This window comes from Pararge aegeria, chromosome 13 (genome assembly GCF_905163445.1).
Source record: "Pararge aegeria chromosome 13, ilParAegt1.1, whole genome shotgun sequence".
Taxonomy (NCBI): domain Eukaryota; kingdom Metazoa; phylum Arthropoda; class Insecta; order Lepidoptera; family Nymphalidae; genus Pararge; species Pararge aegeria.
In genome coordinates, this window is record NC_053192.1 from 11360815 (window position 1) to 11471164 (window position 110350).

The 110350-nt window shown below is 36.1% G+C and overlaps 4 protein-coding genes across 4 annotated transcripts; 1 reads left to right on the forward strand and 3 right to left on the reverse strand.

The window, feature by feature from the left end:
* Window positions 1-27655: 27655 nt before the first annotated feature.
* Window positions 27656-29707, reverse strand: LOC120628870 (aryl hydrocarbon receptor nuclear translocator-like protein 1). Its single transcript, XM_039897521.1, has one exon. The coding sequence runs from the start codon at window positions 29323-29325 to the stop codon at window positions 27799-27801; it is 1527 nt and encodes a 508-aa protein (XP_039753455.1). The 5' UTR covers window positions 29326-29707; the 3' UTR covers window positions 27656-27798.
* Window positions 29708-30544: 837 nt separating this feature from the next.
* Window positions 30545-39850, reverse strand: LOC120628862 (serine protease persephone-like). The gene is made up of 10 exons (XM_039897511.1): window positions 39541-39850; window positions 38497-38575; window positions 37647-37744; window positions 37179-37205; window positions 36292-36383; window positions 35331-35440; window positions 34065-34208; window positions 33267-33382; window positions 32172-32329; window positions 30545-31144 (listed from the first exon to the last, which is right to left on the reverse strand). Exons 1-10 carry the CDS (start codon window positions 39626-39628, stop codon window positions 30974-30976), a joined length of 1083 nt encoding a protein of 360 aa, XP_039753445.1. The 5' UTR covers window positions 39629-39850; the 3' UTR covers window positions 30545-30973.
* A 3028-nt stretch (window positions 39851-42878) lies between these two features.
* LOC120628951 (serine protease persephone-like) lies at window positions 42879-58467 on the reverse strand. Its single transcript, XM_039897645.1, has 10 exons — window positions 58051-58467; window positions 56559-56637; window positions 54894-55000; window positions 53642-53674; window positions 53267-53358; window positions 52708-52817; window positions 50810-50953; window positions 47223-47338; window positions 45129-45286; window positions 42879-43176 (listed from the first exon to the last, which is right to left on the reverse strand). Exons 1-10 carry the CDS (start codon window positions 58112-58114, stop codon window positions 43006-43008), a joined length of 1074 nt encoding a protein of 357 aa, XP_039753579.1. The 5' UTR covers window positions 58115-58467; the 3' UTR covers window positions 42879-43005.
* A 1348-nt stretch (window positions 58468-59815) lies between these two features.
* LOC120628967 (NFX1-type zinc finger-containing protein 1-like) lies at window positions 59816-108448 on the forward strand. Its single transcript, XM_039897672.1, has 27 exons — window positions 59816-59970; window positions 61633-61699; window positions 64207-64356; window positions 64789-65453; window positions 66780-67005; window positions 67617-67662; window positions 69202-69427; window positions 70629-70802; window positions 71335-72282; window positions 72790-72945; window positions 73942-74089; window positions 75754-75837; window positions 76267-76535; window positions 81065-81211; window positions 83117-83291; window positions 84265-84407; window positions 85598-85749; window positions 88950-89139; window positions 89672-89800; window positions 91354-91476; window positions 92255-92416; window positions 94032-94269; window positions 97718-97883; window positions 100636-100747; window positions 102001-102218; window positions 103277-103560; window positions 105026-108448. The coding sequence occupies exons 2-27, from the start codon at window positions 61654-61656 to the stop codon at window positions 105766-105768; spliced, it is 6120 nt and encodes a 2039-aa protein (XP_039753606.1). The 5' UTR covers window positions 59816-59970; window positions 61633-61653; the 3' UTR covers window positions 105769-108448.
* Window positions 108449-110350: the final 1902 nt, after the last annotated feature.

The following is a 110350-nucleotide window of genomic DNA, read 5'->3' on the forward strand; positions in this document are numbered from 1 at the left end:
CTTTTTCAATTTGAAGTTCAGCTCCGAAAAATTAAAAAAGATATTGTTAAATTGCGTCTTTGAAAAAGTCTTCGGATAAGGAACATCAGAGAGTCGACATCACGAGCGCATTTCCTTTGTTTAGTGAAAAGAATGGAAGGATCGTGTTTCAAAGGGTTCTCACATTTTATAACCTTCTTTGTACCACGTGGACCTAGTCGCGTGCATATCGGCGACCTCCCTGCGCGTTTCGCTTTTATAGTTATTCCGAATTATTTGATCCTGTTTTACTATTTTAATCTTATTTTTAAATATAAGTATGCTAAAGAGAAGCCGGTGCCAATTCTGTTGGATACTAATTTCTAAACTAAATGATAGAACTACTCTAAATCGTTCTGCCTTTATCACACGCTTGTAGTAGAAAAGGATAGCATTATCTTAAGATTTGCCAATTTAGTTTATTTTAGAAATTAGTGTACAGCTGAATTGGCATTAATAAATAATGATTAGTCCGATTTTAAGTCAGGAGGAGGAAAGGAGAGGCACCGCAAGAAGAAGAACGATTTTAAGATACAGAAATCTTTTAGCGAATCTAAATTGACATAACTAACAGTAGTGCTGTCTTTTTCATTCTGTATCCCCTGGAATAGGATAGCAATACTTTTATAAAAGAACATTTAGGTTAGTGATTTATATACATGATCATTTTACAGAATATTCGTCGCACAGTGGAGTGGAGTGTAGGTACATAACTTGGCCTTGAACCCATTTTATCTAGGAACCGCCTTCGGCATTTTATATAAGATATAGTATTTCCACCTACGTTACGAAAAAATATATATATAAAAATAAACAAACGTAAAATAAGTTTTTCACGTTCAAATAAACAAGCAATAAAACAAATGGTAATGAAGACTGCATAGAAATCTATGGGAGAGAGCTTTGCTCGTACGAGATAATAAATGAGGAGATCCGTAGAAGAGAAAAATCCGAAAGGCCAGTGGATTTTGTGAACTTCCTACAAAAAAGCCTTCCTTCCAGCAGTAGTCGTCAATTGGTGGATATCTTGATGGTAATGATGATAACAAACACTTCAGCTATTTTATTAGTACTTTAAAGTTTATAAAGAACATACATTTATATTCTCTGAAAAATATTGTCAATAATGGTAAACATTATTCCGTGTTCTGATAGCGGGAGGGTGGCGGCGCTGGGGTGGGAAGTGCAGCAAGGACGGGCATTGCTTAATCCGCGAGGGTGGCTTGCGCTCCGGCCGTTGCCGGGCAACCGACGCAGGGCGGATCGCCTCCTGATGACCTCTACCACGAAATATCATACGTAACATGTTATGACACAAAACATAAAACCAAATAAAATTTAAAACCCTAGATATTTTTGCGGATTTATATCCAAAGTTTAAAAAAAGGCACTCAGAAATAATAATTATGAAAATAATAATAATTTTTATTTCAGAAATATTTTGTTAGTAAAACAATATTAACTTAGACCTTTAGATGTTAGTTCCTATCACTAATCCTTAAAACTATCGTAGCCAAGCGCTAACACGAGCATGGTTTCAAGCGCTCCAGAGAGGACTGTCTAATCTATAAGCAAATGTGCTGAAAATCAAAACAAAAATGTAGGTATTAATGAAAAACTGCCTTTGCCTGTACGTTTATTTATAAAAATTGGATCATAGTTCAATCTGGCCAAAACATGGTAGACGGAATTAAAAATTACAGGAATCCAGATCAAAAAGGAGGAAAAAAAATTTGGGATTGGACGAAAACAGGCTGAAGAAGAATGATGTTTGAGTTTATATTTTTATAATGAGCAATGCTATAATTAGAGTTACTCGATTGAAGACTGTAAGATATCAAGAAAAGGATTATATTATATTCAAATCGGGATTTTGCACGGAATTTTTTATAGGTAATGGTTTTTGTTCCTCTTACCATCAGGTGGGCCAGCTGCTTGGTCGGTTAATTATTGAAATTAAAAAAAAACATATAACGACAATTAATTTATACGAAGCGAATGAGTTCGCTTAGTAGGGAAACTTCCCGGCACGCGTTATTTGTCACCTAGGAACACGAGATATGGATCGAGTGCATTGATTGTCTGCCTAGAAATATGTTTGCATTTTAAATTTCATAATAATATTTAGTAGTCGGCAAACTTGACATCATTCTTATTATTTTCCGTTTTCTAACGGGTTGTTTAGAACTGGGTTTATTAACTAGGTTACGCATGCCCGTCCATTATTGCGATTTTGGTTTAAATTAAGTACTCTCACATTTTTTAGTCCTTAAATTAATTATTGCCAGTGCATCAAATAGGCTCAAATAAATATCTCAAGGATCGCGTTTGAGCATGGGATCAAGATAGTACATTTGTAGTGAACATGTATAGTGTTGTTATAAATTAAAAAACAAACTGCATTCAAATGCAACAGAGAGATTCCCAAAACTAACCGAACGCCTGTCAAAATACATCGCTTGGATAAAGTAGATAAACTCTGCATCTATATCGTTAGTCTCCTAGTTTATAGGTAGTAAATACACAGACTATTAATTACAATAATGGAACAACGAATAATTAAAATACTTAAGTATTAGGCATCTGAATCATCCTAATCGCCCCACGCACACACACTGTAAGTGTACATTACGTGCCGAGTGTTTGAAGTAGCCGACGCCCGCTTTTTGGCATTAGCCAGCAAGGATTTGACCGAACAAACTATAGGTGTCTCCGACAGCCTTTTGTGCAGAACATGCATGGTAGCGGATGGAACACTAACGCACGTGATGCTGGGCAATATAAGCGTGGCGCCTTCTAAGCTTCTGGTACAAACTTAGATGGGTTGAGTAGCTAGCAACCACAACGTGCAGCACGGAAGTTCGACGTACAAGCGGTGTGCTTCAGTCAGCGACAATCAGCGCAGTTTTCTTACACATACACTCGTATGTGTAAGAAAACTAAGTAGGCTTAGTTTTTTATTTTAATACCCCTACAAGAATAATCCTTGATTGCAATCTCACCAGGTGGCGGTGACGCAGTCTATGAGGGTAACGGTAGCCCATTACCCTATAAACTGCCTGGTGACCCCTGTAAGGTGAATGGCAGTAATATGAAACAAATACTCCTAATCGGATTCTACGAGACTACTAAATCCCTTAGGGGCATGTGTTATCAGGAGGTTGGTAACTAACACCGGCTAAAGCCTGCAACCTGACCGAACTGGAGTAAATTCAGAAATTATAATTTAAAATTGACACTGCCCGGGACTAAACCCGGTACCTCCGATATATAAGACCACATCGCTCTACGCTGCGCTATATAGGTCACCTGGTTAGTATTATCTACTATCTAACAAGTTATATCTGTGCAACAAATATGTACTTCAATTTTGAATATAATTAGGAAGGTACATACTAAAGTAAAGCAATCTTGTAAGTAGTTATATACGGGCTAGGACGCGACGACGTCGCTGCGTTCATCGATCGATGTGATTGCGAAGTCAGAAATGTAGGCTTGATGTAACTACCTAGGGAAACGTTTAGGTTATGTAACTTTGATAATCTAGGTCTTTAGGACCAAACAACGCAATTATTAAAACAGTCAATCAAACTTAGCAATACTACCTATTATTAACTATAGCTGACCTAACACAGTGTGTCCTGTGCAAAAATTAATTTTGTTTGATATAGTTTCGTGAATTTATGAAAAGCTATACAAAAAGCTTAATGCGTTAGCGTGTAAAATGAGAAATTTTCCACGAACGTCAAGCCCACAGGAAGATTGAGAAACAGGAAAATAATTTCCCGTATTTCTCAATTTTCCAGAATTTTTTCCAAATTTTCTTGACTTTATAAATGTTATATGATATATACCTTTACATCGGTGGGGGAAGCGACTATAGATTTTTAAATATGTAAAAAAAACCTGTTGCATGGACATCCTCGAGCGCGTCAGATATTGATAGCATTAATGCCCTACGTATTTTTAATAATGTACGTATGTTAATCTGATCGTTTGCATGATGCGGGTGGTTGTATTTAAGGCTTGAAAATGAAAAAAAAAAAAATTTATCGAGCGCGTCAGATTTTCTAAGGTAGTGTTAAGTGCACAAAAAAAAGCTCTCATTCACTAATCTGACGATTTCGATGGGACGCAAACTCGCGGCCATTTTCATAATGTGCATTTCAAAATTTCGCTATTTTGAAATACTCAAGCGCGTCAGATTAAGATATATATGGTTCATCTTTATATTCTAAACGTACTGTCTCATAATCTGACGATTATCTAGAGGGATTCGCCTGATCTGACAAAAAAAAATTAGAAAAACGGTTCACCTTAAAGGCCATCCCTGCAACTTCCCGCTAATTCCATTCCTGGGCGCTTAAAATTGTACTTATAACATTTTTGAGCTCAAAATATAATTTATGTGATATTTTGAGCTCGCTGAGTTCAAAGAAATAATATTTCTATGCATTTGAGCTCTCCCAGCAAGAAAGTCTGATAGAAGTTTCATAGAACACTATTTTTGGAATTTTCAAACCGCAATAACTTTTGAATCGATCAAGCAATTTTCACGCGGTTGGCGGCATTCGACGAAGTTTTATCATCCTCATAAGTAATTTTTCAATTTTAATTGATCGAACCACAAATTTCGGAGTAATCCCGAAAAAAGTGTTTTTTCGGGTATCTTTCGTTCACGATATCTCTCGAACGAATCGACGTTAACGAATTTTTTGTAAGGTACTTTCACCACAAAATACACATATTATTATATGTGTGAATAAAAAAAGCCACAACGTTAGAAACACGTTGTAAACAGTACGCCACGAACGAGTCTTTATGATCAGCTGTGATGGCGTCATGGCAGAGTGGGGAGGGAGTGAGAGAGTAATAGATAGAGAGGAATAGAAACGCGGAGAAGGAAATGTAGGCATCACGCAGCTGTTGGCATTTAACTTTATCGACGAATTATTGTTATTTCTACTTGCGGAAATCTTCAGATTATATATTTTTCATTATTCTTGAATTATTTCCTTCAAAAAAAAATAAAAAATTAGCTACGCTCGAGAATGTCGAGATGACGTTTTTTTTTTACAACTTTGTTGCCCTCCACTTTTTTTACGTCACTCTCAAATTGTCAGATTAGTGGAATATACACTTTTTAGGATGTAATTAACTAACCCTACCTTAATCTGACGCGCTCGAGAATTTCTGATGGTCAATTTTCTTTTACTAATCTGATCCTGTATCCTTCACGGGCGGCCTTATATATGGGCTTCATGTTTTGTGGAGGTACTTAACCGGGTACAAGGTATCCCCCTGTATATTAATCTGCCGGGCCTTAGTAAATCCCGAAATCCCCCCTACCATAGGACCTTCTTTGTTCCTTCATGTTATTCGATTTCTCCTTCAATTATAGAACGATTAAAAAAAAAAAAAATTGCAATGTCAGGGTTATTATTATTATTATTATTTAACTCTTTATTTGTACACAACTATGAAGTTAGGGAAAGAAAAGAATAATAGGCTGTTTACAGGTACATCATATATAATATTAATTAAGAATCGGAGCAGTAAAATTAGTGCCTTGTGTCTTTTATGGCTACCCACCAAAAATAACAGAATCAGATGCAGGATCTGATGGAGATCCCATGGATTTTCAAACGAATACTCGAAAGAAAAAATGTTCGGTCTTATTATTTTTACACTGCAACTCCAACTAGGTAGCTACACTAACAATTATTGTACCGTCCATCTTTGTTCGTACAATTAAGTGTAATGGCCGACAGTATTGCGTTTAATTTCATTTGCAAGCTTCTATTCTTTTCCAGCCCTTTTTTACTTACTTAGTTTTTTTTTTCTATTAGCTTCGTGTACTAACGTGCTGTTTTATAAATCAAATTTCGTCTATAAGTTAGCCCTCGACTGCGACCTCAACTGGTGGTAAGTGTGTAAGTTGATGCAGTCTAAAGTAACAAGTAACCGTTTAGCCCGTTATGATTTTTTAAGGGTTTTGTATAACTGCCATAAATGGTACCCCTCGATACACTATATCGATTGGTGGAACGTCTTTGTCGATAGGATGGTAACTAGCCACCGTCAAATCGTCCCACCAGACCAGACCAAACAAATTTATAAATTATAAATTCACAAATTTATAATTTATAAATTTAAAAACCATAACGCTCACCGCTGGTCCAGGGAGGCTGACAAAATGTATGTTCTATAATTCGAAACATTGCTTGTGAAGAATACTCAAATTTTATCATCACAAAATTTTATTATATTATGGACGCTTGTTGACTTGAGAGCACTCTGTTTTTGAAGTAGGTCAAAAATACAGAATGTTCTGAAAGTTCTTTGAGTTGAGAGTCTGTATTATTTTAAGTCAATTGTTGTGGGTTTGGCATATTTTTTACGAGCGGCTGCTTTCCTGACGTCAACCCTCTTTCAGTTCAAAGGAGTTAAGTTGTTATCCCGTTTTATCGCAAAAGTGGGTTACAGTATCCCACTTGTTCAAAGTTACCTCACGAACACCAATCTTACCACTTTTAGCCCTATAGATTCTGCCAATTTTTGGTTCGAAACATCGTACGCTACTATCACAGAAATAACTGCCATAACATTACCGTAAAAGAGGGCGAAAAAAACCTCACTTTTGATTACCTCATATTATACGAGGTTCTTATGATGCTTATCGCTGGGGCATAATTTCCAACGCGTTTATCGGCATGCACTCGAAGATACTTATGAAACAGCCACTAAATTCGCAAACCAAGACTGCATGGAATTTATAATGTGTATTAATTTACATATACGAGTAGGTATAATAACACGCATATACTGTCACAGACATACCTAACAAAACTAACGTAAGCTTATAAAAAAGCCCTATTATAGTTTATAGGACTACGTTAACGATGAAAAAGCTTGGGTGTAAATTATTGCTCTAACCAGGTTGCTACTTAATAAATGACAATGTGATTATAATGACAAAAAAACAACACCCTCGTAGCTTTTGTCTTTGACTTTGACTTTGAACATTGTTAACCAATTACTGATAACTAAGCGATATCAAAACGGTTCCAAATGACAGCAAGCTTATAAGTAAGCTTTCCATCCATCCAGCCAACCATCGCTTAAAGCAGTATTTTTTAAATATTGTTGAAGTTTTGTTTCGTAATTGTTATATAATCGTTCGTTAATAGAATTGGTAGAAAGACCCCTGATTTCTTTCTTATGTTAAAACATCTTTCTTATGTGGCGGGTTAGCGGGCTGCTCGCACAGTGGCTGTAAAATTGAGCTGTTGTTTCAAACAATAAGAATTTCATCAGTAAACATACCTAACCCGATTTTTTTTCTGGCGAAGCCATATTTTTTTAATTACATGCCATATTTCTTTTTTTAATAGGTAATCATTTTGTTTAGAAAAAAAAATGATTACCTACTCCTTATTTCACTTCCACCAGACGTCCTGTATTTTTGTATTTGCTCTCATTAATATTTTTTAATATTTTTAAATGTACGCGGTTGTATCAAGGCGCTTAAATATGTACGTATAACCTGCTGTAGGTTTATAGAGACTTCCTCAATCGGGGCGGTCTATTCGACTTCTAAAAATAGAGACGCAAACAGGAATGTCGGTCTCGGTGTGCAACGGAGTGGAAACTGCCTGCACAAAGACCCTCTTATTTAAAAGTGGCCCGCCCAATAATTAGAACGAAACTCATTTGTATTGTATTCGCGCTAAGGATTCCGTACCTGTACGGCTAGCATAGGCAGGAGACATTAATCCCCCATAAAATTCACATTTCCCGGGAGGACACGGAAACATGGAATAGAATAAATTAACCCTTGTTTATTCTTAGACGTATTCTATTTCATACGAATTCCTCTTGTGCGCCAATGCTCGGATAGTTGATAAAGCTGTGGAAGAAGATAAAATGTGACCTTTTCCCGGTAAGATGATGAGATGTCGTTAATTTTATTTGCAAATTATGATTTTTAAGGGTTTCGTATAACTGTTAAACCCATCCATAATCGGTTTCTACGCGACATAATTTTCTATACATTTTATGATTTTATCCCGGGAAAAAACACTGTTTTTTAAAATAAACGCAGGCGAAGTAAACAGTTCTACAGCTACAGCTAGTAGCTAGTCTGGAGTCATAGCGTCACCATGCTGCTCTAAAGCTGGTTGGCGGCCTTTAAAGATTATTATAATAATGTTAGTGATAACATGGGGGTTGACGCCGTCGTTACTTATAATTCTTTAACAATATTAAGCCAGACTCGGGATTCGTACTCTGTGATCTACAGTACAGTTAACCATGCTTACCACTGAGCCAACAATGCAGTTAATTTTTATTTCAACGTTTTCCGAACACACCCTAGGATGCAGATAGATGTTTGTATGGAACTTTACATATTTGTACGCGGACAAAGTTGCGAATAAGGTTCAATTCAAAACATTTAAAGCAATGTCATAGCTTTAATATGACATTGAGCAATTTGAAATTTAAATTTCAAGTCAAACGCTACATAGCAAACATCAAACTAGTCCGTACCCATTATGCATGCTACACATTGAGTACCTACCTACCTGCTGCAAGAGTCAAGGTTCAAAAACGTTGCCTGATTTATCAATGCACTTAGGTAGTTAAGTTATAATATTTTTAGTTTAATAGAAAAGTCCAGAGTCTGAGGACTGATACACTTTTATGTACAGGTCCTAATGACGGCCGATTGGCGCAGTGGGTAGCGATCCTGCTTGATCCTGTCGTGGTCCAAGATCGAACCCACGGGGGGTTCGATTTTTCAACTACTGGAAATTGTTTCTGGAATTATTCTGTGATGAACATCAATTTTATTCCTTGTCTAGGTGTTTATCTATATTTTATAAGTATTTATGTAGTTGTAGGTATATCATTCATTAAATTATTCATCAGTCATAGTATAGTAGCTGTAACACAAACTACGCTTACTTTGGGGCTAGATGGCAATGTGTGTATTGTCGTAGTATATTTATTTATTTATGGTATGGAGAACCAACACGGCCAAGTAAGATTTTGCTTACTGCACTGAAATGGAATAGTATTTTCAATGATACACAGTACATCAATGTACATTAATAAATCAATAGTGTATAATAGACCACAGCTGGGACTAAAGACCTCTCCATTGGGAGAGGTCTTTAGGGAAGGGTTTGCCTTTAATCACCAAGCTGGGCAGAGATGGGCAGACGAATTGGTGATCGCAGGAGATGGTAGTCGAAGCATGGAGGACTCAGCTCTCCATTCTCCGCTATATTCGCTTAGTCGCCTCGTACGACACCGCGGGAAGAGGTAGGTAGCGACAACTATATTCTTATCTAACTTCACCATACCGCATACGGCACAGTTGTACAATATAAAACACCCTCAGTATTATAACTATGGCGGAATCACACTGCGTTATGCGCTATTTGTTATGCAACTACGCCGTATTCACAAAAATACCTATTTATGGTATATTAATAGCCCACACAAGACTTTTATATCTGTACATGTGAGTGTGTGTCTATACTAATATTATAGGTTTGTAGGTGAATTGGCACCACCAGTACAATTGAAAAAAATCTTTACGTTAGGTATCCGGGTTAGATACGAGAGGAAGGTTGACTGGTTGAGACTATTTTGCAGTACGCTGCATCCCAGTAATTGGCGTTTGGGAAGACGCAGAGGTACAGCTAGAATCAAACATGTGTAAATGCGTTATTCTGATGTGTAAACTTATACTACAGTTTTATCAAAATTTTTTCAATAGTTTTTTCGTGAAAACTTTCGCGCTTGTTATATTGGCAGGGACGATGAATGAATAAATGAATGAAGAATACACTTTTATTATACACCACATAAACATATTGAAAAATTGTAAATAACAATTTAACGAAAAGTATACAATTTGGCGATGTAGAATGACTGGAGCGGATGTGAAACCCTATTTTAAGGCCCTTATGTTTGATTGCTTCCACCTGCCTATAATGCACAAAAAAAAATTATGATATTGAAATAAATTAATAATATTAGTGACAACGATAAAATAACATCAGCTGTACCTATTTACATATAAGGTCAAATAGGGTTTACTATATCAACTGAACAACGATTACGATAGTCGCTAATACTTAAACAATAAATCACATACACCGCACACGTTCACATACACATAATTTAAATTCACGTGTAAATGAGATGTCGAGTCATATCTATTTATTATTTTAGGTTACTTTTTTAGGACTTCTTACGAATGTTAGTTAATATAATACCGACCCACAACCCTGAAAAAAAGTAACATACCTAAGAAGGTATGTTTCAGTTTTCAGGGTTGTGGGTCGGTATTATATTAACTTACTAACTAACGTAGTAGAACCTAAGTAGGTTAAAGTTAAAGAGATCTAATACAGTTAATGATTATACTCGTTCTAATTTAAACCTACATTGAAGTTTCTGATCTATAAATCCCTCTCTGCTATAAAGGAGCACGGCTAGTATAGGCAGGAGACAAAAATGTTATCCCCTAATTTTATCCACTGGCAAATAATACAATATATTTATCCACCTGCAAGGTAATAGGGAAAAGGCACAGTTTATCCCCCTGTAACTATTTAACTTATTTATTTTTAGGTGTTATTTAGGATAACTAACCATATAGACGAGTCACCAGGACATGACGGGCTCAGCATTCACCTTAAATTTTCTGACGTTCACCTTCCTAGAGTTTTGGCCATGTTTTAACATTAAGAATGTTTGTGTAACTCCTAAATTTCCAACGATATGATGCGTAGTCGTGTGTAGTCGTGCCTAATCCGAAGAAGGAAACGACAGTAACTTTTTGATTCAGTTTTTGATTGTTAACGTAGTTTTATTTATTCTGTTCTATAGACTGAAACTGTACTACAGGACAGAAATTGAAATGGTCAAAATTAAGAATTATTATTATTATAATTATATTAAATTAAAAATTCTGTTTGGTAGACTTACCAAGCAGAAATTGTAACATCGGCTGCCTAAATATAAAACACGTTGTGAAGGTGATCTATCTGATTCAAGCTTCGAAGTAGCCAACAACGGGCAATGGAATGGTAAAAAAATTGATGCAGCCTTCAAACTGCAGAGTCGAGGTTAATGACATGCCTGCCTACTACGAAATAAGTTGGTTGTACCTACCTGAGCGACCTCCGGTCGAATTTTGAATACTAGCTAGGTAAATCTCAGATTACTAAAAAGCTAGGTATACAAAGATGGTAAAATTCAGATAGGTATATATTTGAAATAAGTTTTAATTTATTTAAGATAGCAACATCTTACATCAATGCTTATTAAACTATTTTTAATTTAGAAGCCTTTTTTCCTCGAAGAGTCTAGACGGAGGACCGGTTATTATATTCGAATAGTAATATTTCTAAATATAATAAAATAAATTATATTTTGAAACTATAAGCTATAAGGGTACATTTCAATGAAACTCTCGCTTAGCTCAAACCAACGACCTAAAAGGATCTTCCTATGTCCCTAACTTTGTAGAACATATAATTCAATTACGATTTTACCCCTACAAGATTCCCGAAATAAATATTCTTATAAGAAAACTTGCCAAAATTGGTCCAGCCTTTTCGGGGACAGACTAAAAATTGTAAACATTGTATTTTTGTTTTAGATTATTGCCTAAACTAGTTATAAGGCAGAACTCACGCTTCTGGCGTCTACTACAAAGCGTGGGTGATCCACCGCATGGCCGCTTGCCTTCTCCCTCTACGGCCAGCATAGGCAAGAGACAAAAAATATATATCCCCCTATTATATCCCCTGACTAGGGAAATGACTACACTACTGGCTACACGGGAATATGAGAAGTTCACCCCAGTTTATTATTAAGTACGCGTATATTATTTGGATATTATTTGTACACTCTAGGACAGTTGATAAGGCTGTAGAAGACGATAAAATGTCGTCGTTTCCCCGGGGAAAAAAGTGTCTCTTGCCCACTACTTGCTGGATAGCAAGTAGTTTCACGGAGTATTCATTTCGTTGTCCGAAGTATTTGAGGACTCGTATCTCCAGTCGACACATTTAGGCCAGTCATTAGCTACCTATATTCTGTTAAAATATTAATTCGTAAGAGGTTAACGATCGATGTAATATTATGTACGTAGTTAATATAACTTATTGTTTTTTTTACATATATTAAATAGCAGCTGCCCGCGGCTTCGTCCACGATGAAATATTGATTGATCCTTAAAAATCCTGATAAAAAAATTATTCACTGATATCTAAAATGCTTTCAAAAAACCTTTTTTTTAAATTTCTGGTTTGTAGACTTACAATAAAAAAAATTATAAATCTTTCAACCCCTATTTTATCACTCCTTACGGGTGGTAAAATTGGGGATTTAGTAGGATAGCGTGCCGGGTAGGCCCGGAGGATTCGGAAGTGACCAGGCCATCGACGGTGGGACCCGCCATGCATTGGGGGATCAAAACCTTGGCGAGAGTACGATGAATACGCAAGTGAATCCCGTACTTCCACTTATAGGTCTGTCGAGGGACACACAGAGTTTTTAGTGGGTGCAAGTCCCACATAACCACTTCGTTTCCCCTAACAGAGTGGTATGCTTCAGGCATGTCCTCTGCATTAAAAAAAAAAGGTTCACGAAATCTAGCAAAGGACAAGTTAAAAGTTTCAGACTAACTCACTTTTTAGCGATAAGGCTAATTGTACCTGAGTACCTAATATTAATTGTCGACTGTAATTCTTGTTATATTTTGGTGTAAAATAAAGTGTATTTTCATTTAATTTTTCATATCGATAAGTAATAGCAAGAAATCATCATGACATACCTTTGCTACAATAAATGCATGTTACTAAAAGTTGTAAGGACTAGGTATATCGAGAAAAGCCGATATTATTTTTTAACTACATATCGGTGATAATATACCTGCCCAGTATTAGGAATGCGGTGAATGTTTTGGCGCGGTTTGGAGGGCACCTTGAAACGCAGCCATTGACCGTGGTCAGGGACGCGGCCCTGACTCGGCGTCACAATCCGTGATGTAACCATCTACTCTCTATAAAGCGGTAGTCTATTGAACCAATTGAGGTAGGTATGTAGGTACATTTGCTTATTAACAGTTAGAGTCTCGAGCATTTGTCAGTGCCAATAGCCATATTATGCTAGGTAAGTACCTACTGATACGTTATTATTCCTAGCTATTCGAAGCTATCGAATAGGAAGCTAGTGCACTTAGATAGATGAAACCTAAGTTAAAAGGATAAACAACTACCGAAGTACCAATGATTTAACTAAGACTAGATAAAGACCAGCACACAGATCCCTCATACCAGTGCGTTGAAAAATAAAAGAAACGACAAGGAAGGTAGATATTCTTTTAATTAAATAGCAGGTAAATGGAATTTATTATTCAATGTCATCGTAACCGGTTATCGATCGATCGATCGAAGAGATTTTGCTGTAGACACGCAAAACAGTTGTTAATAGTTATATTTTGGAATTAGTTCAGTACATAGGTAGGTCAGTTTATTTAGCGTATATTTTTTGCGACTTGATATATTTAGTTTAACGTTGCTCGCGGTTTCACGCGCGTTGTATGTGCCGCAGCGTTATTATAGGCTATAACCTTCGTCAATGCTACACATATGGAATACTAGGCCAAAGCCTTCCTATATTTATGATTACAAGAATAACGTTCAAACTTTACAGTGACTTTCGAAGACAAAGGCTAAGTTTGGCTGCGCTAGTTTTTATCTGTGCACACTCCAACCGATGAAGCCAAGGTGTCGCCGATGACTGAAACACCATGGAGTGGGTACATCAAACATTCTTCAAGAGCATGTGAAGTCTACCAATCTGCACTTGGTCAGGGTGGTGAAGTACGGCCTTAACCCTTCTCATTTAGAGAGGGCGACCCGTGCCTTTTATTGGGCCATAATGGGTTGATGATGATGAAGACAAAAACAACAACAACAACTAACAAGTCGTGGTTACTACACGACTGATGAATTCCTTAACGACAAGGCTGCTTGAAAGCAGGCCACTTCGCTCTCATCTCTCACAAAACAGAAAAATTCTAAAGATTATTAAACTTTAAAATGATGTTGGAAAAGAGCAATCTGTTCAGTTTGTTGCCGGCTCTTCTCAGTGGAATCTGCCTTTCGAATCGGTGGTAGACTTGACGTTTCAAAAGTGCTTATTAATTAGGCCTACTTTAATTTAATTTTGAATTTGGATTTTTTTTTTTGAATATTGAAGATGATAATAAAAATCATATTAAAAATGTCCATCTAACAGAATACTCACTGCTTTGCCCAGTAATTTAATAGTATATCCGAACTGACAGGTCTTAAGCGGTTGCAACAAGAAACAGTTCGAAAATTAATGCAGTGGTGCATTATTAATTTAGACCTGTTGAATCTCAAAGAAATGTAGCATAAGCTTCTCTGTATGTAGGAAATAGCAACGGGATTTGTGAAAACACCGTAGTAATCGGTAATCAACGCTACCAAAAAGAATGTGGGCAGCAGCTAGTTTTGTTTAAAATGTAAAATGAATTTGTCTTACAAGCGACAGAATATAACGTATAGTAAATAGTTTGTAACCTCTTCTCTAAAGTTAATTTACAAATTTTAACCTTCTTATCTTAATTGACAAGTCCAAAGGTAGATAGTGCTTTTGCTAACAATGGTTCTAAGGAAAAAGGATAGCACTATTTATAACTTGTTAATTAAGTTGAGAGATCTATTTATGTAGAAAAATTGGTGCCGCTATCTGCCTAAATAAATAAGTGTAGCTAAAAGGTTCAAATTAGTACCACTGTCAATATCAACCAACTGGTGTAATTAAATAAATTCAACGCCAATATTGTTGATTTAAGGCAGTATAAACTTAACGTAATTGACAGATCTAAAACATAGTGCTTTTGCTAACAATAGTTCTTAGGTTCACGGATAGCACTATTTTTAGAACTTGTTAATTATGTATAGGTGAGAGATTTACGTTATTTTGTAGCTATCTGTCTTACGTGCAGCTAAAATCGCAGTATCGACCAACTTCTATATTTAAATAAATGCAAGGAACACATCGTTCGTTAAGGCAGAAGGGGTACACCATGAATAAAAGAAAACTCTATTTTTCATCTTTTTTATTACATATACTTACACACAAGTAATATCAGTGTAAAGTAACATTTTGGTCACAAACAATAATTAATTAAACACGAAACTTATTCTCAATAAAAAGAAATTAATTATGAATCTCTTACAACATACATGGATCATGTCAGCGAAGCATAAAAATTGCATTACGTTATACAATTACATTTATTTATTCCTTTCATCGATACTAGGTAATGTTCCTACTAGCAAAGTTTTAAATCGTTAAGATAATTTAAGCCCTTACGTTAATATCGCATATCCGGAATGTCACTGTAAAATAAGTGAGCTCACTCACTTGAAATTAATACGCAACCATGTTTCATACATTCAGGGCTTTAAAACCGGATTTCGAAATGATGCATCAAATCGCCCTTTAACCGGTTTCTTGCTGCAGAGCTAGAAATATTACCCGCCCCCCACTGCTTGGTGCAGAATACAACGAATACGGTCAATCAACCCAAGCAACGCTCACACCAATGTTTTCAAGCCCTGGATATATTAAGACCGCCTGTACTAATAACGCCGAGCTAGTTAGGAGCCATAGTATTTCACTGTTAGGGCAAATTCTAACGACTAAAATCTTTGCCATTTTTTTTGTAGAGAAGACGCCAGATGGTATATCTTTTCTTTGGCCCTAACACAGTATTATCATCTGAGCGGAATGCGAACTACCATGTCCAACGAGTCAGAATATTTTTCACAACCATTATTTCCTATATCTTACACCCACACATAATTTTATGAATTACATATAACACATTATACTTAGTGACGTTTCGAATACGATACGATAAGATCGATGAAGACACCAAATAACACCTATATTACACGAACATTATATAATTAGCTCCCATTCACCAGTTAGGCACAATTATTATATGGTCGGCACGTAGACTTACATTTTCATTTCAGATAAATAGTCTAATTTCGTAATAATTCATGAAATACTTATAGAAAAGACGATAAAAGTTAAATTACAGTTAACACGCGCATACAGTGCATAAAACATCAATACAAAGATATTGTTAAAAACTGTAAGTTAAACACTTTTAATCAAAGATTCCAACCGTAGATATGCCGACACGGAAAAACTCGGTTTTCTTGCTTAATAGAGTAACTGCAACACATTTATTTGCTCATTGTGTAACCTCAGTTATGACGACATATCGTCACAAACAATGACATCCGGGTTGGTAGCTGAGGTTACAGAATGCAAAATAATAGTTCTATAGGTTATTTAGGCAACCCAACAAAGTTTTTAACGTGATTTCATATCACCCAGATACCGAATTCCCCTATGAACAGTATTTTAACTACGCACTAAAGTCACAAGGGGGAAGTTGGTAACAAATTTCACTGTGGAAATTTATTTTAGTAATGTAAAAGCATATGGCATATCTGACGATTTAATCTTTGTTAATTACATCATCCGTATAATATAAGCTACATTGTTGAGCGATCGCTTCACATATAATATATTATCCGTACCTATGTCTATAACCGAGATGGTAAACAACATCATGATAATAATCATGTAAGTATACCTATTATAATAACTACATACAATGTGTGTAAATGTTAACACCAGATTATGAAGATGAACTTACTGTTCTATTAATAATCCCGAACACTGAAAAAATCTTAAAAGTTAAAACGTGACGTGTTTATGCTTTTCGTGCATATAACAACCGTCAAAAAACAGAAAATTACCTTAACGATTGACTTTTCAGTATTCAGTCAATAATAACCCAACCCGCATGGGTTAATTTAATAATATTGCATACGGATAATGGCACATGGGCTCCTATGGCAAATATTTACTAGTATACAAAAAAGCGCCTTTTTAAGACAAGGTCAAACCAAGTCGTGCAACATTATGTCAAAAGTGCAAAGAATCATTACTCTCTTGCTCGAACACGCACTTATTCCGATTAGACCGAAGGACTGGAACTTGGGCGCTAACGCAGGTTGTAGACCTAAGTTTGACCTTGTCTTTCGAGCGACCTTCGCTTTACTTGCATTGCACACGTTACACTGAGTACGAGCAACGACTCAAGTTATTTGTTTGTCATACTTCCACTACACAGGATTTGACCTTCATCTTAATTGACAATCGTCCCGTATCGCTGTATATCCCGTTTTTCGACTACCAACACAAAAAATAAACGAATGTTAATCAAAGTTCAAAATCAAAACTACTGCGAATAAAGAGTCTTTTAATTTCGATTTATTTAATAATTCGATACGCTTAATGCATCGTACGTTTGAGATCAAATGTTGGTTTTTTATTATTCAATAGATATGATATTTTTGATGATTGATTTTGAGATCAAGATAATTTGTTAGCTTTTAACTTAAAGCGTGTGGGTTTACTTTCATGTAGTAGATATGTACTCGTACCTGCATGACTTGGTGTATCTAGATAAATTTGACACGCAGCGTTGAAAGTGTCACGTTTAAGGCATCAAAAACACCCAGTTTTGGTGCCTTGCAGTGCCCTTGTAAGAAGACATAAAAGTTCTTAATTCATCCACATTGACCAATATCACCGCAAACTCAACTAGCAATAATTAGAGTACACAGCAAAACCTCTTTTGATTTTATTTAATCAGCTTCTATATATTCAACTTTATTGACGCGGTTGCTGAATTATTAAAAAGATCTTACAGTTTGACTACTAAGTCAAAAAAGTCTCACTATTTTTAACGATTGAACTGATGAACGAGAATAACGTTAAAGTGCAATAGCAACATTGGCAAGAGCAGAAACGTTTTATGCCCATTTTACAATTACAAGTATACATTTATTACTTAAAACATTCAGATCATTGAAAGGAACATAGATTATCATAAGTATAACAACAATCAATATTTTCTTATTAGAAACATTACGTTAGTTAAGTATTAAAATTCATAAGTTGCACAGATGTTCCTCAAAAACACCGACAATGTTTTTAAATGTTGACTTAGCAGATACTAAGTAAACAATATTTTTTATATACATATAAATACATTTAATATCTACCTTATTGTTAACTAATGAAAAAACCTAATTACTTGCCACACCCCAAGGATTGCCAATTCTCCAGGAATTTGGCGTTATCTTTGCTATTGTCGAGTCTTAAATGGTAGGTAATAAAGTGGAGAACTTTGCAGATTAGAGAGATAATATATAATTTAGAAAGATATATATTACAAGATAAAAGTTAAAGTTGATCGAATACTGCAGCGAGAATCGCATTTTTCTGTATTAAAATATATTTGACGTCAACGCATCAGAAGCGCCGTAGAATTGAACATCGATATATAGGTACATCGTTGCAATTACACATGACACCTGAATAAGTTTTATTTTTCTATTAAAGCCCCTGTTAGTCGGGTGTTATAGTGAGAAAAATAAATACAAAAATAATTGAGGACTGAAACCACTAGACTGAGAATTTATGAGGCTTCAAAAAAGCGGTTTCAAGTTATGGGTATGTGGTATGTGGTATATTTTTGTATAACAACGTCCAATTGCACTAGACCTTGGCGCTACCGATGCGGTCGTGCTGCAAACATTATCGATTTTTAAGCATTGAAGCGTCTGCTGCTCTTGCAACAGTCTGCGATCAACTTGAGAAGTATTTTTTGGCGCGACGCACAATTAAATCAATGTCACTGTCATTCAGTTGGAAGCCAACTGCCATATTGATGAGTGACTGCTTTAGTGTGGTAGATATATAATTACGCTGACGTAGGTAAGTATACTTAGTAAACATGCTTATGGGTCGCTTTTTCAATCACCAAATAATCTTTATAGTTAGTTCTTTGTAATATGAGGTGATATCTAGTATGCACGACTATCATCCCATCACACACTGAATAAGCATAGTAGGTACCTAGTACTACTTATGCCCGTTTTCACTCGCCTCGTAGCTTGCGCTCGTAGGTTTACCTAGGAATCGCCTTAATCGGATGCCTAATGATGTAGGTGATTCCAAGAGAAAAAAAAAGTTTCATTAACTCTTTCATGACGCATAACAAAGTAAGGCGCCGCGCCGTCTAAAGTTAACCCGACTATTCGGTGGATCGGAAAGTTTAGCGGACTTGTAAAGTGTTGAGCGATGAAAAAAGTATAAATTCAGTTTTTGTTTAACCATTAAGTCCATACGAAAAAATTAAAAATATGATACCTGATACAAACACAAAATGCCACACCTTGTGGCAAGAACCATAGACAAGTAAGTTTATACAACGTGTAACAGAATACCTATAATACCTAAGTATATTTCATAAGGAATAAAAAAAAATATATATATCCCTGTACAAATATTAAATCAAAGCTTATTTATTTTTCCATACATACGAATTCAAAACATTCTAAGTTCAAGTCTTATGACAACACTATTGAAGATAATAGACCGACACACGCATAGTACCTATGCTACGCAACGCATATAAATAATAAAGGGACATGAGTTACATGATTTTTTTTGTATGTGATGGTCTGTATCATATTTCTTTCAGTAAAACTATGGCAGTGGTTGACTCTAAAACTATTCGGTTTTCGGTTTCACAGATAAGTCTCAGAGACAATACATAATGTACTTCTAAAGCCTGTGAAGATTACTTCGGTTTTGATTAACACGTTGTAGTTGCGTAGTGAAAATATTAGTCTTTTATAAGTCTCCTGCAGCATACTTCGCTAAAAAAACTGCTTGTACAGTGACTTTATTTTGGCATCCGACGGTGTGGCCCACTTAATTTGTCCAATGTCTGTGTATAAGAAGCATCCTATACCGAGTGTAAGCGGCGCGGTGCTGCGGCGGTATCAATTGCGGCAGTTTCATGCAGCGGAAAAATATATTCAAATGGGTATTTCAGTAGTAGTAGAGCATTCGATACTGAGCTCGTCTTTTATAACTATAAAAAAAACTTAATTTGGTCCGCTGCTTCCAAATTTCTAAATGCAGAAATTAAGTTTTAGAATATTGCTTAGATTTACTGTAGATTGGATAGAATAAATATATAGTCGTGGTTCGACATAAAAAAAATTACAGTTGTTTCACATACTGCGTTAAAAAAAAGTTTAAAAATTAATCCTAAATACCACACTCGATTCTTTTAGCAAGTTCGACGCGGCACCGACGCGCGACGTATGTAACCGCATTGGAAGCACATTTTGTTTTTCCGCCAGCATAATTGCGAAAAATAGCCCTGCAAATGTAGCATGTTTAGTTACATGACATCCTAATCGTTACTAATTAATACTATTTTTATTAAAACACTCTCAGATTCTTGCAAGATTTAATAAATCTTTTTTTAGTAGTACTTCTCGCAAATATAAAAGTAGATATATAATGCCTGCTCTTTAAGCTTTCGACTAAGTTTGGAAGAAAACCTTAACAGTTATATTTATACTACAATAGCTGGCCCCGCGGTTTCAGCCGCGATTAATTTAAAAGGTCAAAAAAATATACCTTCCTCAATAAATGGATATCCAATAATAAACTTTCCGGACTGTTAGTTCCTGAGATTATCGCGTTGATACAAACTCGTCGGATTTATTATATTCGTATAGATTACCTTTGTATACCTAATTTAAGTTACCCTGCTAATAGAACTTGCCCCATAATGAAACAAGTATTGTCAATTGAATTGGCCTGTATCCTTATATCGACTTACAACACCCTGCCTATATAAATTCGCCATTTATTCCACTTTATCCAACATCAGTTCGGAATTTTGATTACACCCTTTCTTTACGAAAATTATGTGTACACAAAAAAAAATATGAGGATATTAATTGAATAGAAACTCAAATAATAAATGATTTGGGGACTTAGTAGTATCGAAGTAATTTCATTGACGTCACTCTGCGAAAGAATAAAAAGGAAAGATTCACAGCCACTTTACATTCCAGGATCAACAATTACATATTGAAATGTTTTCAATTCCAAAAAATAACTAAAAAAATAGCTAAGAAAATTGATCAAACGGTATTTAAAAAACCGAAATAACTTTTAACTCCTGGCAACCCTATTTTCGTCCTTACCCATCTTTATAGCTATCTAGTAGAATAATAACAGCGCTTATGTGTTCAAAGCCTACAGCTTTAACTACCATACAGTAGAGCATAGAATTTTAATGATGATAATCCATAAGTAATGCCTAGTTTAAGTGCGGATCTCATGCCACACCAATCCTCTTCATCTTGCCGATAAATCAGTTGCATCTGTAGATACAACCAGCAGGCCGATTTTGCATCTCAGTTAACTCAAAATTTTGCTAGCCACAGACGAAATTAGCAACCAAATCACCAGTAAATCCGTATTCTGCATTCTGAAACCCAAGTTTCCAACTGAATTCCTTTCAACGAGAGTGGCAAATACAATTACGAAATGTTAATTAATTGTTTAGGCGTTATTTGATGGCAACTTTCCACAGTGGCTTGAATTGGATGTCAACTGATTTACACAATAGCCCCGCAGACATCCAGTAAGATTAAAACAATACCACGGTATCCTACGCCCATCTCCAGAAAGAAAATGTTATTCCATGATAAACATTATCCTTATTTTCATTAAAACGCGAAAACCAATAAAGTCGGTTTGTCTGTTGTCTACACCAAACAGAACATCTTGATTTGCCTGTATTATGCTTTTTATATAAAGGTTGAAGGAATATATATATATATTATATATAATAAAAGGAAATTAAGCGTAGTGTTGTTCTACAAATTATTTTAATCCGTATGAAACCCCTTGTTTTTCCGGCTTTAGGATAGGTGTATAGCTGGAGCGGTGCAGTATATGCCATCGCAGACTAGGTACCTACCGCAAAAGCCTCCATACATTTCGCAATAACAAAAAGTACAAGCCAAACGCATCGGACATGTTAAGGCCATCCGCAATTCTTCTGCTTGATATATGCGATACCCATACTGCTGAGGTTATTCGCATTAAATATAAATGAAAGAAACCCACGATGATGCATACTTCTTAGTATTCCTTAAATAATTTTGTAAGAACCTGCTCTAAGGCGACAAAAAATTAACTTTTGTAAGTCAAAACCCGTTAGAAGCGGCAAAGTAATTTGTTAGCAAATTTGTTATTTAGTTTTTAAAAATGAAACGATTGCAGCGCCCCCATTTGGCCTTTTGCTGTAAAATATAACTAAGAACTTGCCCAAAAGTGATGCGTACGTATAATAACGTACGTACGTATAATAACGTTCGTACGTTTATATACAAACTTTATTCAAATCGGTCCATCAGTTTGCTAGGTGAGTCGTCGCGCAAACAAGCTCATGAATGCGGACCCAAAATGGATTCAAAACTTGGAGTTCATCAGATTACATATTTCATTAAACCTATTTTATTTGCGTCAGAGATTCTAAAGCGTGGTTGCAGCAGTTTGCGATGAACTTAAATCTAACTTTAACATCATTGAGAATATTGGAATATCTGAAACAAGGCGTACTGCGTTATTTAAAAATCCAAATATATCCAACAAATTGGCTTCAAGACGGATGATTGCTGATGCGGTACGGCGTTGAAAAAGGAAGACTTAAGTCACTAAACATCCTGTATCTCTTGTGTCTTTTGGGTTGGAACGTTTTCGCATAAAAACAATAATTGCTCCTTAAGTGCACCAATATTTGCATGTGTTGCGGTGTTTACCCGATATAAGAAAAAATATTTCAGTCCATATTTATGTTACTTTTATGCATTTTTCTTAGAATGCCTTAGAACGTAAATACTGGCACAAATACGCCGACTTCGACGTAGTAGACTCCTTTTATAGGCACCTAGGAGCGCAGCGGTGACCAACCATTAATAAATGCTGTACAATGTACTTAAATATAACACAAATACGATTTTTTCAAACAGGACGCCGATTTTTTGCTTTTCAATTTCTTAGTTTAAGAATATTTTAGGTAAAATATTTACAATATTATAAAAATAGAAAAGATATCAGTCAATATACATACACCCTACGTAGGTAATGTTTATCCATCGTACATACAAAATTAACGATTAAAATATTCAGATGCACCAAAATTTGTTGATGCTAATGCCCATTATGGATATGCTGCGTATTAAAATAATTAAAACAATGAAGTCTTTTCCCAGTTTCTTACTCGCGTACCTACACGCGGAATAATATCTTTAGAAAATTGGAACAACCACGTGTCCCGCTGCGATACTGAGTGCGAAATCGAACATGAGAGGTCAATAAACCCAGCCAACGCTCACACCAGTAAAGATCATTAATTGGTTAGTGGATTTCGTTAAAATTAACCAGTTAATACCAACTCTTTCACGAATGAAAAAACGCTATCATAGTTTTCTTCTCAAAATGTTAGATAACCAGTACAATAAGTTCTAACCACTACCTTTTCGAAACTATGCCCTGCTAATTTTAACACGCACTACAAGTCAGAGTATTTACATTACCAGTTAGTTTTCCTTTCTAGCGAAACGAAAATTCTTGACTATAGAATCATACTGGCATTATTGGGTTATTATTATGGTTTAATTTTTTTATACTTTAGCCTATTTACAATGAATTAATGAGTTACTATCGTAACGTAATTAAAAAAAATAGAATACACCTATTATATATATACTAGGTAAGTAAAGTTATAGGTCACGTCATATCCATAAAGATAAATCAAATGAAAAGTAGTTACATAAAACAACCTAATTACTATTGCTGGTTATGATTCTGTTATGATTGCAGTCACCACATTGAAGATACACATACACTAGCTATGATAATATAAACATAGATAAACAAGAATTTATAAAAATGCATTGCAAAGAATTTTTACATGACTAGTGAATTAGGCAAACGAAATATTAAATAGTAGGCAGCATATTAAATAAATGATGGTACCTAGGTAATAATTAAGCTGTACCCAAATTTCTTAATTGACAGAGTGTTAAAAAGGATAACAATAGTTTCAGAACTGTCAATTTCTTAAGTTATTGCACTAAATTAGTACCTATGTTGATCTCTCGTAAGTGTATACAAAAGAATATCAATTCTTAAAAACTGAAATGAATTCCAAAATATTCCTTGTAGTTAAGTTTAGTTTTTTATGGATAGAACACATATATAACTGCAAATTATAATCTAAACTCATCTTAGACTACATGATAATCTTTACTGTTGTTGATGCAGAAAAAAAAACAGAGAAGAATTGCTAAGTCAGCAAAAGGTCAGTTTTGGCACAGTTTTATTTATGGTTAAGTTTTATTTGAGAAAATAGGTACTTATTAGTTCTTTCCTATTATGTCATTAGTGAGATTAGCCATCGTCCTAGCCACGCAAGATGAAATAAACTAATAACTACTTTATTTTAATCAACAAAAAAAATCACTCATCAGATTTTTATCTAAACTCATGTAGTATCTTTGATGATTTACTTATTTCTTAATGCGTCTATAATTTACTGTGTTCGCTTCAACTAAAGAAAGCTTAGCACCATCAAAATTAAATAGCTATAAAATGCGAGCAGACTGCAAATTAGTATTTTGTATGTATGTATGTGATAAAAAGGGTTACTTCAAGCATGTAACAATCTGAAATCTTAAATCTGTTGGAATAGTTGTTTAGCTAATAAACTAAGGGCCTGTTTCACAACCTTTTGCTATGTGTTGGATAGTTTATTCACCAATTTTGTCTTGGCTATGTCACTTGACATAAAGTAAAAAAGTGATAAAACCTCCAAAACTTACTTTTAGGCTAACCAACACATGAAACAGGCCCTAGGAAAATCAAAATTATTTTGCAGAAGGTAAATAAAAAGAGTTACTCAACTAGTATTCAACTATTATAGTCGTAAAAATATAATAGGCCCGTTTTGACATTTGTCATCGCGACGTAACTAGTTATGGAACCATAAGACTCTGTACTCGATACTCACGATAAATCAATTCAAGTTTGTATCAGTACTGGATTGATATTATTATGTATTGTAAAGTGTTCGTTCGTTCAAAGTATTCCTTTAACTTCACAACCAATACGCGTAACTGGCTGTTGATTATACGTCCACTTTTCAACATGTTGAAACAGAGTTAGTACTATATAAAAACAAACACAAAAATCGAGTCAAATCACTATGTTTAAATTAATGTCCAAAATAGAAGAGCCATAGTTAACGTAAAAGTAAACAATATATATCAATATTGTTTACTTAAACGAGCGCACAGTCAACTTTACAAGATGAGGAACGAAAAACTGCGCAGTGCGCGCGGGGACGCTTCAGTCATGTGCCGCTTGGTCAGATACATCAACTCAGACTCATTATTTAGAACCCATTTTGAGAACCAAGCTCATTCGTTGCAGTAAAAATAACTACACAATATATCATTTCGATATTCAGTAAAAAAATGGTTACAGCTCTAGTATAAAAAAAAAAAAGACTGAGAACGTAACTGTTTTCGGAACGTTTCGCAACAATTATAAATTGCATGCTACTATGAAGTAAGCGCAAAAAGAATACTCGCGATATATTATTTCGTATTATTTAACTTCCCAAAAAAATTTACGTATTTTTTAAAACACTGTATGTAATTGATTTTTATTTTTTGGTTTCTTTCAGTTTCGTTCCAAGTTACATTCTATGGTCTTGCACAAATGTCAAAACGGGCCTATTACATTTTTACGACTATAGTTAGGTATAGAAAAACTCAGGTAAAAATCAATCAATCAAATAAACGTATTCAAGCATAATATAATGGAAAAACGTATTATGGCATGAAAATACCAATCACATTTTCGGAATTCTGGTAATTAGTCCAGGCAATATTTTAAAAGTGAATAGATGCGATATGTCCAAATAATACATAAATAAGACTAGTCTTATGTTTTTTGCAATAATGGGCCAAGAAGGTCCTTATAAATTTGCTAATGAGATATTGTGTTTTGATTAAGGAGATCAATATACAAAAAGAAAATTGATATTATAATGTGATCAATACTTATTTGTATCATCAATACTCCAAAGATATTTTCAGGGGGGTTACCCAACTGTGTAGAAAACACACAAAATACACTAAAACAGCAATTAGCTGCTATGGCACAGGGATCCAAGTGAATCCTCTTTGGCATGCCCAATGCCACATGATTTATAGATATGTGCAAGATATTGGATAAAAATATCATTAAAACACATAGTTACATGTGGATTGTTTATAGAAAAACTGTTAATTAGTTATTATAATAACATTTGGCACATTCATATTTCTAACTTGTTACATAATTTTCATTATTACTACAATTACCTAATTATTGAAAATATTAAATGGTATATAATATTATATTGTCTATTCTTCTTGTCTTATTAAATAAACAATCTTTGAACTACTTTTTGGTAAAGTATGTTTTAAAAACAATGAAAACATACATTCAGTATGTTTTCATTGTTTATTTTATATCTCTTTTCTTAACTGAAACCAAGCAACTGGGTTCGAACTGGTGGTAAGGTCACTTCAACCAGACAAACTAGATGTTTTGAACATACCTATAATTTTTTTTTTAAACTGTGAAAAGATTGTTTACCTAATCCAAGTTCAATAAAATAGACTATTTATTGCGTAGAATAAAATTATACATACACAGCATACTGGAACAATTTTAATATCTGCCAAATAATGTGTAATGTGGTAATCATCAATGTGTATGACTGAAATGCATTTGGATTTATTTATTATATTACACTGGTTTATTTACCATCTATTAATGACCATTAACATCTAGAATGTTTGTTATATTACCACTCATATAATGCTTCATTTTTGATGCAAAGGTTAATTTCTTACAAACAGCTTGAAGAAGAAAACCACTGGCCCTGCTGGCTTAAAATAAATTGCAAGGAGAAGACTTCACTTGTTCCTTTAACACTAGAATGATGGAAGAAATTCCCTACCCATAAAGAGAGTGGCCAACTAAATGACTGCATGTTTATAAATTTATTTATTAAGTGGGAAGAATTGATGAAACAATGAAATAAAAATTAATAAGACTTATAATGCATATAAAAAATATTTAAGTACAATTCTACCATTTGTTTTATTTGAATTACAAGTACCACAAAGTGTACAACTGTGACATAAAAAAAGACAGGTCTGTTACATTTATTAATGTAGTAGACCTGTACATTTATTAATTTAACATACCTGTCTATTTTTATTTCCTAGCTTACCATGTTGGTATGTATCCTAGAGCATCCAATCTTGAACTTAAAGCTGGTTACTCACAATTTTTATTGCTTTGAAATTCTACTTTCAGATCCAATATTGATTTTTCCACAAAATATTACTAAATAATGGGTATGGGACAAAGCAATTCTATTAATTTTTATAGTTTAAATATTAACAAAAGTACCCTAATATTACAAGCATAGACACTCTTATCATTATATGCATTATATACAAAAAAAAATAAACCACAAATGAATTTTTAAGTATTTCAAGACTTTATTCATAATGAAAAATCACAAAGGATCAAGATTAGCCAAAATGATTCAGGATAATTCAATTGAAAGTAAAAATACTGATCCCGTCATTCTAGTGTTAAAACTTACTTTCTTTAAACATATCACCTTGGTGGACTGTCTGCAAGACCACTATGCTTTTTCAAATGTTCACTATTGTCCTCACAATCAGAATTTTTTCTTTTGCGAGTATCAAATCTGACACCAGTTTCTTGTACCACCCGTTCACTGTTTTTAATTGCCGAGATAATGTTCTCCTTAGAAGGTGCTACCAATTTTAATTCATCTACATTTTCACTGGTGGCTGGTTCTACCAGGTGCATCACAATTCTTTCTAAACGCCTAGGGTGCTCTACAGGAGCCTCATCGGTGGTTGGAGCTTTTTCATTTTCTATTTTATCAGTTTCAACCATAACAGAGTACTTCCTTTTCATCTCATCCATCATTCTCTGCCCATATTCCTCACCGATTACACTGTTAACACAAACAAAGCTCTGTACTTTTTTTGTGTCTTTGTCAATTTCAAGGAATCCTCTGGTCCTCATGTAAATGAAATGGCCAGACCGGGACATAAGTCTGTAATAAGACTCTCCAAACTCCTTGCTTTGGTCATACATCTGGCGTAATACACAAATAACCCAGCGCACATCATCTTTGTGCATGAAAAAGAATGCAGAGGTTCCAGTGACCTCTTCTGTCATGTAACCCGCTGCTAAGGAGATGCTTTGGTCGCATTGCACAATTCGGCCATCAATTAAATGCCTTGTCCAATACTCTGAGTAAGCAGTAGGTGGTAACATTCTTGCTGGCAAGCTGTTTGTTAATATATGGACCATTCCAATGAAAACATAGTCGTTTCCACTTGAGGAAAAGGTGCGGTGGTGTCTCACTCTTTGTCGCTTGATAGTTTGTTCTTCTTGAACTCCACTAGCAGTGGCACGGTCAGATCGTCGGAGCACCCCATCTATTCTACAACGCTCATATCTGGGAGGGTCTGACCTAGCACCAGCGCGCATTATTCTTATGTGAAAGTTATGATGTTCTTCTAACAGTTTTGGATTACAACCAGTTTGTAACTCTGATGGATAAATGTGTTGCCGTAGGATGTCTTTATCCTCGTGGTGGACATAATTGTAAAAATCTTGACCTAAGAGATCTATGTAGCAGTAACCTAGCTTCTCTTGAACGTTATGGGATACGTTACATATGCGACCCATGCAAGTCACGGCCAGCATGAAACCACCGATCAGGTCAAAGAATTTAAGTATAGCAGACGACCATGTTTCAAGGTGACGGCATTTAATAGAGTCACCAAAAATGTGCTGGTTCCGTAGTTCACTTGCCACAAGTCGCAAGACACTCGTCTTGTCAACCTTTCGTTGTGAGTGGACTATATCAGACAGCAGGGACATCATTTGAGAAATTTGAGCATTAAACTCACTCCGTCTATGTTTCTCAGCGATAATGCGCGACTGGCGATCGCTCGCTTTAGCGATCGGTAAATCAGGAGAGCGTGCGTCTGATGAGGAGTCCCCATAGCTGCTTCCAGCTTGTAAATCGAACGCTTGAGGTACAGCGACAACTACACCTGGTATGGCTGAATTGCCTGCACCGCCGGTAGACGCCATCATTATCAACTGTTCAGTTCCCTTGTTTATATGCCATTCGTCAACATCGAAATTTATGAATGTATTTTCAGGATAAACATCACTTCACTATTTCCGTCCAATTAACAACACAGCTGTTTACATTGTATATCACAATACAATCCTGCCGGTAAACCAATCCATACACTACTTAAAACTATTTTTTCACAATTCACAAATTGGAATAATAATTCCTTGTTGATTTTTGTTCAACACACTACAAAAGCAGTAACAAGTGCGGTGAGCGCGCGCGGATCACAGACAAGTAACCCCCAGCACACATCAAGCGCCAAGAGCGAACCAGTGAAGAATTTCGGATAATATTTTATCACGATAACTTTCACGGTCTCCTCCGATCTCCACGAGAGATACACAGAATAGATTTATGACAGACTAAAAAGCTTTGTTTTGATTGTCATTTTCACAATCCGTCAAAAGGAGTCACAGAGTAAAACCTAAGAAAAAACATTTTTTTAAATTAATTTCATATGTTGGGTTCTAGCTTTTTAGCGACCATAGGCACAAAATTGAACCTCCCAAAGATCCAAAAAGAATGAAACACGCTACAAGTAGGCATGATAAATTTTGAAAAACTGCTCTATGTATTTTGGAAGTATCTAATATATACAATAAAACAATAGACAATATTCAATAATATAGTCCGTCGCGCTCTGACCTCTGCGTCTATTGCTGGACAATTGGAACCTCCCGGTTTGTTCAGGGATGATGGCAAGAGACCAGACGGTATGACTATAGTACCGTGGTTGATGGGGCGTGCACCGGTGTGGGATGCGACCTGCGTTTATACGTTGGCAGTTTCTCACTTGCAGAGTACGTCCCAAAGAGTGGCTCAAATGCTTAAACGCCGTAAATACTCCGTTATTTGTAATAATTACGTTTTTGCGGCGCGGTTCTTGCGTTTGAGACTCTGGGCCCATGGTCTCCGGACAGCAAACATTTTATTAACTGTGTCCCAAAAATTGTTCTTAACGTCTGGTGACCCAAGAGCTTATTTAGCCCAACGGCTAAGTCTAGATATTCAAAGGGGCAATAGAGCCAGCATCTTACCATGCCGACAAGTGAACTACTTAATAGTCTTGTATTTATTATAAATAGTAATTTTAGTTTGTAATTATTATTACTTATAACTTAAAAATTCATAACTATAATGAGGGTATCTCACGACAAAAACACACAAATTTACATCAAAATATTTTTATTCATATTTAAAAAAATAGCGGGCTTCGACTAGCTTGACATACAGATCTAATGTCGGTATTTTTGACATTGCTTCGGCATGGCGTTAGGGTTCAACAACATAGCGGGCTTGGCTTTGACAAATTATCAATCTTTAATCTGCAGTAGACGCACTGGTTGACGTCTTATCCGTTACATTAAGGAAGTTTTCTCACTTAAATTTATTCAGGCATGAAAAAATAATGCATTAAATAATATGGAAAGATCTACGAATAAATTATTATCGAGTAGCTGTTCGTGCGCAGATGTAGTTTAAATGTTTTTTTTATTAGCTATAACATTTTACATGGTACATGCGCGAGCGTTCGCAAGAGCCAACTTCAGGCCAACCAAGTAAAAGCAAAGACCAGCTCTAGTGAGGTTGAAGCTTCACCATCTAAACTAGATTTGGCCACACAACACTCTCAATCCAGTCTAGATATCGGGACACGCGCGTATATACGGCAGGCAAGGGCGTGCCGCAGCCGCGTCCATATGACGTCACTCCGACTAACCTGAAAAACCCGTCGTCGGTAGTCAAACCCGGGAGTGGCCCGCCTGAATCGCCCTGCCAACAAAGAATAAATATCATCACCATTATTTACAGTCCATTACGGTTTCAAAGACTCTGGGACCGCTGGGCAGACGGGTAAGTGATCAGTAGATGGTACTCGTAGCAGATAGGACTCCGCTTATTTATTTTATTTTATTTTTTTATTTTATTTATTAGGTTTACTTACAAACACTTACACTAATACAACCGTTTTTAAAATTTTAACTATTCTATTTAAGTGTAATGTTTTCTTAAAAGTAAACACAGCATATGAAAATATACAATAACACCATAACATGAAAACAAAAGGTATCGTGAATGAGAATATAATAACAACATATCTCACACACTAAAAATAAATCAAGGTAACAGCAAATAAGGGTCAATTGGTTACCGTTCTCCATTATTTTTCCATAGTCGCCTCGTACGCCAACCGCGGGAAGAGGAGTGTACCAATCTGCCACCACAGAACCGCATGCCGTCAGGGATAAAAAAGTCCTGATTTTTTTTTAATCATATATATATTCCCTTGCTTCCAAACATTTTTGATGTGAAAACTTCTTTAGGCGCGTTGAGCACTTTTTGGATGACAAGAAATCATGAAATCGTAACCAAAGCTTTCCATGTGCTAAATGTATACTGCGCATACCGTTTTTTTTAAAGTCATAATTGTAAAGATGGTAAGTGGAAAACCATCGCCTATAAACAAAGCGATACTTCACAGGGTATGCAAGGAGCACGTCCATGCAACCTGCCGCCCTGTGTCTATCAATTTGAGGCGCAGGTGTTACGCCTTCTGTGCCTAAGAATAACACCGGCAACCACGCCCTTCGGACCTGAACACATTGCAACAATGGTAAGGCAGAAATAAGCATAGCGATGGTACTTTCTCGGACGAGCTCGTCTACTAGATTTAGTTTTCAATTCTAGCGACAGTCCACTTAAAGACTGCGCCGCAAAGTAAGCACTGTCGAAGACGCAGACGCTTTAAGTTATTAACTAAATCCCCTTTACCTCCAAACTTTTTTTTAATAAAACCTACCTGGCAAGTGTCGCGCAAGCCCAGAGGATCGCCGGCGCAGATTTGCTCGCTGGTGATGCCATTCGGTACCCTCCGCGACACGGGGTGTACCTTCTCGCACTCACTCTTCGATACCGCAGTAACGGTTGCCTTCTGCAGTAATGGATTCCTTATGTTTTCTGCAGAATAACGTTTTATTACTTACGATTGTACTAAAAATAAAGAGTATGTTTGTAACCCCCAACGTAAAAACAACGGGGTGTTATAAGTTTGGCGTATCTGTCTGTGTGTGTGTGTGTGTGTGTGTGTTTATACCTGTGGCGTCGTAGTGCCCGAACGGAAGAACCGATTTTTAATTTTGTTTTTTGTTTGAAAGTTAAATTAGTCTGGAATTAATCGGGATGTTTGATCAATATCTGTCCAAGATGACCGCCGCCGAAAAATGACAACACAACTGTCTCAATAGGTTCATCAATTGAAAGGGCTTGACTTATAGAATACTATAGTATTCTACTCGTAAGGACTCGCACTTCACCCTTAAAAATGTCGACTGTTATAGGCCATTGATGTTGAATATTGATATAGGTACATTGGTATTGCATTGGTTATTTCCCTAAAGCGTTCCCCATATGAAGCTGGGGACCATGGCGGACGAACACACGAAAGCGGTGGCGCGGACGGTGTCCATGCGCGGGCAGACTGTTTTTAGCCCTCTACGCAACCGCATTTTTTTATGTTTGAAAGGTGATTAGTTGGAAATGTTCTTAGCTATGTTTGATGAATATTGGTCCAAGATGGCCGCCGCGCCATCGGTTTAAATATTGTTTCACAACTCACTCAATATGAGGCTTTGACTAGGAGAATAATATATACTAAATTCGGTGTAATTGAAAGTCATCATTATACGGCCTGATTTATTAGCTTTTCAAGGGAAACACAGTTTGTAGGTACTTTTGCACGTAAGAGAAATATTGTTTCTTTTTCACATAAACTACTAAAGTTTCTACATCTGAATTACACGTAAAGGAAACCATTGCGCCAGTGCCAATCAAGGCCATTTTACTTACTCACTTAGTTATTTTCAGCTAGTAATAAGTACAACAAAGGAAAACTCACTTGAAACACTAACTCTGCCCCAACCAGTAATAGAGAGAGATATCGAGGGATCGTCATCTTTGGTATACAAACATATGGGGCTCACGTTAGATGAAAACTTGACAGGCTTTTCCAACCTATAACGATAAACAACATTTGAATTAATTAAAAACAAAAGTGCTTTAGAAAAAACCCAAAATAAAGAGAAAATGATTTCAATAATGTTAACTATGTTGTTGGGCAACAAGATCTACCTCATCATTATACACATTAATATCAGCCTCGGGAAACCGGCAGGGTGATTCGTATCTTGCGACAGGTTTGCGAAAGGAAAGGGTAAATCTTGCTTTCACTGCTGTCAAACTTCACTTTTTCATACAATAAATAAACTGTGTCGTTTGAGAGCAGTGATCGCGAGATTTATGCCTATTGCAACTTGCAAGCCTGTCGCGATGTACGTAATCACCCTTCGAGGCCCGGCAAACTGGCCGAGCGGCAGTTTCAGGGCGCCAAAATCAAAATAAAGTATGAAACTGGCTCATAAGAAAAAAAGGTAACAGAAAATACTTAAATAGAACAAAATTAAAGGGTTCTACGAGAACTTTGCCATTAACGAAAAATGCCATTAATAATATAATATAACGGTTGGCATTTTTCGTGTCTTTTTTTTTTGTGTTCGACATTAGAGAATCTCGGGAAGAGCGGGCACGGTGGCCGTTTATAAAGCGCGCAAACTAATATACCTAATTAGATTTACCCTCAGAGATTACTCCCTATTAATTCCTTCCAAGCAAACATTACTTTATAAAATCTACTTACTTTATCAAGGCTATGTCGTTGTATTTGAAGCGCCTGGTGTGATTCGGATGCTTTATGAGCTCCACTATTCTTACGTCCGAACGGCTGTTGAAACTTCCGTCGCCAAGCAATACCACACCCATGCGAGCTATCGTAGGGTTTATTCTGTAATACACATAATATCATCATTGTAGCCTGTAGCAATCTGTTATCTAGGTTGTTGGTAGTCACGAGAGAAGTGAACTATTAGAACAAAGTTGGTGGATTTATAATTATGTGATTATTATAATGGAGAATTGTTTCGTTGTTTTAAAAACATTTGATTAAAACTTTAAATATACTTTTAACTAAATATAAATATAACCTAAAATAAATTATTTAAAACTAAATCAAAACTAAAACGTCGAAACCACCGAAGCGAGGGTTCCTAAGATGCTAGGGAACAGTTCCTAAGATGCTGGCAGCATTGCCCCTTTGGATGGCCAAACTTATTCGTTGGCCAAGGCTGGCGTGTTGATAATAGGTAAACCTATAATCAACACGCTGGGCAGACGGGTTTACGGTAATCGCAGTAGATGGCAGTAGTACCGCAGAGGATTGCTGTAATGAGAAGGGTTTCGGCCGTAGCCCACCACGCTGGCCAAGTTCGGATTGGTGGAATTCATACGCCTTAGAGAACATTATGGATGTTGGAAATCGTTACTAAAGACCGATATCCAACAGTCTTCGTCAAGTGGTTAAAGGGATGATGATGATGTGCAAATAAATGCCCTCGTCTAAATGGACGAAACCGACGGAAAATAAAGCCGCAATTTCCAAAATTCATATGGTTTAGTGCAAGGCTTCGCACCGTTTTTAAAATTATCTACAAAGGTGCACAGCAAGGCACTTTAATAAAATCAAGAAAAATATTTTTTTTGATAATCTTTGTGCAGCAGTTTCATACCTTGAAAAATTGTGTGGAGACCACCAATCTCATCCCATTGTTGGTGTAGTTTAATTTTACTTTATACCTTTTTAAAATTTATTGTTTATTAGGGCGCTGTGAAAAATTTCTTAACTTGTAAGTGCACTTAATAATGTTAGGAACCCCCGGGGCCCAGTGCAGTGAAGAACACACGTATCTATATACAAACACATATATATACGCACAAGGTTCCGTTAGTGTTAGGAACATACGAATAATAATTTAACTAAATAAATTTTAATTATAAATATGTGTGTTCAGAACACTCACGGAACCCTGTGCGTGAATCTGTTTCGCACTTTGCCGGTGTTTTAACGTACCCATCCAATGAGTCCACACAGTGAGCTGCCGTTAGTACATAAGAGTGCGATATCAATGAACCGCCGCATCGAAATTGATATTCGCCTGAAACATTGTATCCAAGTATCACCTGAAATTAATAAAAACACACGAGCGATACAATCCTGGGCAAAGTCAAAGTTAAATAATTTTTAAATTAAAAAGGCCCATAGATAGCACTTTTGATTCACGTACATGGCATAAAAATACTGTGCTTGTTAGTGAAATTATGGCGATAATTATATTCGTAAAAACTAAAGTGTTCTGAACTCGCCCGGTCTAAGATCCCACACCAAACTTGGCTGGTTTTTCTTTATGTACATACAGTATTCTATTCGCTAGGTACTATTTAAAAGCAACCTGGTTTGAGCAATAATCGATACCAGTGAATAGGGGTACATAGACAAGATAGAATTTTTTTATCAAAAATAACCGATTCTTGCAATTAATGCAATACCAATTAAAAAGTAAATAAATTTTAGTATTAATAAAGTTTGAATACTATGTGCTACAACTAGCTTCCAGTCACGAAAAAATATGCAACTACAGTTTTGATAAAAATTGTGGATGTACCAAATATACTTAATAAATCTGTGTAGCGATTTCTACAAAATTTCTATAATCGATACGATTGCTGAAAAATTTGAAAATACAATCACAAAGTACCACACCTTTTGGCAAGAACCATAGACAAGTTAGACTATATGAGTTGCCTAGTGAGTAGTGAAAATCGATTGGTAAATGTATGCCTAGGAATCTTCTTTGATTAGGCGTTATTTATTTAGACATTGCCTTGTCCGTCGTTAGTGAAAACGGGCATTAGTGTTTCATATTAGGTACAACTTGGTGGTTAGATACCTTTGTATGCATGTCCAACACGGACTTGGTGGTTTTTTTTTAATATGAAAAGTTTCCTAGTAGGTGGGAAAAAAAATATCTTACCATATGTGGGAACTCCCCACGTGACGTATTTTCCCCACCGATTATATGGGACCCTAGAGGTGGTAAGGTTGTGGCTATTATTTTCTGGCATTCTGTAATAAATTAATTATAAAATTATTTTTTATTTTATTTTAAAAAGCATATAATTATGGTTCGGATTTGAACCTGCGACTACCTAGCAATTGCTGCTTGAGCGCTTTCCCACCAAGCTACGGCTCTCAATTAGAAATCAGTATAGGTATATATATATATATATATATATATATATATATGCCTTTTATGTCAATCTTTAAAGTACAAACATTGCAGTTTCGATCAAATCGATTTCAAAGGTCCATATTACAGACAGACACTTTTGAAACAAGAGGTGACATAGTATCTACATATATAACTTTTTTGCATCTTACACAGTCCGTCCTTCGGTCTTCAGGAAACCAACTATCTCTGTACTTTTCATCAAGATCAATACAGCGGCTAAGCCGACCAAATGTAATAAGAAATTCATTATAAATTAACAAGATTAACAAGCAAACAGACAGAAACACTATAGCCTTTATAATGCTAGCACCTATAAAGACTTTCCGAAAAAAAAAACTGGTAAAACGCCTACAGTGGCGTACACGCACTCCATACATGCACAAAATCACTGCATACCCTAACATTGATATATAACTCGTATAGGAGGAGAATTTGTGCCGTGTTATGCAATTTTACTGGTGTATGCATACCCTGGTAAGAAACCCAGTGCACGCCACTGAACGCCTATAGGTTTGATTGCTCACCAATTGCATATTTTTGTGATTTCATGGAATCAAAACTAACACATAATGGTTTTTCAGAATACCCGTTATAATTATTAAAGTTACTTTTAAATACAATCATAGTACCTCTGTCAGCAATTCTTTCTTCCGCTCCTGTAAATAAATAAAACAAAAAACAGTTAACACCAGATTTTTCCATACCTTCATAGAAGATAAAAAATTACAATCAAAATCGCTGGGGGCTTTGTACCATCACTTGAAAGCAATTTTATTAATTGCCAACCCTGTTGTAAAAAATTAACTAAACTGAAATGTGTAATAACAGGCACATGAGGTTTAACATCTACGCTTTCTGTTGACACAGGACTTCTGTGGGCACAGGACGTTGCAGGACTTGTTCCTAGCATGTCCTGCGAAGCGTTGCTCTGTCAATAGGTAATGGTTTTTGGGGCGTTTATAAAATACGTGAGATATTAGATGCTTCCGAGCATCATAGAGCCGTTTTTCAAAATTAGTCATCATGCCTATTGCAAATTGCAACATTGCATACTGCAATTGAATCTAATTTCCATGCAATTGATCTTAATATAATACCAAAATTATCCTGGACTGTGGATGGGCAGCATACTATTTCGGATCTGCCACGGAAGCCACATCTACTGTATGGATGATATTCCTTTGATCGAATGTAACTGTGCCAAAAACAAAGGTAAATTAGACATGATATTAATAACGTATTATATTAAGTGATTCGGCCTCACACCCACGCACCTCTATCTTTTCGGTTGTAATGTGCGTTTTCAATTGAACCAACTAGAATATCACTTGCTTGAACAGTCAAGAAAAAAACAGCGTGAGGAAACCTGCATGCCTCCATAACGTTCTCAACGACGTGTGACGTTTTACCAATCCGCATTCGGCCAGCGTAACGGACTACGGCATACAACCTTCACATTCTGAGAAGAGACCCGTGCACTGCAGTCTGCCGGTAATGGGTTGATTGTGAAAATTATGAACCCTATCAAGTATAATGCCCATTGCTGGGCATAAGCCTCTTCAACCAAGAGAGGGATATAAAGATTAAACCCACGTTGTTGTTCCAATATAAGGTGGCGGACCTTGCTAATGAACTCAAGTTCTTAATTAATGATTATTATCAGGATTTAATAACAATAGCCACCGGAAACCTAAAGACCGAAAGGTTCAAAAGGTTAAGGTTTTATCAAAAGGTTAAGGCCAAAGTTGAAAATGTTTATTGGTGATTTTGTTTAAAGCACCCAGAAAATGGGCCGGTCTCTAGGTGTATGACATCAAAAGATATAAAAAGAAATAGCCCTAAAAAAGAGATTTAAAACAATTCAAGAAAAGGAACTACGGCCTTATTCAATCTCGGTACGCGAATATCGTATATTAACTACTTATTTTAAAAATGATATCTACTGACCTTAAAGCATCGTTACAATCCATTATCAGTTTACATGTTCCCTCCGATATTTTTTCTGTAGGAACACACTGGTCTCCGACTGGTATAAATAAAATTAAACTATATACATCATATGATTTTAGAAGCTACATGTTGGTACCTATATCTTCCGCTATCATTTAATTCCTACAGTAGCGCCATCACCAGGAAAAATGGGCTTGAAATCCATCCATAATCATTTGAACAAAGATGTTGTTATCATACTTTAGCAGGACCGTTACGAAATCTGGACAACAAGTCTTCTATTATAAGGTACAATTGCGTCACAGTAGTCGTGCAATCGCAAAGAGTGGGTACTAATAAAAAAAATTATGACAAAAGTTTAACACTAAACAATTTAACATTAAACCAACGGTACATAACCCATAAAGGCCACATCCAACGAGTCGCTGGAAGCAAGTGGGGATTTTGAAGCTCCCTATATCCAGCAAGAACGTAAATATGTTGAAGTCAATACGTAGATACCTACTACATATTCAAGTTCTGTTTACTTTTTACTCCCACACTAATAAAAAAAAAAAATTACATCAATTGCATTCAAATTCTTTTTACTATATTTAATTGAAGTCATTGGGTCGACCGCTGATATACAGGACTGGGAACCTGTACCTACTAAACCTGTATTTTCGATTGTGTCCTACATAATAATCTGTTATCCATACTAATGTTATAAATGAGAAAGTGTGTTAGTTTGCTTGTCCTTACTTTACGCTTTATAGTCGACTTTATTTTTGGCATAGAGTAAGGACGGAGAGTAACATAGGCTACTTTTTAAACCATGAAAATAAACGGTTCCCGCGGGATTTGTATATAACTGTAATAAAAGCGGTCGAAGAACGCGAACATCGGCCCTAATAATAGCAAAAATTTAACTGGACTAAATAGCAAAATAAAAATTCTCATAACCACATTTATGCTATTCTTTCATTATTAACTTGAAATAAATCTATGAATCTCGATTTTACCATACGAAATTACAATCATAAAAAAACATCAGTTTCTTACCTTCTCCAGCAAGTGTAACATTTAATAGTGTTACAAAATATAAAATAATGAGATTATATTTATTGTGACACATGTTGGTTTTAGACATTGCTTAATAACTGAATTTCCTCAATCTGTTTATTAAAATATCTACTCTTGGATAAACCCCACTTATCATCAGCTACTGATTAAACTATCTTTTAATTGAAAGCAAAACAAGTTAATATAATTACTTTACTTCTCTTAATACAATCGCGTAATGCATATAATTGCTAATTCAATAATTATTTAATTTCAAAACAATTACATTCTTCACAACTACTCAGACTGAGTGCGTAGCACGGACTGCCTAGTATTACTGCAAACTGTAAGGTTGAAAAACTTGAATTACGTTTAGGACAATACTATGGGGGAAAACCAAAGGAAGCCAAAATAAAACCAAACTGGAAAAGTTTTGGCTCAGAATTAGTTATCTTGACTACATCGTTACTAATATTATAAGGTAGGACTTCCTGACCGGAGACGAAAACGCAGCGGCGGCATAAATCACCACCCCGATGTCACTTTCCATCCTGGATGGATGCAAAGTGAGCTTGGGGCCACGGATGGCTGGATTTTATGCGAGTTCTGGCCTGAAACATGTGGTATTCATAGAGACAAAAGAGTAATTGGGGAACCTTTGCCCCCAGATAAGCCAAACAGGGCGCCGTGCAATGGGGGCCAGGTGAAACCACCCAAACATGTGCCGAGAGCCACCGAGGGGAGTTCAGTGGTTAGGAATCCTACGTTTATGTACTGACTGCCTCCCCAAGAAGTTATCTTGCTTTCAGATTTCTCCCCACCACCCGTAAACAAAAAAAAAGGCAGGCACCTACGATTGATGATTTCTGACAGGAATGAGTTTCCATAGGGTGTTAGTACAAAAACCATGAGAAACCCAGTGAACTTATTTGACTTTTATCCTCTATAATCCAGTCAGTAAGAGTCCTCTGAAATCTGCCGCCCCTTGGCCGCCTTCATGGCCTATTGACAAACCCAGGACTGCAACTGATCCGATTTTGATAGTTCTTTGACGTTTGGAAAGGTCACTCTGAGTATGTGAATATTTATATGATATTCAACAAAGGGATGCCTACATAAAACAAATTTTAACTCGTATTGGAAAAGGGTTTTTTCCATATACATCAATCACATAAGCCCACTAACTATACGTTTTATACCTGTAAATGAGACAAGTGAAACAAAAAAAAACACGGCTATTTCGTCGTGGAACTTAAATATATATATTTATTATCGAATCACAACACTAGAGAGCTTTTCGATTATGCTAAACTTGACTAGTAGCACAGTATATCGATAAAAATAATTGAAAGACAATAATTGTTTGACAATGCTTTGTTACTTAACTTATATTATATATTTATTGATATGATGTTTATTAATGGCAGATTTAATGCTATAGAGATGTAAATGCATCGTAAAAAAGGTAAAACAGAGATAGGCCAGCCATGGTCTACAAATCCACCCAGTGGTAAGTGATGATGTAAGATAACAGCGGGCTAACCTATTAGGGCCATGGCAGTTATTTTAATTATTAAACGGTTTTAAGAGGCATCGTACAGGAAAGGTAAATGCGGAAGTTACGTCCTTGTCGGTAGAGTAGTAACTAGTCACGGCTTCGTGGATATAAAAAGTTATTTTCGTAAAAATCTAAGCTAATATTTTTAACAAGTTTTGCAGTTGTTGAATAAAAAATATTATGTGAACTAAATTTGACATCGTATAATTGAACTAAAGATGACATCGAATATTTTAATCTTGTAAAAGTATGTTTGGATTTTTATTTGTTTGCATATTAAAATAAAAAAAAATTTAGTGTCTTCCGATTAACTATGATCACGATCATATATATTTTTAACTATCAGTAATAATTTTGATTTATTGTCACAATGATCATAAATACATGATTATAACAAATACGTAAAAATAAAATTGAGATTTATAGGTACGTAACCTAAAAACTATATGCGAGAGAGGGTGCAAATCATTACAACATTAAATAAAGATTTATACTTATGACATGCATTGTTGATTTAAAAATAAAAAATATTAAGGAAAAGAAAAATTATCGTATGCAACGCAATCACACGCAACGTCAACCAGATTATGTGCAGATCGGCAAAGGAAGGTGGAGTGAATGTTTGTAGGCTATCCCATTCGACTGGCACGTGTGTTTCTAGAACTGACTCGTACATTCGACTAGCACATCATAAACGATTAGTACTTCAAACCATTACAACAGCTCTGATGCCAATTTACGTTGTATACGCGGGCATGTGCGTACATGTTGATTGATTGCTTACGTTGCGTACGTAAGACCAGTCTGAGATCATCCTATAATCCACAAGAACCAAATCTCCATGGTGTGATTCATAAAAATCTTGTTTCAATTTATTTAATTAAAAACTAAAGTTAATGTTCATTGTACAATATCATTCTGGCGGCAAGGTTATGGTCGTTAGGTCTGAAGCGATGGCAGTGGCGTGCGTATAGAGTATGCACTAACCGATCAGATGATATAAAACGGAAGAAATCTCCAGTAGCTATAGTAAAAGATTTGCTCGTTCGCGGTGTCAAGTATAAAATTTGTATTTACATATTTGATCGCGTGAAAGTTAACTACGGTATATTTTATATCGTTTTGAAAAGGGCCATCTAGTTGCAATACTGGGATACCGTATTGTCACTTGATCGCGCTCTTTCTATACCATACAAATCGCAGTTAACTTTGATGATTTCGCTCGCGTGAGGTTTCGTTTCCAAGTATTAAAATCTGTATCTTCAAACTAAAATGGACTGAATTTCACTTGTTTTAAAATAGCAAATCTTATACTTCTAATTTTTGTTTCACAGACGTTCTGTCAAAAGCCCGGGCTAATTGTAGGCAAATTTGAACTCTAACATAATGATAATCTATTTTACTCCGACGTTAAAGTGTTTCAGTACTCGAAAGCGACTCCTCGATTGCGAGTAAGCAAATCTTGTACTGGCTAATGGCATATAGTACGGTTTCTGAATATTGTAACTAGTAGAAAGTAGGCGCTTCTTACTAGGTAGAAATATCACTCTTGGCATTCTGGATATTATCTCCATTTTATATTATGAAAATTAAGCTTAATTTGCTATAATATATATAATGGTTTAATTAATAATTTATTCAATCTTTATACTCCACACCAAACAGATCTTCGGCAATGTACCCTCAACGCACGTTTAGCTCCGAAACCGGAGCATCCTCAGGAGATGTTGACTTTACAATGAATAAATGTTGCTCAACAATTATTCATTAGCGAAGTATAGTAATAATAATAATAATTTTCATAATATATCAGAGAATTCCGCAAAGTAACGCCTGGTTCTATCCATTTCATATCATCTCTTAGTGCGTATCTTGAATGCACGCTACTGGGATAGGATAAGATAGGGTTATGCCCGGTTAGGCCACACGACTTTCTCTATCCAGTCGAGGTAGCGAGACACGCGCGTGTACACGCCGGGTACGGGCGAACCGCAACCACGCCCAAATGACGTCACAGCCACCAAACGGTAATGGCCGTCATTACTCGTCAATCCCTGGAGTGGCCCGCCTGAATCACCCTGTAACAACAAACAGTAGTTTTTAGTCAGTAGAATTAATTATTGATTTAAAACTGTAGCATTCATCTTCAATTGAGAATGTACATTTGAGCAGAACTCATTACACAGCCTAGCTGATAGCCTAAATAAATAATAATAATCATTTATTTGCAAGAACTTTTGTATCAAGATGTTGGTAAACAATATAGTTAGTTCAGAGAGCATAACACTCAACTAAATTAATAGTGTGCAAATTTGGTTCATGGATATAAAAAAAATTAAAAAGATTAACCTTAATTCAATGTCAAATTAAATTAAAATAAACAAACACATTATAAAATTAAAAATGACAGTAAATGAATAACCAAATCGTAATAAATGTTCCATAATTTATATTTAAAATTATTCAGTTTATAATAAATATTCTTTTACATCGTAATAAGTGGTTAGAACTTTGGTTTTGCTTTCGAGGGGCTGAGTTCGAATCCCAAGACGTAAACTCTTCTCTTTCTTAAACGCACGTAAGCGTTAAAATATCTTCTTATCACTCGCTTTACCGGTGAAGGAAAAAAAACTCGAAGAAAACCTACATGCCTAAGAGTTCTGCAAAATGTTCTTAAAGGCGTGTGAAGTCCACTAATCAGCAATGAGCCAGCGTGGTGGACAACGTAACCCTTCTCATTGTGGGAGCAGACTACAGTACTGCCCTGTAGTTGGCTGGTAATAGTTTGAAATGATGATGATGACATTAAACAGTAGTTATAATATGGCCCAAAAGGGCCATATTATAACTACTGTTCAATGTATGGTCAATTTGCAAAAAAAAGGCAAGCAATTTGTTAAAAAAAGAGAAGACTGTCATGCACGCAATAACTACCATCCATCTAAACGTCCTGCCGCTTCATATTACTCGTACTCGTAGCGCGCGCAGCAATTCACAAAAAGAACGAATAATGTTTTTAAAACCGGTTTATTTCAAAATATTGCGTGAAATTAAATAGAAACCGGTTTATCTGTTTAACCGGTTAATAAAACAAAACCGAATCCTTAACCGAAATGATTCCGATACTGACACCGGTTTGAAACCTTGTCACAAAAGCTGTACTACGTTTATTATATACCTTACAATTCTTATATTCAATCTTATTATTCAATTAAATTAATATTATAGTTATATTCAATTTTATAACTTATACTAATATAATGAGCATAGCACCAAAAAATATTTTTTAAAAATCTGGGTTTTTCTTTCCTTTTGAAAGCTTCCGCTGCGAGCTCTGCGTAAACGAAAAGAGTTTTGATAAAATCATGTATCACAAAGTTGCTCTCCTTTAAAAGTTCTAAAAAAATAGTCCGCGACATCTATTTTTTAAAGTTGACTTATACGCGGACGAAGTCGCGAGATACCGCTAATCTGCAAATGAAGTAATAGAATAAAGTCTTGAATTAAATAAAACCTATGCCGTGTGGTGACAACAGATCAGAATACAGTGGTCACCACCCATTTTCTTCCCACAGATGTCGTACGAAGCGACTAAGAAGACTAGGGAATATTTATTTATTTATTCATAAGACACACTAGCAATTAATTATAACTACATTAAAAAAAAAATATATGTTAGAATTACGAATTCTGTCCAGTGCCATTACAATAATCAATTATAGGTATATACAGCATTATTTTTGTTATCTCCGTTCACAATTTAAAAACTGAAATAAGTATTTAACTAAAGATTATTAAAAGTAATAATATAAATGTGAATTAACAACAGATTGATTAGCAATATTAAATTAAAATTAAAATTTATAATTAAGATTCTTTATATTTAATTTACATACAATTTTCTTCCTAAAACTTTCTAGGGTAAATAATAAAATGTCGGGCACCAGCGTATTACTACCATCTAAAGCGATCACCGACCCGTCTACCCAGCGTGGTGGAATGTTATGGATTATTGTTGAGAATTAAATACCTGGCAAGTGTCTCGAAGGCCCATGGGGTCACCAGCACAGATCTGCGCGTCGACGATCCCTTCCGGCAACTTGCGCCAGTTGGTATACGACTCTCTGCATTTACTCGTTGCAACAACTGTCACATTGGCATGCAGAAGGACCGTACTCTTTATATCCCCTGTAAAAATATCACAGAATATTTATGTATCTTTTATTAATATACTTTGGTTGGCGCGGTGCGCAGCGACCCTGTTTTCTGGGTCCAAGGCCGTGGGTTCGATTCCCACAACTGGAGAAATGTTTGTTTGTTTGTTTGAAATCTTTATTGCACACACACATTTTATACAAATTAAACACATATACAGAAGAAACTTAGAATATAACATAGTTGTGCAAAGCGGTCTTATCACTAAACGAGTTTGTGTGATGAGCATGAATGTTTTTCAGTGTTGGGTGTTTATGTGTATATTATAAGTATTTATGTGTATTATATTCATTAAAATATTCATCAGCTATCTTAGCACCCATAACACAAGCTACGCTAGATGGCGATGTGTGTATTGTCGTAGTATATTTATTTATTTGTTACCATCTCCAGTTGCCGGTTTATTATCACATGTTAATGAAGTGTGTGCGAAAAACAGGTTCACTCTTTATACCCTAACTCTCATAGTCCGATGGCCCGCCAATTTCAACGGGCTGGTACTGAGAATTCTTGACAGTAAAACATTTAACAACAAACGCCCTTGACCCAACCCTGTTTAGTTTGTGTGATCGATTATAGGTATATGTGTTACAATAAATACCTTATACAGGGTCCATGAAAAGAAGTGTTCCGGAAATAAATTCGTTTAGGGTTCACACGGTAACAGGGCATGCAGGCGATATAAACCTACCTGCTGTACGAGTTATAAAAAACTTAAGACATTGTAAAAGTTATAAAAAGCCTACCCTTAAGTATTTATAACTCGTATCGGAGATTTTACTTGATTATATCTTATACATATATTTCTTGTGTGCGTGTGTATGTCACTGAACTCCTCCTAAATTTGAATGAATTTTTTGGTATGCGTTTGGGTGGCACCCTGGATGGTTTAGATTCACAAATTAGCCCGAGAGATGGCGCTGGGGTCCGCTAGTATTATATATATTATATATCATCTGCATACCCTGAACATACCCTCTATGCACGCCTCTGGATCCTGGGTTCAATTCCCGAGTCGGGACACGAGTCGTAATGTATTAAGTTTTACTGCTAAAAATTCTCAACCCGGAGTTACTAAATTGGCGGGGTCCACTTCCACGCCTCGGAGAGAACGTTAAGCCGTCAAACCCGGTAATTATCTAACACGTCATTATAATTGTTAAAGCCTTCCAGCCTCCAGCCTTCCTGAACTGGAGCAGCATAGTGGTCTGTGGTGTAAGTATGATATAAGTTATTTTGGTTCTTTTAAAATTTATCCCATGTAGTATATATTTTAGTGTTATTTTATAGTAACTAGTTTATGCGTAATTAAATAAATAAATATAATACGACAATGCACACATCACCATCTAGCCCCAAAGTAAGTGTAGCTTGTGTTATGGCTACTAAGATGACTGTTGAGTGTTGAGTATTTTTATGTATAATATACATAAATACTTATAATATACAGATAAACCCCTAAAAAACATTCATGTTCATCACACTAACATTTTTCAGTTGTGGGAATCGAACCCACGGCCTTGGACTCAGAAATTAACTGCCGAACAATCCCGTTCTGTCAGATTTCCTCTCGCCAAAGGTTGTCCGAGAGGGATAGCTTAAGCAATTTGCCTGCAGTTGCAGTTGAAATTGCAGTTTTTTTACTGTTATTTTGTTTCATTTTATATATTTTTAAATGTGTATGCAATAAAGTTTGACATAAAAAAAAACAAATATAGTGAGTCTATGCTCTAAAGGAAATAAATGATATTTTTCTTTAAAAATAAATCTAATTGAAATGTTTTTATTTTCGCATATTACGCACATTTAGGTACCTATCCTAAACAGGTATTTGATTAATTTATCCTGTTGACAACGATTTGAACTTATGTCACTGTCATATAAACGGTATATTTGTTAACAAACTCACGTGTTGTACTGGTTTTCCCCCAACCAGTTATAGTGAGAGGAATCTTGGGGTCGTCATCTTTCGTATACAAACATATGGCGTTCAAATTTACCGTAAACGTCACCGGGTTCTCCAACCTTAAAAACAACGACACCTGGTACAACGATTACTGTTATACTCACAAATGCGTAATTTTTCTTCAATAGCCCTGAAGTTTAATATTTAGTCAAAGTCCCGATTAAACTTTCTTTCTTCTTCTTCTTAGGGTGCCGTCTCCTTACGAAGGTTGGCAAGCATTGGGGGCTATCTCTACTTTGGACACCGCTGCTCTAAATAATGATTTGGTGCTATTTTCAAACCATTGTCGTGGTTTTTGAGTCATGATATTCTTCTACGACCGGTCCTTCTTTTGCCTGCCACTTTACCGTTCTTTATTCAAATATTTTTAAACAAATAAAAATTAAAGCTTAATTTGCTATACTCTCCAAAAAACAGGAGAATCTGTACAGTGTCATTTAAAATTTCTTGAATCTTTATACTTCACACCAAACAAATCTTCGGCAATGTACTCTCACTTAACAATTGTTCATTGTAAAGTCACACAATGAACAATAATTGTTAAGTCAACATCTCCTGAGGATGCTCTAGTGCGAAACTCGCGTAGTGATACACCAGCAATTAATTGTAACTACATTCATAAAAAAAAAATATGTGTTAGAATTACAAATTCTGTCTAGTGCCATTACAATAATAAATTATTATAGGTGTATACAGCATTATCGTTGCTATCTCCGGTCACAATTAAAAAAAAAAAAATACTTTTATAAGTATTTAACTAAAGATTATTAAAAATAATAATATAAATATGAATTAAGCTATTATAACAGATTGATTAGTAATATTAAATTAAAATTAAAACATAGACTGACTGACATGTACTAATAGACATAAATGCTTATAATATACATACATATAAACACCCAGACTCTGAAAAACATTCATGTTCATCACACAAACATTTTCCAGTTGTGGGAATCGAACGCACAGCCTTGGACTCAGCAAGCAGGGTCGCTGCCCGCTGCGCCAGTCGGCCGTCAATATTAACATTGTATATCAAGTCCGCAAAGTATCGCCTGCTTCTATCCATTACACGTATACAAGCAATTACATTTTACATCGCTTTAACGTTTCCTATTATGTCACCGAAGCTGTAGGACAGTGAACATTGGTTTAAACTTAGGTCGAGTTCTACAATTTAACCATTATCTAAACTAAATTATCACTACATATCAGAAAATAAAGTCGCTTCCTGCTATCTTTCTGTCCCTAAGTATATCTGCTTAGATCGTTAAAACTACGCATCAGATTTTGATGCGGTTTTTGCGGAAGGTTTATATGCATAATACGTGCATGGTTTTGGGAATTTTAGAGGTTTTTAAGGTAATATAATGTGGTTGCAAAAGCTGTCTGAACTCCACGAGATAGATCAAACAGACCTTTTTTAAGGTCTGGAACTACAGTATCAGACCTTAAAAAAGGTCTACAAAAAACGCGGGATTATATCTCTCAGGGGTTGCCCACAACAATTGTTTTTTTATCATTTGCTTTTTACAAGAAATAATAGCTTATTTCCAAAGTAATTTTAAGCAATACAGCATTAATCCTTGTCCAATTAAGTAACTTAAATACATTATAGTAAATACATAATGCAGATCAATTTGGCCCTTTACAGCATGTAATATAATGAATATTTACAGAGGTGTTACAGATTTGAAATGCGGTTGCGGCGGTACCCGACGGGGGGCCGGCAGCGCTTGCGGATAAAAAAAAGCTGTGAACGTTGTATTATATAATGTGTAGTTGTTGCGGCGCGTCGGCGTTTTATGCCGAACCAACGCCAAGGGAACGTGTCCCACTGGGTGACGAGGCGCGAAATAAGGCAGGTATAAGAACCCTGCCTTATGTTCTGAGACAGAGTTGGAGCTCTGTCTCGTGCGCTGGTCGGCGCCCGTCTGCTACGCACTCCGGTCGTGAGTTCCACCGTGTTCAGGTAGTCGTAGCCCGTGGTGGGGGTAGCGACACCGTTCTTGAGGTTACAGGGTATTCTTCGCAATAAAAGACGAGATGTTTCCTGTTTCAATGCTCCGGGACGACTGCCTGGCATTCTTTTTTTTTTTTTTTTTGCTTTTTCGGAAGGACACTTGCCGATAACCACCTAAGGGGTTGCTACGGCGTCACCGGGGGAGTGGGGCGAGCGCGAAAGCTCGCCATGAGAAGAGCCCCAGGGCTCGACGACATCGGGGGGAGTATGGGAGACGTCGACCCGAGGGTGCCTCCTGCGAGGACTCGGACCTCGGCTCGGTTCGACGTTAATCTGACTGTTGGTGGACTTTTGGACTAATCATTGTTTAGTCCGAACGCCCCCGTGACCGTGGTAAGGATCCACGTCCGGATGACGTCAGAAATCGGGGCCCTCGTCTTCGCCGGCGAAGACGCTGTGAATGTTGCGTGTGTGTGTGTTGTTGGGACACGTTGTCGGTAGTTATTTTGTCGTCAGGGTCGTCAAGGACATGCTTCGGACGTCGCCGCTTTGGTTCGACGTCGGGGACGGGGGTATAAGTGGACGCCTCGACCACTAGGGGGTTGGGGTGTCGGACTGCATTTTCAAAGTAGGTCTTTGATAATGTTTTCATGTACTGGGCTATGGTGGGAAGATCGAGGTCTCGGTGGAGATCTACGTTGCGCATGTACCACGGACTGTCCGTGGTCATACGCATAAATTTGTTCTGCAGGACTTGAAAGCTCCTGTAGGAGCTGTGAGGGCGATGGGCGAATACGACGCTGGCGTATGTCATAATGGGACGTATGCACGTTTTATACAAGGTTACCTTGTGACGGAGGGATAATTTGCTTTTGCGGCAAATCATCGGATAGAGACGACCCATCAGGCCTGGCATTCGGCCAGAGTGGTCTATTTATATTAATTTCTCGGTCGAGAACTCTTGGTGAGCTATCGAGCTTGAAAGTACTCGACCGCCAATGGAGACTCTTTATTTAATAATATTTCTTCTAACTAGTCTAACTATATTACTAAATAATCGTCTAGTTAACATCTAAATAAAATCTATTCTACCTAAATATCTTAAATGTTAACTGCTTATAATAATTATTTAACTACTTTTACTACTTATATTAATTATTCTAAACTAAAGTAAAAGCTAGTCGCCGACAGTAGTGTATTTAGTATAAGCATTGCACCCGTGCGAAGCCGGGGCGGGTCAAAAAGCTGGGAAAGCTGAAGAGTTTGTTTGGCTTAACGCGCTCTCAAATGGAACGAATGGTTCGAATTGCATTAATATCTAGGAATGCTATATTATAACATCACGCTACGACCAATAGTATCATGAACAAAAATTTTGAAATACGATTATTTTTTTATTTTTGAGGCCTTCCGACACGTGCGATGCGAAAACGCTTACAGTTACGTCTAATAATGAATGCCAGAAGAATTCCTCTTTAAAAGATCTAAAAAACACTCCGCGGTAGCGTATGGCTATCTCTTAAGCTTAACTCATAAGCGGACGTAGTAGAATATATAATTTACGTACCTCAACAAAGCTAAGTCGTCATATTTTGTGCGTCTTTTATAATCTGGGTGTGTTATGATTTCTCCTATTCTAAAATCGGACTCACTGTTGAACTGTCTGTCGCCGATCTCTACAACACCCAAACGGGCTATCGTGGGAGTCACTCTGCAAGTAAACAAATTGATTGAAGTCATTATTGCCTACAAAAAAATTAAGATACAATATAAAAAAACAGAAGAAACATAAACTAGTTTAGTAATTAGTACGTGCAAAGGGGGTCTTAACGCTAAAGCGTTATCTTACTGACAACTTTTGGTGAGAGTACATTATACCTAAACGGGGTTGCGCGGCAATCAGTTTGAAGGCCTAGAATATTAAAAAATATCAATAAATTGAAATACAATAAATTATGAAGGCATGAGGACATGAGGACATCGCCTGTCTGAGGATAATGTTCGTTACCCTCATCCAGTTTCTGTCCTAGGTAGTGAGCCCAGGCCTCAAGTCTTATTGTAAGAGAGGTTCAGAGCATCGACCCACCGTACTGCCCCAATGCGGATTGCGGAGCGGACACCGCAGTTTTTAGGTGAGCTTAGATAGTGATTGTATCATAGAAATTATGAAAGGTGAAAACAAAGATCCAGAGCAGGTTCGGGGAGGACACGGCAAGTATGACTCCGCTCACAGGTGAGTAAGGGCCACCTGGTTTCTATAGGACACCCGGCTTTATTGATGTATTATTACGGCCGGAAAAAAATTATCTATTATATGAATTATTTGGACCCTGCATTCTGAGTCTGTTGCAGGGCTGCAAATTAAATGTATCCAGCATTCATTTTTTAAAAGAATGTTAACACAAAAGATAAACTTTTAAATTGACATTTCATAGTAAACAAATAAATTAATATACCACGATAATACACACAGCGCCACCTAGCTCCAAAGTATGCGTAGCTTGTGTTATGGGTACCTACTAAAATAACTGAGGAATACATTTATGAATAATACTTATATGTACAGATAAACACCCAGACAATGAAAAACATATATAGTCATCCCACAAACATCCTCCAGTAAGGATTGAAACCCACAGCCTTTAGACTCAGAATGCAGGGTCGCTGCCCACTGCGCCAATCGGCCGTCCAAGTAATTCCGTTTTTTTTTTTTTATGTTTATAGGCGAGCGCTTCACTGCAAACACGCCTGATGGTAAGCGCTAAGGTGGAGCGCGCTTGCCTAGAAGACGCCTATTCACTCTGGATTGGAAGGTACTCATATTGTAGGCACTGGGGAAAATTGAAACTGGAAGGGCATTGATGATTTTTTTCCGACTAAAGCTGCTGGACTAAGGCATCTCCGAAAGTGAGGGTTTGCTCATAATCACCAAACGTGTCTTTAAATGAAATAACACACAGTACAGAAGCGAAAGTAAATGCAGAATCAAAATATGTCATTAATTTTACTGTATGGAATAATTTATAATCATGGAATATCAATTAAAAAATAACATATAAATAAACAAGTACCTAAATAAATTACATCAACAGCTAAAACAGTCCACTGCTGGACGAAACGCCTCTCCCAAACGGAAATTTTGGCCATAAATAATTCAAAATTCATTTATTTCAAGTAGGCCTAATTCATAAGCATTTATGAAACGTCAAGTCTGTTTTTAGTGACTCTACCACCGGTTCGGAAGGCAGATTCCACTGAGAAGAGCCGGCATAATCACTATGATGGGCAAACGGGTTGGATTGCAGTAGATGGTAGTAGTAACACTGAGAACGCTCCTGCCCGTTCTCCGTTATATTCCCTAAGTCACCTCGCACGACCTCCCTGGCAAGAGGCGTGGCGTCAACAGTATTCTGGTCTGCCATCACCACATGCCATTAATGCCAAATATGAATTAATCTAACGTACCGGTCTAATGTGTCCACACAGTGAGCTGCTGATAGTATAAAAGTGTCTGATATTAAAGAACCGCCGCATTGGAAGTCGTAACCGTCCGATCTTTCATAACCAAGGGCTGCCTAAAACAAAAAAGGTAGGAGTCATTTTATAATTTTAGTTTTGATTGAAGGTTATATTTAAAAATTTCTTATATCCCCGTAACATTTGGGGGCAATATTTATTTTAGAAATAACTACATTAATTAATTTATTTGCATCAAACATTGAAGGTATACATGTTTCGTCATAATATATATATGACATGCAAATCTTAATTTAAACAAATCCATTTATATAATAACTAAAAAGACATCAAAATAACAAAATCAAAATAATTATTATAACCACATTAAGAATTATACAAGAAAAAAAGAAACATAAAAATAGAAGCAGAATACAAAAGGCGGCCTTATATCTGCCAGACAACCTTTTAACGACAGGAATCAAGCCCAGGTCCTGGTGCTCCGTACTCAATATGCATCGCGGCTTTGAACCAAAATTACTGTGATATAGAGATAGTAAAATCTTACCATATGTGGGAATTCCCCGAGATTTGCTATTTCGCCGCCTATTATGTGTAAGCTCAGTGGCGGTAGACCTCTTTCCGAAATTTTCTGACATTCTGAAATTATTGATCAATTATTATTGCATAAAAACAACTGTTATATGTTGCATAAGGTTTTTTTTGTTCGGTTCGTTATTTTGCGACAACCACACATGCGGGTTTCCACACGATGTTTTCTTTCACCGTTTAAACAATTTATATTAAAATTGCTTAAATAAAAATCGCACATAACTCCGAAAAGTTAGAGATGCGTGCTAGGGATCGAACTCAGCCCTCCCGAAATGAAAGCCGAAACCTTATCTACTAGGCTATCACCGCTTTGATTTCAATGTAAACTCACCTCTATCAGCTATTCTGATCTGTCTCGGGTCTCCTGAAAATAAAAATATAGAGTTAGTTAGTAACTTTAATAAACATGCTTTATTTTTATAGCAACACAAAATATAAATCTAAAAAAATATGCATTTTGAATTTCGAAAATTTCTATGCAACTGTATTAAATTATAGATGATCATAAATTCAGCTCCAGTATGTTATTGTTCGCGAAATTCGAAAATTAGTTGATTAATTTATTTACTATTTGTATGTAGTGTCTGTTTTTACTATTTGTCCCCAAGTTCTCCCGGAAACCGGAAATAATAGCAGGCTGAACCATAGCAACGCAAGGCCTGATACAACTAGTACATCAATATTAATGAAACCGATAAAGCCTTATTTACCCTGCCATTGTCTCTGATGGCCGATGGGCGCAGTGGGCAGCGACCTTGCCTTCTGAGCACATCACTGTGGGTTCGATTCCCACAGCTGGAAAACGTTTGTGTGATAACCATTTATCTGTATATTAAAAGTATTTATGTAAATTCTTCATAAAACGACGCTTACTTTGGGGCTAGATGGCGATTTGTGAATTTTCGCAGATTATTTATTTAGTGCTGACTTTCATAGTGTTTTATCTGTTGGAAGGCTTCGGCCGTGGCTAGATAACACCGTACCGACAAAAACGTCCCGCTTAGCGATTTGGCGTTCCGGTACGATGTCGATGTAGAAACTTTTTAAAGACAGATTAGGAATACGGTTTAATATAACTGCCATACTCCCTAACAGGTTAGCCCGCTAGCATCTTAGACTGCATCATCACTTTCCACCAGGTGAGATTGCAGTCAATGGCTAACTTGTAGTGGAATAAAAAAATAAAACTGAGCACGCAGATGGCCCACCTGATGGTTACTAGAGCCTTTGAATATAGCAACACTTCGCAAAGCGTGCAATGAACACATCATCAGTACCACCAGGTGTGACCTATGTCCATAATATGAGGCATATGTAATAGGCCTTATGTGCCTGTAATAACAGGGGCAACCACGCGCTTCTGACCGCAGCACAGCAATACTGCTTCGTGGCAGGCTGGCTTTAGCCCTTCCTCATTCAAGCCCGTTCACAAATATCTCTACTACTACTTTAGCACTAGTGTTTCCTATGAAAACGGATAGCAGTATTGTTAGACTTAAATTGACAAGTCTTTCAAATTAATTTAAAGATTTGTGTACAACAGAATGGCCATCAATATGTAAAAAAGGATTTATTTAATATACCAAATTTATCCTCTCCAATGGTTGCAGTATTTGGACAGCACACTATTTCTTTGGTACCATGGAAGCCACATCTACTGAATGGATGAGTATATGTTTCTTGTATATACCTGTGCAAAGAAAAAATAAAAGTTTGAGCATAATTCATATATATTTTCCACTAATTTCTACTAATATTATAAACTAGATGTGCCCTTTGGCTTCGCCCGCGTAAATGGAGCAGTGTACTGCTACATACGTCTACCCCTACCTATACAATAATACAAGCCTATGATATTAAAAGGACAGATAGTATTTTAACAGATTTCAACAAATGGGATGATACATCTGTTCTTGCTTTTGGAGCTTTAGTCACCAACTATTTCAAACCTTCAATCACGTAAACATTGCCAATCGCGATTGCCAGTCTCTAGGATCTACTCCGTTTTCCCTTATTTCAAATAATTTGAATTCTTTATAACAAATTATTGTAATAATAATGTTTGGCTTAAGTGCTACTTTGTTATTACTTATTACTACATATTTGTCAATAGCAGTGGGTTAGCAACGTTGAACCAAGGCAGTAAATGGACTCGCGGTCGTGTGCGAAAGCGTTCCCAGTCACCAGGCGAAGTGTTTGAACAGCGTGGGGTTTAGTCGGTCAGATTCCGACATAACCATTGCACCTCCCCGGGTGTGTTGGTATCCATGAGGATTCCCTACGTAAAAAAAAAAAGCAGTAAATGGATACTTTTATCGTTATGATATTTAAAGAAGTTAAGCTATTTTCTTCACAGTAAGTAATTATGAAAAACAGTTTCAAAGTTATCGTTTAGCTAAAACCGAGCGGTAACATAGAACAGGCAGCGCGCAAGGTGGCAGTACATGGAACAATGCAAAAAAACACTTCTTACAAAAATTCAAATTTGTTTATTTGTTAAAAGCAAAGATACTTTATTCAGTAGTAAGTGTTGTCTATTTGTTGAAACCTGTACCTGAGGTTACAAGGTTGAAGGGCTAAACCGAGGTTGATTTCACGGAGAGTAACTTTTTTATATATGAAAATCTCGGTTTTCCAATGTTTTATTGGCCACGCGCATTCCTACCTTATTCAAAGAGTCCTACCATACATCCCGCAATAGTAATTTTTCATTATATCTTAAAATACGCGACCAAATAAAATGCCATAAAGGGCAAAGTTTAAGATTGTATTGATAATAAAATGACTCTTCTTTTTGTACGGATTTCTATGCCTAAAAATTACGATTAATAATCATATTTAATTTTATTTGACATTCAATGCGTTATTGACACTGTTTTAATAGAAATAGGTATGTAGTTACCAGTATTAAGTATTTTGGTAAACAAAATTTAATAAAGCGGATTTATCCTTCTGGCTTGGCTAAAAATATCATTATTTCTGGCTATATTCATATTATAAGTGAAATTGAATTCGTTATTATGGACAAAATAGCTTTCTAATGGTGAATGAATAATTAAAATTGGTTCAGTAGTGCAAAGTGTGCAAATTTACAAATCTTTTCCCTTCATGATATAAAATAGAGGTCAGTGCCAATACTTCATTCTTCAATACGCCCTGCACATAGGCATTATCATTGACAATATGCAGAATATTGTCAATAATATCGACATGCCTATGTTTTGTTTTTTATGATGTAAATCACTTACTTTATGGCAATGTCACAGTTTGTCACAATTTTACAAGTACCCTTCAATATATCTTCAGTAGGATAGCATTTATCACCAACTAAAAAAAACAAGAATTACATTTGATACTTTCCATTTGTTAAGTTTGATAAATATAAGTTAATTAAAACAATTTATTGATATGTTATTCATATAATGTAGATTAATATTGTAGAAAATTTCAGTTTAAAATCATTCGTTCAGCGAAGAGGTGTCAAGTTGTTTATATAAACGTTGGGGATTGCAGACAGAATACTATTTGATTTTGAGTACAGGTCTTACATCTTCAGAGAGAAAACAAAAGATGTAAATGTAAATGCTTGTTACCGCTGATTGGATAGGGAAAATATATTTAAATGTAATTAAATTAGTGAAACGGTGATAGCTTAGTGGGTAAGACTTAGGGTTTTCTTTTGTGGAGACTGAGTTAGAGCCCCAGCACGTACCACTGAGTTTTCTGAGTTATGTGCATTTTTATTTTGAGTTATTTAAATGTCACTTGCTTTAAACGGTGCAGGAAAACATTGTGAGGAAACCTGCATGCCATAGAGTACTCCACAATGTTCTCAACAGTGTCTGAAGTCTACCTAGTCTTTGGCCAGCATGGTAGAATACTGCCTAAGCCCTTCTCATTCTGAGAGGAGCTACATGCCCTGTAGTAGGGCCAGTAAAGGGTTGATGATGTTGTAATTAAAACTGAAATAAAGAGAAAATAACAAATAAGTGATTGTTAACCTAACACTACGTTGTCTAGCTTCACCACCTGGTGCCAAAGCTAGTATACAACGTAGTGTGGGACAACGGTGTGGGGGATTGGTAGATTTCACATGCCTTTGAAACCATTACTCTAAGTCAAGCAGATTTCCTCAGGATATTTTTCTACACAGATAAAGGAAGTGATCAATCAATGGCTTAAAACTACGAAAAGTTAGAGGTCAAATGAAAATTCCAAAAGTAAAATCAGTCTGACAAGACTGTCACCACTTAAACAAAAGCGGATTGGAGTTTTTGACATGAACATTTTTGAGGACTCCCAGGCATGCCAGTCTCCTCACAATGTTTTTTGTTTCCTGGTGTGGTAATTGTATATCACGTACCACAACAGTAAAAAAAACATATATAATATATTGCTTAAAAACTACGAAAGTTAAGAGGTGTTGGGAATCGTAATTGGTCCCCCGCAGGGCTAGCACAGCCAGGAGACAAAAATTATATCCCCCGATTATATCCGCTGATAGGGGATATAATTAACGAGTCTACCTGATAAAGCACGGGAATATGGAATAGGAGAACTTTACTTCCATTTATTATTACTCATTATTATTTGGATATTATTTCCATTTGTGCGCCAGTGCTCTGAGAGTTGATAAAGCTGTGGGAAAAGATATTTGTCTCCTGCCCATGCTAGCCGTGCTGAAATTAAGACCAGTCTTAAAGCTATCCTCGCACGATACAAATAACTTTAAAATTTTACCTTCTCCAGCGATGGTAACTTTAAACAGTAGTAAATTACACATAATGATAAGATTATGCCACATCGTTGCGTTTTAAGTTCGGTACTCAGAGTCACTGTTTCGATTTTCCTCAATAGAAACAAAATTTGAACGTAAATAGGCAATAAAACACTTCAATAAAACCGGTTTTACTTTAAATTATATCAAATGTCTATTCAGGCACGGCAGGCATTTGTTATGAGGTTTAATTTAGCTGGTTATTAATTTATATTCAAAATAATACCGTATTGTAGTATTATTATATTTTACTTTGATATTTTTCGATTACTTCTACCCTCCATAGTTTCGATGCGTACTTTCCTTAACTTTTGTGTGTTGACCACAGAATCACAAACCAGTAAATAAATAAACAGAATAATATGTTGTTTTTTTTTCCTTTATTCTTTCCCATAGGGAAAAGGCAAAGGTAATATAATATGTGCTTTTCATTTTTCTTTTCTGACAATGACAGTTGGGTTATGTATTCTCATACTACCACTTTACGCTCGACGAATTAAGGAGAGCTGTAGCGAGGGCAAGTGTGAAGAAGGCCCGCTTGCGTCGATTCATGCACCGTTTTTTTTCCTCGTCACAGCTCGTTTTGTTGTCGGTATTTTGAAAAAAAGATCTAAGTAGTCAGTGGCAACCTTACAAACACTTCCGTCATATTTCTAAGTACTACCTACGTCATATGTCATAAATTAAACTAAAATAAATTGACCGGCGTGGAAGTAATGTAGATCTTTTCTTATTTGAAATGGTATTTGGATGGATGGATGATGGATTTGAATGGATGGATGGTTTGAAGAATACCACTATTTTTAGCTAAATTTTTTTTACGCTTGTCAATTTAGTTTAGTTTTCCAGTGTGTGTCCTCACTGACCAGTTATCATTATTAATACCAATAGAGGTCAGTCTTCTTAAATTATTGTATAGCTACTGATTTTGTAAACTTGATTTAGTAATCGTAAGATACTTATTTATTCGGTTACTCATATTGCATAGATGCGTGAGTCATATCATGCTATTGTATGTGAAGGGCAGCATATGTTATCTATGTATAAAAATAAAAATATACTGGCAGAAATGTCATTACATTTCAACAAAATTGCGTAGTTCCCCTAAAACGAGATAACAATGTTGCTATAAATACGTAAATTTATTTTACCTTTTAAAATGGGTAACTATACAAATTAACAATGTAAATATGTAATTTAAGAAATACTTATCTATTTCCTCCTCTAATATTCATTAGATTCCTAAGTTTATTAACCTTGACTTATAATAATAATAGCTGTTGCCCGCGTTTATTACGGAATTTCACAAATCCCGTTGAAGCTGTTGGTTTTCCTGAGAGAAAAAGTTGCCCAAATACTTTCCTGACTCATAAAAATTCCAAACATAAAAACTAACTTTCTAATAAAGATTTTTACAAGTGAATGAATGTCAACAGTTTTATGAATTCTTCAATTGGCCAGAAATTACATTTTGGCCGTCGGTCTGTTTATTATCTATGTGTTTTTACGCATGTACTTAAGTAGGAAAAAGTCGCTGGTTTACATTTCCATAAAAATGCCTTATCATGGTATTTATGGTCCAGAAATTGCTCTAGTCTCTATAAATTGGGTCGTATACTTCATATGAAACTGAAACTGCTTACTGCTTACCCCAAATGAAGCAGAACATTATTATTATGAACTATGTAATAGGGGTAAATTTAAATAATTCATAGCAATACCTGCTCCTGCCGGGCAAATTCATTATAATTACAAAGCTGATGTAATTTTGTCTGAATTTGTCATTGTGTTTTCACTTTTCTTTGCGTAACTATTTCCTATGAAATTTTGTCCGTATTGTGAAAATAGGAAAAAATACATCACCGCTGTAAACTACTGATAATGTAAGTAAACCTTGATTAATATTAGGTTGGGGGAAAAGTTTCTTCGCATTTATTAAGAAAATTCAAAAATTCCTGACACTGCCTAAAGAATTCTGAAGAGACCGAAACAGGTGGAAATCTGACGGTGCAAGGTCAGGACTATACGGCGGATGCATTAACACCTCCCAGCCAAAATCTCTTAATTTTTGCTGAGTGGCTAAAGATGTGTAGCATTATCATGATGAAAAACCACACCCCTACTGTTGATTAATTCCGGCCGCTTTCTCTCAACTTCTTGCTTTAATTCAGTGATGCCAACATGGGGGTTTTTCCCCTAAATTTAGAGGGAAGTATTTGAAAAAGGGGATTTTTTAGGGTGAAACTTTTTTTAGGGGTTTTTTTAGGGAGAAAATAAATAGAAACTGAATGATAAGTATTTTAGTGCCCTCCGTAGTTTGATTGATTAACTCGTTGGTATTACTTGTAAAATGTCAGAGTTAAAGTAAAAAATTTAAAGATTTTTTGCGTACTTATTTATTTATTAATGTTTTTAAATATTAATAATTAATTTTTACTCAATCTTTAAAAAATGTGTAAAGAAAATGTATGAATTTGAAAAGCTATACACAAAATTATTAAAAAAAATGGGAGACAGAGAAAGAGCTAAAAGGTTTGTATTCTGAATTTTATCGAATTTAGGGGATTTTAAAATAGGCTTAGGGGAAAATATTTTGAGCAGTTTGCATCACTGCTTTAATCTCATTAGTTGTTCGCATTAGAGTTCAGAATCGATGGTCCTGCCTGATGGTAACAGCTCATAATAAATATGCCCTTCCAGTCAAACCACACACACAGCATCACCGTGTTGCGAGTTAACCTGGGTTTCGCCAGTCTATGAAGCCTGACCGGCCTTCGACCACGACCGTTTTGGCACGTTCTTGTCGTACATGATCCATCACTTCTCATTGTTATCAGCTTCTCCAAAAAAGGTTCATTACGTCGTAATAAAGAATCACAAATGAGTACACGGTTCATTAGGTTATCTGTTAAGAGTTATGTCCTTTATCCCTGACAATATTTATCAAATCTTCATTAAAATTACACAATACATGCTTTATAGTATACACTTTCAAATAAAAAACTATGAAGTAAAATTGATAAAAGTTTTCATCTCATTTCCCGGGAGAAGCTTATTGTTTATCAGGATAAAAAGTAGCCTATATGTTGACCCGGAATATCAGCTACCACTATACCAAATTGTATTTAAGTCCGTTCAGTAGTTTTCATGTGATTCCCGGACAGACAAAAATTAAATAAAAATATGTTTTGGACTCGAGTGTTGATTATAAAGCATCCCCCGGTCAAAATTTTCAAAATATATTAAATTACAGAAATCTTCCAGTTACAGTTTTATTATAAGTATAGCTAATTGTTATCAATTTAATAAAATATCTAGCCAATATTAATTTATACTAACACAAGTAGTTTGTAAGGATTGAAACTTTTTTTGTAAATTTAGATGGAATAAATAAAGCTTTATTTTTTTTAAAATTATTATTATTAAATCTCTAGTTGGTGCCAATTTTAGCATAGGCAGCGCTATAATGCATATACCAGCAGTTGCAGTATGCTGGTCATCTGAATTAATTGTTTGCCTTTTCAAAATGTATATTTCTATTACAGACACTGAATGACACTACATAAATGGATGAAGAACAATATATTGATGGAGAAACCAGGCAGGGGAGAGGTAAAATTAAGATATCATTATCGTCATCCTCAGCCGATTGATGTCCCATTAATGGGCTTTTTTAGGGATGAGGACTTTATAGCATCAACGTTTCTCTAATGCAGATTGGAGGGCTTTAACGATTTTTATCTAATATCATTGACACAAGCTGGGACCATAAAATACTAGTCTGACATGCTCTACAAGGCACAAGATAAAAAAAAAAAAAAATCCTGAGAAAGTACTGAGAAAAACACATTTCAGAACAACTTCTCAGAACCCTACTAAACAAAACCAATGAGGCAGCTATTGTGTTAGAGATGATGGTGGATGGTGGATGGTCAGTGTCTACAGGGCAAAGTTACGCTAGTTAAGCAGCATTATTGACCAAAGTCACTTACTGGTATGGTGACTGATTTAATAGGTCAAAAGGTTTGACCATTTAGTTACCTCAACTGGTTTATTTATTTATTCCTAGTATATTGTTAAATATATAAGATCCAGACTTGCATAATATTTTAAAACTTGAGCATGTTTAGTATGTAGTACACATTCCGGGCCTTACTGATAAACATGGTATACTTTTGTAATAATTATGCAGGCAATTTTCACTCTCAGATGTTAGAAAGGTGCTGTCAATTTAAGTTGTGCTCACAGTTTTACCTATTTCTGCAAGCGAAGAACATTATTAACTAGCTGTTGCCCGCGACTTCGTCTGCGTTTGATTTTGTTTTTAAAGTATCGCTAAGCCTTAAATGAGGGATCTGCTGCTGTCCACTGATGAGTTCTGTCCTCTATCTCCAACCACATTCATCAGATCTACACAAAGTTTGGGCAAAATTAAACGCATATTATAAGCTCTATAGTACAATAATAATTATTTGAATTGGTTATAATTTGTCGAAGTTATGGTGTAAAATCGTCAAACACTTTTATCCCCTCTTCCAAAGGAACCGAGCTTAATGTAATATAGAATACAAAGTATAGTAAGTACTTCTAACACTTCCAAGAATATGTGTACAAAGTTTCATGAGGATAGGTTTAGTAGTTTTTGCGTGAAAGCGTAACAAACAAACTTAGGTACATTGGCATTTATAATATTAGTAGGGATAGGGATGCACGTCGTGGCATAAAGTTCTCATAGTTTTGCAGTGTTACTCACGCTCTGACATTTGAAAGGTTTTATTTTGAAATTGACAGAATTTAAGTGTGGCTTACAGTTTTATTTATTTTAGCAAGCAGCGTATATTATTAATGCACATCTTGGCATGACGTCGTAATAGTTATGCAGTATTTTTTACACGCTCGTTTATGCACGCTCTGAAAGTTGCTGTTAGTTTAAATGTACTAACTATATCCTCTTCATTATGTCAACCAATCGAAGTCCACGTCTTTTGTAGGGAGTTCTAAATACGCCAGTCTTTAGTCCATCGCTTCACGTCATTCTTCCACCTCGTCGGGGGTCCCTACCAAAGCTGCGTTTATCGGTGCGAGGTCGCGATTCCAGCACAGTGGAACCCCGACGTCCATCAGTTGTCAGAGATATTTGCCCCGCCCATTGCCACTTAAACTTCGCGACTGTTCTATTATCTGTATTGGATAATAGATACATACCTATTATCTGTATATGTATCTATTATCTACGAATAAGACTAAGAAGACTTACTAATATAAGACTTTAGTAGCTTAATTTAATAACTATATAACTAGCTGTTGCCCGCGATTTCGTACGCGTTAATTCCGGTACTTCACAAATCCCGCGGTAAACGTTAGTTTTCCTTGGCTTGTTTATGGTATATTGAGTACTTTAATCATCGGTAGTTTTGTCAGCGCACACCAATTAACGAATTTTATTCGCAAAATTTTGCTACTTTAGGTTACATTATCTCTATTTTTTTTTAAAGCTTTGTGTTGGTAAAAAACTGGTTATAATCGGTCCAGTAGTTTCGGAGACGGGTACAAACAAAAAAATCTTCCATTCTATACTACCTTAATGATATCTTAATGCATTCAATTCAATTTTAAAATGTGTACCTAAGCATTTAATGGACTGCCATAGGTCAGATTGATTGGCTTACGCCGCGGCATTTTTCGTAATTTTAGCATTTTTATGCCCGTCGTAACTTCTAAAAGGTAGGTCCAAATTTGAATAATTTAATGAGGAGTTTACAGGTACACATGATTAATCTTAATTACAAAACTAATTAATTTAATAAGGACCACGATCGGAATGACATCTACTTTCGATTGTACTCGTGTTCTGATTGATAAAGCGGTTATTGTGACTTAACTTTAACAGTTACTCATAGACTTTATGAATCCGTTTGGTAGTTTCTGAGTTTCCCGCACCCAGATAGACAGTCGCGGTGGGGCACTTTAATTTATAATATGTAAGGTTAAGATATGTAAGGTTAAGGATACAACATCTTGACTCTCTCGGCGTTCACGTTCAGCGTGAGCTAGGGTTAGGGCGCTAATTATCGTGTAGCGTTATAGGCGTTTTAACGTGGCTTAATGTTTTGTTGTAGGTCCTCATAGAGGTACGGCTAGGAACAACAATACTGGTAGCAAGCGGAGGAATCAGTCTTCGAGCGGTGAAATCTTTCATAACACCAATAGAGCAATTTACCGTGTCGGTTCGGCTCAATCTTTAGCATCAATGAGTCATTCAGTCGGAGGTACGTATATTTTACGTCAGTCGGTAGGTGTAACTAATTAGTATTAGTATTTCAAGTCTGGGTATATAAATGGTTACTCAATAATTAATATGAAGTATAATATAATATATATACACACATTTCTAGTGAGTAGTGACACGGCGCATTCAGTCCAAATAGGCGCATAATAGGCGCATTCGGTGGACATTTATTCCATCAAACTCAAACGACGTGGTTTTACACGGTCACAGTTGGAAGTGTTTGAAAGCTACCATATAAACCTTAAGGGGGCCACCATCTACGACTTTTTATAAAATATAAGATCTTTATTGTTATTAATCAATTTTGAACATTTTCCAGGTAAGAACTTACTTATGTTCAGCGTTTTAGATAACTATAAAAATTACATTTCTATGTAGTCTGAGTATAATTTTGCTTTTCTTTATCTTTCAGCTTCATTTAGGGGGCACACGGGGCGGGCACCGCATCGCATAAACCAAAATCCTAGCAACTCTGCGTACCAGGCTAACAGGTCAAATAATCATTCAAGACCTCGCGATTCTGGTAATCGTCCAAACAAATACACACCACCACGTAATATTGGTTTTTTGATGTTGCAAAACCTTGCTAAATCAGAGAGTAAGGAAATTATTTCACAAATTAACGATAAAAAGGAGGCATTCATGAATCTGCTTCAGTCGCCCATAGAGAGGCAGGATGTATTTGCTTTGGTTTTGGAACTTTTGGCGAAGATTAGTCAGTCATCATTTGATCAGCTAAAGTTGACAATTCTATTGGACGTATGCAATTCAGCATTTATACTAAGCTTGCGCAACTATTTGATGGATCTGCCATATCCAGAACGCAAGTCTGTTAACAGTATGTACTGGAAAAATCCTAATGAATTTTGGGGCAATTTTTTAATGTTTTGTGAATGCATTACTACCTTGTCCCCGTCCACAGCCTTAGCTAAATGCAGGTCTCTGATAGATGGAACTACTAAACTATGTTTAGAGGCTCTAGCCGAAAGACATAATTATGAGCTACCTGATAAATACAATTTGACGCTGATAAAATTACGTACCGCATTAACCGAACATGAAAAACAAAAAACGGAAGTAAGTATTTCTTGATCGAAAACTAACAAAAAATATAGGTAGTACCTAACCAGAGTCCCGAAGTGTGAGTGAGATTTTCTACATACGTTTACTTATTCGATCGCGGGAAGGATAACTACCAATAAATACTAGAAAAATAAAATAACTGCCTCTCGTTAAGCTACTTGAATATACAAAGAAAATGTCTTTTTTTTTTGGTTTTCTGGGCAAATTTTTGGAAAGCTGAATCGATTTTTACGAAAACTTACACTTTGAAACTCACATTAGAAATATAGTCAAAAACAGCTTATTTAGGCTAAAAGTTCTATATATAATGCGCCAATACCTCAACTCTAGTCCTCTCAAAACTTAACTATGCTGATACTGTTTACGGGCCAGGTATGTTGACCAGATCAGCAAAGTCAGTGCAAAGAGTCCAAAACGCCTGCGCCAGATTTTGTTTTTCTATAGTTCCTCGTTCTCATGTCAGCCCTTATATTAATAGCGCAAATATGCTAAACATGGAGTCTCGACGTAGACTCCATTTAGCTACTATGCTGTTTGGCATAATGTCCACAGGCAAACCAGCATATTTGCGTTCAAAAATAAAATGGGCTCACGAAAATGGAAAACGTAGCACAAGGTCTGCGCCTCGGATCTCAATGCCATGGCATGGAACTGCTGCTTTTCGTGGTACTTTTAAGTACTTTGCCTGTAAGGTCTGGAATGACCTTCCACCTCCAGCCCGTATGAGGAAGTCAATGATTTCGTTCAAGAATGCCATTAAAAAGGTATTTTTGGATAATCAAAAAACTCATCAATAAAAAGACATTCCGGATCTTTCAGACTAATTGCTTGTTGTCGGGCTTACGCGTAACATCTGTTTATATGTGTATATATATATATTTTTCTTTTTATGTGGTGGTGGTACTATTGTATCGTTTGATAATTTTATATATATTATTTTACTTTATTTTTCCGTATACTCCCTCTCCTTGTCAAGTTCACATCGCTTCTTTTTAAACTTTTCCCGGCAAATCCGTGATGCCAATCAAGGCTATACCTGAAAATCAGCGCTGCAGTTGTCAAATACTGCAGCAGCATGCTGAGGTAGCAGCCTTTTCAGCTGAAGCACCTTTCGATAAGGCATTTAGTTTCTAAAATAGTGTATAATTACTTTTAATTAGTTTTAATGTAATTAGTAATTAGTTTTCATTAGTTTACTTATGTGTGGAAGCTGAACAAAGTTTATTATTATAAAACTCAGGCAGACGATTATACAAGAACAAGTGACTTACTCTACTTGTGCTTTTATTCCGAAACTCAATGTCGTAAATTAATCCACAGGCCGGAGTGCAACGCATAAAGCCTCAAATAAATGACGAAGAACACGAACCACCGGAGGATTTTAGACAACTTAGTGTCGTGCCTAGACGAGGCGATTTGATTGATGAGCGTCCGTACCTTCGGTCCAATATTGTTAAGGGAGGCTATCGTGACGTCGATCACTACCTGGACGTTCAGTTCAGACTGTTCCGTGAAGATTGCTTCGGCCCACTCCGTGAAGGGATACGTAAGTAACTTTTCATATCTCATGTTCGTAAAGTTTACATTCTTTAACAAAACTGCGGGTGGAAAACACCTCATTACTTTACCGCGCGTGGTATACAAAAAGAGTAGACAGAACAGCCAATCGTCTCATACTTTACGATTTTTTTAATGTTGTGTTTTTTTCATTTGTACCTTTTAGGACAGGCAAAGATCATTGACCATGCAGGCATATCTCTTCTATCAGCCTATTCGGTCGTTACTTTGTTTTTAAAAGCCAATCTACGTCTTTGAATAAACATGATGAAGGTCGATATTGTAGGCACAACGTTATGATCGCAAATAATATCCTAATAAGAGCCTACGAAACTTTCATACAGTAGAAACAGTTATTTTCTGAGGAATTAACTAAAAGTTTAGCCGGTTTTTTTCCGGTGGTTTGTCGTATGAAACGCGTATGCTACGAATTAAAATAATAATTACACTCTAGGCTTCTATATCTCGCAAGCTTACAGCTTGCGGGCTTGTACCTCCTCCAGTGTCAATCAATGCAAAGGTTCGCGTTTCTAACTCTGGGTTACCATTTGCCTATTTTTAATCAACCAAGTTTTATTTTTATAATTTATATAATTCCAGGCCAATTCATACAAGATCCCACGAAAAGAAAATATGACCATATAAGGTGAGTTTTATGATATAATTTTCAATTAGGCCAGTTAAAATGACTAATTATCTCGCACGCAAGATTTAATTTTCGGCTAGGGCTAGCATAATGCGCACCACGTGAAAATTTTGTGTACCCTTTTTTCTAAAATACGAGTAACGGTAATTATCGTGGCACGTGTGTACTCTTACTGAAAATTATTTAACTAAAAAGGAACTTAATTAATTAAGAAAATAATACATTTTATAGCTATGAGTTATTTAGATAACATTGCATGGCATTATGATAAATGCAAGGTGGAATATTTTTCAATTTGTTGGAAATGTCGACTGACGTACCTACACAAAATCGCAACTTTTTGTGCATCATGAACAGTAACAAATAATCGCTAAAATATTGTATTTATCTAATAAAATATGATTCCTGAATTATATAAACGAATTTTTTATTTATATTCTAAGTGAGATTAGTATTTATTTACAATACTTAAATAAAACTGAAAATTATAGCGATCCGCCGTGACAGGTGAAATGCCGAATGACGTCATGGAATGAATTGTACATGTAATTTTGTATCGCTTTGGACTTCGAAAATCGCTGCACTTGCTATTTGCATATGTCAAGTATTCTGTGATGTCAAACTATCGGTTATGTGTTATCAATACTAAAATCATAATCTTAAGTTATGGACTAAGAACTTTCTAAGACAGATATATCTGATTTGCCTGTGACGTCTCACGAGTGTAGTAAGTGTAGTGTAGTCACACCCGGCGAGCGTTTTCGCGGTTAATATTTTTTTAAATAAAATTTGCAATTTATATACACAAACCCTACATTTTTTGGACATATTACACATCTGAACATCACTTGAAAGTTTTTCAAAATCATCATGCCTAATAATTGCAAAAGTAATCCCTCTGCGCAGATTAATAGTCAAAGTCAAAAATACCTTTATCCAAGTAGGCCCATAGATGGCACGTTGATTCGTACATTACATGAGAACTGTGTACACGGTAGTAAGGTGATGGCGATAACCATATACGTAAACTTAAAACTAAAGCTACGAGGGTTCTAAACACGCCCTGGCCTAAAAAGAATCCCACAACAAACTTAGCCGGGTGTTTTTTTTTATCACATTGACATTTAAAATGATTAGAATAGTATCCTGCTTAGAGCAATAATTCACACCCAAGCTTTATTTATTAATTACGTAGTCCTTTAAACTATGATAGGTATTTTCTATAAACTTACGTTTAATACAAACTTTGAAGTTTATTCGTACTTCCAATGTTCAAACTATTGAAGTCACCATTTTTCTTAAATTTAGAAATGTTTTTATGAAGAGAAGATCTGTTGAAGAGTTCCATGATTCTTTTGTGGCGACCGGAATGTTAGTAAAGAAGGTTTCTAAAGCAGTAGCCACCTCCAAATCTATTGTAAAGGTTTTATTATCTACATAAGTTTAAAGTTATTATATTATAAAAATCAGAAAGTTATAGATATTAAATAAGATGTAAAGAAAAATTAATGATATTTTTTAATGTTTTTACGCATTTAGAGTGTTCCGCAACGTAAAATTTGTGGAGCCCTATGTATCAACGCAGAGAGTTGGCTCAGTTGTGGAATTTGATGCTATCACAAAGAAAAGATTCAAAAAAATGAACTGGAACCATAACAAGCGTTTCATTTTCGGATCGCTCGTATTATTCACAAAGGACAAATGTAAAAACTTAATTGTGGCTACAATTCTTGATAGAGATGTGAAATATCTTGATAAAGGGAAGGTAAAGAAAGCAATTTTTAATATTTCTTTTATTTAATTACCTACTGGAATCTCACAGGTAGCTTAAAATTTTAGCTTTAAGCTTTATAAATGGTTCATCATCATCATCATCATCATCATCATCATCATCATCATCATCATGTCAACCAATCGACGTCCACTACTGGACATAGGTCTTTTGTAGGGAGCTCCACAATACACGGTCCTGGGCCGCTTGCCTCCAGCGGCTCCCACCGACTCGCCTGATGTCATCTGTCCAACGCGTTGGGGGCCGACCTACGCTGCGTTTACCGGTGCGGGGTCGCCATTCAAGCACCTTAAAACCCTAACGTCTATCGGTTCACCGAGCTATGTGCCCTGCCCATTGCAACTTCAGCTTCGCGACTCGCTGAGCTTTGTCAGTCTTCTACGGATCTCCTCTTTTCTGATTTGATCACGTAGAGATACTCTAGCATAGCTAAATGGTTAGGTAAAGCGAATGATCGACTTACTGATATCCCGACTGGTGACTCATATGCGAACCGACTACACCATAGTCTTAGAATATAAACTCAGCTGGCAAACCCTTTAATTTTTATCAGTAACCTGAATGACTATTTTCTCGCGATAAATTAAATAAATTATCATCTGGACGCGAACCGGGGTCTTCTGGTTTCAGGACCGCCCGATTTTCCACCTACGCTATTATAACCTTGTAGATGATGGAGGATTTACCATATTTGTATTCTAATGATACTGTAGCAATTTTTCACTGTCTGAAAATATAGATAAAACGACGTTTTCTAAAAATTAAATGAAATTTTATAAAAACCGTTAGTCGTTTTCGAGATTCATACATATACATACAAGAATTGCTCGTTTATAGGTATTAGATGGATACATCTTTAATTGTCTTATTTATCTTTCTTATCTATAAACAATCAGATACCAATAATTCGAATCAAGGCCTTTCTCAACGGGAGGGCATGCCTATAATCATCACAGTGTACTTGGCAAAAGGGTTGGAGATTGCATTAGATATATAGATTGTGGCTCAAAGGAAGCTGCTACCTGTTCTCTGTTATGTTCCCTTAGCCGCCTCATACGCAACGAACGATACATACGACAAGATAGAGGGGTGGTGACAACCTTATTCTGATCTCGTCATCGCCACCACATGAGAATTTATGTAAATAAAATAACTGGTTTATGAAATGTTTCAGATTCCAGTAACAACGGTTGACTTAGAAGCTGGAGACAATTTATATAAAAACGAAACATACACGATGATAGAAAGCGAAGTCTATTTTGAACCTTATTATCATGTGCTTAAAGCCATGCAAGAGCCCTCTTTCCCGGAACATATTGTCATGCAAAAGTACATAATTGATGTAAATGTAAGTTTCGCAGAAAGTATGGATACGGATACCTATACGGATAGCTAATATTCGCTTTAGAAAATTGATTATACTTAGTATCCCTTTTGAGTGTACAGGCGTGATGTTATGTTGTGTCACTTGTGTGTTTGCTTAAATAATGCAAAAGCACTAATCGCGGTTGGTGCTGTCATTTTTTGAAGAGTTCCACTGTCTAAAATTTAAATGGGACCATTTCGTAATTAACCCCTTTCGAATGAAGAAAGAACTATTCAACATTTTAAAACAATATCCGATTTGATAACCTCCTCCGTTTTGAAGTCTCTTAAAATGTACATATACCTCCTTGAATAAAAAAATATTAGATTTTTTTTGATATAATATTAACAGCACAGATTTGCCTTAACTTTTTTTTCGTTTTAACACATTATTTTTGCAAATGTGCCATTTGTATCTCATTATTTTTTATTATTTCCTAAGTAACGGCAAAATTAAAAACTAAATTAATTAATTAATTAGGTTAGTAGGTAAAATTTTGTTATTTTTTCCGTAGCCTGAACCACAGCCAGCAGCATACGTGGACGAAAATAGAACATATACTATGGAAACTGAACTTTCTTTACGCAAAACTTTTAAAGTATTAGACTTCGACACTTGGCCAAGTAGTGAAGAAATGAACTTAAATGAAAGTCAATATGAGGCTTACAAAATGGCTCTCACCCACGAGTTCGCTGTTATTCAAGGCCCTCCTGGTACAGGAAAGACCTATTTGGGTGTGAAAGTAGCTAAGACATTTCTAGAAAATCTGGAGAGTGCTAGAGGATCGCTTTTGCTATTAGTATGCTACACGAATCATGCTCTAGATCAATTTTTAGAAGCAATCTTACCGATCACCAATTCTATCGTTCGGATTGGTGGCCAGTCTCGCAATGCGGCCATGGAGAGCATCAATTTGAATACCATACGAAAGAAAGGACAGCAAGCACCGTCTTCGAGTCGAAGACTGTTCTTTGAGCAAAGACAAAACTTAAAGGAGTGTATTCTTAAATTAAAAAGAGCGCAAGAATGCATTCAATCCTTAAGCACTTGTGTCCTAAGTCACAACTGTATTCAAAGTTTTGTTCCAGAGAGTATAGTTCTTGGCGAAATTTATAAACGTTCTAATGGAAACTTCAAAGATCCGTTATATTGTTGGTTGTTTGAAAATGTGGTATATGACTTCAACGAACCGATTAAGTTTGAAGATGAAGAAAATGTACATCCCAACAACAATACAGTTGACGATATAGATGACAGAAATAATTTTGTCTTGGATGATTTAGATACTGAAAATTTAAGTATAACTTTTGACATGAATATACAGACTTCGTTTTCAGTAGACAAAGGCCGAGAACATATAAAATATTTGATTTCGCGTCATAGAAATGCTACAAAAAGACGAGAACAATATGATTTGCATAGGGAAATTATTGTTACGAGAACCTTAATCCGGATGTTCGACGTATGTTGTTTTCATCAATCACACGAACATCTATTATAAGTTATTTATGCAACTGTACACACACATCTATTATACGTTATTTATGCACTGTATGATAATGGGTATTAAATAAAACAAATAAATATACTACGACAATACACACCTCGCCATCTAGCCCCAAAGCCCCGTAGCTTGTGTTATGGGTACTACGAAGACTGATAGACATTTTTATCAAAAATATACATAAATATTTATAATATACAGATAAAACATCCAGACACTGAAAACCATTTATGTTCATCACACAAACATTATCCAGTTATGGGAATCGAACCCACGACCTTGGACTCAGAAAGCAGGCAGCTTGGACGCTGCCAACTGCGCTAGTCGGCCGTCATTAAAACACGAATGTGGAAACATTAGTTCAACAATTATCACACTGCTACGCTTCGTGTTTTAATACCCCTTATTATACAAAAGTTGCATGAATTACTATAATGTTATTGTTAATATGTTAATTTCTTGTAGGAGATGAGATCCTATTACAACCAAGGAGTTGAAGTCAGCGACCAAGCTAACATACGTGATCCGACCAGTCTGAACCCAGTTGATCGCTGGATGCTGTATTTTAAGTGGACTAACTATGTTGCAAATGATCTTAGAGAGAAGGTTCAACCACTGCAGGTATCGCCATACCCATCTTTAATGCAAGTTTTCTTTCCTTAGAAAAAAAAGTACATACTTAACTTAAGTAGATTTTGGTTTCTCGGGTATCAACAATTGCGTGTGAAACGAGCACGAATTTATCTATTGTTTTTCTTGAATACTTTCAGATTTTGTAAAGGAAAAAGTAGGGGGTCTGAGCTTTCAACCTTTCTATGTTTGAATGTAATACTTAGATAACATGATAAACTATATAAATGAATATAAAAACATCTTTAACCTATACATAATACAAGGAAGTCTTTTAGTCACATAAGCTATATATCATGCTGGTAGTTATAAAGTTAGTCTTAACTAATAGTATTCTTAAAGCAAGTCAGAAAAAAAGCGCTATCGATTGCTTTATCCGCGTGTGCTGACTAAATGGTCCGTCATACGTTGACACAGCAAAAAAATATAGTCTAGTTGATAATTATAGAAAAAGAAACATTATACTTCTACCTCTAGATATAATGCATTTTATTAGTTGAATTTGGATCTTAACCACGTGTTATTTGGATGCATATTTGACGTGATAATAATTTAAAAACTTATAGATCCCGCGTTTGTGATCGGAAGCCTTGGTACAAGATTTACTCCCTTTTACTCGAATTCGTTTTCGAATATGGAAATACTTGAATATCGCAGTAAAATGGATTTTATTTGGACTCGCTTGAAGCTCAAAATTGCCTACAATTCGTTAGATCGGACTTTCGACGGAAAATTTTGTAAAAATCATTAGTACTTGCTAAAGCTGCTAAGTTCTATATGCACTAGTCTTTAACGAGGTTCGAGTAGAAAATTTTCGTCTTATGTGTTTTCCATTCGATTCTAACTATTGTTCCCTATGTCAACTAAACTTAAGGCTAGAAAAAGTTAACGTGTAGTACATTTAACAAACATGCATGTGTGATGCACTTATTGTCAGATAGCTTACTATTACAAAAATAAAATGACTACGCTGTTTCGTTATTTCAGGACGAGCTAAGAACAGCTAGTGCTGAATACGAAGAGTCTCGGATGATAGTGGACTATGAGCTGTTGAAGAATCACAAAGTCATTGGCATGACTACTAGTGGTGCTGCGAGGTTAAGAAAGCTTATCAAGGCCTTGGCTCCACCGATTGGTAAGCATATTCAAACAAGCTGTTGCCCGCGTTCCTCATCCGCATTTATACGGTTTTTTTTTTACAAATCCCATGGGAACTGTTTCTTTTCCTGGGATACAGAGTATGTTACTCAAGGGGCGGCCTTGAACTAACTCCATAATAAAAATAAAGTTGATTGGTTGGTTGGAATCAAGTTGATGTTATGGATGGACTAACAAATAAACGAACACACTTTCGCATTTATATAATATAGTGGTCATTAATCTTCTATTTGCGTAGCTCGCATAAGCGCTTTTGAAGCGCCAAGGTTACTTACGGTACTAATGCTCTCTCGCCATTGAGGATTATACCTTTTTGGAATATCGCTTAAATACCTACAATCTACACCTATTTAAAAATGTTATTATAACAGGAAAACTAATCGAATTAATTAATTATGAAAATTAAGCTTCATTTGCTATACTCCGCAGCCTGCAAACAGCAGGAGAATCTGTATGGTGTAATTTATAACTGACTTCAATTGATTGATTGAGATGTTGACTTTACAAAGAATAATTATCAATTCAACATCTCAATTGTTATCATAAGATAATTTAAGCTTTCAAGTGCTACTTCACTAACTGTTGTGTGTATATATAATTTGGACTTTATTAATGTTTATGCATTGAAATTAAACTTATTGCTGGTTTACTAGGATTTATTTTGTTACAAAGTTTTGTAAATGCACTGAGACCGCCAATGCGTGAATGATGGCGTGGGCCACGTAACTCGAGCTCGCAGGTCGCCCCCCGCGGAGCCCGCGACCCGCGGACCGGTTTCGATGCATACTAGTGGGCATCGAACACTAACTTTAACAGCACAGAAAAAACACACACTTTCGCATTTATAATATTAGTATCGATCATATTACATAAGCAAACACAAATATGTGTACGGCCACACAAACGGACACGCACACTCATATCGTCGAGTCAACAATTTAAGCAGAGCACTGTCGCCTGTAATACAGGTTTTTACCTAAATAAGGTAGGGGTTAAAATCTCACAATTACATACAGTTATCACTGGATTAAGTAACTGTATGTAATTGTGAGATATACAAATTTCTATTTTTAATTAAGCAACAGATTAAACGAACTATATTTTTTCAAAGTTTGTGTGCTACATAAGATTGGGTAATGAAGTACTACATAACATAATTTATAAGCCTACTTGTAATTTATGCTGTGCTGTTGAACAATAAACATTTTTCAACGAACGTTTACATTGAAGACGACTTGTATAGAAAAGTCAAAGTCAAATATTTCTTTATTCAAATAGGCACATAGATGGCACTTTTGATGCGTTATTATATACAAAATGTGTACATAGCAGTGAGTAGTGATAGCGATAACTACAATCGTAAACTTAAAACTAAAGCTACGAGGGTTCCAATCGCGCCCTGGTCTAAGAAGAAGCCCACGACAAACTTAGCCGGGTGTTCTTTTTGTTATCACCATCTCACATTGTCATTAGAAAATATTTAATATTATAATATATAATTCCGCCTTTTGTATACTTCTTCTGTCTGTGTTTTCTTTTATTCTTCTTCTGTATTTTTATTTGTGTGCAAATAAAGAGTATAAATAAATAAAAATAAATACATTTATTATTTTTAATTGCTAACGATTTTTTCAATTTTAGTCATAGTGGAAGAAGCTGCGGAAGTGTTAGAGCAGCACATAATTACGTGCTTAACAAAAAGATGTCAACATCTAATTCTTATCGGTGAGTTTAATGTAACTAATATAATATTTCATCTATAAGTATAATATCTGTAAAAGCCCTTAAAAAAAAATCAAACAATCTATAAAACTACCAGTCGTATAACGTATTGCAAAAAAATAAGTCCAATTAAAAAGGTTATATAAAAAAGTTATTATTAAAAGGTCATCATCATCATCACGCTACGACCCTTCGATTCCGAGCAAACGAAGTAATAGCGCAAGCGGAGTTATGCCTCACGGTGGGTTGAGGTAGTGTGAATAGCTGATGGAACTTTGTATAGGAAACTTACCAAACGAAGTTGTAGGGAACCGCTAGTTCGTTTATAAAGTACTTTCGTATTTTTAAAATACTGGAACATTTTTTATTCTTGGGCTAAAAGTTCTGTGTAGAGCTGAAAGCTCCAAATTGAATTGAATCAATGTTTCGCAGGGGATCACCAGCAGCTCAGACCTTCGGCGTCATACATGAAGCTGGCGAGGCATTATAATATCGAAGTTTCGCTGTTCGAGCGTATGATTATGAACGAGGTACACAGCCGGCGTCTCACCGTGCAACATCGTATGCGGCCGCAGATCTCGGCACTGATCACTCCGGCAATTTACTCCGACCTGCAGGACCATCCCTCTGTCCAGGACTTTCCCAACGTGCGAGGCGTTACAAGTAACGTTTTCTTCTTCACCCATAATTACATGGAGGAGGTTCGTTAACATTTTGTCAGTTTTTCTTTCAATCTAGCCTACTGTTTACCTTATTCAGATGCTCAGTATTCCAAAAAGAGGTTTAATATTATTATATCTATGAAGTTCCTCGGACCATATCCGGTAATGTACACAATTAAGTAAAAAAAACGATAGGTTAAAATGACGAAGTTCGTGCGTGCGTTCTGATATTCCTTTTACTGTTATTAGTGTGTCTTCACAACCCCCCTTACCTGATGCTGCTGAGCACCTACTAGTTGAAGTTCTTATATCCCATACCAAAATTCTTCTTGGAGTGTTCTATTGTCCACCATACGTTTCTGACTACTTTCGTTCATTTGAATCCTTATTAGAGAAAGAAGTTCCTCTTTATAGCCACGATTATCGCAGCAAGAAATTTTTGACAACAGTGGAATCCTGTAATTTGTGTGTCCTGCCCCTTGCTGCTACGCATTATTCTCCTGGTTGTACTCCTTCTCTTCTTGACCTTATTATGGTAACTTCTCCGGATTTTGTCTTTAAGCATGGCCAGTGTCCTGCCGATGCATTTTCTTACCATTATTTGATTTATCTTTCATATAAAATACGTCCACCTAAAGCAAAATCGAGGGTACTTCTGCGGCGTAACTTTGGAGGAATTGACAGCCGTTGCTTGTGTGATGATGCTAGTCATCTGGACTGGGCGGCTATCGCAGCTGTTGACTCAGTTGACCGAAAAATTGAGATATTTAATTCCCTGATAACGCAACTCTACGATACGCATGCTCCGTTAAGACCAATCAAGCTAAAACATCTACCGGCGCCTTGGTTATCGGAAGAGATAAAAATTTTAATGGACAAAAAGATCGCGGCGAAATATAAATACAAAACAAATAATACTGACGCTAGACGGGAAAAATATCATAAAGCACGGAATCGCTGTAATACATTGTGTAGGGATGCTCAACGACGCCATATTCATAAGTCTGTTGAAAGTGGTGACACTGCTAAAACCTGGAAGTTTCTTGAATCTCTTGGAGTGGGTAATTCATCTCATAGATCTCCTATTAACGTTGATATCGAACTCCTAAATAAACATTTTTCTACTTCTGATACAATTAATAGTTTCGATAAAGAACGTACTCTTAGACTTCTTTTTCCCACTCAACTCCTAACTTTTTACCATCTGAATGTGATGTTAAGAACAGTGGCGGTACTACCATACAAGCCGAAAAGCCGGGCTTGCGTTACAATAAATATCTCTTTTAAATTTTTCTCGACTATTCCGAAATGAAATTAACAAAATAATTAAAACTTGATAGCAATGAGAATATAAATACGATGTTTTAACTTTTGCTTAATTATGTATATACTCTTTGTCTACTTTACTGCAAGCACTACGTTACTCTGGCAGGTAGACTCTGTGGTAGCAACCAGCCGAACGGCGCGGCGCCGCGCCGAACTATCACTAACGCGCTCTTCGCGTGTCTTCGTACGCGATCGGAGGTCCCACTTTGTCTCGCTCACACTTATATGGGGCTTTTATTTTACTGCTCTCTCTCATAGAAATTTCAATGTATTTAGCAAAGACAATCTAGATTATTTAATAATTTATTATGGAGATAAAATGCCAGATTGCGAGTTGAAGCTAGTGAAGATGACCAGCGAGCGAATTGGAACAACTTCACGCGTGTTATTGTTTGCGTTACAACAAGTTGACACTTGACAGAGTCATTATTATTGATTAGTAACTAGTTAGGTTAGTAAGGTAACTATTATTGTTTTTTTTATTTGAATAGTGCATTTTGCTGGTTTGTTTTCTTACAAATTATAGTAAATATTGTTAAATATCAGCTCAATTTGTGTGTAAATTGTTTATGTTGCGAAATCAAAAAATAATTGGCGAACAACAGGTAAATTTTTTTAATTTAAAAATTGTTTGTTGGCGTTATATTTTTTTGTAATGAAAAGAATACTTGGAACGCGGCTGGTAACAACATAAATTACCAGGCATTATAAGAATTAAAGAGAGCAGAACTCAAAGAAACACTTGGGATTACTATGATTTACTTTTTAATTTTGGCAAACATTGCATAGAAACTTCTTTATCATAATTCGCGTGCTGACCCTAACCGTAGTGTTTTTCAAAGATTTGTTGATATTGTTTGTCATTTAGCACAACAAGAATGGTGACTGTATAAAGTACGTATATATATATATATATATATATATATATAGTACGTATAATAGAGATCATGACGAGTTAAATTTGTCCTTTAGGTAACTGGGCTTGCTCAAATTCAAAACCCTAGGAACGCCACTGGTTTAGAAGAGCATAATATCCGTTGCATCGAATGCTGTTGGTGTAGATAGCATTACCCGTAATATGATCATTCCAATTCTTGACGTTGTTTCCCCTATTCTAACCCATATCTTAAACTCTTCCATTCTCTGTAGCAAATTCCCTGAAGAATGGAAGTTTGCTCAGATTATTCCTCTACCTAAAAAAAACAACCCTTCATCGTTTTCTGATTTTCGCCCCATTTCTATATTACCATTTCTCTCAAAAGTTCTTGAAAAACTCGTATCTCAACAACTTAGTCTCTTTCTTAATAAGAATAACCTTCTCAGTTCTTTGCAATCGTCTTTGCAATCGTCTTTGCAATCCGGCTTTCGTCCTGGTCATAGTACGGCTACCGCTCTAGTAAGATGATATTCGATGGGCGATGGATAACAAGCAGCTAACAATTCTTATCCTGCTTGACTTTAGCAATGCCTTTAATACAGTTGACTTTGACATCTTGCTTAGTCTTTTATGCTCTATTAACATATCTCCATCAGTAATAGACTGGTTTCGGAGTTACCTCAATGGCCGTCGACAGCGCATTCAGATTGACGAGTCCTTTTCGTCTTGGTGTGATGTTACGGCTGGGGTACCTCAGGGTGGCGTGTTATCTCCTTTACTTTTTTCTATGTTTTTTTAACTCATAAATCTCTTCTCTCTATCACATGTATGCAGATGATATCCAAATATATCGTCATCTACCTTCTTCAAAATCTTGGTTCTGCTGTTGCAGCTATAAATAATGATATGGCTGCAATTTCTGAGTGGAGCAGGCAATATAGGCTAAAGGTCAATCCTGCAAAATCAAAAGCTATCGTTATTGGTAGCTCAGGCATGATCGCGAGGGTTGATTGGCTGAGCATTCCTTCTGTTATTTATAATGGCATCGCTATTCCTTTTTGTGACTCTGTTAAAGATCTTGGTGTATACCTCGACCGGGAATTGTCATGGACAGTGAGTCAGAAAGTGTTTGTGACGATGAGCTCGTTGCGGAGGCTGCAATCATTTCTTCCAATTCCGACCAAAGTTATGCTAGCACATTCTCTCCTTCTATCTATTCTCGATTATGCGGATGCAAGCTTTCTTAATCTGACCGAGGATCAGCTTAATAAACTTGAGCGTCTTCAAAATCTTGCTATTCGGTTCATATTTGGCTTTCGCAAATATGACCATGTTTCCGAATTTCGACAAAAACTCAAAAGGCTTCCTATTCGTCGTCGCCGGGATATGCATGTACTTTCACTTCTGTACTGTGTGTTATTTCATCTAAAAACTCCCGCTTATTTAAAAGAGAAGTTCACTTTTCTTTGTGAGCATTCTTATTTAAGATCGTGCATTGCGCTGACGCTGTGTATGCCTTATCATAGGACAAAAATTTATAAGCGTTCGTTTAGCGTACGAGCTGTGCAATTGTGGAATGCGCTTCCATTGAGCATACGACGATCCAAATTACTGGCGATATTTAAAAGAGCAGTTAAGGCCCATTATATTGTTAACGACTATTAATAGTATGTATATACTTACTCATTTATTGTATGTTATAGTATTTAAATATGTAAGTGTTGTTATTATATATATTAGTTTATTTTTATCTTTATTTAATAATTATATTATTTACTTTTTATCTTTTTGTGTACACTAGTTTATGTATTAGCATGTAGTTATTCGCATGTATGTATTTTAATATTTGTACCACCAGCAGTCTATTCTCCTCTTCTTTTTTTTTCCTAATTCTAAGGTTGCCTGGCAGAGATCGCTATTAAGCGATAAGGCCGCCTTTTGTATTACTACTTCTTTCGATATGTTTCTGTTTTGTTATATTTTAATAATATGTCAATGTTGTGGTATACAAATAAAGAGTTTAATAATAATAATAATAATATAAATGTTAAGATTACTTATTATTTTGGTTATGTTTAATTTTATTTAAAACTAGAAACGTGGATGCATTTTACTGTGACTATTTTATGGTCCTTGAAAACGACTAAGATTACCACTAATTTTTTAAATTGGATCTTCGCAACATTCTGCAACAAAATTGTGTTCAAGTTTTAATTGATCCATTTCTTCTTGGATTCACAGATAATCGCCTATGAAACGCATGTTGAGAAAAAGTAACATTTTCGGTGATGTCAGCATACATGGCATGTTTAAGTACATATGTTCCCGCCTTTACATTGGTATCTGACTTGGCGGAATGTTTTAGGTTGTAGAAGACAGTGCCAGCAAAACAAATGAACAAGAGGGAGACATGGTCCTCGGATTGGCAAACTATCTGATGCAGCAAGACTACAATCCCGAAGACGTCACAATTTTAGCTGCCTACTCTGGCCAAATGTTCTACTTGAGAAAAGTATGTTTTTATACTTAGTCCAAGATTGTTGCGCAGTGTTTTGTAATCCCGCGACCAAAAAGTATCCTCCTTCTGTTTCCTTACCAAACTCCTTCCAGGCAAACTAAAGTTTTACAAATGTACAGATGAAGCGTTAGGGATATGCAAGTTCGTCCAAATCGCACACAAATTCGGGAAAGGGTAAAATTAATTCTTCAATAATTTTAAAAACACAACAACTGGAATACTGAAAGTAGAATTCTTCAGTAGTAGAATTTTGTTAAGTAAATTTGAGTAACGACACCATTGAATAGTTTCAGTATCAGGATACACACTGAAATTATTCAATGGTGTGTAATAAATTTTGAACATTGCTACTATAACAGTCGGGAGCATTTAAACTTGGTTAGTTTCATAATGAGATAGATACCGCTGCCAACCTCTAACTAGACTTGGCAATGTTCAACACACTTAGAGAACCGAACAATATGATCGAGCTGGAATAATCGATGAGCAAGTCGCCCTGGGCTATACTTTCGATCATCTTGAAATCCGGAAACTTGTGCACCTACCCACTAACAGTAATTCGGCAGTGTATTGGGAAGGGTGATGTACCATAAACATGAAATTACCAAGTCGTATTTGTTGAAGGTTATCCAGGTATACGCGCCGTACACGGCATAGCCCCACGAGCGAAAGTCCCATCCTTAAGTCATATATGAGGATATTTTAGAAGTCATATTTGCCTCAGATATCTACTACAATGTTCTGGTTAGGGCTTTGAACACAAGGCTAAGTGACCGTACCGGTGCAGAACTGACAGTGGGTCGTTTGGTTAGGGCAACGGAACCACAGAGGCAAAATGTTCGCAAACTTGAAAAGAGCGATCGCCGTATGGTAAGAAGCATATTGAATAATGTAAAGCTGGAAAGGGTCAGACTGATAAAACCAACACTCCGGTTTACACGCTCTCATATCCAAAACCCCGAGAGCTTTCAACTGGTACTGCGTTTTTATGGCCTAGAATGCTATTCTGTGGATGATTTGAACAAGCTTATGAAAACTATAGGTTGGGTCTAAGTTCTTAAGACCTACCTTACAAATAAAACCAAAAATTTCTCCGTCCATGCACTCGAGCTTATGAAAAAAAGATACACATGCTTTAACAGATGCGTCTGATTGCTGGCGTACTAAAAGATAGATCTCAAATTCGCCTATCTTCGAGTTGCTACACTTCAATACTGACACAACTGGAGACGAATTGTGGTAGTTTCTTCTCCTCTAAACCTGCGAGATCTTGATGCGAGGTTGAGAAATTCTATAGAGAGCTATACACCACAACCACAGGAAGTATAAAAGCTAAAGCATATTGAAACTAGACTTAGATAAAATAATTACCTACATTTCACGCGACCTACGTTACAGTAAAGTGAGCGACCGCGACACGGTAACCCCGACTAAACTACTTCGATAATAGCTTTGGGGACTCATGATGGCGTTAATCTGTGTGAATGTGCTGTTTCGCACTGTTGTTCGTAGTTTCCATACTACTTGAATATATTTCTTTCAACGCAGAAGCTTGTTGAAGATTTGGTTAAAAATCCTCGAGCCAAATATACCCTACACTATAACGGACAGATATTCCGGACAGCCTATACGATATAAGTATGGCTCTTAAACCACATAAGAATCACACTAGGTTTGGCCGCTCTATTGTGTTCCGTGCGCTCCATTTGTACCTTTGAATACCTAAGATCTGGAGCACGACGGAATATGCTGCACAAATGTGTTGCCGGATTTTGGGGAATTTTTGTATCCGTCCCATGAATACCACCATATTTAAACTTTGTGGAAAAACCGTACAGATGGAGGTTGCTTCCGCAACGTGAGAAAAATATTTTGCTAAAAGTTTTTCCTTTTTTTCAGCAACGTAATAAATATACCCACTTGTCTAAAGTCAAAATTACAGTTGTGGATAATTATCAAGGTGAAGAATCAAAGATAATACTTCTATCTCTCGTCAGAAACAACCCTGACAACAAAATTGGATTTTTAGGCACCGAAAATCGTGTATGCGTGGCATTGTCGAGAGCCAGAGAAGGTACATTCAAAGCTTAATTATTATGCCACATTGATTTAATATGTTACTATCTTGACAAGCTCACTGTTATGACCTCTTAAAAACTTATTGTAACACAATACACAATGTACATACAAAACATCCTAAAATAAACAAAATTAATATAATAGATCTAAAAGTAAAGCTGTCCTTTTACACAAAGAACAGGACAGTCTACTACTATTAATAGAAATGCCAGTTTAGTTAGGTATTGGGAGAAAAATACCAGGTGGAGAAAAGGATAGAAGTTTATAGATACCGAAATGATAGTCGCGGTTAATAAGGATTTTTTGGGTCTCATTATTGAGGTTACGCAATACGCTAGGTTATTAAGGTGGTACCAGCTATATTAATATCATCATCACTAAAATTTGGTAGGTACAGTAAAGTTATTATAAATTTGATGCCTAACGTATATTTCAGATTTAACCAAAAGTAATTGAATATAATATACAACCCACTCTAATTTTGATGACTTGACATATTAATTTAACATTTGTGTGTGAGCGTGTAAACGTGCGTGGGACTTATTGTTCTAATATAGGAGCATGTTATCTACCCATTTTCTGTTGCCAAGATAACGCCATTTGACCTAAAATGTAAACTCAATTGATGTTATGGTTGTCACCGCGCATTTCTCTAGGACAACTTTATACAGTTATTTCTCAGGAGAAAGTGGTTGAACAAAAATTTTTTATTAATATTAATGTTACTCCGTCTTTGCACACCCTTTCGAACTAACCTTGTACATATTTGTAGTTGCAATGAAATTTCTAACGACCTAAAAGTTATATAAAGGAAATTAATAAATTTGCTCGCAAAGTTGCATTATTTTTGTTTTAAACCACAATTTAAACCGCATGAATCCATGATCTATGAATAATTTTAAACAATCCTATAGATTCTTAACAAGCAACTTGTCTCCACGTAATCAAAATACGGTTATTGCTTTCAGGATTTTACATATTTGGAAACATCGAAATTCTGAAAAGCAATTCACCACTTTGGACGAAAATTGCTGCCACATTAGAAGGCTTCGGATCGCTCGGTACAAGCTTACGACTTGTGTGTGAAAATCATAAGAATGAAGTATCTGTCGTAAGTACTCGTGGAAAATAACAAATTACTTTGTGAAACTTGTTTTTATTCTATTAAAATATATATATATATATATATATATATATATATGATTATCGGTTAACCGACATTTTTACAGAAAGAAATATTTTTTCACAATTTTATTTATTTAAATTGCCTGAACCACACGTCTTTCCGGTTTTTTTGGCTATCTTCAAAATAGCTGAAATGGGGCTTCATGCAAATCAAAAAATATCATTTAAAATTTACTATTAACTAAAAATACTACTTATATCTGCGACAATTTATGTCGCACATAATATCGATATCGATCGAGTCGTGGTACGCGCGCTGTTGTCGACATATAGTGTAGTAACAAGTAGAGTATCAATATAAAATATACAATAAATATGTATGTAAAATATTGACGGTCGATTGGTGCAGCGGGCAGCGACCCTGCTTTCTGAGTCCAAGGCCGTGGGTTCGATTGCCACAACTGGAAAATGTTAGTGTGATGAACATGAATTATTTTCATAGGGTGCTTACAAGTATATTATAGGTATTTATGTATGTTATTCATAAAAATATTTTAAAATATCTTAGTACCCATAACACAAGCAATATGTATATTGTCGTATATTTATTTATAAAATTTCATAAACTATAGAGTTAAACAAAAAGTAGTAGAACCAGCTGTTAGTTTTAATGTAAACAACTACAAGCCGAGAGCATTCTGGTATTTGTTTTTATTTCACCCTGTATACCTACTGACATGATGTTAGGTAAGTATGTGTACACTGAATCATCATCATCATATCAATCTCCTCTACATTGGTATACAGTTTGTTTGAGATTATTTAATAAAGAAAGTACATTTGACCCGCGGTAATAGTAAGTTGTGTGGGTATTTTGAATTTTACAGATTAATTATAGAGCACAGTTAAGGCACATACACTCCCTGTAATCACGAACATTTTGACAAAAATGCTTTGTAATACCTACAACGAATTAGACATCAAATTGGTAAGACTTCTTTGGGTAGTGACCTCTACCCATATTCACATTCAAACTGAGAAATTACGCGTCGAGATAAATTAATAGTGTCACGAACTTACCTATTTAATATTAAGAAGCACCTACCAATGTGTTTACCAAATAAATAAACTGAATCCACAGCAAATAATGACAGCGAATCTGATGCTTTGTTGTAGATTTCATCTCCGTTGGATTATAGTAAAGTGCCTGAAGGAGGTTGTCTCCTGAAATGTAACTACAATCTACCCTGTCTTCACTCCTGCCCGCTTATGTGTCACGGATACGATCGAGGACATAAAGAGACTAAGTGCATACTTAAATGTGAAAGGTAATTAAATGAAATTTCAAATGAATAGATTATTTTGCTTGCAATTTTTCCGGTCCGGATAAAGATCATCTTTGGTATTTAAAAAAAACTGATTACTATTGCATTTTAATTTGTTATTGTAAATTGTTAAGTAATTAATGTAATTTTTTTTTGTTTTAATTTTGTAATTTTTTATGTAATTATATAACTATGGGCTATTCTTGAACCAAAGATTATTATTTTAATTTTTATTTACTCTGGTGCTTAGAATGATACATAATAACGAGTTTTTAAATACAAATTAAATGGAACATAATTTGGCTTCAAACATACTAGTGCTGTAATTGTACCTACATAAATTTTAAACAGTCATTTAAATATGTCAAAGTTTGCGCGCGGGGACGTAACCTCATTTTAAGGGAATAATAGTTTTTTTTTAATTTTGTTTATTACTTGTACAGTAGTAGTCGATTATTACTGCAATGAATTAATAGTACCTTCATTATGCAATCATACATTGCATTTTACAGTCTAGTGCGCGAGCTGTAAGCTAGCGCGTCGAGGAATCCGATACTGTAATAATAATTGCATCTGCGTTCCATACGACATAGATAGAATATTTTTGTATCTAAAACAAAACTCATTGTCTGTGGATCATCACATCATGAACTGAGAATAATTTGATCGAATTAGACGTTCATTTATGATAATTAAGAAGGTCCAAATTACATTTTTATTTATGTAAATTCGTATTATTTTTAGCCGCATAAAAACTCTGTTTACAGTTCACTTTGCTCACTTGATCTTATTACGTAAAAATTCAATATTAAATTATTTCAAGTAGGCCCAGTTTATAAGCACTTTTGAAACGTCAAGTCAATCTGTTTGTAGTGACTCTACCACCCGTTGAATGCATATTCCGGCAAGAAACTGATTCCTCTTTTTCAACATCATTTTACAGTTTACAATTTTTTTTATTTTCTATCTTGTGAGTTATGAGAGCGGAGCCTGCTTCCAAGCAGCCTTTTCGTTAAGAAATTCATCAATCGTATAGTAACCATGATTTATTAAATGTGTTTTAACACATTGTTTAAACTTATGCATTGACAGGTCCAAAATTATCTTGGGAATCATAATATTGTAAAAGCATATACTCATTCCCACAAATGACTTCGGCACCTTTAGCAAACGATATGCAGGTGTCACTAACTTATTTCCATTTCGCGTAAGGCGGTTGTTTCCATCCACTTTTCGTTTATAAAGAGTATTGTTTTGTCTTACAAATACTATATTGTTATAAATATATTGTGAGGATACCCTAATTATACCTATTTCCTAAAATTTTTTACGGAGGGATTCACGTGATTTAATTTTTTATACTGACCGTACAGCTATTTTCTGCAATATGAATATAATTTCAATATCAGCCGTTTTGACCCGTAATAAGATTTCGTAAGACTACTATGAAAGTATGCAAAGTAAACAAGTCTTGCAGTTTCTACTTAAGAAATGTGTCAAATTTTTCCGACCGTGTAGGCAGCCAAGCTTAGTTTACCTGCTAGTGTATCTATATAGGTACCTCATTGAAGCTTACAGTCTAAGGTCATGCCCAGAAAAACTAAGGAATCCTCCATTTTAGGTTATTCTTCATTTATTATTATATTTTTATTAAATTTTCTTTCCATTTGGTAAAATAAATTCCACACACTTATTTTTTTTTATATAAAAGTAAATTATGACATATTAACACAATCTTGACAATATTGACATATTAATATTTTTTTTTATATTAAAGTAAATTATTGACAGTAAACCAGCGCGACACTTACGACATAGCACGGCTTACATCGTCAGAGTTATCTCTACCTCTATCAGTTTAAAAAATTTAAATACACCAAAAATAGAAAGGGACCCAAAATTGAAACCTGTGGCACACCCATTGACTTATACAACGTCTGCGACTTTATGTCTTTGACGCATACCCTTTGGGTTCTGTCACTGAGATAAAAGGCAACCAAATTAAGAAAGTATTATGATCAACACAGTCGGAATGCTTTGGATAAATCACAAAAAACTTGCTTTCCTAGTTTCATTATTAACAATTTTCCAGGTTATATGTACTTTGTTATCCGATTTATCCGAAAGGCTTTTGCCTTTTTTTTAGCTTTCTCACTAGATAATTGTTACCGAAAAGCTTTGATGCATCATGATTGTCATTTTTGTGAGTCTGGTCGTGCGCTGCGGCATAATTTTTTATTGTCTCATGGACGAATTCTATTTTTACGTCCCTGTGAAGGTCGCGATTTCTGATGTGCCAGCACCGCTAGCATAGACACAAATTATATGCTACGGTTATATAACCTGACAGGAAACAAAATGTAGGGGTAAAAACCTGTATTTCATGATCGAAACGAAAATTTCGCAGTTTTCTTTCAATAGTGATTCTTCTATACCAGTTCGTATTAACTTTCAAAAAAATAAGTATTGAATTGTTGTCACGTAACACGTAAATTTGTGTAAAAAAACCCCGTTTTCACGTGTTGTTCGTTTCAAATTTCGTTTTGTAAAGTCAAAGTCGAAAGTCATGAATATCTTTATTCAAGTGGGCCCATAGGTACCTTATAGGCACTTTTGATGCGTACATGAGAATGTGTTATTTAGTAGTGAGATGATGGCGATAACCATATTCGTAAACTTAAAACTAACGCTACGAGTATTCAAACGGTCTTAGTAGAAGCCCACAACAAACTTAGCAGGGTGTTTTTCACCATCTCACATTGTAATTTAAAATTATTAGAAGAGCAACCTCGTTAGTGCAATAATAATTCACACAAGCTTTTTCAACGATTACGTAGTGCTTTATACTATACATTATAATAGGACTTTTCTATAAGCTTAGGTTTATTACAAACTTTGAACTTTTTAACAGACATCTCAAAGATATCAATTAAATGAGCTAAAAACATTTTTTGTATTTACAACTAAAAGTAAATTTTAAATATTAAAGTTAGTTCGTTAGCTACTTAACGAACACATCCAAATACTTTACTTTTGCATTACCGTCGTTTTTTTGGGGTTTAAGTATAAATTTTATCAAGGTTTTTATCAATTGTTACCCGTTCATAATTACACTTATATTTTTTGGATATTATTTCCATTGTGCGCCAATGCTGTCTTCTGCCCATGCAGGTTGCTGTCTATAAAATATATTTTATTTACAGAATTATTTGCGAACTGAATCATGTATGTCCTTTGAAGTGCATGGAAAAGTGCAAACCATGCCAAATTAGGCTTAAAAAAAAATTGCCATGCGGCCACGATATGTTAGTGCCATGTCACTTGGACCCTAACGACCCTGAAGTAAAATGCTTGACAGTGGTCCCTGTCAAGTTGCCAAACTGCGGTCATGAGGTAAATACAGTTCGTGTACATACCTAATATAATTGTATGACCTATATTAGGGGCAGCTGGGACACCCTAATCGGAACGCTGGAAGGCTAGGTGGTACATCTTGATCGCTAGGGTGGTAAATAGCCGCGGCAAAAGCCTGCCACCAGACCCGAGAAAATCCTGAAATTTGTTAAATTGCTCAGGAACTTCATAATCTTGTTCCTCCGGCACCATCCTTCCACAGAACAGCAAGACGCCGTAAACGGTGGCATCCTTATGTTGCTGACATACAGGCAACACGCACGAAGCGCTTTTCATCTACGTTCCTGATATGGACTGCTAAAATTTGGAACGCTCTGGTGCTTCTCTTATTCATACAACTTGAATTGCCTTCAAGGCAAGAGTAAATAGGCATTTGCTATGCAAGCGCGCCCCAATTTAGACCGCGTCATTGCTTTACGTAAGGCATGATAGCTGTCAAGCGCAAGTCTATCTAGTATAAAAAAAAGACCGCTAATGGATAATAAAGATGTATTAATTCCTTAATTTACAGGTGAAGAAGTCGTGTTATATGAAGACCGAGATGGTAAAGTGTCCCGTACCCTGTGAGTACAGAGTGGATAAGTGCGGGCACGTATGTACACGCAGTTGCCACGTTAAGGATGACCCGGATCACGAAAGGGTAAAACTCATTGTATTGCCTATTTAGTTACATGTAGGGAAGATCTTTACTAATGTTATAAATCCGAAAGTGAAGTGAAAGTGGTTTGTTAGTCCTTCCTTTAACCTTAGTAAGCAAACCAATCAATTTGATTTTTCGGAATATCTTAGTTGATGGAACAGAGAGTAATGTAGGCTACTTTTTATCTCAAGAAAACAAACGGTTCCCACGGAATTTCAAAAACCGTAATAAACGCGGTCGAAGAACGTGGGCAACAGCTACTAATAAGAATAAGAAAAGGGATAATTTATCAGCTAGAATTGTGGGTCATAACAAGTTGTTTTACTATAATTAAACATATAAACAAACTACTGGCGACGACAGAATGCACACACATTACATTCATATAAATGTTTATTTCACTATCGAAACTATCGAGGTACATCTTAATTTAAAAAAAGAATATGTAGCGGAGAGAGTTAACACTCCGGCCTTCCTTTCGGGGGCGATGCCCCGCACGCACCTCCAACTCTTCTAACTTTTATTTAACGTTAAAGGAAAACATCGTGGGGAAAGTTCATGCCTAATAGTCCTTTATAATGTTTGAAGGGCACAGAGTGTGAAGTGTACCGGGCACTAAATTAGTGTAGTGGACGGGCTTGAGATGAGATGCTCTGCAGTGGCCAGTGTTTGGTTTTATGAAGACTGTTTTAAACTGTTTTAGTATGGCCCAAGGTTGTTCTGAGATATCACAAACACACACACACACGTAATCCGGACTTAGGCCATTACCACGATCACGGTGGTATTCAGACTAAACCAGTCCGAAACGTCAAGCTGAGTCGTAGTCAGAGTCCTCGCAGGAGGAACTCTCTGATCAACGTCCCCTTTTCGCCCCGTCGTCGTGGAGCCCTGGGGCTCTTCTCACGAACTTTTACGCTTGCCCCGACTCCTCAGTACGCTATTACAACCCTTAAAGTGGTAATCAGCTACGATTATTTCAAAAAATAATATATGAATACACCCTTTTGTTATGGGCGGGGTTGACAAAATCATGATTATTTTAAAGAAGTCGGGTTAATTTGATTTAAATTATATTAATGTGAATTTTTAGATTCTCATCTTTTTTTTTTTTTTAATTTCGAAGTTTTTTGTATGCCTTGTTAATCGAATAATATTTCTGTGAAAGGTAGCAGTAAAAAAAGTTATTGATTGATTAATTTGGATACGATTTAAATCATATCAACCCTGGTTATAGGTACTAAGAAAACTAATGAATATTTATGAATAATACGCATGAACACTTACGATATACAGATAAACGCCCGGACACTGAAAAACATTCATGTTCATCACACCAACATTTTCCATTTGTGGAAATCGAATCCACAGGGTCAGAAAGCAATGTTACTGCCCACCGCTTAATTATTCAAAATGAAATAAGGTTTTTATATAAATATTGGTCTTCTTCGGATTTCCCATTTCTTTCTGAATCCAGTAGATATATCTACTGGATCTTATTGACTTATAAGAAAATAACATAGCCTCGTATAAAAAAATTAATCGTGTTTCAGTACTTATGCCATAAGCCCTGCGCCAAGGCTAAGAAAGGATGCACTATGGAGTTCGAAGGCGATCGCGGAGACCATCAGTGTGTTAAGAGGTGCCATGAGGATTGCGACGAATGCAATGTTGAAGTATGTATTAAAGGATTTCGAAATGTAATATAAAACTGACTTCATTATTATTATTAAGCTGATGAATATTTGAACAAAATTAAAATATGAAATTTCATACACAAATTACATAGTAATTTTTTTACTACTTAGGTTTTTATTTTATTAAAGTTAATAAAACTTTTATGTTTAGTTTAGTTGGAAAAAGTGACTTTAAAAATAATGTGCATAAGTACAAGTTAACTAATCTTTTCCACACCCTTTAAAATTCTTACCACCTCTTCACATCGCACTAGGGAAATAGAGCAATGACCCACCAAGCTCTAATGGTTTTGGCGAGCTTTAACCATTAGTATCACATGTTAGTAATGACATGACCAACGGCTTTAACGTGCCCGTAACATCCCTAATTTCCATACGCAACTAGAGCATAGATAATAAAACTATAAAAAATATATTTTAATACGTGATCCTACAGTAAATAGCAAACTACATTAGACGGAAAATTCACCGTGATGTTAAATTTTTTTTTTTAATTATTTTCTTAAAATTACGGTTAAAAATAAACTAAATCAGAATGCAATGGCAGCCTTATCACTGATAGGGATCTCTTTCAGGCAACTAATAGTGGTTGGTGTACAAGTCAATAGATACAAAAAACATAGAATAAACTTACATAAAAATAAGTATACTATTAGATAGAAACTTATTTTTATAAATATTGTGTATAAAGCAATAAATAGATATATGTATTGAAACATATATATATATTATATATACACATATATAATTTTAACAGGTAATGAAAAAAAGGAAAGCCTGCAAACACAAGGAACGGGTCGCCTGCTCAAAGACTCCTGATGAAAAGCCATGTCTTAAAAAGTGTGCGCGCGTACTACCTTGCGGACACTTCTGCCAAAAGAAGTGCTCTGAACCGTGCCGAACAGACTGCAAACAAATAGTGAGACAATCATATATTTATTTTATTTAGTCTTTACATGGTTAAAACAAAGTCGCCCCCGCTGTTTGTACGCTTTGATCTTTTAAACTACACAACGGATTCTGATGTAATTTTCAGACAGTTACAACTCAGTCAGCTATAGATAGTGATTCAAGAGGAAGGTTTATATTTGGTAAACATGTATTTATATAATTAAATATATATAATTATAAGTTTTGCAATGAGAGAACGACGTAACTAACATGTATATGTGCGATTACATTGCAAACGCTGCTTATGTAATTTTTTTACCACAAATTTTATTATTAAGTAATCACTCCAAACTGACACACATACGTATCTACATTGTACCCATACAAATGGGTCGCTGGTTATTATTATGAAATAAGTAAGTTATATTATGGAGGCAAAAAAAGGGACAGCCAGGCAAGTACCAAAAAAGTATCAAAGAAAAATAGATGACTTAAATATAGTGATCGTGATGATAGATCGTGGCCACGACGGAAACACGATCCATGCAACTTGGTCGAAATATCGACAAATCCCAAAATATTATCGTTGTATTTATCCGTTCAACTATATTTAAGAAATATTGATCTACCAAGAAAATCTTAGTTTAAAATCTTTAAATATCGAGTTGTTCTCAATTAGTAAACTCCTTCTAAAATGCTTTTTGTCTCCTGACAAAAGAGACAAATTTCTGATTACACTGATTCCATGGACACGTTTACGAAGTGATGTGGCCTTTCAGTTTCAAGTAACACGATTGATATTTACTTAATCCCCGGTTCGTGAACACTCCGACCAGCAACCATTCAACATTCCTTAAGCTTAAACTATAGATATGCGTGGGTCAGCGGGAATTCATTATCATCCTTATCATGCTAACAAATTTGTTTTACACAGGGAGTTCCAATTACCTTGTGCCGTTTGGGTTCAGCGACTCGCTTGATGTCATCCGTGCACCGCGTAGGGGTCGCTATTCGAGCACCTTGGGACCCCAACGTCCATCGGTCCACCGAGCTACGTGGCCCGCCAACTGCCACATCAGCTTCGCAACTTTTTGAGTTATATCGGTAACTCTAGTTGTTCTATGGATCTCCTCATTTCTGATTTCACCACGTAGAGATACTCCAAACATAGATCTCTTCATCGCCCACTGAGTGACCCTGAGCGAAGACATATGGCATATGGAAAGAAACCTGGATGCTAACTATGGGTCTCATAAGAAAGCAATGGGAATTTAATACATTTAATTAATCAATATAATCTCTACGTCTACTATCAAATCAGAATTGAGGAGATCCATAAAAGAATTACTGACATAGCTCAGCGAGTCGCTAAGCTGGAGTGGCAATAGGCGGGGCACATAGCTCAGAGAATTGATGGACGTTGGGGTTGCAAAGTGCTAAAAAGGCGACCCCATACCGGTAAACGCAGCGTTGGTCAAACCTCAAAGATGTGGACAGACAACGTCAAACGAACAGCTGGAAGCCGCTGGAAACAAGCGGCCCAGGACCGGGGATTTTGGAACTCCCTGCAAAAGCGCTATATCCAGCAGAGGACAATCGGTTGAAGTTATGATGATGAATTGATCAATTGATCAATTATTTAGGTGAAGAAGAAGATCCCGGAATGTAACCATGAAATTTCGCTCGAGTGTGGATTGGAGCCAGTCCGCGCATTTTGTAAGAAACTGTGCGAACGCACTCTGACCTGCGGCCACCGATGTTTGGGAAGCTGCAGCGATGTCTGCAAACCTGATATGTGCAAAGAACTAATGCCAAGATACTTCGCATCGCCTTGTGGACACAAAGTACAACTACCCTGCAGTGTTTACGCCGCCTCATCAAGTAAGTTTCTTTTCAAGTGAATCTTCTTTAGAAGCGTGATTTTAAACTCGATGAAACTATATTACTGATCTTATTTTTGCAGAAAAAATAAACATTACATTTATCCTAATACTCCTGATATTTCCATCTCAATCTCGCGTGGGGTTCTACCCTACGTGAGATTGAGATGCAAATAGCGGTAAGCGGCCGAACATTATTATTTAACACAACATTATTAACATATTTAAAATATAACAAAAACAGAAACATATCGAAAGAAGTAGTAATACAAAAGGCGGCCTTATCGCTTAATAGCGATCTCTGCCAGGCAACCTTCGAATTAGGAAAAAAAAAAAGAAGAGGAGAATAGACTGCTGGTGGTACAAATATTAAAATACCTACATGCTAATACATAAACTAGTGTACACAAATAGATAAAAAGTAAATAATATAATTAATAAATAAATATAAAAATAAACTAATATATATAATAACAACACTAACATATTTAAATACTTTAACATACAATAAATGAGTAAGTATATACTATTAATAGTCGTTAACAATATAATAGGCATTAACTGCTCTTTCAAATATCGCCAGTGATTTGGATCGTCGTATGCTCAATGGAAGCGCATTCCACAATTCCACAGCTCGTACGCTAAACGAACGCTTATAAAGTTTTGTTCTATGATAAGGCATACACAGCGTCAGCGCACGGCACGATCTTAAATCAGATTGCTCACCAAGAAAAGTGAACTTCTCTTTTAAATACGAGGGAGTTTTTAGATGAAATAACACACAGTACAGAAGTGAAAGTACATGCATATCCCGGCGACGATGAATAGGAAGCCACTTGAGTTTTTGTCGAAATTCGGAAACATGGTCATATTTGCGAAGGCCAAATATGAACCGAATAGCAAGATTTTGAAGACGCTCAAGTTTATTAAGCTGATCCTCGGTCAGATTAAGAAAGCTTGCATCCGCATAGTCGAGAATAGATAGAAGGAGAGAATGTGCTAGCATAACTTTGGTCGGAATTGGAAGAAATGATTGCAGCCTTCGCAAGCTCATCGTCACAAACACTTTCTGACTCAGCTCTTTGACATGCACTGTCCATGACAATTCCCGGTCGAGGTATACACCAAGATCTTTAACAGAGTCACAAAAAGGAAAAGCGATGCCATTATAAATAACAGAAGGAATGCTCAGCCAATCAACCCTCGCGATCATTCCTGAGCTACCAATAACGATAGCTTTTGATTTTGCAGGATTGACCTTTAGCCCATATTGCCTGCTCCACTCAGAAATTGCAGCCATATCATTATTTATAGCTGCAACAGCAGAACCAAGATTTTGAAGGGTAGATGAGCGATATATTTGGATATCATCTGCATACATGTGATAGAGAGAAGAGATGTTTTGAGTAATAGAGTTAATAAAAATAGAAGAAAGTAAAGGAGATAACACGCCACCCTGAGGTACCCCAGCCGTAACATCACACCAAGACGAAAAGTACTCGTCAATCTGAATGCGCTGTCGACGGCCATTGAGGTAACTCCGAAACCAGTCTATTACTCATGGAGATATGTTAATAGAGCGTAAAAGACTAAGCAAGATGTCAAAGTCAACTGTATTAAAGGCATTGCTAAAGTCAAGCAGAATAAGAATTGTTAGCTGCTTGTTATCCATCGCCCATCGAATATCATCAGTTACTTTAGCTAGAGCAGTAGCCGTACTATGACCAGGACGAAAGCCGGATCGCAAAGAACTGAGAAGGTTATTCTTATTAAGAACTTTTGATAGAAATGGGGCGAAAATCAGAAAACGATGAAGGGTTGTTTTTTTTTTAGGTAGAGGAATAATCTTCCATTTTTCAGGGAATTTGCTACAGAGAATGGAAGAGTTTAAGATATGGGTTAGAATAGGATAAACAACGTCAAGAATTGGAATGATCATATTACGGGTAATGCTATCTACACCAACAGCATGCGATGCAATGGATATTATGCTCTTCTTAACATCACATTCAGTAAAAGACTCGAATGTAAATGGTAAAAAGTTAGGAGTTGAGTAGGAAGAAAGTTGTCTAAGAGTACGTTCTTTATCGAAACTATTAATTGTATCAGAAATAGAAAAATGTTTATTTAGGAGTTCTATATCAACGTTAATAGAAGATCTATGAGATGAATTACCATCTCCAAAAGATTCAAGAAACTTCCAGGTTTTAGCAGTGTCACCACTTTCAACAGACTTATGAATATGGCGTCGTTGAGAATCCCTACACAATGATTACAGCGATTCCGTGCTTTATGATATTTTTCCCGGTTAGCGTCAGTATTATTTGTTTTGTATTTATATTTCGCCACGATCTTTTTGTCCATTAAAATTTTTATCTCTTCCGATAACCAAGGCGCCGGTAGATGTTTCAGCTTGATTGGACTTAACGGAGCTTGCGTATCGTAGAGTTGCGTTATCAGGGAATTAAATATCTCAATTTTGCATTATCCTGCATAGAAACAAAATCGTCTTTGATATATGGGGGCAAACGGTACGACATTTTCTTCTAAAACTTCTCTGATATAGCGGTCTGCAGTCAGACTCCCTCTGTCAATCACTACCAAGTCTGTGCGAGCTCCCAAACAAATGCCCCCCAAACTATTATTGACCCACCACCGTATGCAACTGTAGTTTCAAAATTTGTCTGAATTTATCGTTCTCCTTTGCGTCTGTATATTTTTTGCCTGCCGTCAATTTGATTTAAAAGAATTCTGCACCCATCACTAAACAATACCTTCCTCCATTGGTCTACGTTCCAAAGTCGATGTTCCTGAGCAAAAGTTAACCTGTTTCTACGATGATTTACCTCGAGCCAAGGAGCCTTGGCGGGCACAAATGAACCCAAACCAGCTTCTTCGAATCTTCTTCGTACCGTACGCTCACTTACGGTTACACCCCGCCGAATGAAACTATCATCCCTACTCGAAGTGCGTCTTTTTCTGCCTTGTCCCGCTCTTCTCACACAAGTACCGGTCACCCTGAACCGTTGGATACTGCGATGGATCGTTGAAACTGGTCGACGTAGATCTTTGGATATCACTCTGTAGGTTTGACCATTTCTTCGTATTTCGAGTGCCCTGGCAATCTCCGTTGGGGCTAATTCAGGCATAATTCAGTCAACAACTGCAGAAAGATACGTGATTAAAAAAAACTAACAAATAACAGTATTTCAATGAAATTTTAAATCAAACTCAGAAGTAAGAAATACTCGAAGTTCGCTCCAGATAAGGTGTATTTGAAAAAAAATTAAAGCAATTGCATAAAATGTGAAGTACAGTTGTTTTCTTAATTTGAAAATATTTATTTTTAAATTAAATGACCTATTAACCAGCCAGCAACCTTATATGATACTGATATCAAACCTTTTTTCTGTGTTCCGCTAAATATGCCGGTGTGTGTATATTCAAAGGTGCTGGAATTCAACCGGAAATGCTGCTGCAATATTGCAAGGAACCGTGCGGCAAGACGCTGGCTTGCGATCACGAGTGCGTGGGTACGTGCGCACGGTGTAAACAGGGCCGCCTCCACGTGCCCTGCGCGAAGCCCTGCCACCAGGCCAACATCTGCGGACACCAGTATGTTGATTTTGTCTTTTATAGTCGTAAAAAAGTAATAGGCCCGTTTTGTCATTTGTCATCGCGACGTAACTAGTTATGGAACCATACGACTTGGTACTCGAAACTCACGATAAATCGATTCAAGTTTGTGTCAGTACTTCATCGATATGATTATGTATTGTAAAGTGTTCATTCGTTCAAAGTATTCCTTTAACTTCACAACCAATTCGCGTGACTGGCGTAATTGTACGTCCACTTTTCAACATGTTGCAACAGAATTCTTACCATATAAAAACATACACAAAAATCGAGTCAAATTACTATGTTTAAATCATTGTCCAAAATAGAAGAGCCAAAGTTACTAATAGTAAAAAATATATTTATTTATTTATTTAGGAAGCCAACGTTATATACGATGCCTGAAAATTATTATAAACATAACAGTAATATTCTGAATTTTACATTGTTATACCCCACTTACAGGCTAACATGAAATATAGACGTTCTTCAATATACAGAACCTAAAACTAAAGAGATAAATTAAAAAAAAATACAAAAGGTACTACAAACTACAATTAAAATAAAAATAAAAGAGGATTACGTAACAAACAGTTTTTTAATTTAGCGCTTATAACTCAGAGCGGAATTGTGAAAAATATCTAAATCAGCTTTTTTAAATGCACAATTTTAGGCTGAGACAATTCTATTTAACGGGGCGGACCTGCCTAGATTAGTTTTTGTGAATGTAGACCTAAAAGTTTGCTTATTCTTGAAATAAGATCTCGCATTATACTTAGGTACTGCCAATCTTACCCTGTCGGCTAAACTTGAACAATCAATACCACCATTAATAATTTTATGTAAGAAACAAAGATCTATCATGTTTCTCCGATTCGTGAGTGAAAGAGTTTTATAAATATTTAATTGGTATTTTAACATTATAGCTAGAATCTTCATTCAATATTTTGTCCTTGTAGCCTAAGTGTCGTAAAAACTTCTTTTGTATTCTCTATTCTATTCTTATGGACTTGATAGTAAGGATTCCATGCAATAGAGCAGTATTCAAGTCTGCTACGTATTAATGAATTGTGCAGTGCTAGCTTGGTCAAAGACTTTTTAAACTGATTTGTGTTTCTAATAATAAAACCTAGTAATTTCAGACACTTACAAACAAAATTATCTATGTGCGGTATAAAACTTAAGTTATTATCTAGTATTATCCCAAGATCATTTAAGTGGTTGACATTTTTTAATGTTTCCTTTTATGTTATAATCAAATCTCTCATTACGTACCTTTCTACTGAAGGTAATACTGTAGCATTTTAAATGATTTAATTTTAAATTATTATATATATCAAACTTAAACGAACGCACAGTCAACTTTACAAGATGGGGAACGAAAAACTGGGACGGGGGACGCTTCAGTCATGTGCCGCTTGGTCAGATACATCAACTCAGATCCATTATTCAGAACAAAGTGTCAATTCAAAATATTATTTGCGGCTTTGAGAACCAAGCTCATTCTTTTTATTAAAGATTAATAAATTAGAAAGAAAATATTTAATTTCGATTAGAATCGTATGAAGCTTGTGATATTCAGTAAAAAAATGGTTACAACACTAGTATTAGAAAAAACGCTTCGCAACATTTATAGATTGCATGCTACTATAAAGTAAGCGCAAAAAGAATACTCGTTCGCGCAAATATAATACGTATTTTTTAAAACACTATAATTGATTTTTATTTTATTGTTTCTTTCAGTATCGTTCCAAGTTACATTCTATGGTCTTGCACAAATGTCAAAACGGGCCTATTACATTTTTACGACTATAAATTAACGTAAACGCTTCTATTACCGCAAGTTTGAAGCTTTCAGACAATGAAATTTATTCTGTTACTGTTGTTTAGCTTTTTATGAATCCTGTGGGAACCGTACTCTTTCCCGGGATAAAAGACAGCTTGATGGCCCTGGATTAACAAACACCAGGGTATAGTCTATCACCATTCCAAAATTCAGTCGAATTGGTTCAGTAGTTTTTGCGTGAAAGAGTAACATACATCCATCCATCCATCCATCCATCTATACAAACTTTCGCAATTATAATATTGAGAAGGATATTTTTTTTTGACGTCCTCCGTGGCGCAGCGGTGAATGGCTAGTTACCACCCTACTGAAAAAGACGTGCCGTTAAGCGATTTAGTGTTAAAGAATTATTCCCCATTTAAATCCCTCAGTGCTTGAAGTCTTCGAACAGTGCGTTTTGCCAGTGATGACTTACGTTACTCAGCGGGAAGATGAAGAGAGCTATGCTAGGAGTATCTCTACGTGATCAAATCAGAAATGAGGAGATCCGTAGGAGAACTAGAGTTACCGATAGCTCAGCGAGTCGCGAAGCTGAAGTGGCAATGGGCAGGGCACATAACTCGGAGAACCGATAGACATTGGGGTCATAAGGTGCTGGAATGGCGACCGCACCAGTAAACGCAGCGTAGGTCGGCCCCCAACGCGGTGGACAGATGACATCAGGCGAATCGCTGGGAGCCGCTTGAGGCAAGCGGCCCAGGACCGTGGATTGTGGAACTCCCTCCAAAAGACCTATGTCCAGCAGTGGACGACCAGCATTGGTTGAAATGATGATGATGTTATTAATGATGCTTACTCAAGTTTATCCTGTAAAAACCGGCAACATTGCGTCGACGCTGTAAACGAAGTAGTACCGCGATTTAACACTTGTAGTTCTCCAAGTTTATGTTAATGATGATAATGCAGGTGTACAGAGCCTTGCAACCAGGTGTGCCCGCCGTGCAGGAAACCCTGCGAGGTGAAGTGCCAGCACTCCCGCTGTAGACGTGATTGTGGCGCGCCCTGCGTGCCTTGCCAGGTGATATTATCTTTCACATAACATCTAAAATTTAAAACTTTAAAATTTGTCTATTAAAAGGGAATATTCCTCATTCCCTCTCAAAAAAAGTGTACATTATTCTACCAGTACTGCCCTTTCATTTGATATCTGGGATTAATATATGGGAGGACCTGGATTCGATCCTCGGCAGAGGAAATTTGGAAATTTCTGATATTTCTCTGGTCTGTTCTGGTGGGAGGCTTCCGCCGTGGCTAGTTGCCACTCTACCGATAAAGACGTGCCGCTAAACCATTTAGCGTTCCGGTACGATGTCCCGTGGAAACCGATTAGGTGTATGGATTTAATGTAACTTCCATAGGTACCCCTAACAGGTTAGCCCTCTATCATCTTAGACTGCATCATCACTTACCAGAAGGTTAGATTGCAGTCAAGGGCTAACTTGTAGTGAAATAAAAAAAATAAAACATATTGAGTTGTGAAAAAAAGGAGAAGTCCTTTATTCTGTGGCCTGCGTGTACTCCTCGCATTTACTGTATCCCTGTTGCACCACTAAGGCCGGCAATTTGTAGGACGTGTTCTTGCGTGTCATGCGAAGTGTTGCTTCTTAAGAATAGGCGATGATTTTTCACTTACCATCAGATGAGCCATCTGTTTGGTATGTGAATTATTACATAAAAAAAAATTGCAAACGGAACTGAGAATTGGATCGCGGCCGAGTGGCGCAGTGGACACAGTGCTTTCTTTGTCCAAGGCTGTGGGTTCGATTCCCGCAACTGGAACAATGTTCGTGCGATGAACATGGATGATTTTCAGTTTCTGGGTGTTTATCTGAATATTATAAGTATTTATGTTTATTATTTTTTTTTAAATATTCATTAGTTACCCTAACCTAAGCACAAGCTACGCTATTGGATAGAATCAGGCGTTACTTTGCGGAAATCCATGATATATTATGAAAATTAAGCTTAATTTGCTATACTCCGCGAAAAGCAGGAGAATCCGTATGGTTTAATTAATAATTCCTTCATCCTCCTGAGGATGCTCCGGTTTCGGAGCGAAAAGTGCGTAGAGGGTACATTGCCGAGGATCTGTTTGGTGTGGATTAATTACACCATACAGATTCTCCTGCTTTTCGCGGAGTATAGCAAACTAAGCTTAATTTTCATTATACAAGCTACGCTTACTTATAGGCTAGGTGGCGAATGGCGATGTGTGTATTGTCGCAATATATTTGTTTTATTTATTGGAACCATGTCCTGATGGTACTTCAGGAACCGTGCGGGCGTGCTTGTGTGCACAGCGCGTGCAAGCGGCGCTGTGGCGATGTGTGCTTGCGCGCAGCTTGCGTGCTAGCGTGCATACGCACACTTCCCTGCGGGCACCCGTGCCGCGGCCTGTGCGGTGAGCGATGCCCCGACGTGTGCAAGCAGTGCCGCCCCGATACATTCCCCACGGACTTCCTCGGTGATGAATTCGACGACGACGCGCTGTACGTTTTTCTTTATTTATTTATTCCACTACAGGTGATCCCTTGACTGCAATCTTATTTGATGCCCAGATGAATTCTCCACGGACTTCCTCGGGAGATGAATGCGACGACGACGGCATTAACCGTGAACTTTTTTTATTCCACTAAAATAAGCCTTCGTCTGCAATCTGTCACAGTGGTAAGTGACGATGCAGTCGAAGATTGTTGCGGGCTAGCTTGTTTGAGGGTAAAGCACCTTCAATTGGTTTCTACGCGGAACGTCGCGTCGCTAGGGTAGGCCGAAGCTTTCCCACTTGACCAGATCAGCTTAAATTCGGATCAGAGAAAATTATAAATTTCCAAAATTGCCGGTGATCGAACCCTGCATGGCTAGCATGGGCAGGGGACAATTATCTCCCCGGGAAAGGATATAAATTTGTCTCCCACAGCTTTATCAACTCTCAGAGCATTGGCGCACAAGTGAAAATAATATATGTGTGATAATAAACGGGGATAAAAAACTTCTCCTATTCCATGTTCCCGTGCTTAAGCAGGTAGGCACGATAATTATATCCCCTGTCAGGAGATATAATAGGGGGTGATAATATTCGTCTCCTGCCTATGCTAGCCCTGCTGAAGATACAAAGAACACACCAATGTCAGAAAAATCATCTGCATCCAATAGGATAGAAGAAATAATTATGAAAATTAACCTTTTTGTGGAGTATAGCAAATTACGCTTAATTTTCATAATTATTTGTATTTTATTATTTAACCGGAAATAAATACCAAAAATGTATCATCGTCATTATCAAATATATAAGTCCCCTCTCCGAAGGGGAGGGGTTTGCCTATAATCACCACGCTGAGCAGACGAAATGGTGATCGCAATAGAATGGTGGTAGCAGCACAGAGAACGCTTCTGCCCGTTCTCCGTTAAATTCTCTTAGCCGCCTCTTACGACGAAGAAGAGGGCATATATTAATATCTTAAATTTCACAAAGCATAAAATAATATAATATGTTAAGGTAAGACGAAAGATGTATCTTTCTCCCTCTGAACTCAAAAAAATATTGCAGATTCATCGTATTAGAAGATTGTGGTCACGTAATGGAATTCGAAAATATGGAGAACCTTATGAAAGGCGAAAGCGATCTTGTAGAAATCCGGCGTTGTCCATATTGCCGCAAATCTATCATAAACACTCCCCGTTACAAGGATCTCGTTAACAATACATTGGCCAAGGAGATCAATCCCATCAAAGAACGAGTCTATGGCAATGAAGCAAGGATTATTGAAAGGAAAAGGGAGCTTAACGAAGCAGTTGCAAACTTTCATAATATTCACAACAGTATTTATACAGGTAACAACATTTCAGATCCTATACCTCGTTCTTAAAAAATATTTGTAATATTTTTTTCAATGTTATTCTAAGAATTTCTTTCACCATTCCAAATTTTTTCACGTTGGAAGGTTCTCAATTCGACTTTTATGTTTTTAATATTTTTATTTCGTTTATTTGTTACGCGATTCGTCATATCAATCCATTACTGGCCCACTGCAGGGCACGGTTCTCCAATTACAATGAAGGGGTTAACGCCGTAGCCCGACACGCTAGCCCAGTGCGGATTGGTATACTTCAGACGCCTGTGAGAACATTATGGAGAACTCTCAGGTGTGCAGGTTTCCTCACGATGTTTTCCTTCACTGTTGAAGCAAGTGTTACTTTAACTGTTACGCGATTACTCTGTCAATATTACATCGATTTTGATGATTCTTTTTTTGTTTGGTATTTCATGGTATGACATACCTCAGAGTTGGTCCCATTTTAATTTGGTGAAGATCTATTTATCTATTATAGGCATCTGTAGCGATTTGAGTATTTACCGTTCGTTGAGCATTTGTGTTCGAAAAGCACCATATGGTCAACTGAAACTGATGATAAAGATCACGGATGGCCACCCGAACTACACAATAATATTAAGTACTACATTGGTTGACCTTTTTTTTTTATTCCTCTACAAATTAGCCCTTGACTGTAATATGACTTGACTGGTAGGGTTGATGCAGACTAAAATTGTTAGACTGCATCATCACTTACCACCAGGTCTAACCTGTTAGGGAGCATGGAAGTCATACCCCTGATCGGTTTCTACGCGACATCGCACCGGAACACTAAATCGCTTAGCGGCACGTCTTTGTCGGTAGGGTGGTAACTAGCCACGGCCAAAGCCTCCCACCAGATCAGACAGAAAATTCAGACATTCAAATTCCAAATTGCCCCTGCCAGGAACCGAACCCGGGACCTCCTACTTAAATAGAGGACGTTTCGATTATAGTATATACTATACAGTAAGCAATTTATGCTTGTCACAATAAAGGAGCTGATGGTGAATTCCTCAACCGTTATAGACAAGACGGGAAAAGCAACATTTTGTAGATGGTTATGAGCAGTAATCATTTGTTTGCTATTATAACTTGGTTATAATTGAAAACCTTTGGCTAAAAGGCTTTGTAGAACAACTAAAAACCAAGACATAGTCAATGTAGATGGAGAAAATTACTTGGCACCCATTTAAAAATGTTCTAGAAAATATTTATTTAATGGATTTTAGTTTTACAAAGTCTGTTCTTTTTGCCAATTTTTTTTTTCGTCTTTAATATTATGTTTTTATATATATCTATTGAACGGTATATTCATTTATTTATAACATCTCTATTGCAAATAAATACGAACTGTTCCCTTATGAGCTTACCGTAAGGAACTTATAAAGCCTGAGAAACTCACTGTTTCTTTAAGTTGTGTCCAACTTTGCTTCTCATTACAGATTCAATATACTCGCATTGGAAACTTGCGTTCGAACAGATAATACTAGTTGTGAAGTCAAAGAAAAAGCATTCGTTGCTACAGCTAGATATGTACTTTACATATTTGAACATATTGGAGCTGCTTTCTGATGTTCACAGAAAATACAAAACAGTTACTTCGAAGGAGTTGCAAATAAAACTGGTGTATCAAAACGAAATTATATGCAAGTCTCTTACGCAGAATGTACACAAGTTAAGCCAACAACAGCAAGCGGACATAAAAAACGAGTTGAAGCGAATGAATGCTATCGTCAACCTATCGAAAATAATTAGCCACCAAGCGTATCTTGCAAACCAAAGTGTCCCTAAAGTTATTGAGGCTTATAACACAGCTAAAACAATAATTTTGAGCTGGAGCATTTACGAACATGACAAATCCACAGAGGCTCTGAATGAACTTCAGACTGCAATAAAAGTAAGCGGTGTTGTTACACATTCAGAAAGGCAGCTGATTATCAAAGCAATAGGCGCTAAGGCGGGACAGTGGTTCAAATGTCCCAACGGCCATTACTACAGTATAGGCCAGTGTGGTGGAGCTATGGAAATATCCAGGTGTGTGGAGTGCAAAGCTCAGATTGGCGGAACAAATCACAGTCTGTTGACGACCAATAGGCATGCTGCGGAATTTGACAACTCGAGATTCGCTGCGTATTCCGAAGAGGCCAATAATATGGCAAATTTTGATTTAGATCATATCGTTTAAGTTTTGAGCTTTTAACTTTTTTAATTGTATTTTTTGAGTATGTTCACCGATTTCTACATTTAGTTTGGCGTGATTTAAAAAAAAAATTAAAGCCAGGTGATTCCATTTTTAAACAAATCTGGATCCTTAGATACATTGTTGCCACTTCTGATGTACACGAATCTCTCTGAATTGACAGGTCTAAAAGTTATGCTATCCTCTTCACTATTTTCTCGGTGGAAAGAGAGAGAACTATTTTTAGACTTGCCAATTAAGTTTAAAGATTACCTACTGACGAATTGGCACCACCAGCAGGGCAGGAGACAATTATAACGACGGGGAAAGGATATAAATTTAACTTCTCACACAGCTTTAACAACTTTCAGAGCACTGGCGCACACGTGGAAATAATATCCAAAAAATATATAGGTGTATTAATAAACGTGGGTAAACTTCCCCTATTACATGTGCCAGTAATTTAGCAGGTGGGCACGTTAATTATATCCCTTGTCAGGGGATATCGTTTTTATCTCCCGCCCGTGCTAGCCCTGCTGTGTGTATTGTCGTAAATCAAATGGAATCTATAAGTAATTCAAGCGTTTGAGAGTTCGAGATGTCATTTATGTCGGTTGATGGTTTTTTAAACTACGTATTTGTAATGATTTTTTGTATACTCAATAGTTTTACATTTTATTCCAACGTCGAATTTCAAATAATAATTCATTAACTACTGGGAACTTTAAATCCAAATACCGATACTTATTCTCTCTTACCTGCAACAATATTTAATTTTAATTGACTGTCTATTGCTTTTTTTTGTTATCATAGTTTATGTTTTTTTTTGTGTTATTTAATGGGCAATACTTATAAATGACAACATATGTACTATTCGTTGTGTTATATTAATAGACTCAAATACACCAGTCATCACTGCAGCTTATCTAGAAATCGTATGCTAGCACTTGATTTGATGAGCTGCTTTCCAGGGTCAAATCATATAGGTAAGACTGGTTTCATATTTTTTTTTACAACTGCGAGATTTTTAACAACCTACTATTGGCGCGGCTAGAGTTACCCTTGACAAAGGGTTTTGAATATTTCGAGCCTAGCTTATCACCTGTCTTCAATCATTACAACGGTCATCATTACAAATAGGTATTTCATTCAGTGATCGAATTATAAGTCCAAATCTTCGTAAGTGTCAGGTTTCCGAGAAATAAATTGTCATGTTTTATTGATTGTCTTTCGTGAATTAACGTATACCTAATATTAATCGTAGAAGTGAATCGTAGACGGCTCTGAAACATTGTTCTGTGTCTAAATCGACAAGATATTTATTATGTTTTATTTTATTTTTTCTTACTATATGATTGGTGATTGAGAACTGACTGAATAGAATTAAATAAATGAAGGTCGTGGTCTTCTAAATTAGGTAGTAGTAGTAGTTTGGATAGAATTTAAAGATGCATAGTGTATTATCTAAAATCTACGATTGCGGCCCCCCCGTTGTATGTTGTCGCGTGGTTGTCGCCCTAGTGGATCAATTTTTATAATTTACCTGTATCAGGTTTACGGCCAGTGCCGGATTAACCACATAGCAAGAGTAGCAATTGCTATGGGCCCCGCGCGAAAGAGTTGCAATTGCTATGGGCCCCGCGCGAAAGAGTTTGTAGAAGTAAGTTATTACGAAAGTGAAAAATCGTAGTACCTACGTAAAACGAGGGTCAACAAAAAGATAATTTATGTAAACAACCTGAGGTTAATTCCATGCGAGCGTAAAAGAGACCTGTGTGTCCTTCTTTCTTACAGTTCACATGCAAGTGACATCACAATTTGTTTTTCGCTTTGTATAAGTTCTGCACAATCGCAATCGTGAAGACTTTTTGGATTATCGATTCAGTCATTTTCGATATCGAGAGTTTCAAATTTACCTATATCCTAATACGTGCAAAATTGACCTTATGCTACTAGCTTTAGAGTCGCAAAGGCTGTAATTCAGTTTTTTTTTACTTTGACATGAGCGCTTGCTATAGATGTGTGACAAAATTTAGCTTTAAGACAAGTTTTTATATCTCGAAAGTCGAAACCAACATTCATGTAAAGAATACATTAATTTTATTACATCTATTTTCATTAAACTTTGTTTACATAATCTATACTGTCTGTCTTTAGTGTCATGTATTGCGAGGAAGGAAGTGAATCAAAACTGTTGTTAAAAACATCACGATTAACAAAAGCATCCGAAACGGAAGTGTTGATTGAAGTTCAAGATGTGCACTTCTTGAAATAAGTAATTATCTCTCTAAAGTTGCTTAATGGTTTTTTTCCCAGGTAGGTACAGGCAATAATGCCCAAGGCCCCAAAGAGTCTATAAGTTTTTATTGCATGCTTGCATTGCACGAGTGCTCAGATTTGAGTACCTAGGTACCTACCTGTTTTGCTATCGCTAAGTTGGCGTAGTTTCGTTTAACGAAAAGGATAAAACACATTACTGTGGCATCAGGCATGACATAAAATAAGTTATGCGCTGTTTTTATACGATCAAACTTATAAAGATGTCAGTTAGATTTGCGTTATTCCTCTATTATCACAACATTTATTTGTAAGGCCCTAGTGTCTGAAAAGTTACCCCATGTGAAGAGCCGTTATTTCAAAAATTATCGCTAGTTTATTGTTTAAAGCACCCTTACGTTCATGAAACTTTGTACTGTATTTTATATTATTAAGCATTGGACTTAAATAAATGGTTTTACGGAAAATCATTGGTTCTGGTTTCTAACACTCCTTACAAATAATCCCCCAACTTCCTTTTCAAGAGAGCAACAAGATTAGCATTAAAAATGTGCCCGAGCAATTATAGCACTAGCACTTATGTAACTACATCGCATTTAAAACAAGCAAAATATTGTAAAACATGATTAAGATCGTGTTTGAAGATTGTAGGTATATGTTATTAATAAAAGAAAATGAGAATTTGTGACAAAATACGGAAAAATAAAACGTGGATTTTTGTTAAAAATTTAATATTAGGCTTATTGTTATTGATTTTTGCCTTTAGACATGAGAACATTGATTTAATATGTAACTATTATAATGGGTATTGGGCCATTATTACTTTTCAATAAGTTGCTATTCTGAGCTTATAATAGTACTACGTAGCCTTAATACAAGATTTGGTCCCCTCACAAGTCGTTTTCGATTATCAAATGTATCGTCAAAATAAAATAAGGTACCTACTCAGCTGAGGTCGTAGACAGAGAAGTAAATAGACGAATGGTTGGCGTGCCGCTTGTGAGACAGAGCATATTTGAGAAGTGTTGCCATACATTTTTTTTACCCCGATTCTAAGGTCCCAGATTTCAGGTCTTCTACCACACTTATAGTTTGTTGGTATTTGTTTATTATTATTTGTTCCATACAAAATTTATTTATTTATTTCCAACTCTAGACAAGTTTTACAGGAATTTTCCTAATGCACTAGCATAGATAATTATTCCTACCTACATACTAAACTATCAGTGTAGCAAAATGTAGGCATTTGTTTCATTAGAAGCAGCAGCACTTAGAAACATATCCTAAAGGAACTGCATAATAATTTTTAATGTTCCGTAATTCACTTAATTGTAAAAAGGGAACATTTATGGAATAACATTAGTACGTTGGTCTGTGAAGCAATTTTGCAGTTTTTTTTATGAGAAAGGCTTCTGGCTCGTGATTAGTTGGAAGATGAAAGCGGAGCGGATAGCTTTCAGGCAACTTTGTCATTAACATTATAAATCTATATATATACAAACTAAAGATGATTTTATAGTAGGCTAATAAACAAAAAGTGTCATAATTATATCATCCAGCATATCTCCATACAATGAAAACTCAAAAGCTAAATTATTCACTAACCAGTGTTGGAACAGCGTTAGGATACAGAACCGTTAGCTTGTTCTTTTTAATGACCATATTTTTATGAATAATATATGTTTGCTGCAAATCTTTGAACTCTTTTTGGGTGTCCAATTAGTGCGACCTGTGGATTCAACCCATAGCAACAACAAATTATGGACCGTAGGAAAACTGGAACAAAATATTTTAAACATAATTTTTAATAATAGTTGGGAGATTCGTTTCTCCGCATAGTATAGTTTTAAGTATACTTTTCTGTACATGAAAATGGTCAAAGACTATCTTCGATGGATTCGGAAATATTTTCGGATTTCGGATTTCGGAGTATAAAAAAAATTAGCTTTAGACTTTACAACGTAGTGCTTGCATATTTGTTGGAGTCAACAAGTTTTTTTCTTACAGTTCCACCAAATACATTTTTTCTCTAATTCATCAACATCGTATCGTACATCCATGGAATTAAATTTATGATTATTGACACATAAAACTTGAAATTCAATAATTTGAATAAATTAAACTGCGCAGTTTGGGCAATTTTCATGTTGAATGTAGGCAACACTGCACTCTGTTATACTTTAGGTTATGTATGATTAAAATTAGCATAAAACCTTATAAACGATCTATTTTCTATTGCAAATTGAGTTGTATGTTATAGAAATATAATAAACGATAATTATTTATACTTTTACCAAATCAAAAGTATTGT

Bases quoted from the DNA above. Each gene is read 5' to 3' on its own strand.
- LOC120628870 (XM_039897521.1), bottom strand. From the start codon at position 29,325: ATGATGGCGTCTACCGGCGGTGCAGGCAATTCAGCCATACCAGGTGTA.
- LOC120628862 (XM_039897511.1), bottom strand. From the start codon at position 39,628: ATGTCTAAAACCAACATGTGTCACAATAAATATAATCTCATTATTTTA. The intron at 34,209-35,330 runs GTACGTTAAAAC...TGTGTATTACAG, and splicing joins TGTGTGGACTCATTGGATGG to AATAAACCCTACGATAGCTC. The intron at 32,330-33,266 runs GTGAGTTTTCCT...GTTATTCTGCAG, and splicing joins GGGCAGAGTTAGTGTTTCAA to AAAACATAAGGAATCCATTA.
- LOC120628951 (XM_039897645.1), bottom strand. From the start codon at position 58,114: ATGTGGCATAATCTTATCATTATGTGTAATTTACTACTGTTTAAAGTT. The intron at 56,638-58,050 runs GTAAAATTTTAA...TGTTTTTTTTAG, and splicing joins AGTTACCATCGCTGGAGAAG to TTGGTGATAAATGCTATCCT. The intron at 47,339-50,809 runs GTACGTAAATTA...GTTGTTTTTAAG, and splicing joins GACGACTTAGCTTTGTTGAG to GTTGGAGAACCCGGTGACGT.
- LOC120628967 (XM_039897672.1), top strand. From the start codon at position 61,654: ATGGATGAAGAACAATATATTGATGGAGAAACCAGGCAGGGGAGAG. The intron at 69,428-70,628 runs GTAAAGAAAGCA...GAAATGTTTCAG, and splicing joins AATATCTTGATAAAGGGAAG to ATTCCAGTAACAACGGTTGA. The intron at 72,283-72,789 runs GTATGTTGTTTT...AATTTCTTGTAG, and splicing joins CCTTAATCCGGATGTTCGAC to GAGATGAGATCCTATTACAA.